This window comes from Pectinophora gossypiella, chromosome 8, assembly GCF_024362695.1.
Source record: "Pectinophora gossypiella chromosome 8, ilPecGoss1.1, whole genome shotgun sequence".
In the NCBI taxonomy this organism is placed as follows: Eukaryota; Metazoa; Arthropoda; class Insecta; order Lepidoptera; family Gelechiidae; genus Pectinophora; species Pectinophora gossypiella.
Window position 1 is genome coordinate 4958022 of NC_065411.1, and position 144179 is coordinate 5102200.

The 144179-nt window shown below is 37.1% G+C and overlaps 11 protein-coding genes across 14 annotated transcripts; 6 read left to right on the plus strand and 5 right to left on the minus strand.

The window, feature by feature from the left end:
• Positions 1–21392: 21392 nt before the first annotated feature.
• On the minus strand, positions 21393–32690 carry LOC126368961 (aldo-keto reductase family 1 member B1-like). Its single transcript, XM_050013226.1, has 7 exons — positions 32583–32690; positions 32212–32354; positions 30500–30641; positions 29323–29517; positions 26247–26446; positions 23255–23410; positions 21393–22501 (listed from the first exon to the last, which is right to left on the minus strand). The coding sequence occupies exons 1-7, from the start codon at positions 32649–32651 to the stop codon at positions 22456–22458; spliced, it is 951 nt and encodes a 316-aa protein (XP_049869183.1). The 5' UTR covers positions 32652–32690; the 3' UTR covers positions 21393–22455.
• Positions 32691–36143: 3453 nt separating this feature from the next.
• LOC126368997 (glutamyl-tRNA(Gln) amidotransferase subunit C, mitochondrial) lies at positions 36144–37026 on the plus strand. Its single transcript, XM_050013276.1, has 2 exons — positions 36144–36542; positions 36849–37026. Exons 1-2 carry the CDS (start codon positions 36250–36252, stop codon positions 37024–37026), a joined length of 471 nt encoding a protein of 156 aa, XP_049869233.1. The 5' UTR covers positions 36144–36249.
• Positions 37016–42370, plus strand: LOC126368960 (DNA polymerase subunit gamma-2, mitochondrial). The gene is made up of 6 exons (XM_050013225.1): positions 37016–37411; positions 38221–38355; positions 38512–38668; positions 39314–39426; positions 40638–40742; positions 42242–42370. The coding sequence occupies exons 1-6, from the start codon at positions 37016–37018 to the stop codon at positions 42296–42298; spliced, it is 963 nt and encodes a 320-aa protein (XP_049869182.1). The 3' UTR covers positions 42299–42370.
• Positions 42371–42406: 36 nt separating this feature from the next.
• Positions 42407–47135, minus strand: LOC126368978 (ER lumen protein-retaining receptor). The gene is made up of 5 exons (XM_050013254.1): positions 46958–47135; positions 46591–46850; positions 45621–45767; positions 44398–44503; positions 42407–43577 (listed from the first exon to the last, which is right to left on the minus strand). The coding sequence occupies exons 1-5, from the start codon at positions 47046–47048 to the stop codon at positions 43543–43545; spliced, it is 639 nt and encodes a 212-aa protein (XP_049869211.1). The 5' UTR covers positions 47049–47135; the 3' UTR covers positions 42407–43542.
• A 166-nt stretch (positions 47136–47301) lies between these two features.
• LOC126368872 (protein SDA1 homolog) lies at positions 47302–49674 on the plus strand. The gene has a single exon (XM_050013073.1). The coding sequence runs from the start codon at positions 47404–47406 to the stop codon at positions 49612–49614; it is 2211 nt and encodes a 736-aa protein (XP_049869030.1). The 5' UTR covers positions 47302–47403; the 3' UTR covers positions 49615–49674.
• Positions 49675–50507: 833 nt separating this feature from the next.
• Positions 50508–51331, plus strand: LOC126369001 (ragulator complex protein LAMTOR2 homolog). The gene is made up of 2 exons (XM_050013282.1): positions 50508–50700; positions 50792–51331. Exons 1-2 carry the CDS (start codon positions 50633–50635, stop codon positions 51099–51101), a joined length of 378 nt encoding a protein of 125 aa, XP_049869239.1. The 5' UTR covers positions 50508–50632; the 3' UTR covers positions 51102–51331.
• Positions 51332–52115: 784 nt separating this feature from the next.
• LOC126368949 (WD repeat domain phosphoinositide-interacting protein 3-like) lies at positions 52116–61006 on the plus strand. The gene is made up of 6 exons (XM_050013212.1): positions 52116–52293; positions 52373–52654; positions 52736–52887; positions 53990–54199; positions 54707–54944; positions 55632–61006. The coding sequence occupies exons 1-6, from the start codon at positions 52227–52229 to the stop codon at positions 55733–55735; spliced, it is 1053 nt and encodes a 350-aa protein (XP_049869169.1). The 5' UTR covers positions 52116–52226; the 3' UTR covers positions 55736–61006.
• A 155-nt stretch (positions 61007–61161) lies between these two features.
• Positions 61162–68179, minus strand: LOC126368882 (translation factor GUF1 homolog, mitochondrial). Its single transcript, XM_050013088.1, has 11 exons — positions 68049–68179; positions 67767–67953; positions 67178–67300; positions 66128–66641; positions 65474–65684; positions 64599–64730; positions 64297–64412; positions 63503–63735; positions 62944–63072; positions 62387–62470; positions 61162–61310 (listed from the first exon to the last, which is right to left on the minus strand). Exons 1-11 carry the CDS (start codon positions 68117–68119, stop codon positions 61185–61187), a joined length of 1926 nt encoding a protein of 641 aa, XP_049869045.1. The 5' UTR covers positions 68120–68179; the 3' UTR covers positions 61162–61184.
• Positions 68180–68469: 290 nt separating this feature from the next.
• Positions 68470–76614, minus strand: LOC126368841 (intraflagellar transport protein 140 homolog). The gene is made up of 11 exons (XM_050013005.1): positions 76381–76614; positions 75082–76302; positions 73366–74925; positions 72976–73150; positions 72508–72686; positions 71861–72046; positions 70423–70665; positions 69676–69748; positions 69226–69318; positions 68772–68888; positions 68470–68664 (listed from the first exon to the last, which is right to left on the minus strand). Exons 1-11 carry the CDS (start codon positions 76525–76527, stop codon positions 68570–68572), a joined length of 4089 nt encoding a protein of 1362 aa, XP_049868962.1. The 5' UTR covers positions 76528–76614; the 3' UTR covers positions 68470–68569.
• Positions 76615–82543: 5929 nt separating this feature from the next.
• On the plus strand, positions 82544–86932 carry LOC126368913 (lysophospholipid acyltransferase 7-like). Its single transcript, XM_050013154.1, has 7 exons — positions 82544–82839; positions 83143–83447; positions 83569–83720; positions 83979–84190; positions 84846–85019; positions 85155–85293; positions 86276–86932. The coding sequence occupies exons 1-7, from the start codon at positions 82610–82612 to the stop codon at positions 86519–86521; spliced, it is 1458 nt and encodes a 485-aa protein (XP_049869111.1). The 5' UTR covers positions 82544–82609; the 3' UTR covers positions 86522–86932.
• Positions 86933–87775: 843 nt separating this feature from the next.
• Positions 87776–121910, minus strand: LOC126368937 (loricrin). Of its 4 annotated transcripts, none has more exons than XM_050013190.1 (6): positions 121725–121910; positions 100805–100872; positions 92246–92380; positions 90672–90908; positions 89996–90620; positions 87776–87922 (listed from the first exon to the last, which is right to left on the minus strand). In XM_050013190.1, the coding sequence occupies exons 2-6, from the start codon at positions 100863–100865 to the stop codon at positions 87862–87864; spliced, it is 1119 nt and encodes a 372-aa protein (XP_049869147.1). In that variant the 5' UTR covers positions 100866–100872; positions 121725–121910; the 3' UTR covers positions 87776–87861. The 4 variants fall into 4 exon arrangements, with proteins under 4 accessions (XP_049869147.1, XP_049869148.1, XP_049869145.1 ...); XM_050013191.1 differs by having other exon boundaries at positions 89996–90107; positions 90411–90908; XM_050013188.1 differs by having other exon boundaries at positions 89996–90908.
• Positions 121911–144179: the final 22269 nt, after the last annotated feature.

Below are 144179 nucleotides of genomic sequence, written 5' to 3' on the forward strand. Positions count from 1 at the left end.
GCAGTTGGATCGGATTAGAGCTCTGGTTCTGTACTCGAACTGACATAGTGGCATTTTGGTAGAGGTCCCTTAGCTTTTCGATGTACCTATGGTCCACTTGGCACCTCTGAAGAGACTGCAACACCGCTCAGGTCTCGATCGAATCAAAGGCTTTCTCATAGTCCACAAACGCCAAGCAAAGTGGCAGATTATACTCTTCGGTCTTCTGTATAACCTGCCGCAGCGTTTGGATGTGGTCTATGGTGTTAAAGCCTTTTCGGAAACCGGCTTGTTCGGGAAGTCGTCAAATCTGCAAGCGAGACGATTCGTAATGACCCTCGAAAACAACTTGTAGACATGGCTCAGAAGCGAGATAGGTCTGTAGTTCTTCAGTAGGGCTTTATCACCTTTCTTGAAGAACAGGACCACCTCGCTTCCGCTCTATGCCCTCTGCGTTTTTCCCTGAAATATGACGGAATTGAAGAGCCTCTGGAGGGCTTTGAGTATTGGCGTTCCGCCCGCTCTCAGGAGTTCTGCTGTGATTCTGTCATCTCCTGCCGCTTTGTTGTTTTTGAGCTGTTTGAGGGCCATCCTAATCTCGTACAGGCTGACGTCCGGGATATCTTCAGTGTAGTGTCGGGTAAGCTTGGCTCGAGGGTCTCGAGCCATGCTTTCGCCTGATGTTTTCGTGGAATATAGCTGTCTATAGAAACTCCCAATCTCCCTCAGGATTTCGGGAGTCGACGAAATGATTCTGTATGAGGAGTTTTCAATAAACTTTATTATTATTGTTATTTTTTTATTAAATGAATTATGACATAAACTACAGAAAAATCTTTTGGTTTCATAGATTTATATACATAATTGACGTCTGTCTCTGTCCATCCGTCTGTCTCTGTCCGTCCGCCTGTCCATCCGTCTGTCTCTGTCTATCCGTCTGTCTCTGCCGGTCCGTTTGTCTCTCTATCCGTCTGTCTCTCTCCGTCCGTCTGTCCATCCGTCTGTCTCTGTCCGTCCGTCTGTCTCTGTCCGTCCGTCTGTCTCTGTCGTCCGTCTGTCTCTGTCCGTCCGTCTGTCTCTGTCCGTCCGTCTGTCTCTGTCCGTCCGTCTGTCTCTGTCTGTCCTTCTGTCTCTGTCTATCCGTCTGTCTCTGTCCGTCCGTTTCGGTCTGTCCGTCCGTCTCTGTCAGTCCGAAGAATAATGCATCACCCTGTCTATAAATCATAAGAGGGAATCTATGGTGGCGGTAATAGAAACATGTATGTAATTTCTGTGTTTCAATTTCCGCCACATAAAAATTAGCCTTAAGAAAACAAATAAATATTCAAAATGAGAGCTACGTATGTAATAACCAGTTTCAAAGCATATTTTAATAAATATCTAAAGTATTTAAATTAGAAATTCATAATTATTTCAACTACTTGTTCATACATTTCTTAAAAAAATACATTAACTTATATGCAGCACAGGATACTTGAATTCCACCAAATGTGTGGCGTTAATAGATTTTAATATAGTTCATGAACCATACTATAAAATAAGATGATAACATTATGAATGATTGGCCGTGTTACCTTAAATAATTAAAAAATACAAATATCATACAAATATCGATCGCCGCCATAGGTGGCGGTAATAGTAACCAAACTGCAAATGTATGCTTCTATCACCGCCACATTTTAAAACTCAAATTAATCATTTAAAACTAACACAAATATCAAATATAGCATGCTTTCTCAGTTCTTAAACGTATTAACAAGTAGTTATAATTACTAAAATGAAGAAAAATATGTTTCATCGGACACAAAACCTTAAGAAAAAAATGTTGTATGCTTATGCATTTCAGTAGTGGCTTGTATGGAGCGCGTTGCTTTCGCGGACACTGCACACTTACAGACCAATCACAAATTAGACTGTTGTTGCCCACGCTCAGGGGTATGTTCGTTTCATAGTCAATTAATACATGTATCTTTTGACATTTGAATCAATTTTCTATCTCGGACACAATTCAAAATATCCGCAATTTAAAAAAGGTGGCGGTAAACGATGTCGATTTTTGGGTGGCGTTAATAGGAGCGTTTACCTTATTTAATCCAGATTACCATATCCAATAAATTAATGCAATTAAAAAAAATTCAAGCAAAGCCAGCCAAGAAATCATAGTACCTAATCAGCTAGGTATGGTTTCGTTAACAAGTTGTAAAAACTAAACACCTAGCTATTTGTATCACATAACATAGCTTTACGTCTGTATTCCTGAAGGGTTAGGCAGAGATGTAAAGTATGCTATACACCCCCACTCCTCCCCAGCTATGCTTAGGTCCCATGTAATAAGGGGCGACCCTATTGCCATTAACCGATGATATCAATTGTGGTGATATCAATTATCTATGGTGCAAACAAAGCGAATAAGTGAAATGTATTTACTTACACAAGTAAATAAATTACACTACGACTTACTAACATTTACCAAACACTCGAGTATTTCCCAACCCTACTCCTAAAATAAGCCAGATCACGCTATAAAGTGAAAAGAAAAATATATTTATAACCTTTAAAGGCTTCCCAGACAATTTGTAACTAGAAGGCCTTGTAAAACACTGCCAGAATCATTTTCTGTATAAGTACGTTTCGTTACCATTAAATGCGGGGTGAATGGAATGTTGAATACAAAAAAAAAGAAGTATAATAGAAAAGAAATAAATGACTGCCTGCTACAATACTCGAAATTATTGTCAGAATACTAGTATCATTTCAACCTGAAATACTGGACGGAACGAGCCTTAATTATACTTAGGTATCTACTTGCAACTCGTTCGAAACGAATTTGGATTTCTACATTTTCACTTGTACTAAATAACCACCTTACCAATAAAAAAAATATAAGTAAGTTTAAAAACTAAATCCCGACTACGGAAAAATCACTCTAAAAAGTATGAAAGAAGAAAATCTTCTGAAATTCTTCCGAATAGTGATGTTTAGGAGATAGTCGTGGTCGCATGCAGTGGTAAGCAAACTCTTAGGACATATTGGCATTCGACCACAGATCTCCTATTTTCTTGTTTCATACTTTTTAAAGCGTAATTTACTTAGAGAAGCTTAGATATGAACTTAGCATGAACCATTGTACGAAGCCACTGACAATGCCGTAAGCGTGGCCATTGGTCAGCAAAAATTTAGTTTCGATCGCCATCGACTCGCAAAGAAGAAGATTGTAAATTTAGCTGTAAGCTCCCCAAAGAAAATAAAATAAAAAATATAAGCTGTTTAAACATCCATAAACTCACGCCTATTTCCCACCGGGGTAAGCAGAGACTATGGATTTCCATTTGCTTCGATTCTGACATACTTCTCTTGCTTCCCCCACATTAATCAATAGTTTCACGCACGCCGGCTTTTTATATTACGTTAATATTATTATGCTATTTTTATTTAATTTTGTTTATATAACTATTATTTTAATAGATAAGTAAAGACTTGATGAGTTTCCCTTCTCGGTCCTCGGTGACAAATTACAAAAAGTCCGCAAGAAAGAAACAAGGCGATATTAAAGCATTGGGTCATTCCAGTCCGAGAAAGTTCAACAATCCATCACGCGTAATTGCCACAGTTCCCGAGTGTCCATCTCTTCTGTTATTTGATTATAACTCATTCATTTTCTTTTTTCTTTATATCTAATTACTGTCTCGCAAAATAGTTTTAATGACTAATTTATAGAATTGGAATTACGACGATAAATTTCAATTTCAAATTACGAATGCCGAACAGTGCAATGTAATATAGTATTCTATTTTACGCCGATCCGTTAAAAATATTTTACCAAATACAAGGTGTTAGTGACATCATAACGAAAACTTTGAACGATGATTCAAACCATTATGCTGAGTTAATGTCAAGTAGAATTTTCCGTTGCAAAAGAATGGAATTGAAAATAATTAAAAAAAATACAAAAAAATAATGAGTTTTGCGACGGAAAATTCCACTTGATATCAACTCAAAATCATCAGTCTCTGTATGTGTGGAAGTGCGTGAAGGAAATGCATATGTGTAAGTATATTAGGCGAAGTGTGAACTTATACGAGGGGAGGTCAAAAAGTTCGCGGAATGAGGGGGAAGGGGGTCGAAATTAAACACGAAACTATTTTTCCTTTTCAATATATTCTCCCTTAACCTTAACACATTTTCCGGATCTATCAAATAATTTGTTTATTCCATCATAAAAAAAAGATTTCTCTTTGCTGTCAAAATAGGCCGAAATTGCAGACTTGACTTCTTCATCATCGCCAAATTTTCGTCCACGCAGTTCCTTTTTCATTTTTGGGAACAAATAATAATCGCTGGGGGCCAAGTCTGGACTGTAAGGCGGGTGGTTTAATTTTTCGAACCCGCATCGGTGAATGGCAGCCGTCGCAACATGGCACGTGTGGACGGGTGCGTTGTCGTGCAAAAGGAGCACACCTCTTGACAGCTTTCCTCTTCTTTTTTCCTTGATAGCCTCTTTCAATCTATCCAGTAAAGAAGCATAGTAATGTCCCGTTATAGTCACACCACGATCTTTATAATCAATCAGCAAAATACCTTCTGTATCCCAAAAAATAGTGGCCATGATCTTTCCGGCCGATTGTGACACCTTAAACTTGTCACAATCGGCAAATGTAAGTACTTTGTTTCTTATGTAAATGACATTTACTATGTTGGAAATAAGAAATAAATTCTCTTTAACCATAAATCATGGTCTGAATAATTCCCCTCAGTATTCGAAACGATGCGTCACTAACACCTTCTATTTGGTAAAATATTTTTAACGGGTCGGCAAAGTATAAAATACCTACGTGAATCTTTAAAAGTAGATAGATAGATAGATAGAAGTAACTAATACAATGTAACATTTGGGCACCTTTTCTTAATATTTTCGACGTGACTTATTGTAGATTTACCACAAATGGCATTAACTACTTGGCCGAGCTAATGAGGAGCTTAAACGTTGGTGGTAACTGAACGTAACATACATGTCAAATCAGATTTGGAAAAGGAAAAATTACAATCGAATGTTCGTTCGAAAAATTTCGTGTGAAAAGTCACAAATTCCGCGAACAGAAATCAGGATGTTGGACATCCGTCAGGCAAAGGCGAGCATACAAACTTTGAGCGAGCTGTAACCGGATTGACTAACGAGTCGGAGCGAACGAAGTGGGACGAAGCGAGCGCAGTTGCTCCGCCATTCGCGACCTTTTACACCGTACCTGGTTAAATATATCCAGAATATAAAAGTTATGAACGTCGCTCTCGTAATCTTCGCCTTATGGTATTTAATAATCTTGTTGAAATGAAATGAAATGAAATTTATTGCAGTAAATGTGGTCATACATAGTGATGGAAGTAAATATTATGGTTATGGTGTTTGAAAAGAATATTCAATTTGCGTAATTGTGCATGCCTATACGTAGTAAGTTATATTAAAATATCTATTACATAATTATGCTATGTTATGTCTTGTTCTTGTTATATGAAAGCCTTATAAAAAAGTTTGTTTTATATGACATTTGCTTTCTGTAGAACGAAAAGGATTGCTAGTTATTACTATCGTACATTGAGGTTACTCACCTACCTATTATGTCGATTATTTCCGATTTCTAATGTATTTAATAAATAATTTTCTTTGAAAAATAGTGTTCTGCTGTCTTTTACTTACGTGTTTTACTTGTATTTATATGCAATAAACTGTAGTCAAAGAAATATCTTTACATTGCTTAAAAAGTAAAGTAATTGTCACCAAAAACTCACCGTGATTCAATTTTGCGGAGATTGTCACTCTAAATCAATACACATGGTTATATATAAGTAGACTAAAGTGTTGAAGACTAATGTAATAACGTAAATGAGTTTCTTTATCATACCAATTTCATTTTTTAGCTTTTCCAGTCAAATCCTGTCGCAAAAAATAAAATAGGCTACCAGAGTGTTTTCCCAAAAAAAATCACATGACTCGTCAGATTCGATAGCGGTCTGCACTATTAGTTGCATAGCAAACTATTGCGAACTGCACCCAAATAGTTGATTGAAACTCCACCACGGGCTCGGTTTGTCGGCTGCAAATCATTTTTGCACTATCAATCGAACACAGAATCCAGTTCATACCTAGTTCCCGCAACTAAACTAAAGGGATAATTTCACAAACCAGTTCGGGGAATACGGAAATTGCACCCGAAGCATTCAATTCATTCAATATCCAATTACGGAAATTATAGAAACTCCAGTTACTATTCACAGATCAGAAAAACAAGGGATATTTGCCTTCAGCACTAAATTACACTACTCCGAATATCGTCTGTTGACTCCCGTGCCTTGGGAAGCAGCGGCACCAAGACCTCTCTGGCTGGGTCGCTACCAGATTAACCCACCGTTCATTGCATAGTAATACAAGCGCTAATTGTGGATGTGCAATACCAAAGAAGCGATGAATGACGTGGAAAATTTTAAAATACGATCATTGCTTCATATAATATGATCTTTTTGTGCATATTTCGGTCCCAGCGACTATGCTCCCGCGACATTTATCTATAAGTAATAAGAATATAGTGATTGCTGCACACAGAGCTGAGAACTGCTTACCCTATCGGGAAATAGGCGTGAGTTTATGTATGTAAAGGCGTGAAGTTAAGATAGTAAGTAAGAACTATACAATTCATAGTAACTAATAACGATCTCCGTGCTCCAGTGGTTGAGCGTTGGGCTCACGATCCGGAGGTCCCGGATTCGATTCCCGGTGGGGACATATCACAAAAATTACTTTGTGGTCCCTAGTTGGGTCCGAAAGTAAGATGATCCGTGCTTCGGAAAGTACGTTAAGCCGTTGTCAGGGGCCTTTGGCGGCTCCATAGTAACCCCTGACACCAGGGTTGATGAGGTTGGTACCGCACCTCACAACCCACACGATTGAAGATAGTAACTAATATTCCAATATGAGGAGTCTTGCAGAAGATAAATCACGTAATGATGAGGATCTCGTTGCCTAGTGAGGGCTTCTTGAGTGGACTCGATAAAACTTGATCCACATAGATATTAGTAGTAAAAAGATTATTAAATGGGAACGTGAGAGCTGTAGTTTAGTTGGCAAATGCTTTGACTGCAATTTCCATAATCCTAGAAATACAATGGCCTACAAAACTAAGTACCTACTAAACTTCCAAAATTATACCTAATAACTTCATAATAACTTAAGTAAGTACACATAATACATAAACATACATAAACTGCCTATATACGTCCCACTGCTGGGCACAGGCCTCCCCTCAATCAACAACCGGAGGGGGTATGGAGCATACTCCACCACGCTGCTCCACTGTGTATAAGGCCCTGGTGCTTCCTATGCTGACGTATGCTTCGGAAACTTGGTGCCTGTACAAAACCGACATTAGAAAGTTGGACACCTTCCACATGCGGTGTCTCCGTAATATCCTACGGATCACATGGCAAGATCGCGTGTCTAACACTGAAGTGTTGCGCCGTTCGGGCATGGTTGGCATGGAGGCACTGCTGATGAACAGTCAATTAAGATGGTGCGGTCACGTCCGCCGTATGAATGACTGTAGACTCCCAAAGTTCGTCTTCTACTCCGAACTAGCGAGTGGAAAGCGTAAACGCGGGGGACAATATCTGCGGTACAAGGACGTCTTGAAACGTAACCTGACCGCCTGCGATATTTCCACTGAACGCTGGGAGGACCTTGCTGTTTTAAGACCTGTTTGGCGTCACTGTGTCAAAACAGGGGTGGCCAACTTTGAACAAAATCGTCTGAAAGAGCTCGACGAAAAACGCCAAAAACGCAAGGATCGTCCCAAACCCTCCTATAGCTACACCTTTAACTCGGATGGACAGCTATTCTGCCTCCAATATGACCGAGTTTTCAGAACAAAGTTTGGCTTTGCCAGTCACATTCGAGCGCACGAGAGAAGAGACTGAGGTCGCCGTTGTCGGATACGACAAGGAGGACTATATATATAGTTTAGTTGGCAAATGCTTTGACTGCAATTTCCATAATCCTAGAAATACAATGGCCAACAACGACTTCTACGATTAGCAAGTCCGATTTATAACTAGCTGTACACATCCTTTTCTCACACTCTCAGTCCAACAAAGAAAAAGTAAGAAAAAAACACAAATATAACCAATTGTGTTTTATTGTAAAGATTATGTTAAGTATTAATTTTATTCTTACAGGTTGCATTTGAAAACCGTGCCCTTGGCTATTTATCTTCATCCAAAAAGAATTTGAATTTCGATTACAGTAAATGAAATATAATAGATAACTAAAGCTAACAGAGGTCTTAAAAAGCAATATTAAAAAGTAAGTGCGCAATATCAACAAATATCAAATAACAATATTGCTTTTATAGATGAATTGTTTCAATGTAGCTTTTTCAACCCCCAGTATGAAGTATTAAAGACAATTCAGTAATAAATCAATGAGTTTTCAATGACGAGAAATTAGTACCTACTATCTACTTCATAGTTAGTATTGGATAAGTATAACAGATTCCATGTAATATGTTTACGAACGTAAATCCAAACCTATTAACCAAAGTGTGTCGAACTGCAATACCACAGGCCATATTCTGACACGCGTACCTAGATCACGTGTTAGGGCGCGCATATCACTGGATTTGAGGGTTAATCGGGGCTAACTGATCGCAGCTAACCATTGGTCGGATAACTGAATTTGTGTGGTTCCGAAATGGTTTTTAGCTAATGAACGCACAAACTGTTGTTAGCTATTACATGTATGCTTATGAACGATGACAGATTAAATGCCTATTTCTCATTGGGTTAAGCAGAAACCACAGAATTTCACCACCATCGTTTTTTCCATTCTCAAGAAACTCTTTATAATATGGTCACTGATTTGGAGTCTAGTCTTTTTTTCAAAACGTCCTGCATTTGACCACGGTATGTTCGTCTAATTCCTCTTCTGACCTTATCAAACACTTCGCATCAGAAATGGCTGCAAATTTTGTGGCTCTGCCACAACATTAGTGTGAGTTTATGTACATGTCAGACTTCCGAAAACATTAGAAAATTTAAAATGCAAAATGTCGACTAAATGTCCCCGCGCGTTGGAGTTGCCCCGCATGTTTTTAGAGCCATTCGCTGGCACATTTTTGTTATCATTACAGTCGTGTACAATAATAATGTAGCGTGGTAAAGCAGCGTAACGACAACAGATGAGCAAACACCGGAGCCGCATGCACGGGGAAGCCTTTGTGTAACTCTGTATATTTGCCCAATCCTATTCGACGCGTTATCTGGTAAACGCAGCGGTCGCGGTTTAGGACTTAACGAATTATCAGGCCAGCTGTCAGGGCCCCATTGAAGCCAATTTTGAATAATGGGGTGCTGAATTTATAATCGAGTGTGCAGAGCCAAATGCCGGCACAAGAGGCACGGCTTTTGATCGTGTGCCGAGTGCCGGAATCAATTAGTTGTTTAGAATTTTGATGCACTTGACCTAATTTACTAAAGATGGAGATACGCTTGCACGCTAACCAAAGTTAAGCACACAAACATAAAAAGATTCACCTTAAGGAACTTTCAGAGACAATTTCAACAAATATTATTTTACGGTACCTTGAATGCTTGCTGCACAGAGCCGTGAAAGTGAGACAAGCGGGATTTTCCGCTTTCACGCTCTGTGTGCATTAAATTCAAAATGCAGCTGCGACTGATCGCATCAGATTTACACCAATGGTTGGACCTTCTTCTTCCGTGTGGATTTTGAGATCAATAAACCTCATCAACACTGGTGTCAGGGTTATTACTGAGCTGGACACCTGATATGGCTGGCTCTTGTAGCGATTACATACTTGCTCAAGTAAATAGTAGCCGAGCCGAAACGGACTGCTTGACGTACCCTCCCAAACACAGGCAAGACTATCAAGTGATTTCAGCATGCAAAAGCCTGAACAAGCCAGGCAGGGTCTTACAAAATCTATCTTTGTTAGACGTGTCGGGAATCGAATCCATGACCTCTGGACCCTTAGAACAATGTTCAAATACTAGACCGCGGATGCCGTTAATGTTTGAATAAAAATCTAAAACTCATCATATTTTTACATATTTTATTGGGGGCCATTTCTAACCTTACTCCAGCACTGTTCCGAAAATCTATGGCACCTCTCCACCCATAGTGTGACCACTACAAAGCACACCGGATTAGCACCATTGTTTGAAACGGGATTTCCCATTAAAATCTGCATTTACAATAAAGTCTGCCAAAATAATCGGCGATGAACCTGTGCTCATTATTTGTAGACAATTGTTTTGGCCATATTTTATGACTGCATTAAAACCACAATATTAACATTAATAATTTACGATCTAACTTTATAACGGATATTTTATATGACCACAAATTGTGTAACTTTTACTAGATACCTTTGAATCGTTAAATGGTCCCAACGTATCCAACATTTTTAGATACCTACTAACTTCCAAATCTTCCTACTTCCAAATCTTTCAGACATCAATGATCCCAAATCTATTAAATAATACTCAGTTAATTCTAAATATGTCTACCAAATCAGTAGGTACCACGTCTCAATATTTAAAAGAGCAGTGTTTTCTGCTACTTACTTTCCTTTCTCGGTGTCATCAGAGTACAGTTCAATAGAGTTTAGGTAGATCATGAAAAGCTACAAAATCTTATCTACTTTGAACTTTAACAAACACAATTTCAATTGGAACTAAAGAAACAAACTCGCGTGGATTTTTTATCCCTCTTTCAGTATCTTTCAATTCCGTTTTTCATCTGTAGAATTGGAGTTTTGCAAAGCTCTGTCTTATCCGTTGCCGAGGGCTTAAAAGAATTTTCAACTTGGGGACATCATTACAATATTTTTCTTTAGCTCACTGACATACTATAAACAAATAAACTCACATTCTTTTATGTTGCATGCAAATAATCTTTATGCTTTTAAGATTCAGCATGTAACCTTAAAATGTAAATTTGTAAATTAGCATAGGAGTTTTTCTAAAAAAGCGCCCAAACCGTGTTGTAAATACGTACACATTAAATTATAAGTAGATAGTATGAGATTGATTCCTCAAACTAAGATGTTATGGCTGTTCAAATAAAGTGCAATATCGTTTATACAGTGTCGTTACACGCGCTCACTCATTACAAGATGCGTCGCGGACATTTAAACATTTATTTACCTCCTGCGACATTTTCTATCAACATTTATAAATTATTATTTAGTTAATTAGTATTTACAATAAGTTTTTTTAATTAACCATCGATTACGAATACATTTCGTAGTGCATTTTATACTTAGGTATTGTTTAAACACTATTATTGTGGAGCTTGTTTGCCTCTTTTTTTTAGTGTGTAGTTTGAGTTTTGTTTTTTTTTATAATATAGAGTGTTAAAGTTTGAGGGATGATACAGGCCATGATTCTGAGTTAATATCAAGTGAAATTTTCCGTCGCAAAATTCATGTATTTTTTGTGTTCCACAGGTTCATGTAGATTGGTTGTCTATTTTTTTTACGAGGTCTATGCTTTAGCTAATATTATTTTGTGTTTGAAATCGGCCTGCGGCTTCAACACAACATTCTGTGGAATTTTCTACAACATACGTTGGTACTGAAATGTTTCCCTTTGAATATGTACTTTATTACTGATTTGTATCAATTTTATCAAAGAATGTTATTGACCGAATCTGTATTCAAAGATACTTACATAAAAAAATAGTATTAACACTACAATCAACTAATAATACGCTACCTTACAATTATGGAACAAGCACACAAACTTCGTACAAACACTTCGAGCGTTTTTGATGCATCAGCATAATTATAAGCAATTAAGTACACGCACGCTCGGTATAGATGTACCTATATTGAGGTGTGTAGGAAATATCCTTAAGCGAAAGCACGGCCATAATAAATGGCTAGATAGGCCTGGTCACGTGCAGGTCGTCCCATTTATGCTTCTTGTGAACATTGAAGGAAGTGCTGCAATTACCTATGATGGATAGTAAGAGTTAGATGCGGCCGTAAGGGTCGCGTCCTCCATATAACTTTCTTATCTACCTCGAAGGGAAACTTTATGACATCTTTACGGGAATCGAAAAATATGGACGACCCTTAACATTAAAACGCTGCGCGTGTACGCAAATCCTCTGCGTTACTTCGGGCATATTGAAGGTTGTAACTAGATAACTGAGGTGATAGATAGAAAGTCTTATCTCACGTCTCCCCGTGGCGTATAGCTTCAGGGGAAGCATAAAACTCCTGAAGAATTATACTTCGATTAATGTAACGGGTATTGGGCAAGGAATACCCGTTTATTGCACATGAAAATGAAAATGAAAAATGTTTATTTTCTTTTACAATAAAGCCTTAACTACTGGTGGATTGGGGCTCCATTTAAGCGACATAGCCTGTGTTTAGAGGACCCGCTCTTCCATTCTTCTTCCGCGCACATCATGGTTACGAAGCGTTGTTGTTAGATTTCATTAAACATGTCTTTATATAAACATAACGCATAAGACATAACATAGCATCAGGTAGGTAGGCAGGTCGCCAGCTTCATTTAAGTAATAGAGGGCGAGACTATTCCCATTAATCCACAGAATACCAGCGTCGTGGCTCGCGCCGCGGCTTATGCTGAGTGAGGCCCTTTTATAAAGGACACCACCACCATCGTTGACCAGTCCATACACACAATTATTTGTATTTCTCGTGTATGTTGTCTTTTAATTTTTTTTATTATGTGTTTGATTGTAAGTTATGTGTTACTCCGTGTTTTATATTATAAATATTTGTTATTTATTTTATATTTGTTACTGTGGTGTCCCTTTATAATAAACGTTTCTTTCTTTCTTTCTTTCTTTCTTTCTTTCTTTCTTTCTTATAAGGCACAAATCCTGGAAACCACGTAAAATTGTTTTGTCTAGTAAATAAGTTTTCCCCGAATCGAACCTGTAAAGCGAGTTCCTTCACAGCAATATTGGTACACAATCGCCCGTTACACCTCTTCTTAGCACTGCCTAGACATGTCATCGTTTCTTTTTTTGGGGTAGAGCAGGTCGCGTATCAGAGGAACAGTGGAAAGTCCACCTAAGGGTTGAGTCAAACCAAGCGCAGCGCACCGTAATTTAGCGCTCTATTAGCTTTGCTCCACACCTGTTTATATCTTGTTTTCAAACAACTTTCAACATAATTAATAATAAAATATGTGTTAAATTTTGTATCAGGTAAAAGCTCTCAGCGCTCCGAATTTCTCTGGTCAATTCCCTAGTAAATGCCACCCGACGTAAATCTACGGGAAATTAAAAGAGGGAAAAATAGTAATTATAATAGGTATTCACTAAGATGTTACATGTTAACACCAGCTCTGAGCTCTAAGCGGTCCTCGTGTGCCAATAATAAATATGCTGGTAAGCATACGTAAATAATCTATTATTTTCCGCTTTTTAAATTTAATTTTTATCATCTCTACCGGCATTTTGGTTCTTACAGCCATCATTTTATGAAAACAAAACTTAGAACATTTATAACCATCAGACGTTTAAGACAAATCGATAAACACCTACATAAACACACAAGGATGTTACGAAGGTAGTACTTATAAAAAAATCCACACACATACATACCGGTGAAACACATAACCCTTCTTGGCAGTTGGGTAAAAAAAATAATAATGTCTAGCAACTATCAACAAAGCTAGATATTCTTCAAACAAATGACCTAAGTTCGTACGTAAACCGTAATCGAATTAGCAGTCGAGTGTCGATGTTATCGCCCGCATTCCCCAATACATTATTATATGGCTTTGGCATCACGAATGCGGGCGTAAAGCCTTTTTATTAAGCGTTGTTGCAATTTTTTGCTTTATTCAACGATTTGAAATAACAGTTTTGAAAACCTCTCATTGCAGTTTGAAAGAAAAACACAAAAAATATGTTCTGGGAGATTAAAAGGGCCACATTAAAGCCATTAATCTAAAAACGCAATATTGCTTTTTGAATATTGATTTCCTTTTCTATAAGCAAATGTCAAATACTACTTTTTAGAAAAATTGCTTCCGCGTTTTTAGATTTTAGATCCCTGAAATGCTATCAGCCCAATTAACAGATTTCCTTTACCCAAAGGCCTGTTTTAAGGATCGTGTCAGAAACACCATCTTGCTCTCAAAGACTCGCATAGCGGACGTGAGCAAAAAGGCTGCAAAGTTAAAGTGTGAGTAGGCCGGTCATGTTTGCAGAATGCAACATGATAGATGAGCAACAGAGTGAACATCTCTTGGACGCAGAGGCAGAGGCAGACCCAGGAAGCGATGGAAAGACGACCTAGATGCGCTTGAGACGGATTGTAGAGAGATCGGTCAGGAGAGGCAGAAGTGGAAGCTCAAAGGGGAGGCAAAGGCCTCCCGTGGGCAACTGGGACAAACCAGGCTAGTTAAAAAAAGGCCTGTTTTAATTATTGGTAGCCTATCAATTGAATTGTCTTACGGAAGAGTAAATAGGTATCACGCAATTGTCATATTAGCAAATGCTTATACAGGCCCCAGGCCCAGGCCCCTGATGTGGGGTCGGTGACCCCACTGGCGTGATCAACGTTTACACTCTTTCATTATTTTTCGCTATCGACCCACCAGGTTCGATTGATCATTTAAAATGTAATCCTCTCAAACAACTCCTTGAGTCGAGGTTAGCGCCCATCTGGGCACCCTGTCTGTTGTCTGAAATTTTGCACCGTGTGATAGTTCGAAGAATCTGAAACCATTCTCCTACAGTCGCTTCGCCGTTGAACGGTCCACCGACAGATCGTTACGTATATGAGTGTTTCCACGACAGTACCTTTCGACTATGAACAATTCGCCGACAGAATGTTTCGCTTGCGTGTGTTTGACGACAGAACCTTTAGTCTATGAACGATTCGCCGACAGAACCTTTCAACGGTACACGAGCCGCCGACACCCGTTTCATCGTCGAACTGTTATAGATGGAATGTCTCGACAACAGACAACGGCGAACGAGACGCTGAACTAGAACCCTAAAAATGTACAATATTCAGGTAATATAAACAAAAAACTCAAATAATATTGATTAATTATTATTTATTAGCACTAACGCATAAACGTTCATATTAATGAACACAAAATTCCCGAAACATCGGAATAAGTAAACTCAAATTTACGCGATATACTTACCTAATCCGTTTATTTCATTTTAATTAAACATTAAGTATAACAGGAATCTAAATAGGTGAAAAAAAAATCATTCATATTATGTAATTAACATTGATTATTATTTGATTAAATGCAAAATATGAGCCCAGCCACTTAGGTAAGATTTCATGTCCATTAAATGTTTTTCAGACAAATGCTGATTGATTCTTTCCTTCTGTGCTGTGGATGTTTTCCTCCGTTTAGGCATAGGCTCCGAAGAATTGATACGTTCAATTACACCTTGCGTATGTTTTTGTTCCTTCTTAAACTCGTTAATTGTGTAAAATAAGTTCCATTTTCGACGCCCTAAAAGTGTATTCCATCTATTGTGCCACGATTCAAGCGCGTTTTGTGACAGTGGTACATGTGATATATAACTGTCGTGCACTGACCACATGCTAGGCGGAAATTTCGGTGGCCGTTGTTTTACCGTCATTTTGGAGCTAACGGTTTTTGAAATTTTTGCTGACCCATTAACATAATACTTCCCGAACCATGTTGATACTGCGACGGCTTCTTCGGGTATAACATCGTTTTTTATTATGTCGAATGCATCGGCAATTTCCGCTGGCTCCAAAAATGCGAGAGCCCCAATGTGTCTTATTTTATGAGCAAATGTTGTGTCTGTGTTGTAACGCTTAACTAGACCTGCCGATTGAACGTGGCGCCATATACTTTGATTCAGATGAAAAAAACAAAGTTTATTCATACAGGATGGGAACACTTTTCTTATTGCGTTCATAGAAGCGCATTCAAAGTCCGTTAAAATAATTTTTGGATTCAAACGAATTTTCAATTGATGCAATGCATGTCTTTTTAAAATCTCAAGGAAAATTAAATAGCACCTCTCAGTTTTGTGTGACAGTAATCCATAAACTAATGGCACTATTTTATTTGTGCCTTCCGGTGGACCGACCATTGCATGAATGGAATATATTTGACAGAAGGGGCGGGGACAGCACTGGAACGTTCCATCCATCAGCCAGTAGTTTGCTGCATTTAAAAATTTGCAATTTTCATTCGTAGCGTAAACTATAACACATACATCATTTTCGATGAAATGACCGATTAAAAATTGCTCGTGGTCAACTTTAGTGTATTCATCGGGAATTATTACATCATGTAAAGCACTGGGAATATTAGGCAAATTTTTATTTCGAACTCGATGAATCATCATTCTTAAGGCGTCTTTGTTAGGTATGTGAGGAGCGCAGGTACGTGGTACTTCCTGAGTACACCGTTGAATGATTTGTGCTGGAGTATCCATGGAACAGCTCGCTTTTTCTTTTACATCACACTTTAATTTTAATTCTACCTGCTTTTCCGGGTCAGGTAAATGTGTATGTTCATGATTTTGTGAAATAACGGTATGTATATTATCCATAAACTGGGTGGTAACAAACACATTGCACCGAACTGTATCTTTTTTCGTACATCTCCAATAAAACTTTGTATCGCGTTTATTATTTAAATGATAATAATATCCTTTAGTAACCAAAATATCTTTACCACGTTTTGACTTTACAATATTACACTGTTCACTCATTTTAATAGTTTAATTATCTATTTGTGTTGAGAATGAGTAAGACGCCAACGGAAGTCACACTTTTGTGAAGTAAATAAAATAATCTGACGAATACCCACATTTTTTAGACATTTTATTTAAACATTCCTGTGAGTTACCTTTTAAATCATTTTTTTTTAGCAAGCACACACACACACACACACACACACACACACACACACACACATACACTACACACACATACACACACACACACACACACACATGCATACATATTTTTATTATAAATATGTAGTATAATAATAATAAGTTGGTAGTGACCCTGGCTGCGAAGCTGCCCGGTATGGCCATTGAGTGATATGAACATGAGTATAATATTGAAAATTTTCTATATATTTAGGCGAACAGTTCGACGATGAAACGGGTGTCGGCGGCTCGTGTACCGTTGAAAGGTTCTGTCGGCGAATCGTTCATAGACTAAAGGTTCTGTCGTCAAACACACGCAAGCGAAACATTCTGTCGGCGAATTGTTCATAGTCGAAAGGTACTGTCGTGGAAACACTCATATACGTAACGATCTGTCGGTGGACCGTTCAACGGCGAAGCGACTGTAGGAGAATGGTTTCAGATTCGTTGGTCCCGGTTACTTATTATAAGTGAACAATCGTTACATAAACCATGCCAGGGGTCTTTGCGAGGGGCCTTAGAGCGGCTCAATAATAACTCTGATACCAGGGTTGATAAGGTTGGTAATTCAGCTCACAACCCACACGATAGAAGAAGATCTTTATTAATAAAAATCTGCCAGAACGCAATATTTTAAGACATAGGTAGGAGTAAGTCTCATCGATCAGTTGCGTACTAATTACCTACATACTTTACTATCAAAGGCAGAAACAATAATCACTTAAATAAAAATAATGTTTCTACCTATCCAAACTTTATTCAAGTAAGAACCCCTCCACGGTATCGTACTGTGATACGCAATATCCAAAATTACGTTCCTTTTCAAGTTACTGCATCAAACAAAACGTTATATAAAAGGTTGGCCTTTTATTCAAATGAATACTTATACCCGAGAACATAATCCCGTTTCCAAAGAGAGATATGATAATCTGAAATCGCAGCAGCTCTGAAGATTAATTCTTTGATTTCTAATCAGGTTAAGTAGGCTTCCGTCTTTGGTGGGATTATTCTACTGAATTCCGTAATGGTAATCATTCTAATCATTTAATACCTAGCATTATTTAATGAAAAAGTTCACGATTCGTTCATTTTGAGAAGGTAGTCGACTGATGGATTAACGATGAAAAAGTTTGATTTTTATTTGATTTTGTGAATTTTCTCATAAGTTCTTCTTTTAAAAAATAATGCAATCATGACATTCAATGAGGGACTTTCTAATCGACGTTCCCCAAACACACGATAGATGGCGTTGTTCACTTTTAACGTGATAATTTTACCTATTTTCTCGTTGCTGGGGTACATAATTATTCAAAAATGTAATGTATGTTGCTACCTATATTGCTACTCTTTATTTTGATCAGAATAATAATGGGTGGAAGTTGTAATTGTACCTTGGTGTAATAAAAAGGGTCATCATTTATACCCAAAAACAAAGATAAAAGATGCATGATAGGTCTGTCATCCATGAAATTAGAAGTTTAATGGAAGAAAAAACTTAACAACGCCCTCTATCGTGCTTTTGGAAAAGGCCGATTGGAAAGTTCCTCATTCTGTATTGTTTTAATAAAACTTTACACTTTGTGGCAATAAAATACATGGAACGCTTTCAGCGACTTTATCGTCCCGAGCAGGTCACCATCTTAGAACACAACGTAAGCTTATGTTCCAATAAAGGCCTATATCCCAATTGGAGTAGTCAGAGGTAGGTACATCCATCGCAAGATAAACTAAGTACTCACACCTCACCGAGCTTTCTGTTAGACCAACGTGATAGGTCGTGTGCCATATCGCCGTCTATAATGGTCGGGCCGGCTGTGGAAATGAAAACTTCACTTAAGATAAATTAATAAATCATTAGTGCAAGTCCGATACCGGGGTTCGAACCGGTACTTCTAGTTTGAGAAGCAAGCTCGTTAACCACAGGACCACAGTGACTTTCAAAACATCTCAGAACTTCGTATCAAAAGTGGTTGCAAGTTGTCTTTTGATCAATGAACGCTCTGTCTACCCTATTAATAATAACAGGCGTGGATTATTATTTTTTAACAAACCCAAAAGCTAGCCTACAACAGACGTTCCGTGTCATTACAGTTACAATAGAAACAATTTCATGAAATCGCTATTTCCGTTCCTGCTCTGAACAATAGCATTCTAGCTTTCCATGTGTGATGAGACGGAAATATGTACTCGACGAGAATTGATTCGACTTATAGAGTAGTCTACAAATGCTACTTCTATACTATAAATATTAACTGTAGTTATTATATTAACCGTTGTTTCACCGTCCTGCATACAAGTTTTCTTTATGGTTGATTCCTATGGTAGTAACTTTGCAAAAAAGGTTATTATAAGGTTAGTGATTATTTAGAAGATACTAATGCATGGGATTAACTGTCTGAGAAATGATATTAGGCAGCTAAATTACTCAATTGTATAACAATACTTATTTATTTTTTAAAAAGGTTTTGCCGAGGTTTTTCTTGTAGCTTCTTTTCCCCGGCTATACAAGTTGTGAGAAGCTGCAGTAGTTTTAGGCGGATGAGACGTTTGTTATGTAAAAATTGACGATTCAAAGAACTATCTTTCCTACTGAATAAAGATATTTTTGAATTTGCAAAAAAGCTAACCTAACCTGCCTTTTGTAAAAAAACGGACCTGTCTAATCTTCAGGTTAGATAAGCGGACCCTATGAGAAACGGAATAATGCTAGGGAAACGATTGTCAACTCGCATACAGTCCGTAAGTCCGCATTTAGAGACGGCAAAGAATTCGTAATCGATTAGATTAGATTTATTTACAGGCATACCTATTATCACAAATACTACACGGACGTGTTTGGTTAGAGAACTGCGCGCAACATCATTAATCTTTCAACGTTGCATTTAGAAACACTCCAACAAACTTCCTACAGGAAAACATTGATTTTCTACAAACTAAACACGTTGTATTCTGTTCGAGTAGCAACATTCGAAACAATCATTTAAAACTCATCTATTTTGTTTTCTTGGGGTCATCTTTTTGACCGAGACAGAAGGGAATTAAGGTTAAATTGTTCAACATCTTAAAGGAAGCCAGAGCCGTCTTAAACTATGCTGGGGCCTTTGGGCGCACAAGAATTTGGGGGCCTTTGAGACATTTTTCGTCCTTTGGGGCCCCCTGAGGATGGTTTCTCGGCAGGGGCCCGAGTGTCCTTATGGTAAAAACGGTATTGTGAGAAGGTTATTATGCCAACCAATTAATGACAATAATACTGATCTTCGACTCTTCTTGATGCGACTTAGTGAAATTTAAAGATGCTTCCTCACGGGGGGCATTCACCTGTAATGTAAATTTACATTACAATACTGCTTAGCTACTGTTAGATAAAAAGAATCGATCGACCTAATATCGACTGATACATCACTATGCTATAAACGTCACAACACTTGACTGATGTAATGCTGACCGCGCATTTGAGACGATTGTAAAAATGTTATCTTATTGAAATATAATCACTAATTGTACTGAACTGGGGGGTTAAAATGGCCACATCGAAGCAATTCATCTATGAAAGCAATATTGCTATTTGATAGTTGTTTGCATTGCGCACTTACTTTTATATGCGCAAATGTTAAAGTGCAATATTGCTTTCTTAAATGAATTGCTTCGATGTGGCCATTTTAACCCCCCTGGTCGTTCTGTTTAAAAATACTTAGTACCGTTTCATCTCACTGATGTAATGCTTGGATCTGTAGTCATAAGCAATATAATGTACCCACTTTAGGACTCTATCGCACTCACATATTTGACATTTAGTGAGACAGTTCAATTTGTCAAAAATGTTAATGTGACATGGTACCAAAGTGTATACATAATAATGCTCGTGACCGTACATACATACAATCACGCCTATTTCCCGTTGGGGTAGGCAGTGATCACATGATTTCACTTACTACGATCCTGACACACCATTTTCGCTTCTTTCACTCTCATCAAAAACTTCATGCACGCTCGCCGGTTTAAAGTACATACTCTAGACCGGATCTGTAACGTTACATTACAGGAAAATGCTCGCTGTGTGGGAGCACCTTTACTTCGTACAGTGTAGCTTTTGACATTACTGCATGGGGCCCTACGTGCCATCCGATTGATATTACTTTATATTCAGACCGCAATGTACAGTCATGAGCAATATAATGTACCCACTTTAGGACTCTGTCGCACTAATATATTTCACATTTAGTTAGACTTACAATGCAACTAGTCAAAAAAGTTAATGTGACATGGAACCAAATGTATGCATATTGATGCTCGTGACCGTACCAAACCAAACTGTGAAGTCTCACCAAGGGATGTCTGAAACCAGAAATCGAACCCAGAACTCCAAATCGTCAGCCAAACGCCTTAACCACTATAATTATCTATTAAACCATGATGTGTTTTATTTTGAAAAGGAATAGCAATAGGAAGTTTGATACAAAAATTGCTCCACTGAAGGCGTTAACAGCAAAACTTTATTGTACTAAATAGCAGTTATATGATTTCCAAGTGAACCACATTCGAGGAAATTTAAAGTTTTACGAGCTATTTTCCACTATCAGACAATGTACGGAACCTAAATCACTAAAAATGCCCCGCACCGAAGATGTCTAGGAAGTGATAAGATTGCTTTCCGCGCATGCATCGTGCAATTTATAAACGTAAAGTCGAGAAACACGGAAATGTGTTTTTAGAACGTCTGTAAATTCTGTAATAATATTTTAGGTCTTTATATTATGGCTGGGAATTATTGAAATATTCGAGTTTGTACGCGTTCACAAAGAGAACCTAAATAAATGATTGCAAAATGTTAAATTGTCTCTTATGTTGTATGCAATACTCAATGTTCTTTTCATATTTAATAACGTATGTAAATACAACAAGGTTTTATTTTATTACACATGTTTTTGTGTAATAAAGAGTTATTGTATTGTAAATAAGGCACGGATTTCTGTGTGAACGTGCGCACATGCTCCTCGCTATTCGCCAGATTTGTACGCAGCCTTAGATACGGAAGTGTACGGATTTGTCATTTTTCTAATCGAATAAACGTGGCAATAGAAGCCAACAGATCTGAGTTTTTAGTAAAGATTTCGGCAAATCAAACGTCTATCACTAGTTGAAAGCCAAGCCAGACCGGATATTGCTCGCAACGTGGATTGACATGTTCCTTTTAGCGATAAACATTGGCAAAAGTTCTTCGCTTTCCGAATTTATATTTAGTTAGGTTAGCGAGTTACCCTACGTTGATGTGGGGTTTTATGTTCTGAGTTGTATTGCTTCAGTCGAATGCAGTATTTTCGTGGAGCCGTAGTAGCCGAGTTGTAGAACGCTTGCCGATCGCAGGTTCGAATCCAGCACACCTCTAAACCAATGATTGTAGAATTTGTTTTCGAATTCATGTTTGGATCATAAATGATAAAAGTATATATTCTTTATTTTTCCAGAATTTTCCTTAAGAGTCTTTGATTTAACGTCTTCGTGTATTCCTGTCAAAAAATATTTGAAATCTTTTTCTAAAATTCTTCATTCACAAATGGATGATGCTTGTGAGCGCGTCCTCTGAAAATAAAAAGTATTTTTTTAATAAATTCATTTGAGATCCGTCTGTGTGAATTTACTTTCAATGGTTTTTTATCTATTTATAATCCCGGTATCGAAAGACCTGGTCGAAACCCTTCAATAGCGGGAGGTAGGTACGTGTGTCTGCAGATGATCTGCTAATTACCAGACTATGCCAGAGGTCAAATTAGTTCGGACATACCGGCCAATTAACACAGGCCGGTCCGCAGGGACCGCGGTCAACCCGACAAGACCTGCCATTAAATGCTTCACTTTGAATACACACCGGCTCTGAAGCGCAGCAATTAACAAAAACGCGTCACGCTTAAAAGAACAAAAATGCGCTGAAGGCTCTCACCCGGTACAACGTTTAAGACAACAGGCCTGAGGGTGCCCAGTTGGGCGCGAACCTCGGCTCAGGGCGTAGTCTGAGAGGAAGAATATTTGAAAGGATTAATCGATCCTAGTAGGTTGATAGCGATAAGCGCTGAATGAGGGGAATCGTCGACCACGCCGACGGGGTCGGTATCGGGGTTCTGAAGTGTTTGGTGTCGCGAACTGATTGGCCGCCTCTATGGCTAGAGTAATCGGGTCGTCGGGATCGTATATTACGTCCTTCGGACGCCGATACTTTTAGTACTGTCCCTAAGCGGGATGTATTCGGAAACAAAAATACTAATTGTATCGATAAAAACTTCAGCTTAAACAAGATATTTAAAGTAGCGCGGACTTTAAACTCGATGGAGTGCTTACTCAGCTTGCGGAATGAGTCGTCCGTTGCATTCCATAGTGCTGATGAGCGCGATGTCCTCTCGGGACAGTTGAAAGTCCCAGACATTGTAGTTCTCGATAATGCGCTCCTTAGTCGTCGACTTCGGTATAACGATGATGCCGCGGTCGATTTGGTACCTGGAGCACAGAACACAGAATAATACGTAAGTCTCCGCCCCGCACTGAATCGTATCGGGCGCTGACCACACCCCCTCTGGATCTTACTTCAGTCTTAAATGGTCATAAGGTACTAAGGAGTAATTGGGAGTGTGTGTTGCTCGCACTTACGCGTTACGCGGCACATGGTAAGAATTAAATTCTCTTATGGAGAGAGAGAGAAAAATATACTTTTTTGACGTGACTTATTGTAGATTTGCCGTAGATGGCATTAACTACTTGGTGGGAATGGAGTATCCTAGGTCAAAGATAAATTATGAAATTCTGATGACTAAATAAAGACAGAGATCTTTGACCTTTAGATAAAGGTGACAAAAAATGTTTTCTTTTTTCTATTTAACTTATTTATGAATTTTAATAAATAAAAATGTAATAAGTGCGAAATTTAGTCACGTTTATCTATAACGTCACAGGTTGCTTTTTCGTACAAATTCCATAGTAATTACGTATTTTGACGTTTAGTAAAAAGTGACTGATTGGACTAGTTGGAAACTAGCCTTTTATAGATACTGTATTTGTTTGATAATAATTACTACATATTTTATATCCCTTCCCTCTTAATAGGTGGGTATTTGATCCCATTTGTCCCAGATAATATAGATCCCTGATTACATTTGACGTTGCGGAGTGCAGAGAAAAACCACTAGGTAGGTGCCTGTAATAAGTTACGTCGAAATGACAAAAAAGACTTACGATACCAGTATCGTACAAAATTTAATATTTACCAAGTGAGTTTCAAAATATCACATAAACATAATATAAATTAGATTTATAAACAATACACGGAAGGAACACATTATCTATATTTGAGTACCCTATAAAAATCGTCCTATTCTACAAAACGCCCACAAGGTAAGATACGATGTGATCCTTCAAGTTGCCTCCTACGCGCAATATGTTTAGATATTGTAGGTACGTAGGGACCAACACTTAGATTACGTCTTATTATAATATATTTTCCTTTTTTCCCTGACACGATTTTCGTACTGGCCAGATTTACTTTTATCAAATTCTGACATCAAATATGGAACAATAGAACAGTTCGAAATTCTTAAAAATAAATATTTTTAATAAATATTATGCTTCCAAACAGCCAAACTTTAATAGTATACTATTTACGTATTTTAAATTTGATTTCCGTTGATTTAAAATTCAATGTTTATTTCGTTTACTATTTATCACAAGTATCCAACGAATCAAATCAAATAAGAAAAAATAATCCCATCACAAATATGAAGTTATCGCGTGATCTAAAAAGAACCCGCAAAATTTTGTGCTTTGTATTTTTCAGTTTTTTATATTTTTTTATAGTACACGCGATGTATTTTGTAGAAGCAATTTTGGTTTTTACGAACTATTATACCCAGTGATGCCTTTCCCGGAAATGTTCCCAAAGTGGGAATGTCTTCTCTTTAATAGTGAGGACACTGGCTGGTATTTTTTACAAATTGTTCTTTCTTGAATTCTTTGGTCTTGTATGTATACTTAGATATGTATACTAACTAATAGGATCAACAAGGGGGAAGGTTACACACGTTGCACGTTAAACCGTTGGTCCCGGTTACTTATTTACTGATGTAAGTGAGTAATCGTTACGTGAGCCATGTCAGGGGCCTTTGGCGGCTCAATCATAACCCAGACACCAGGGTTGATGAAGCTGGTATTCCACCTCACAACCCACACGATAAGAAGAAGAGGGGGAACCGTTTTAGTAAGTGTTTCTGTGTCTTAAAATATCCTAGAAAATACCTAAACGAGGATATTGTGTCCTACAGCAAGTAATTTTCTTTGACGTTGTGCACAAAAAATATAAAATATCTCTAAAATAAAATCCACACTTTTTCTATTAAGGTGTCCTAAAACCGAAATGTGTTTTTCATCAATCTACGGACTGCACAGAAAATGGACCCAAAATTCTGTTGTGTTGATAAACAAACTTTATAAGCCCGATAGTAAAGCTTAAATCCATACATAACCAATGAGCCAATATTTATATTTCCCCCACTCTACTAAAGTATGCCGTGTCTATCCGTGTGTAAGGTCAGTGACAGGTTATACAAACACTAACCAATTTAGGGCTTCAGTCTCCTTTGGTCCGGATTTGTTCTGAGTATAATTCATTTTCAAATAGTATCACTGATTTAGACTTAATTCATGATAATTTTTACAATTTTAAAACTAAGCTTAATAAGCATTTTCTAAATGACGGGACCATTAATCATCACTGATGATTAAATGTGAACCACACATATGACAGCTAACTGATAGGAATGTAGATAAATTGTCGGATTTATAGGCATATTCAGGGATATGGCTGTTGTATGGGTGGTCCATATTAATATAATTTTCTAATTGTTTTCTTTTTTGTTCCTTTTTCTTTTTGTTAGAAATTAAGACAATTATTATTATGTAAGTTAGGTACGCCGTAACTGTGATTTACATCAGATCTCTATATATATAATTAGAGTTAATTAGTATAATGCATAAATGTAAACCATGTGGCAGTACTAATTAAATAAATAAATAAATAAATAAACACTATATAACTACTTAAATACTTACCTGTCTATCCAATATCAAGTGTATATCTTCACTAAAAGATAAAAATAAAAGTCTACGATAAAAATAAATCTTCTCTTAAAAGCGGTCTTCTTCTTTTCTCGTGTGGGTTGTAAGGTCAGCGACCGATCTCATCAGCCCTGGTGTCAGGGTTACTAATAAACCGCTAAAGGCCCCCCTTTTTTTTAATTTGTGTGCAATAAAGTGTTTTTATTATTATTATTATTTAAACACGTACCTGATAAGGACTTGTGCTGGTGTTTTCTTGTACTTGGCGGCGATAGACTTGACTTTAGGCTCCTCTAGCAGAAGGGGGTCGCCAGGTTTTGCCCACGGGCGGTTAGGGCTACCCAGAGGGCTATAGGCAGTTAGAGTTATACCACGAGCCTTGCAGAAGTCAAACAATTTCTGCTGGGATAAGTAGGGATGGCATTCCACCTTGAACAAAGAAATATATAATAATAAAAAATAAACGAAAACAATGGAATTTCTGAACGCGTGACTACATCGTTTAAACCACTGGATTCGACTTTATGAATTTGATTTCATGTATAAATAAAGAATAGATTAGAATATAAATAGTTTAGGCGCCACACACAAAAAAGCAATAAAAAGACATCAAATCCCACTAAACAATTACAAAAACATGTCTGGATCATATATAATTGAAATCACGTGGTTTCCAGTATTTGAGTGGTTAGTTCGTCTTGTGATGCACGTACCTCTGACTACCCCATTGGGATATAGCCGTGGGCTTATGTTATGTTGTGTTTGTAAAAAATAAGCATTCCACATCGTGGTAGGCGAACAGCGCCGTAGCAGTCTGCATTCACTTCATTCCAAGGTTACCTTTCAATGTGATACGCTTGCGAGACAGGATGATGTGCCTAGAAGAGGTCACATCATCACAAAAGTATCTAATTTAATACTTTCTACTTGTCTTTACTTTTATTTTTCATTTAATCAAAACCCAAAAACAAAACGTCCCAAGAATCCTCAACACGAAAAGAATACGTTCATTTTCTTTCAAATTAAATTAGTTTGTGGATTCCTTTAGCTTTAAACCAACAAAAGGACGTTTATTTAAGAAATAAATATGGTTAATGACAATTTAGCCTCTTACTTAAGGTGGGTAGGCACTTGAATAGGTCAAAGCCAAAGACAACATTATTAACAAAATACTTTAACCCTTTCATGGGCAGAGACCATGGGTCATTGATGGTTCATAATAGGTAGTATGACACCTTGGAATCGGAACGTCATTAGACGTTCTATCCTTGAAAGTGTTAAAAGATAATGCAACCCAATTTTGGCCGATTGCACACACCGGCCACTCTGGACAGGCCACGAGGCAACTTCTCATCCTTCTTAAACTTGTTTTTATTAAACCTTAACCGCCTTATTACAAAACTAACGTCCCGCTGCTGCGCCGTGGCGTTAGTGTTGCAGATTCTGCAAATAATTATTATGACTTTTTAATTAGTTCCATTGAAATCCGTAAACTTAACGCTATAGTACTTAAGTAATATTTACCGGTAGGTACTCGGACGCCGTGAACCGAGTACATCTCCCATATTATTATACCGTTTTTCACAGGGTCCGCTTACCTAACCTAAAGGTTTGGCAGATCCGGTTTTTTAAAGAAGCGACTGCTTGTCTGAATTTCCAACCAATACAGGTCAGGTCACATACCTCCGAAATTGCATTTCTCGGGAATGTAGGTTTCCTCACGATGTTTTCCTTCACCGCTGAGCACGTGATAATCATTTTATGATCCAAACAAATACGAAAACAAATTCGACAATCATTTTGGGCCTGTGCTGGATTTGAACTTGCGACGTCGAAATGAGAGGCAAGCATTCTACCAACTGGGCTACTACGGCTCTTACTATCACGGCTGTGATAACCTAATATGATGGGTATTCTATAGAATACACCTCTTGCATTCTCAGTCGAAGGTTCTAATCCCAAGGTTCCATAAAGAATTTGCCCGTTAATTATGATATTTACACATTAGCTGAATGAATTAGATTGTACCTCTGTAAAAAAAAACCCTAAGGTTGCCTAAACTACAATGTTAGGTAGCAATTGATTGCAAAGACTAAAGCTAATGTAATTTACTAACTGGCGTCCGTGGTCCAATGGTTGAGCTCACGATCCGGTGGGAATATATCACATAAATCACTGTGTGAGCCCTGGTTTGGTTAGGACATTACAGGCAGATCACCCTATTGGCAGAAAGTCAGATGATCCGTACTTCGGAAGAAACGTGAATCTGTTGGTTCCGGCTACTACTTACTGACGTTCAATAATGACCCTGACAACAGAGTTGATGGGGTTGGTAATCAACCTCAAAACCCATACGATAGAAGATTTACCAAAGCTAACTATCGCAAGATAGTTATAACTTATAATCTCGAAAAATACTTCTACCACGAAGGAATGTATATAGACGAGAGGAATATAGGTCGCGAGATGATTAGTCTTGGAACTGCGGAGACCTAGATAAGACCTAGTTTTCTTAGATCATAGCTCTAGAATATCTCTAGAGAATTTGAGTTCGTTTATATTGTAAATAGAACCTCCCGCTCGGTTGTTTTTGGTTGAAATCAGTTTGTTGACTCAAGTACCATTGTACATTTCATTATTAAGTCCACGAAATAGGATTTTGCCGAGTCTTTCGAATGTACGAGTATTTATTTTGGAGAGAATGGTAAGTAATTTTACATTGAGTAAAATAATAGAAAACTCATCTTCGGCCGTCTCGATCTTAGAATTACTTAGATCAAAATTTGATATCTACAACATTACTTTTATAATGTCTTCGATGAGATAAATTAATTTAAATTTTCTAAGCACAGCTTCTATGCTGAACTTGGAGCGAATAAAAACATAGAACAATTTCAGCTGCATGTCTTCCCGGGCATGTCGTAAAATCCGACAAAGGGGTCGTGACCTTTCCAACATGATGGATATTGTTATGGGCGATAGGCTGATACTTTTTCACTATAAGACTCAACATCGTATCAACAATTTGATTTGATTGTGGATCTGTCCACCCCATTAGGGACCACAGGCGTGAGTTTGTATATGTTCTAGGCACAGAACTTTGGCATTTCAATAATTATGAGGCCTACCACAGAAATAAAAATATTTGGTTAGCTAGCTTACTCTCTAGTAATTTAAAACGAAATACAACAATACTGTATCACCAAACATCGATTCCCGCTACGACAATTGGCTTGAGGTCGCGTTTCTTTCGATGTAGAGTACAGCTATAGTAAAGAGAGTTTGGAAATTAGCTGTAGTATTACCTGATTTGTAACCGGCTTAATTTTGGCAATCTTCAACACCCGGTCTATTTGTTTAGAATTGAAGTTGCTCAATCCGATACTCTTCACCAGGCCCTGTTCAACAAGCTTCTCCATAGCTCTCCAAGTGTCGATATAGTCGACATCTGAGTATATCACCTTGCCGTTTGAGTCTGCCGGGAACGGGTCGTCGCCTTCCTACAATCAAGTATAAAGTCAATGAAAGCGGTCCCAATGTTGTACCCTGTGGAAATATTCAACACAAATGTTTGGTCAGAGTTCGTGAGTCCTAGAACCTCTCGATACTGAGTTGTAGATACTGTTAGTCTGCGGAAGTTTTAGACTAGTTTATTATTAATAAAGTGCCCGAAGCTATTGAAACTTATGTAGGTATACATAGAGACTTTATTAGTAAATATAAGTTAGGAATCAAACACAGATACAAGCTAAAGTCAGTAGGTGCTTTTAAAACTTACTTATTTATTTAAGCTTAGACACAACCATTTGTTTTAACATTTAATGTTATCTAGTTTTAGTTTAGTCTATATTGTCCCACAACTGGGCAAAGGCCTCTTCATATTTCCTTAAATAGGTAAGTATTTATCAACGATACAAAATCAACAAACTAAATAGGTAAATAGTTTTTGTTACCTACTTATCTATGTATAATGTAAGACGGACATCGTAGATACCTAGCATCGACACACACCCTGGTTTAACGATGCTAGTTAGCATAATCACTGTGTGTACTAAATTTTTGAAATAAATAAAAAAAAAAAAATCTCAACAGCAAAAATATCATAAAAATACGAAAATGTAGTTAAGTGTATTGTATAGAAACATTTGATGCTGTTTCCATCAAAAAACATACACACTAATTTTAGGCTTATCCTATCCATTGTATGATTCAATTTTATAAATATTTTTCTACAAAAGCAAATACAAAAGCCTCGAGTTCTATGCAAACAACAAAAACTAACTCCCGTAACCTTTCAGTGGAAAATTGAATATGTCAGGAAGTATTAGTATGTTCATTTTTTGAACAACAGTGCTACTGTTCTATTCGAGTTTTCCGTTTAAAATTTCCATATCTTAATCCGAATTCACGGCGGTTTTTCGAGCTCGTACGCTGAAATCCTAGCCTAGACTTCTAGGCTAGATCCATTATCTCCATACTTACCTTATAAGCCATAGGCCAATGGATTAAATACAAATCCAAGTAGGTCACACCAAGGTCGTCGAGGGAAGTCCTAACCGCCTTTTCTACTAAATCCGGACGGTGATACGTGTTCCATATCTTGGACGTTATGAACAGATTTTCCCTGTCGGAAAATGAATAAATATGACATATTTTCTCTTTATGTAAGTGCCTAAATAGGTGGAAATATGTTTCTACTTAGAATTATTTGCGAAATGAGTAAATATAATAGCAGTACCTCCCCCTACTCCTCCTCCATTTCTTCTCTCTCTCTCTCTCTCTTCTCCTTATGTCTCTAAACTTGAGTCTAGAGATTAGATACTACTCATATCATTACCTAAGAAGGTTTGCCTAATTACCTACTTTTAGTAATAGGCTAGTTTCCAACTAGTCAAATCAGTTACTTTTTACTAAACGTCAAAACACGAAATTACTACGAAAATTGTATTGTATGTATTGTATGTAAAAGCACACTGTGACGTCATAGAAAAACGTGATACGTGTTACGCGTACGTTTTTCGTTATTACAATTAATAAATAAGTTAAATAGAAAAACGAAACGTTATTCGTTAGTTTTAGATCTAACTTCATTTAGTAATCAGAATTTCATAATTTAGTTTGAACTTAGAACACGACCCAATTATAAACAATGATATTTTTTTTTATGGATAAAGGGGTAGGGGACGGGCCAAGAAAGTGTGGATGGTTTGTGTAAAGAAGGATATGTGTGTGAAAGGTGAGTACTGGAATGACGACTGACAGAAATGAATGGAAAAGGAATACATGTTGTGTCGGCCCCAACTAAAGTGGGATAAGGGTAGGAGGATGATTTATCAATCTTTATAGAACCTCTATAGAACTTGAACTGTTTTTATCTTCTTTTACGTACGACTCTACCTACCTATCCATACGGGGATACAAGCACGAAGCTATGTTGTTTTTTCTTTTGGTGCAATAAAGTACCTATCGACTTTTGTCTGAAGGTACTATTTCAATGAATTCAGTTTTAGCTGAAAATGTGCCCATCAATGTTATAGAACAATAATATTGTAAATAACAATACTGTTGTAATACAGGGTGTAAGTGACATCGTAACGAATACTGAGGGTGATGATTCAGATCATCATTCTTAGTCGATATCAAGTAAAATACTCCGTACTCAGGTCTCACAGAATACCAGCGACGCGGCTCACGCCGCCGCGGCTGAGTGAGGACCTTTTATACGGGACACCATCCACTACACTTATGGGTAAGCCGACATGACGTCACATTTTAATTTAGGTATAAGTTTCTGTGTTCGTTATCCATGTTTCTATATAGAAAATATTTCGTGTGTGCGTTGACTTCTGATGTGATGTCATCATAATATAATGTCATATATATGTAATCCGTGTCCGTGGTGTCCTAAATAATAAATGTTTCTTTCTTTCTTTCTTCTAAAATTTTCCGTCGCAAAATTCATGACTTTTTGTAAGTATTTTTAATTCTGTACTTTTGCGATGGAAAATTCCACTTGATATTAACTCAGAATAATTATCTGAAACATCCCACTCAGTATTCGTTAGAACGTCACTTACACCCCGTAGATGTAGGTAAATATTGAGCACATACAATACTAAATTCAAACAGATATGCCGCGTACCTATAAGGATAAGGTGTCACATGAGGGCGTATAAAACATATGACAAGAGTACCTTATGACGTGGCCCTGTTTGATCTTTTCCCTGATGGCTTGGCCGACTTCCCTCTCGTTGCCGTAAAGATGAGCGCAGTCAATATGACGGTAGCCCGCGTCTATAGCCACGGTTACGGCTTGAGCCACCGCGCCCGGTTCAGACTATAACAAAAATGAATCCAAAAATATTATGTTCTGTGTAACAAATTAAAAGACGTAAGTCCACTTACTGTTTTTTCCACGAGAGTGCGAAATATACAATACAATACCTAATTCTTTATTGCACAAAGGGTATATCCATTATATACATATTATAATTATATACACCTCTTCCTAACCCTTCGGGGACATAGACGTTAAGTTATGTAAAACGTAATATAAATTCCATACCTGCCAAGTTCCCAGTCCCAAAATAGGACAGGACAGTCCATTATTGAATTTCACAGAAGGCACAGACATGTTGGTTACTCAGGAACTCCTAAGATAATAATTGTAATCGTGTACTTACTAAGAAGTAAATTATGTAATTTCATAGTTTTATCTCGCTGCCGTAACGAGTAGATAATGCTCGTATATTTATTTAGTAATGACCTTTTGATAGCAAATATTTTGTAAACAGAAGTATTTTAGGTATGAAACGTGAATGAGGAACTTTTCCGGCTGCGTTCCCTATAAAAAATATAGATGGCGCTGTTCAGATTTAACGTGATAATTACGTGTTTTCCGAATGCTTGGAGTATATAATTATACAAAAATATAATGTCGCTTTAAGCGATAAGGCCGCCATTTGCCATGTACTTAATTAAGAGACTTTTTGTAATTATTTATTTTTAGTTTGGTGCAATAAAGTGTATTTGTATTGTATTGTATTGTATTGTAATTGCAGAGGCATATAATGAAAATAATTGTTGCTTGATATTATGATCAGATACGTATAGAATTATGTAGCCACCTACTCTTTATTTTGATGAGTTTTGTTTGACGCTAGCGCCGTGCACGCTCGGCGTTCGGTAGCCGGCTAAAGCTGGCGTCGCGTCGCCGCGGCGGCGACGTCGCGTAGACGTTGCGCTGACGATAGCACTACAACGACGCTCGAGAGGGGCTAGTGCGGGGGGTCTCTTAAAATAATTTAATATAAGTACACTATTAAGTAACCCTTACGATATAATTATAGGCACAAGTACATTTTAAGTAGGTAGGCATACCTATACTTACTCCCACATACTTTACTAGCAGTGTTAAACAATTTCTCTGCAACAAGGTTGACTAGGTATTATCGTAAATAATCTACTGATTTATGTAGATTACACAATTTGCTTTTTATTAAAACTTATTCCGCGTCTAACTATCAATGTACAATCAAAGAGCAAAAGTCCAGTCACTGAGCCCAGCGAATTTAAAGTTATGAACCATTAGTTGTCATAATTATAAAATTTACGTTTTTGTAGGTGTTTTTGGTCTATTACAGTAACGACATGTAACCAGGAGGTCTTAAGTGCAACCAGTTACTTTATTACTTTGCAAGAAACTGATTGGACTTTTGCAGCTTGTCACACCTAGTAGTGCGAATTAATTGTGTGAACCACATTATACCTTAGGGATCACTAGCTGGCTAGTCACAACAAGCGTTTTTGGTGAGATTCCAATATTTTAAAAATCGAATGAGCAGTTAGTTGTACTTTCAATATTCAAATATCTGCAAAATAGAGCTACCTGCAGACTGAAATCCCAAAGAAATGCACATGAGGCTCTAGTGTGTCCCTAATTAAGGTACCGCGAACATCTATGGACTGAAATAACTTGCAGCAATTAATAAGTTCTAATGACCCTATTGTAAGATACCTACCTACATGGTACCAAAAATATACCTACCTACTCGTACACCTGCAGACATAGCCGCAATCTCCAGGTGAGCCTTAAAAAATTGTAACAAGTAACGCCATCTAGCGCCATCATTGTGAACTTAAATTCTGAAGGTACATAAGAGAAACACTATAATTTTCTAAAATTCAGGTATCTAGGAGGAAAACTATAATTTTCTGTGGATCTATTTTATGAATAGACAAAATTATCACCATAATAATTCCTTGTAAGGGTTTATAGAGCCAGGTATGTATGATAGGTCAATAGAGTCTGGTAAGGTACAATAATTCGTTTCTATGTAGTGATGTACAAAATGCAGTCTCCTGAAAATCAAATTCATAGGTATAGGCTTCATTTTTCTTGGAAAAATGCAGATTCACTAGACAGTTCAACATAAGCCCGAACATACAGATAACAGACTTCCCTAGAGGTACTATGCCAATAAATTATTGGACATTATTGACAAAAAAGTGAACAAATCTTTTCAAAAATATTGTTTTATTAAAATAACAGTAAAATCAACTATTAAATACCTACAGATGCTATGTACTTAAACTTAACATAAGCTTTGACTAGTATCACTCTTTCAATAGTATGTTTTCTGAAGAGCCTTCAGCTAAGAGTTCCTGCTCTGCCGCCAATTTTCTTGCCTCAGTTTGTGGCCGAACATATCTGAAGTATTTGTAGAAATGATCCCCTAATATAATGGAGCCATAGAGGGTTAGGCCAACACACACTAATACACCACCCCGGTGCAGTTTGTCGTATAGATGGCTCCGCGCGTATTTCTTCATGATTACTGCAAAGCAAAACATTACAAAAATTAACTAAGTAAGTGTAAAGGAATGATGAAAACTAAATTATAAAACGACATACTACATCACAAAATACGTTTTGATAACTCTTAAAATTTTAAATTTTTTAAGTAAATTGATATTCTTATTTACAAACCTGTATTAAATTGGGAAAGAAAGTTTATATTCGTTGAATTTATATTAATTTATACTTTTCGTTTAGGTTATTTTAGACGTAACTAAATGTCAAAACACAGCAGCTGTCAAATTAATGCGCTTTTTATTATTCCTCTTGTTCTGCTCTTGTTATTCCTAATTACGGTTCGTAAAAGTGAAACAAATAATTTTGTATTGATTTTGTGTTAGAGTAAAAGTTTATTTGGTTTATCTCTTTTCCTGTATTTCTTATGTGCACTATTGATGTACGAAAAAATTTGACTAAAAGGGGACGTTCGTTTCATTAAAAAAAACAGTTATGTTAGCTCGACCGCCACCCAACCGACAAACAAACCGGCTGACACAAATGTCTTTGGTTCTTGGCAGTGTGGCAGTGAACAAGACAGAATGTGTAGATGAACCACAATTTCCAGTGCCAGCCAATCGGCTAATTAAAATAAAAGTTAGAATAAATCAGTGTTGCCAACTTAGTGGATTTTCCACTAGATCTGGTGGTTTAGACATGTGGTTCGGCGAAAAAAATATTAGTTTTAGTGGCTAGTGGATTTTTTAGTGGATTAGAGTCCTTCCACTTAGCGGTAAGTGACGAATTTAACCACTAATACAACCGAAAATGGTTTATGAGTTACTAGAGCGAAAGAACCAATATAAAGTTTATTTATTATTAGTAATACATACAATAAGTTTCATATTGAGTAAGATCAAGATGCCTAAGCCACAGTACACCCAAAAGTTTCGTGATTGTTGGTTACGTGACCCAGTTTTAAGGGATTGGTTGCAAATAGTCGAAAGCACTGGTGGTCCAGTTGCTAAGTGCAAATTATGCGGTATATGATTAAGAATAATTTACCCTGTCTCTAGCACGTCTTTACCTACGACGCGGCGCTAAAGAGGGGGAAAAAACATCCCACGATCTGATTGCACTGATTCGGCTTTGGGTTGTCTAGTGATTCTATAGTCTCTGCTTACCCCGGTGGGAAATAGGCGTGAGTTTATGTATGTATGTATTTTATCTAGTGAAATTCTGGTGGTTTGCACGGCCGCATTTGGTGGGCTGGTGAAAATAAAGTTGGCAACACTGGAATAAATACTACTACTTTGGAATTATTGTTTTTCAATTGTTTTTTTTTGTATTGAATTGTTCGTCAATGTCAATTTTAATATAAAAATTGTGTTGATTAGTTCACTATATAATTAACGATATTATTACAATTTCCATAATTATGAGCTTAAGAATTGTTATTTCCAATTACAGCAGAATCCGAGCATTTCAAGTTTTGTTGAGAGGTTATAGCTCAAAAGTTCCTTCTACTCCTGTAGTTACTTTAGAAAAACAGGAAGAAAGCAAGGTTAATGTGGATAAGAATACATTGGCACTCTTGGAGAGATTGTCCTTAGTGAAGTTTGATAGTGCTGAAGGAGTCAAAGTCCTGGAAGACTCCATAAAATTTGCTAATAAAGTTCTGCATATAAACACTGACGGTGTAGAACCTCTCTACTCAGTTTTAGAAGATGAGTAAGTTAAAAATTGTTTTAGTTTATTAAAAAGTATTATAAATAACACAAAACTGACTTTCTTGTTAATTTTAAATTATTTCATTATAAAACATAGAACCCTAGTTCTAACCTGTAGTGCTGTAGTATGGATCTTTCTTTTGTTATGTAAAGTGATGGTTTGAATATCATTAAATGCTGTAAACAATGAGGTTAGCATAAAAATTAGATAAAAAAAACTTCTTACCTATTCTTTTTTTTTCCTTTTTTTCTCTAAAATCAACAGTTATTTTTTTTAAATAGCAACCATTTTTTTTTACTTTTTCAGAAATTTAAGTCTGCGGCCAGATGAAGTAACACAAGGAAACTGCCAAAAAGAAATTTTAAAGAATGCCTTTGTAGTCGAAGATGACTACTTTGTGGCACCACCAGGAAATATACCATTACACGAAGTGGAAGTTGAAGATAAAGCAAAAAGCCAGAAAATAAAACAAAATGAGAACTGAAGTAACAAAGATACTTAATTTAAAAAGATTCTTCCAAATTGTAGAATCAAATAAACAAAATATTATTTACAAACTAGAAAAGCCTAGTATAATATTAATGAAGAATATTCATACTAACTGGCTAGTGTCAATATTATCAAAAACTCACAAACATTTTCCTGTATTTTTAAACAACAAATTCACACAGAATAAAGAAAGAAATATACCATTTGGGTTCATAAGTGACAGTCAACTGGAAAGTACTGAGGATGAGGTTTTTAAATACAACTTGGAAGAAGTGCCGAAAGAAAAGTATATGTTGCAATTTAACCTGATAGTGCCAGAACAGGACAGTATGCAGTATTTCATCCAGTGGCAGAGATATAGAAAATTTTGGTGGAGTTCTGTTAGTATACTGTGATGTCTACTACTATAATTTATACAGCGTATTGGGTTACACTTGTACTTTTATAAATAAACAATACAATACAAAACACTTGCACAAACACATGAGAAAAATTACAAATAGAAGTACAAAACCTTGCTCTAGAGTTTATGACTGCCCAATTGTACTGTATTCATGTATGATTGTTAAAATTAAGTTCTGTACAATAAAGTATATTTCACTCGATTTGAAGTACAATAGGTGGCTATTTATTGCTCAACAGCAATGAGGCCACCTTATGGTGGAAACAGTAATAAAAAAAAAAATCAAGTTGATACATAACATTCCTCAATGACAATGTGACCAGCCTAGTGATATCACAGGTTATTACAGTAACTAACCAGCTCAAATACAGGGTAACTCACATACCTCTGAATACACATAGAATACTCTCAGATGTGCAGTCTCATGAGGTTTTCTTACAACACTGAGAACATGATAATCTTAGTTAGTTAGTGGGCTCTCTTTTCCGCATTTAGACTCTAAGATGGCCCATTATGCGTAAACATGATAATCATTTATGATCCAAATACGTAACATAAACAGCCTATATACGTCCCACTGCTGGGCACAGGCCTCCCCTCAATCAACCGTAGGGGGTATGGAGCATACAGAGCATATGGAGTATGATCCAAATATGAATTTGAAAAACATTGGTATACTTAAGACTGGATCCGAACTTAAGCTCACAATGAGAGTCAAGTTTTCTTCCAACCGGACTACCACGGCTGTCTTATTCACAAAATCGTCCGTTAATTATTATTTTGCAGATAACAACGACACCTAGTCTCTTTAGCATAGGAGACATAAGAAACGGCAGTAACACGTCTGAAGTCAACATAGTCGCCAAGTTTCCCTGGGGCCCTGAAACTGTTGAAACACTAAATATGAAGCCAAACCACTCCGTAAGATTATTATCATCATCAATAAGCCCACATCATCCCACTGTTGGGTATAGGCCTTCTCCATGTTCACATTTATAATGTTAAGTATGCATGCCTACCTACTTGTACTTGTGCATCATGTACTGACTTTGTTGAAAACATTTTTTTTTTTTTCAGATTGCAGAAAACACTACGCATCTGTCTTGCGCGATAAGTGCAGAGAAAGCCTTACTGACATTGTTTTTAGACGGACAATCAAATAGTACCAAAGAAGGATACCTGAGACTCCACAGAAAAATGGCTCCTTTTAAAATTTCTTTCGCGTTAGATGAAGGTTCATAGACTGCATATATATTTTGTTTGCTATACTTTTAAATTGACTCGGCTTTGTCTGGGTATTTTTTGTTGAACAACAGATCGCCAAGAAGCAGAATACAAAAGAGAAAAAAGAAACTTTTAAATTCAATATTCTTTATTTGCAAATTGACTCTGCTTTCTCTGGGTATTTTTTTACACTATAGAAAACCCTAGAGACCCCATACTAAAATCTCTTTCTTACTATGTGCCGCGTAAGTGTGAGCGAAACACTGTCCGGGCACTTTCCCCCTTACTCCATAGCGACTTACGGCCATAAGACTAAAATAAAATCCAGAGATGAGGTCGGCAAATTCGATGTTCGATTTGAATTGGTGCGGGGCGAAGAGTCACCATTCTATTACGTAGTCTAAATATTATTCTTTATTCTATTCATAATGTTAACTATATAATTTAAAGTAAAGGATAGAAGGAGGAGGGGGGAGGGGTTAGGAGGAAGGTTTTAAGGGGAGGATAGAATAAATTGCGTTCCACAGTTCCACTCACAATTTCCTCCTTTGGAGCCAGGCCAGAATACCCACTGCAACTAATTTTGAACTTACCATTCCTCATTAAATTGATAACTATCGTCTATATTAAACTAATCACCACTTATTTTTTACAGCATCAAAAAATAAGGATACTCTAAAAGAATTAGCGAGTCTGCTTCATGGTCGGCTAGCCAAAAACAAAATATCAACATGGATTCCAGATTTTACTCTCACAGCAGATAATCAGGTAAAGAGCGTCGCAATAAATAGAGTTTCCTGGCGCGTATAGAATAGCTGACATATTATGTATGTACGGTCACGAGCATTAATATGTATACACTTTGATACCATGTCACATTAACTTTTTTGACAAATTGAACTATAAGTCTCAATAAATGTCAAATATGTTAGTGCGACAGAGTCCTAAAGTGGGTACATTATATTGCTCATGACTATGTATATTTACGTATTAATGCAGGTTGTCGTCTAATTGTGTAGTTTGAGTTTCCTAGGTCAATAATAAATTATTAAATTCAGATTACTAAATAAAGACAGATCTAAAGGTGACTAAAAACTTATTATTTTTTTATATTTAACTTATGAATTTTAATAAAGAAAAATGTAACAATAAGTGCGACGTTTTGTCACATATTTCTATGACGTCACAGGTTGCTTTTTCATACACATTTCATAGTCATTTCGTGTTTAGTAAAAATTAACAGGTTGTTAGCTGACAGCCTGACCAACAAGTAGTCTGACGACAACCCGAGCTTCGGCCAGCTTTCCCAGCCTACTACGTAATGGTATTTTATACGTAAATATACATATGTACACGTCAGCTATTCTATACGGGCTTGCCAGTCTGCTAAATTTGCATTGAAGTCTGTACATGGAGCTCAAATCTTCTTCTATCCTGGTTGCTTCTATGCTGTTCTGGGAGCATATAAAAAACATAGAACACGTTCAGCTGCTTCTCTTCCCGGGCATGTCGTAAAAACCGACAGAGGGATTGTGTCCTCTAACATGATGGACTAATGTTATGGGCGATAGGCTGATCCCTTATCACCATAAGGTTCATCATATCCATCTTTGGAATTCGTATCAACAGTGGCTGCAAGTTGTCTTTGATTACTTGTGGCTCTGCCCACCCCATTAGGGATTACGGGCGTGAGTTTATGTATGTATGTATGTATCCTGGTGTCAGGGTTACTATTGAACCGCCAAAGGCCCCTGACATGCACCTGACTACTTACATCAGTAAGTAGTAACCGGGACTAACGGCTTAAGGTGCTTTCGGACAATCAGGTGATCAGTCTGTAATGTCCTAACCAAACTAGGGAACACAAAGTAATTTTTGTGATATTTCCCCACCGGGATTCGAACCCGGGGCCTCCGGATCGTGGGCCTAACGCTCAAACTGGACCACGAGCTCAAATGATAACAATATTTTTGTTGCAGTTAAAGGAAAATCTACAAATGGGTGTGGCGTACACCGCGGTTCTCAGTGAAGATACTCTAAACAATGGGATTTTCCACCTTTTAAACAGCAGTACCATGTTAAAAGTAAGTGTTTATAAGATGCGACACGGTAAAGCGATCTGAATCGGATCGGATCGGTGTCTACGGTGGTATTAATAAATTTATCTCAGCTGAGACTGCCCTCGAAATCATGCTCAAGTCCCTGTTTTTATATAAGAACTCGGGATCAGGCGGTGTAGCACGTAATGCATCGAATGGGCCGAGCCATCATTTCGCTACACATTGAAAATCCTTCATCATTCATGACTTATGATAATTCAAAGAAAAATTGATCTTATAATACTGAACTCTGGCTATTACTGTGCTATACATGTGCATTACTGTACTACGGATACTACTATACTACGGCTATTACTGTACTTTGGCTATTACTGTACTACGGCTATTACTGACTGTACTGTGGCTATTACTGCAATGTGGCTATTACTGTACTGTGGCTATTACTGTACTGTGGCTATTACTGTACTGTGGCTATTACTGTAATGTGGCTATTACTGTAATGTGGCTATTACTGTAATGTGGCTATTACTGTAATGTGGCTATTAATGTACTGTGGCTATTACTGTACTCTGGCTATTGCTGTACTATGTATATTACTGTACTACGGCTACTACAATGCTACGGCTATTACTGTACTTTGGCTATTACTGTACTGTGGCTATTACTGTACAGTGATCGTTATTTGTATGGGTCATATTATTATACCAGTATACATATGAACTGCAGTATACAAATAATAAGTATAATACTACTCATTCAGGCTTATCAGTGCAGTGCATGCGATAACATAATAAATTGATTAACTGAGTTAACCAGACGATACGGCATTTGCTAGTGATTATTGTTTCCTCGCAAACATACAATCTGTACGTAATAATTACCCGTATCCCTGTCGAGGTGGGCAGAGTCACAAGTTATCAATATTTAAGGTTGGTGGGACCAAATTGTGGCTAAAACTTGTCTTCAGCCCCTGTAGGGTATTGCGCACGCACTCACGCACTCAGGTACGCAAGCATATCGTGCGCATAGCGATATAATGGTGCTAATTCCTGTAAATACCATCTAATTTTATTTTAAGTTATATCTGTCATTATCTTATCCGCCGAAAAGGAAAGGGACGGGTAATCGACAAGCATAAAATTTATGGAACACACGTCAATTTTAAGCACAAATCTAAACCAACCGTCTAAAAATTTTACATCCGTCAATAACCCGACGCAGTTAAGTAGACAGCACGTCAAACGGATTGCATACCAGCGACGTACCTTTTGATTCGCCCGGGTATTCGCCGGGGCATTATTTACTCATTCTTCCTAAAATTAAGAGCTGTGAATCATCCGTCCCTTTCCTTTTCGACGGATATGAAAATGACGGATATAACTTAAAATAAAATTAGGCGGTGTCTGCAGGAATCGGGGCCAATATCTACCAACAAATATCGCGTCGCGAGCGTTACGTGGTCGGTTCCCGTCTTACGATTGCTGGTGACGATATTATTATTAAGTTGCGTTTTTTTTTTTCAGGAACAAGTGCATGTTGCAGACTTCGATGCATATGCTGCTTTAATATTTGAAAACTAGTGATGTTATAGTGATATAGTAATTGTGTTAAGTTTAAAGATTTTGCCATAAATAAAGTAGATAAATATTGTTTATATTTATTTTTTTACCTTAAAAAGATACACATGATTTCACTTTCAAAATTTTATTCACGAATTCTTATTGCAAGACAAGAAGTTCTTAGTGGCTAATGTAAAAAACGCAATGTTTGATCTAACATATTTAGTTTTGGATTACAAACTTTTACTAAACTTTTAGATAACCACACAAGTGTACGTACAACTCTATTGTACGTACGAATACGCGTGATTTAGATACTCGACTATGCAATAAAATTCATATTTTATTATTATGATCCTAATAGTTAAATTACTCATTACAATCTTCGTTGCAATGCGCCTTCATTGGCTAAAATGCTACAAAATAAAAAGTCGTGAAAAAAACCTTATTATTTAAAGGAATATACTTGTGTGACAATGTATGGAAGGATGTTATGCAGGCGTCCCATACATTGACGGCTCGCGTGCTTCGAACCAAGTACACACAAAATGCATGGACAATAATACTACATATTTAAAAGTTTCTTGAAATAATATGTTAGTTTTTTTTTATCTAATTTTTAAACAGATAAGTTTAATGGTACGTGCTTATTTATTAGATAACATAAATCCAGGATTTACACCCGTATTTTAAGATAACTCCAACCTTCCTCGACTCGGTCCTTGAGGCGACCTGAAGGCCTCCCTCCAACTCAGCTGAAAATCGGTACTCTTGGCGCCTCAACCTTAACTCGAGTTTACTCTAGCGTAATGACGTCATTATTTTTCGTATCATTACGTTGGCAGTATGATAAGCTCAACTCCAGCGAGTAAAGTCCTCAAGTCAATGACGTTAATGCCAATTTAAAATACCAAAATTCTCGCTCAGCTGAAGCTCGGGCGAGTCGTGTGAACGTCTTAAAATACGGGTGTTACAATATCTAGCATCTAGCTTGTCAAGATACATCACGTACAACTCATTTCAAATCAACAGTTCATTATTGGCTATTAAAAATAAACATTGCACAGTAAATATGGTCAGTACCTTTTTAGTTTTAATTAAAATATACATAATTAAGTTCATCACACAAAGTTGCCTTCTGTAATTCACGTTTTCACACTGTACATGTTGTACAACTAGATCTTAGGTAATATTATTGGCTTATAAAATATCATCAGGGACATTTTAGTCATATTGTATTTACGCAAACCTGTGTTCACGTGAGCTTAAGCCGGCAACTGCAACTTCTTTCCTTTGAGAACTGAAACAAATATATTACAATTAACCTAGTACTTTTTTTAAATTATGCTAGTCTAAATGCTGCCGATTTAGGCTAATTTTAAAAGCTCTACCTCTGTCTACATCCGGCTTAAATAAAGGATGGCAATATTTTGAAGATTGACAGTTTTGTCTGCCAGATTCGGCGCCATTATAGTAGGTAGTTTTGGCAAAGAGAGCAACAGCTAAAGTATCCTTAATTAAACCTAACTATGACGATAGTTAGGTTTAATTTTCCATACTGAGTTAGCGTCCGTTTACTATGAGCCTCTCTCTGATTTTACTGTAGTATGAGACTAAAGAGATAGTGACGTGAAGGTCTTACGCTAGTCTACATAGTCAGGTAGGCGACCTTTAAGCCAAAGGCACGTGGTTACCAAAATAAACTGTTATCCCACGTCGTACTGTTACAAAAGCCGATCTGTATTTACATAAGAGTAAGAATACGCATTGTCGCCGTTGCAGTCACGACTAACAAACAAGTCATAACTCGGATAATTAAACTATGAACACGTTTTCACTGACACAGTTGGCTCGACCATTACAGACGGCGATATGGCTCACCACTATCACGTTAGTCTAACAGAAAGATGGGTGTGGGTACTTAGTTCATCTTGTGATGGATGTACCTCTGAATACCCCAATTGGGATATACTCGTGACCTTATGTGTTTTCTTGACTTTGAAAAAGGACTGCTAAAAGGTCTTGTCAAAGAATCTCTTTAAAAGAATCGTTGAAGAAACGGAGGAAGAATTTCGGAATGGGACATTACAGGCTAGGCATTAATTAAAAAAAATGTTCACCTTTCGTGATGTAAAGATAGAAGAAATCGCAGTAGAGCACGGTCTGCACTACGCCAGCGACGATAGCTATCAGCTCGTAATGCTCCTCCACCACGTAACGGTACACCTGAACACAAAATTATACATTTTATTAGTTTATTGTTCACACATAAATAACAACATCAACTACTATCGTGTGGAGCGGTCACCAATTCTGTAGCCGTAACATGTTGCCCGCATATCTCGCGCTACGCGATAATAGAGCTGATATAATTGATATATTCATCGCCTTGCCAATGAAATTGGCTTATTTATCGCATCGCGCGCTAATCATAAGCAGGGCTGGTGTCAGCTGCCAGTAATATGGCAACAGCATACCGCGCGCGACGCGATAATTGAGCTAAAAGATAATTTGTTTATCCATCGCCTATGCAATAATATTGGCTCATTTATCGCGTCGCGATATGCTATACGACTTCATAAATTATTTTGTTTATTTCGAATTTTAAATGTGATTCATGCTATGCTAAGGGTACAAATAGTAATAATATTTGTTTCAGCACTTACTAACTGTCCAATAATGTGCTAGTACTAGACAGTAGTTAGGATTAGACAGTTTATTAGCAAGTGAGCTTAGATTTCAAAAAGATTATTATAAAAACATCAAATCAAATCATTGACAGTGTTGAAACAAACGAAAGTAAGTGATTGTCGGCAGGTTTTTTTCCCTGCCCACCCGGAAAGGAAATTAGCGTGAAGATAAACATGTAAATAGAGTTATAAGGTAGTACAAAGCAACTTTTATCAAAAGTGTAAGTGGTCAAGGCTCAATGTATCACACTGTAAGGTCATTGAACTTTAGATTAGCCCAATTAACAGAGTTTATAGAGCACAGATAATAAATTATTCAATCTAGACTGCACAACGCGGATTTAATTTTCACACTGACTAGCTTTGTAAACGTAAATACACTTTTTCTTAGATTTGTAGTTTTGTTTATACACACATTCATGAAGTATGTTACTGACAATTAGATAAGAATTTATGAGATGTAATTTTCGAGATTTCTAAATGCAATATTTAAACAATGGGTTTTGAATTTTAAAGGACATTCGGTTTTTCCATATACATATGTATAGCAGTATCTTTTTGAATATTTTTTTGGGCAGTATTTTAATAGGAGAAAATAAAAATAATATGAAACTATAAACCGTTAACATTTGTTTTATTTTCTTATTACTTACCCAGTTCAAAAGGTACAGTGCTCTGTAGGAGCCAAGAGCAAAGAGGTAGTGAGATGTAATGCTTTCAGCCTCGCCTGTCTTAGATACCAGGAACAACTGCGGCAAGATGGCTACGGACTCAAGATAGATCGAGAAAGTCCATAGAACCTGAAATAATGAAAAACAATGTTTATTGTTACTTCACTGATGAAAATAAGACCATCATCAACTGATTGCGTGTGGACATACAATAAGAATTTAAAAATATCTCTGGCTTTTTAATAAAAAAAAAATATGGAACCCTGCACTTCATTGATAATAAAAGATTTTTTTTGTTGATTTTTGCAGTTTTCTTCCAAAACTAGACTACTAGTTAATCATTAACTATTTGTTACTTTTGATTTATAACTACATCAAAACTGTTATTTATTTAGATTTACAGCTGTCAGGACATTAAATTTTATTGATAATATTATATATTTTGTTGCTAAGCTGCATAGGTTAGGTACTGTATTTTTGTCCTGCTGTTGTTATATTCAAGTTGTATGTAATGAAAATAGACAGAAACTATATTTTGTTTGTCATAATAATTATACATGACGGCAATACAATCACATGATATTTCAGGGAGTAACAAAATCATGTAAACAATTCCTATACTGATTTACTAAATGGAACATCTGAAAGAAAATTATTAAAATCTGATGGCGTATTATTTTATACTACAAATCATTATACCATTATAAAAACATATAACTTTTCATAACTAGAGCAATCTTTAAATTATAATTTGAATATACTTTTTATATTGTACTATGCTAACAAAAAAATATCACTAGTATAGGTATAGAATAACATGACTGTAAATTTTACTATTTTTAGTAATAGTAATTAAAAACTCCAGATAAAACAACAACCGCAAGTACATCATATTCTAATTCGAGTGAACCACGTCAGTTCTTAAAAAAAATAAGATTTACGTGACACTAACCTCCATTACAGTAAATTCATGGTTGATCAGCAGTGCAAGGACTAGACTTGGTATCAACAGAAACTCAATCCTGAACGTGTCGTGGTTGTGATCGTAGGTCGCCTTGAATTTCACATACATCAGATACACAGTAGCATACGATGCGACGATGAACACGAACTTCATAACAGTGTTATAAGTTGAGATGAAAGTCGTCAACAAGTCCAGGTACCGCGTAGTGTACACTATGGCGAAGAGTATCTGTGACTTTCCCGATATGCCTGGAAAAGAAAACAGCCAAATTACCACCAACGAAACACCTGTTAAAATAATACGCTACATAGAACATGCCGGTTGCTGATCGAACATATAGCCAAAAAATCATTACCTGCACATGATCTGGTCTTCCAGATTTTGAGCAATAATATTATAATAGCTAAAAGGTGAGATAAGTCACCAAGCAAACGGAATATATTCATGTTGTTCTATTTTGTGGATCAATTTATCAAGCAAGATACGCCGCGTATACTTCTCATTCAAGCAAAAATGACGTGGCTGAGTGACACAAATGCATGGTGTTGCCATCATAAAAAAACATAATGAACGCCCTGCTGCTGATCCAACACGTGCACCCTCCCTCTGCAAAAGGTCGTTTCGTTCGTCCGACATGACAGACATGCAAGACTCGTGTTGTGTGGAGCGATAAGCAAATTTGTTAACGCACCATAAATTAAATGTCAATTTGACGTTCCTTTCTTTGAGTTTGGGGTTATGTTTTTACACGTGAAAACTGGAAAGTGAATAGTGAACATTAAGTAAAGAAAAACTATAAAAATGGTACGACATAACAATCAGCTGCCCAACAACTTAACACAGTTGCAAAATCTTATAAAAAGAGACCCCGAGTCTTACAAAGAAGAATTTCATCAGCAACTTGCGCACTTCCATACAACGTTGGAGATATTTTATTTAAATCCAACGCAATATAACAAGAAATTGGAAGAGCAGGCGATGTTTCTTGCACAAGTAGCACAATGCTATATTAATGATATGAAAACTTATCCACAAAAAATTGTGGATATTCTGAAAACACATAACACTGTTTTACATAATGAGATGAGAATGGCTCTCTGTAAGTGCTTGATTTTATTGAGAAATAAAAATTTCATCTCTCCCTTTGATCTATTGGAGCTATTCTTTACACTGTTAAAATGTCAAGATAAAAATTTGAGAGAGTTCTTAAAGACTCACATCATTACAGACATTAAAAATATGAATGCAAAACATAAGGACATGAAATTCAATACTTCTTTGCAAAATTTTATGTTTTCAATGTTACGAGATACCAATGCTAAGGCAGCAAAAATGTCTGTTGATATACTTATTGAATTGTATCACAAAAACATCTGGAATGACCATAAAACAGTTAACATCATTGCAGATATAGGATGTTTCTCTAAAATAACTAAAGTCATGGTGGCTTCGCTTAAATTCTTTCTGGGTAGAGATGAGGAGGAGAAAAAGGAAGACTCTGATAGTGATGAAGAAGTAGACCCTCGGGACACCATGATATCTAATAAGTTTAATAAGAAAACCAGGAAAAGAGAGAAAATGGTAGATAAAGTCAAAAAAATTGCCAAGAAAATTAAGAAGAAGAAAGAAAAAGCTCCTGCTTTTAATTTCTCTGCTTTGCATTTGATTAACAATCCTCAAGGCTTTGCTGAAAAACTGTTCAAACAAATAGAGTCCTCTAATGAGAGGTTTGAAGTCAAACTGATGACCTTAGATGTTATATCCAGATTGATTGGATTACACAGCCTCTTCCTGTTCAATTATTATCCATTCATTGCAAGATTATTAATGCCACATCAGAGAGAGGTGACAAGAATTCTGCAGTTTGCTGCCCAAGCAAGTCATGAACTGGTCCCACCTGAGGTGATAGAACCAGTCATGAAAGCAATTGCTAATAATTTCATAACAGAAAGAAATTCAACTGATGTAATGGCTGTTGGTTTGAATGCTGTCAGAGAAATTTGCACACGGTGTCCTTTGGCAATTAATGAAGATCTTCTCAGGGATCTAGTACAGTACAAAAACTACAAGGAGAAATCTGTTATGATGGCGGCAAGGTCACTAATTCAACTATATAGGCAGTCCATGCCTACTCTTTTACATAAAAAAGACAGAGGGAGGCCCACAGAAGCATCAGTAGAACTGAAAACTAAGAAATATGGTGAAATGGAAATAAAAGACTACATTCCTGGTTCAGAAGTTCTGTTGGAAAAGCAGACAGTTGAAGAAAAAGACAAAAAAGGAAAGGATAAGAAAGGCAAAAAGGGTAAAAAAGGTAATGACTCTGATAGTGATGATTGGGTTGATGTGGCATCATCAGATTCTGAAATAAATATATCAGATAGTGATGAGGATAATGATAGTGATAATGAAGAAGAGGTTGAAGAGGAAAGTGAAGATGAGGAAGGTGAGGAAGATAATGAAGATGAGAAAACAGCAAAAGACCGTGATCCATCTAAAGATGAAGAACAAAAAGAAGATAATATTGAAGACAGAAAAATATTAAAAGCGAAACGTAAAAACAATAAACAAGATAAAGAAGAAAAAATTAACACAGCTAGAGAAATTGCAATGGGGACAATATTCACAGATGAAGATTTCAAGCGCATTGAAGCTGCACAGGTGAAGAAACACATTAGTGGCGTGAAAAGGAAGTCTGCAGTTATAGATGAAGAAGAGGAAGAGTCAGGGGATCTTGTCAAATTATCAGCTATTGAGAACATTCATAAAAAACGCAAACATGATAAAAGTGCAAGGCTCGAATCTGTAATGAAAGGAAGAGAAGAAAGGGATAAGTTTGGTTATAAAGATAGAAGGAAAAATATTCACTGCTCTAAGACTAATAGGGAGAAAAGAAAGACCAAGAGCTATCAAATGGTTAAACATAAAGCTAAGGGTAAAGTTAAGCGATCATTCAAGGACAAACAAATTGCTTTTAGAAATTATTTAATCAAACAAAAGAAAATGCGTTAAAAAATTATGTATTTCAAGTAGTATATAACTGTATAAGAAATAAAATTAAATATTAAGTAATTTTTCTTTCTTTTTCTTCATTATCTTTAGCAAGATCTTTAGACAAATAATAAAATTTAAAAAATGGAATGAATAAGAAGAGAAAAACGAAACTGGTTCTGTGTGTCATTAGCTTGCTTCTTAAATGAGGAGTACCAGTTCACCACTGCGTTATTAGTTTTCCAGGTGTAATGTTCAGTAACAGTTGGCTTGTCCATTTTTAAGACTGCGATACAGCTTATCTTAATGGCCTCTGTGGTCCAGTGGTTGAGCGTTGGGCTCACGATCCGGAGGCCCCAGGTTCGAATCCCGGTGGGGACATATCATAAAAATCACTTTGTGATCCCTAGTTTGGTTAGGACATTACAGGCTGATCACCGGAATGTCCAAAAAGTAAGATGATCCGTGCTTCGGAAGGCACGTTAAGCCGTTGGTCCCGATTACTACTTACTGATGTAGGTAGGTAGTCGGTACATGAGTCATGTCAGGGGCCTTTGGCGGCTCAATAGTAACCCTGACACCAGGGTTGTTGAGGTTGGTACTTCACCTCATAACCCACACGATAGAAGAAGCTTATCATGTCGGTTTTTAGAAACATTTCATTTTGGAAAGGTCAGTGAGGCGTCGGTACTTATTACTTAGAGCATGCGATGAATGCAAATAATTGCCATATAAGGAAAAGAAACTGTCATATTACTTATAGCAAATGTAGATGAAAACCAAGGGAAAACCGAATAAAATATTGTAGGACTTTCTAATAGATTACTTTATGTGACTGATGGAATTGATTGACCGTATAATAGATCCTACAAATCCATTCAAAATTAAAAAAAAACAAATGTCATTTTTGACAATTTGTATTTGTCAATAAAATCTGAAAGTGTGGATCAAGTGTATCTCAATAAAGTGTGAAAATTGTTTTTTATTTAATTTCCAATTAGATAAAAGTTAAATTTTACGCTTTAAGATTGTCCACACAATGTTGAAACCAAAAGCTTTAACTCAAGTACTAAGCCAAGCAAATACGGGAGGTGTTGAAAATACTTTGTAAGTATAAAACAATGTAAATGATTAGTGATACATTTCATGGTTTTATTTTGAATAAGTATTTATAAAACAATATTTGTAATATTTACAGGTTGTTAAATCACCAAGGAGCGCTTCTAGCGTATTCTGGATATAATGACAAGGATGCCAGAGTAACTGCTGCTATAGCCAGCAATGTATGGTCGGCATATGAAAAACAAGGGAAAAATGTATTCAAAGAAGATAAGCTCCAATTAATATTAGTCGACTGTATGAACGGGAAAATCGCAGTGACACAAGTTGCAAATCTACTTCTATGTCTGTATGCTAAAGAAACAGTTGGGTTTGGTATATTGAAAGAAAAAATAAACGCTATAGCACAGTATTTAGAAGGACCTTTGAAACAAGTGGCTAGTTCATAAAATGTGTTTGTTTTGATTTTAAACAAAACAAAGTCAAGCCTTTTGTTGAAGAAAAGTAATATATGCTAATTAACTGTTTATCTAGTACAAAGCTAAACTTTTCTAGTTTAACTGCTTCATATGAACATAATTTAAGGAATGTTTATGCTTTAAGTGTATTTTTAAGTAAATTAATACATGTTCATGTCTATAAATTTTGATAAATAAAACTGATTTTCTATGTAATATAATGATTTTCAATAATTTCATACTCTTAGATCTAGATTGCTCGGGATTATACCTACATAGATATCCCATATTTTCTTATTTCTTTATTGAATTATTATGAAAGACCTCAAGTACCTTTAATAATGCAAGCTCTATTTATTCTTATTTTAATCTTAATGTTTTTGGAGAAAAACAATGGTACCTACTTTTTGTCAATTAGTTATGAGACAAATAATAACAATATTACAATATAACAATATTTTTATAACAATATTAGTTATTTACATAAAAAGATCATGCAAATTGGCAATTCTGGAAATTAACTAGGTAAATAATTACTTTCAAAGCTTTCCAGGCCATGTTCCCAAATAAAAATAAAGATGGCGCTATACAATGGTTTGCCTTAGTCGTAGTATTTATTATTCCTTTCCTTTGTTTAATCTTCTAATTTCATGGATTCCAAGCATCTTTTATCTTTGTTTGTGGGTGGATGGATGACCCTTCCACACAAGCACATTTTCCAACCATTATTATTCTAATGAAAATAATTGGAAAATAAAGTGAAGCAATAGCAACATTTATTTTTATACATGCCTCTGCCAATAAATTATATTTTTGAATAATTCTGAAAACGAGCTATTTAAAAATGGGCAATTACCCGTTGGAGTTATACACCGCCATCTATATATATGTATGTATATATATTTTTGTAACGTGGCCTGGAAAGTGCCTCATTTCATTAAACTATTATTACTTAACCTATTACTCCTGTTACTTATCTGGTAGCAGCTACATCACTCACTACTGCCGTGACAAAACTGTCAAATTGCCGCAAGTCTCCTTGTTTGTACGATGTTGCATTAGTTTTTCTTTATTATTGTTTTACATTGGTCTAAAAATTTACGATAAATCTTGAAAATGAATTTGTCTGAAGAAAATAATTTTGGAAACGATCTGCTTTACGTGGGATTTAACCAGGATCAAGGTAAATGCAAGGTGAAGCAGTCTATCGGGATACAATGGATCTATTTACTGTTATACAATTTGTTTCGCAATTGCTTCAGGTTGTTTTGCTTGCGGAACTGAGAATGGATTTCGGGTGTTTAACAGCGACCCACTTAAAGAGAAAGAACGCCAGAACTTCGCGGAAGGCGGCCTGTCGTATGTCGAAATGTTATTTAGATGTAACTACATGGCACTTGTTGGCGGAGGGAAAACGCCTGTATACCCTCCGAATAGAGTGATAATTTGGGATGATTTGAAGAAAGATTCTGCTATTTCCCTCGATTTCAATAGCCCTGTAAAAGCTGTGAAATTGCGAAGAGATAGAATTGTCGTTGTTTTGGGTGAGTTCTTATCATAATTGTCATTATCTGTCGGCTATATTTATGATGTCGTTGAGTGTAATGAATGTGGATATTTTACAGAAAACTTGATTAAGGTGTACACATTCACGGCCCAGCCGCAGATTCTTCATGTTTTTGAGACTTGTCAGAATCCGCGCGGTCTGTGTGTGGTCTGCCCTAACAGCAACAATGCATTGTTGGCATACCCTAGCCGCAAGACAGGACATGTTCAGGTAAAATTTACTACCCACATCTTAGTTTCAATAACAAGTTTTATTATCATTTATTTATTTAATGGTTCATTAACAGCTATGCATATTATAACATTAGTTAAAGACATAATTAAACTAAGTAAAGATATTACTAATGTGTAAGCTAATTATAAGTAAACACAACAATCATCATAAACAGCAATAATCTGATCTGTTGAGAGTGTAGCATTTCAGCAGTTGAAAGCTCAAACAGAAATAAACTATTCTTAGAGAAATACACTGTTAATATCACAGAATTTATAAAAATACATAACATAAATAGTATACTTAGCAAAGGTAGTATAAAGTTTAATCAATCACAGTAGTAGATAAGAATGTGACTAGTTCTAAAAACAGATAGGCAATTTATTAGTGATAAAAAACAATTGTTAAGTTATAGCTAAAATTATTGTTCATTCTATTCCATTTTAAAGTCCATTACACATGGTGAAGGTAGTTTAATATTTTTATCACAATGGAAACAAAGGAATGTATGTCACAAATATATCTTTCTCTTCCTGTGGATCCTATCTTGTAGGTACCTATTCTTTATATTTATATTTTAAAAAACATTTAGGAATTAGCATAATCTAATTAATAGATGTTTTATGGCTCAGATAAATTTATTTATAACAAGATAAAAGGTCAATACAATTTCACTATACAATACAGGTAGGTATGTATAACATAGTCAAATTAAATATCTACACTAAAATATGTCAAAACATATAAAACACCCAAATATATAAGTATAATATATTTTTACTACAGGTGATATGATTAATAAAACACATTTACAGACTGGAGCAGTAGTTAACAGTAGTAGAATGATATTAATTACATGGTAAGAATTCAAATTATGTGTGTAATGTTTCCATTCCAGTTTTACAACTAAGTATGTTATAATGTAAATATAGATTACATACCCACATGGTTTAGATCTTCATCTTTATCTACATGGAAGTGGGTTAACATCAGTTAAATTTTTTTTTATAATTTATTTACAATGGACAATTATACGATCCAAGTAGTACCCATCATACCCATGGTCTATGTCATTGAAAGTGCTATTTTCTTCCATTAGCTGGTGGAGCTGAGTGCTCATGTGCCACAGGGAACAAGTACCAACCCGGAGGGACATCTGATCACAGCACATGAAGCACCGTTGAGCTGCCTAGCTCTGAATGTTGGAGGCACCAGGCTGGCCACAGCCTCTACTAAGGGCACCCTCATCAGAGTCTTCGATACAGCTACTGGACAGAAACTTGCTGAACTAAGAAGAGGTGCGCATCAGGTGAGTGTTGTTTATGGACTGACTCCATATTCAGTTGGCTTGAACATTATAGACGGCAGACACACAGAAAGCTCGGTGTGTATGTTGAAAGAAAATTAAGTGTATGTTGAAAGAAAGATATACTTAGTACATTCAGTATAATATACTTAGGGAATTAAATAACTTAATAATTATTATACTTAATGCCGAAACGGCTGACGGTTGTTGTGTGACTCCATATTGTCTGAGCTACATGAGCAATTGATGTACTGATATGATTTATGTACTATGCATTTGCTGGATGTTTATTCAAACCTGTATTTTTTTATATTATTTGTGTGAGGAATGATACTGAATTTACTGAAGATAATTCAAGTGCTGTCGCAATACTTTGCCTAAGGTTTACGCGAAAGCACGCGAGGGTCGTAAAAAAAATTTACAAAAAGATAGTCTTCTAAAAAAAATAAAAAAGAGATGTACCGACTTTGCATTTATTATCATGTACTTATTCGTCGTCTTGTTCCACAGGCAACAATATACTGCATCAACTTCAACCACACTAGTACAAACCTGTGTGTGACCTCTGACCATGGGACAGTGCATGTCTTCAGTCTTGAGGATGACAAGCTTAATAAGCAATCTAGTTTGGCCACAGTCAACTTCCTTCCAAAGTACTTCTCTAGCAATTGGAGTTTCTGCAAATTCACCATTCCAAATGGTCCACCTTGTATCTGCGCGTTTGGTGTGGATAAGAGCTCTATTATAGGTAAATTGATTTTAACTATTCTTGAGTATGATAAATATTAATAGTATAAAGTATGGAGGTAAAAATGTATTTTAACTGTGTCTGAGTATGATAAAGAGTCATTATAGGTAAATTGATTTAACTGTTTTTGAGTATGATAAATAGTAATAAAGTTGGAGGTAAACATGTATTTTAACTGTGTTTGAGTATGATAAAGGGTCAAGGTATTGAGCTACCGAATATGATCTGCAGTGGCCTGTGCTCTCTGTTATGAAGTTGTTCAATTAAGTATGAATGATAAACTTGCTTACATGGATTTTTACACAAAATAAATAAGGGAATGAATAATTTATCAGATAAAATTGCTGAATTTGATAAAGCCCGCATTTTCTGTCTAAATCTAGAAATAAACTGATTCATGAATTCCTATTAGTCATAACTAAGATTTAAAACATCTTCAATAATAAATGAGTCTTATACTATCATGTGGGTTGTGAGGTGGATTACCAACCTCATCAACCCTTTATCGAGCCGCCAAAGGACCCTGACATGGCACATGTAACGACTACTAACCTACACCAGTAACTGTAATGTCCTTACCAAACTAAAGATAACAAAGTATCTCGGTAAATAACGGGTTAAAGGGTTTATTTTTATTTTTAATAAAGACAATAAATAAATGAGTAATACCTAACCATTCTGTTCCAGTGATATGCGCCGACGGTTCTTACTACAAATATAAGTTCAACGAAAAAGGCGAATGTACTAGAGATGTGTACGCACAGTTTTTGGAGACTTCTGAAGATAGATAAGCTAGATGACAGCAACTAAGGATGACATTTCAAAGAAATTAGTCATCCGAATTGGTAACATGCTAATTTCTTCTTGATGATGGTCTACTATTAACTGACCAGATAAAGACCTCCATAAATTCAATGAGGGAGTTTCCAGGCTATGTTCATTCGTGAGCAATATAATGTACCCAATTTAGGACTCTGTCGCACTAACATATTTGACATTTAGTGAGACTTACAGTTCAATTTGTCAAAAAAGTTAGTGTGACATGGTACCAAAGTGTATACATATTAATCTCGTAAGGCCCGGATTTCCAGACACAATAGTTAAACAATGGGATTTGGATTTTAAAAGGACTTTGGGCCTTACGACCTTAATGCTCGTGACCGTTCCCCAAACACAATATAGATGGCGCTGTTGAGATTTGACATAATTACCTATTCTCTCATTGCTCGCGGTAATAAAAAGCGTTATCATTTATACCCAAAAACAAAGATAAAATATGCATATCCTGTTATCCAGGAAATTAGAAGGTTAAACGAAGACAAAACTGCAGCGCCAGCGTATTTTTGGGGAATATAGCCAGGAAAGTCCCTGATTCCTTTCAATCCTTGCCTGTTGTTTCAATGTTGCCCTACTTCAAAAATATAAATACCTACTCTGCCCTCTATGTACTTTTTGCGTAAATTCCAATATAGAGACCTAGTTTTATAAATGTTAGAAAAAACTAAAAACGGTTTTATAAGTTTTGATAATTCCGATTGTCATACTCTCGGTGTAATATTATACAAAGAATTGGAATGCATAAAAATGGGCAGAATCACAATAGTTGAAAAGCTTTATCAAAGTAGAAAAGCGAGTACCACAAAGATTTGTATGTTGTAATTATTATTGATATAGATGAAAATGTGATCAAACAAATTATAAAACTTTATATTAGAGAAATATTTGTAATACCATTATAAACTTCTTTTTATAAAAGTTTCGTCTCTTGTTATAAGATCTCAGTGCGATCATCTTCATTAGTTTATTTGGAAATATTATACTTAGATATATTAATGGGGAACTGGGCTTCATTATTATTTGCTAATATATATATATATGTATATTAAATGAAATATATATTTTAAATATAGTTGACATTCATTTCAGTATTTTCTGTGCTCTGTTATATTTAAAAATAAAGGTATTTTTTCATGGAAAAATGCCTAAAGAAATGCTTATGTATTCATTGACTTCCAGAAAAGTGTTATCTAACTTTAAAATGTTGAATGTTTGGTTGTAAATCCTTTATTTGACAATAATAGTCTATTTACGAAATATTAAGTGGCAGAAGGATAATAAAAGTGAATAAAATATCTTAAAACATACATAATTGTTACAAACAACACTAAACATTCTTCAACCAAAAAGGTGACCCAGGCCTTGTTAACACACTTCAAATTTAAATAAAATTATACCCCTTAAAACGAAGCATGATTATAATGAGAGCAGGACAGATATATAGTACATCGCCCATACACCTAGCGCGAAAGGGTTGAGATATGAGGGGTATAGTATCAAAACCCACTAAAACACATTTTTCAAAAATATCACAGGATACAAAAAATCGTTAGAGCTTAATCAATACAACTTACTGGGATTTTTTTATGCTAATAATTTAGTTTATGACATGACAACACTAATTTAGGCTGGACAAGGAAAAAAATTAAAGTTATGAAACCGTTAAAAGCATTTAAAAATTTGTTATAGAGGAGATTGAAATTAACCTGCCGTTACAGCGGGTTTTGAAAATAAATTGTCATATTTTGGCGGGTTTTGCAACCAGGAATAAAACTCGGGTGGATGGCGTTATGCAAAATGTATTAGGGCCAGATGAGTTAGATTAGTTCTAATGTAGCTAGGTAAATACCTAAAATAAAAACATCGGATCTTTTCAATAGCAATTTTTTATTAATAACTGAGCTTAACCCTAATATTATAATTAACACAAGCTTAAAACACTAGTATTCATTGCGCAGATAGCTCTTACTTTATACATTTATGGCAACTTCTTCAAAGCCTGGCTCGCATAAACCATTACAGTCATCATCATCATCATCGCGTTCGTTATCTTGAGAATCATTATTCCCAATGCCCTCCAAATCTTTATAATATTTTAAACATTCTAAATTTTTCCATTCGTCCCCAAAATGTTTTTTAAGGAGGCCATAAACATCGTTCAATTTCGATGCTTTTGGTACGATTGTGTTAGGTTGAATAACCTGTGGAGCAATCATTATAATTTTTTTATTTTTTTTCGTTATTATTTTTTTTGTGTTTCGCTCCGTTCTATAAGCTTCTTCACCCTGTACCAAAACATTTTCCGTTTTGGTACGAGTAATAAAAAAGCGCTTCGATTTCATAAAAGGGAAGTGCCAGGATGTCGTCGGTTTAATGATGGAAGCATAAGCTGTCTTCCAGTCATAAACTGGAATCGATGCTAGGTCTACGCATGATCCATGTTCTTGTAACACAGCTGCATATTCCGATGGAGACGTTACAACTTCTTTTGTCTTCAGCGTCTTTTCAATTTTGGCGAAGACACGATCAGGCGGTATGAACGAATGTCCAACAATTGGGAAAATCAATTCAATTTTTTTCAGATGTCTTGGGGCTTCAACAGAAAGCCATTTACCTAGCATGCTGATCATACCAGTGTTTTTATTTTGGCCCGAACAACCATCACAAACCATGCGAAGAACTTTTATATGTTCTGAGATCTCTACATTCTGTAGAAAATGGTAAACGGCACTTATAATTTCATTGCCTCCTTTGGCGTGAGTTGTTTCATTCCAATAGTAAGAATGTACGTTTTCTTTTCCGAGTTTAGCTTTCGAATTGCCCTCCACTATAGCAAAGTGGTAAAAATTAAACTGCCTGCTGAAATAGGCAGACTGATCGGGCAATTTCGGCAGAGGCTGATTTTTTTGACAGTCATAGCTTATCGTTTTGGTGTCTTGGCTATCTTCCTTCAATATGCTGTAAAACGCTTTGTATTTAAGACCGTGGAGTCTTTTCTGAATCATTAACTCGTTTCTTTTTGTAACATCTTTTTCAACTTTTAGTTGTTCCTGCAAAGATATACAAGTAGAACATACGTCTGTTCTCGGGGTGCCGAATCCGATGTTATAGTACCTGTTAAATATACTCCGAAAAAAACTTTGTTTAACTTTTAGTTCAGCATCTCTTGAGTCATTATAGATCCTCCACATTTTTCTAATATTTAATCCGGATGGCAAGTATAGTCTTTTTGTTTGTGATCTGCAGTAATGGCTTTCTTGACCTTTAAATTTTTCTATAAACCATTGTACTGAGAGTTTTTTTGCTTCATACAGAAATGATTTACGATCGCCTCCTCTTGTCTCTTTAATGGGAGAGCCTTCGCTGTTATAAAATCTGGTCATTACCCCTTGGACCCGATCTTTTTTTATTTGTAAAGCGTTCAAAAATGTGTTTCGACATACGGGAACAAGCAGTCCGTCTTTAGAACATATAGAATATTTTGTGGCTAATTTCCTCTTGCTATCCGGCTTGGATTTCTCCGCTTTCTTGATACTGCAATATCTCAGAATAAAATTATCTTGCTGAAGTTTCGTCGTACATTTATAAAAGTTTTTGTGAAACCTTCGTATATCTTGACATGTAAGTAAGGTACAGCGAAAAGATTTTTGATCGTGCTCACATTGTGGAAATGTTGGCAATTTCTTGGCTTCGTACCTGAAAAAAAAATATAAAAAAAATCAAAACGCACACAAACGACAAACGTCAAAATGAATCGCTACAGAACTATGTTTATTGCTTATTAATATAATTTATCGCGAAAATCATTTAAACAGTTTAGTGGGATTAGTAGTAAAACACAATGTAGTGAAATGAAAATAAAACAAAAATAATCGTTCTGCTAAATACCTTATTTAGAATAGGCTGGATGCATCTTGCATAAAACTTTTTTGGAAGAAGTTGGAACACAATAATGACAAAGTATTACATACCGTTTCTTGCGCTCCACTTCACGCTTCCATGAAGATGGATCGCGTGGTCGTTTCCTAGCATGTTTAGGATCACATTTTTTAACAAATTGGGCTAATTCATCCATATTTTCACATTAAATTAGTTAAAAAACCACACACAAGTTTTCGCCGGCACTCAACAACCGCCATACTGTTTTACTGATCATGTGACGCAAATGCGGTGCTGTGATTGGTCGTTTCAATTATGGAGGATTTTGAAACTGGTATGCACTGTTATAGGGGCTTTTGATTTTAATACTATGTTTAGTGGGCAGATTTCTGTATGTTTTAGCGGGTTTCGGTACGAAACTAGTCAAGCATTCTAAAGCAATTTTTACGAGGTTTCCAACGGTGCTACTAACTCAAATTTGGTCCTTAAGCATTATAGCGGATTTTGATTTTATACCCCTCATATGTCTCTTTCGCACTAACGGTATACAGCTGAGTAAGAAAGAGACGGGAGATATGTCAGTATTATCATGTTCTTTGGGGTATAATAAAGTAGGAGAGTGAATATAAATTAGTTATTTTCAATGTTCTCAAAATTACCAAAGAATGTCATATCGTGTTTATTTTTTATATCCGACTGGGATCACTAAATTAACATAATTTATAACGGTTAAACGCACTTTGAAGCTGCTAATGTGTAACTGGACTAATATTTCTTTTTCATTTAGAATTTCATCATATTCGTGGCTATCAGAACTAAAATCTAACTCTAACAGTGGTAAACTCTTGAATCCACTGAAGTCGTTCTTTTCCCGACAATGTTGGTCCGCTTCAAGGGAGTTCGAAAAGACTGAAAAATGGTTTTATAAGCGACTTTTTAGATTGCATAATGCCGTTGTACCTGACAAGGCGTTAAGGAGTCGCATGTTTTAGTTAATTTTATTTTCTTATCATTTTATGGCATATCATTTAGATATTAAAAACGGACACTACAATGCTTTCCAAAGCATATTCCGCTAAAAGTACGACATTAATTTAGTATATCAATATATTTTTGTGAGGAGTAACCATTCCCTTATAAAATATTATATGCCCTCGTTTGAGATTGTTAATATCTGTAATGATTTATTTTATAAATGTATTTTAGTTAAACATGGTATACTATACAGACTTAGCGAGTTGTAGATTATTGCTTTGTATACCAATTTTCATATTTTGTGATGTTAACCATGCAATGACCCTATTATAACCCGCATTTTATAAATAAATAAATTAGGTATATTTTTATGTGTTCGTTTTATTTTGACTACATATCAGAGACTGTTACTATTGATATTAGTAAATATAACTTATCGATATATTTGAAAATGGTACTTTCCATAACTACCGACCGCTGCCCGCCTCGACACAAAACAACTTTTGTGTCAAAATAAAACCAAACATACAGAAAATAAATAGGTATTTATTATCTCTTTAAAACATCGATGAACGTATTCCTCGGTATTTTAATGTTGGCAACGCTTCTCATTTTCTTTTTACCTTCAGATTGTTGCTTCAATAGCTTTTTTCTTCGAGTCACGTCTCCGCCATACTGTGAATTAAGAAACTCGTTGAATAACAATAGGTAAGGAAGTTCAACATTTTTTAAGAAATAAGTCAAGGTTTTAGTGGGTTGTTTTTTATCTATTTGTTCCGTTTAGGCGCAGAATGTCCAATTCGCAAAATTTCCAGTTCGCAAAACGTCCAATTCGCAGAATGTCCAGTTCGCAAATGGTCCAATTCGCAAAATGTCCAGTTCGCAAATTGTCCAATTCGCAGAATGTCCAATATTCATCGTAACGTGATTAATTTACTAATTAAAAAAGTTGGGTTCTAATGCTAAGTCAAGTTATAAGTATATACATATAAGTGGTCCACTGATTGTAATTTTAAACCTACAGGACTCTCTCCTTTAAATCAACAGGACTTTAAAAGAGTCAAACTTTTTAGGGAACTGTTATACAAACGTGACATCAAATACAAAGAAACCACGAGAAAATTGGAAAATAATTAGGCAGATTGTTTTTTGAAAATTTGAATTGTATTGACATTTAGATATAATAACAGTTCCCTAAAAAGTTTGACTCTTTTAAAGTCCTGTTGATTTAAAGGAGAGAGTCCTGTAGGTTTAAAATTACAATCAGTGGACCACTTATATGTATATACTTATAACTTGACTTAGCATTAGAACCCAACTTTTTTAATTAGTAAATTAATCACGTTACGATGAATATTGGACATTCTGCGAATTGGACAATTTGCGAACTGGACATTTTGCGAATTGGACCATTTGCGAACTGGACATTCTGCGAATTGGACGTTTTGCGAACTGGACATTTTGCGAATTGGACATTCTGCGCCTAAACGATTTGTTCGTTTAGAATACGATTAACGTTACGATAATAATAATTAAAATCCTACTTTTACATTTAGCTCATTTTCGCAACAGTCAGTAGGAAAGTGTAGAGCCCGAGAATGTAAACATGACACTTGTTCTGGCACTTTTGCTGTTCTTTGCTCCTTTAATTGGCCGTTTTTGTATGTAAGGCAAAGGAGCAGGAGCGAACCGGTGTATAGTGCCCTCTCGCTCACTCAATCGATGTTATTTCATACTAAATAAAAACTTACTAATTTAGCCGTGACATCTTTTCTGTAAGCTTTCAAGGTCTCTCTGGCGAAAACTTTCCCTCCAACTACAGCTTGGATCGCTACCTGTAAACAAAAATGAAAAAGTAGGAAATTGAGCTTGTCATCACGCATTTCACAATAAAAGTAGGGTTAGGGTAACTTCGCATACGCTGTGGAAGCTTCGCAAGAAAACAAGCCTTGGCTATTGTAATTTTTTTGCGAAGTTGTAACGGAGTTTTGTTTAAATACCGATGGGGGCTACTTTAGTCTATTTAAGCCGTTAAGGAGGACCCGGGGTTTGGCTTCGCCAAAATCAACCATGATGGGACCACCCTGGCTGGCAGCCCCGGGCCCTGGATCTAAAGGTGAGTATCTGGTTTGGGCACACCTGCCCTGTAAATTAGATATTTTATTGCATACAAAGGAAATACAAAAGAGAAGAGAGGCGGCCTTCATGCTAAGGTAGCAATCTCTTCCAGGTAACCATTGGTTATAGGATTTAAATTTAATTTAAATTTAAAACAGAATAACATTTAAATATGTTATTCTATTCTCACCTGGACCATCTGTCGTGGTATCATTTCCTTTAGCTTGTCTGTCAGTCGTCTAGCAGTATATTCTAGACGACTCACGTGTACAATAGACGCCAATTCTTCTACTAAAGTACCATTTATTAGAATATCCATCTGAAATCATCAATTGGCTCCTGTAAATTGTACATAAACCGAAAAAAATATCGGCGCATAGATTAGATAAGACCACACTAATACGAAACAAAAATATGCGAATGTCTGTTATTCTTTTGAGCTGATGAACCAATTCGCATGAAAATTGGTACATAGATAGAAATCCTGTTACTGAATAACAGTACCAGTTGCAGTGCCCTTACCGGCTCCATATTGATGCTGTAATACTTACTACTGTATTTTAACCGACTTCAATAAAACGAAAAGGCAATCAATTTTTTTATGTACCTATGTTCCCCGATTACTCGAAGATACTTGGACCAATTTGGATGTTTTTTACAAAACACCACTTTTTGTACTTTCTTATTTTTATACTTTAAACTAAACTTACAATAAAGTACTTGAAAACAAAGCCTAATCAAACACTTACCCTTACTAACGGGCTCGGATGAAACCCATGATCCTGGTAATCAAAGCTGGCAAATCCAGAAGTAATGCTCTTAAGAGTATCATGGAAGTCTATAACGACTTCTGAAAGTGGCAGGATGAATTGCATCAGGGTCATTTTGTCGTCAACGGCATTTGCGGGTAGGGGACTGCCACGTCTGTCCATACACAGTGACGTCACCGCTCCTATGTACTCCACTGGGGTTATTATTGTACCTAAAAATGCAATTTGAAGTTAATTTTGATAACACGTACTACGCCCTAATTAACGTAGCATGAATAAAACATGAGCAGGGCAGAGATATAGTACATCGCCTAGAGCGAAAGAGACATATCTCTCGTCTCTGTCGCTCTAAACGTTTTCAGCTCAGTACGAGTGACGAGAAACTTACTCGGTATAATATAACTTAATTTTATTTTAGTACCTATCTTAGGGTACGATGCACTTTTCTTAAAAGTAAGTAGGAGTCGACAGAATTCAATTTGTTTGGTTGACTCTCGACTCTCTTCCAGAACGTGTTAATATTTATAAAACAACAAAAAGAAAAGTGGTAAACAAAAAAAGAAAAAAAGTAAAGTGGCTGCAAGTTGTCTCCTGATTATTTTTGGCGCTGCCCACCGCATAAGAGGCCACGAGAGTTTATGTATGGAAGTAAAAATTGTACAACAGCGCTCTTCCGATTTAGTATCGCTGGCATTTATAGAAATAATCTAATGACGCGAGGTTTGCCTAGTTATCGTAGAATGTTGTTGTTGAAAAAATCAAAGTGGTTTTACCTATCACGAACGGCTCGTAATACTCGACGATATTGTGAGGATCAGGCAATTGCAGAGGGTTTGTAATCAGCACCTCTTCCCCTCTGTATTGTTTTATTACCTTTGCTCCTTTGACTCTGAAAACAATTTATTATGAAATGTTGCATTCTTCTTTTCTATTGTGTGTCTCATAAATCCTGGTTTCAAGGTTACGATTGAGCTACCAAAGCCCCTCAGTGAAACAACGTCCAGGGAGCTCCAGAAACTCCAGGCGAATGCTCTTACGCAAAGTTAATAAGTATTCAAGATTAAAAGATACTTACTTAATTTTGTACGGCACTGACGGCGCAGTCAATATCGCTTCAGCTTTGTATTCTTGGAGTAGTCGCTGGGTGAACACGTCCAAATGTAGAAGACCCAGGAATCCTACTCGCCATCCTTGCCCTAAAGCTGGACTGAAGTTACGAATATATTAAACTTTAACTAAATTTTATGTGTTCCAGCCCTCTCGGCACGACAACCGTGCTGCGCGCGGCGCGAATTATATCGAGGGCTTTACCAATAGCCGTACAACATCTATCCACGTAGATAGAATCTGATGCGTTGAAACCCTCGATATAATTCGTGCAGCGCGGGATGGGATTCCTAAGGTCAACGTTAGAAAGACCGGCGTAGATAGAAGTCTGTACACTAACGATTTCAGTGCTCTTAGACCCTTTCTGTAAGAACTTTTATTCACACTCCTAACATAATCAACAGTGCCAAAAGCAAGTTTCTTCCAAATCTTTACAATCGGACTTCCAACTATGCCGGTCTTCCCCGCATTGACTAATATTTAGTTTTCAACATTATTTTAAGAGTGGGGAAAAAAAAGATGCATCGAAAGGACTAATGTGGGGAATGCCCGTAATAGTGGGCGAAAGGTACAAGCTGTATGTAATTCTTTACAGAAAGTATAGAAGGAAGGACGTGTTTATACATATACAGCCTATGATCTCCCTTCCTATACAATTGACTGTGAATGAAACAGTCGGATGCTAATATCTGTCCTAAGAATACGCTTACCACGGCATACAACCACGACTATTTTATAAACACCACTATTTGGAAGAATTTCGAAGAAATATTTTAGTTTCATACTTTTTAGAGTGCAATTTTTAACTTACATATTTGTCATGAAAGAAATTTAATACTGTACCTAGAGTCCGCAACAACGCTAACAGCAGAGTCATTTAAAGCCAGTTTCTTTATAGCGTCACTTAGTAAAGTATGCTGTGACTGGTCTGAAGGATAGATGCCGGCATACACCATATGTTTCACTGGAGGTACTGTGGACACGTCTGTGCTTTCAGGAGAGTCGGCTGAGATGAGTTGGTCACCTACAGAGCCGCCGCCTTTTGGGCCACATCCTAAAAATTCAATTTACTGTACCTTATTTCAAGTGTTCCCCAGAAAAAAGCAGTTTGAAGTAAATTAATGTGCTACGACTATTTCAGCTATACAGGGTGTTAACGACATCGTAACGAAAACTTTGAGGGATGATTTAGACTATGATTCTGAGTTGATATCAAGTGGAATTTTCCACTTGATATCAACTATCAACGAACTTGATATCAATGAAGGTTTAGAATGCTAACGAAAATAAACCTATGTTTTCTTTTCGTATTACTGTTACGATTATGTTTGATAAAGGGATGAATTGGCGTACATAATAATCGATCAAAAATGTCATGATAATAGCAAAGGCTTAACTATGGTTATGGCTATTAACACCCTGTATAGGCAGTTCTTGTTTAGTATTTAGTAACCATAGCAAAGTGAATAATTTTGCCTTGTGTCTGATACCACTTACCTACCATGACAACTTGTCCAGCCACAGCAGTTTCAATAGGTTCCTCACTAGGCCTCAGAAGAGCAAGATATTTAACAGTGTGCTGCTTCAAGTCCGACCCCCATTTTACAGTTTGCCCAACTTTCACTACCCCTGAATGAATGTATGCTAAACACAGAACTCCTCTGTATTTGTCATGCCATGTGTCTATTATGTGAGCTTTGAAGTGGCCATCTACATCAATGTTAGGCGGTGGTATCCTTGTTATAACTGCTTCTAATAATTCTTTGACACCCCATCCTTTTTTTGCCGATATACTCATGACTGTATCGGGGTCTATGTTGAAGAGTGATTTCAATTGAGATTTTACTTTCTCTGGATCTGCTCTTGGTAAGTCCACTTTGTTTAAAGTTGGTATGATTGTAAGATTGTTTCTTTTGGCAAGGGCATGTACGGCTACTGTTTGAGCTTGTATGCCTTCATTAGCATCAACCAGTAAGATTACTCCTTGACATGCTGTTACACTGCGTACTACCTGTAAGAGTGAAGGAACAGAAATTAAGTAAATTGTAACAGAACCCCATGTAGATGACATATTTTAAATAAACAGACTACAGAGACTACAGAGCTCAAACGAGCGATCGCAGGGCGCCGCATGAGGTGTGGGAAGGGGAGTTAAATTCCACTGAGTAGTCAATTTGACTCTTACATTGTATGTTAGAGCTACAGTATTCCAGTTGGAAAAATGCCTGACTCTCAGTGAAGGAAAACGTCGTGAAACCCACATACCCGAGAAATACGTTTTGGAGGTAAGTGACCTAACATGTATTGGGCTGGTTTACCCTTTGCAGGTTGGAAGGTCAGACAGGCAATCGTTTCTGTAAAAAATCGGACCTGTCAAATCTTCAGGTTAGGTAAGCAGATCCCATGGAAACAAGATAACACTAGGGAGATGATGATTGTAGGTTAGGACTTTAGCTACTTAATATAGTAAATATCGTACAGTACTATCTACATAGTACTGTACGATACTTATTGGTGTATTGGTCTACACCAATCACTTAAACATACCTCATTTGAGAAATCTACATGTCCTGGAGTGTCTATGAGATTGAGGAGGTATTGTTCATCATTGTAAGTATAATTTAAAGATGCTGTGACTGCTTTCACTGTAATGCCTCTTTCTCTTTCCACCTGAAAAGTAGGTAAATATTTCTAATTATGAATAATACTAAGAAATACATTAGCCTACCCATATGATTGTCCTATGGAAAGTTTTATTACTTGTTTATTATAAATGTTGTAAAGAAGCTTATAGGATTTTAAAGAGCAGAACTGATGGCACCTCGGATCCATTATATCCCGAGATTTTATACCCACCAATACAAACACTGCACTGTATGTCTTCTCTGTATACTGAAGATGTGTGAAGTGATAATAATCCTTATTGATCATGACAAGTAAATTTAAAGGAACCTTAGTGGCAACAGGTAGCACATACATACAACAGCACGCATAATGGACCATCTTATAGTTTAGATGCGGAAATCGGAGCCCACTAACACATACATAGATAGGTCCTACAAACCTTCACACAAAAAAGCTTTTCTTTGTTAGCAAATCAAAAATTTACTATTCGGTATAGTTGGTTCACACATACCTGTAGTTGATCAAGGACCTGGGCATGTTCGGCACCAGGTTTAATAACACCAGTTATTTCCAACAGTCGATCTGCTAACGTACTTTTGCCATGATCAACATGCGCTACTATACTGAAATTCCTAATCCTTTTCACGTCTACTACATTATTATTAGAATCAGAACTGTTCGTACGCTTTGTAATCAATCTGTAAATAATAATATATCGTTGAAATTTTCACCGAAAAACAGGAATCTTTTGGTAGAAATAAAACAAGAATTTTAAAAAGAAAAAATACGTTACCTTTGGTGAAATCTCAGGTAGTTGGAAAGATAAATGTTTTTAACACAATTTAAAGATACAATTCTAACCATTATTAAAACTTTTATCACATAAAATGTATTTGTTTTAAATTCATAACCTCAAGATCAGATATCAGCCATTTGCAACTGTCAGAATCAGCTGTTTCCTGTTCGGATACACAATTTCGATTTATGCATATGATATTCGTTCGGATAGACAGCGCGTATTTTACTACCTACTCCTTTTGCTTTTTTCACCTAGTTTCCACTCCCATCTATCTATTTTATACTATCTTTTTGACAATCTAACTCACTTAGATTAGGTAATCACCAAATTATCTTATTCAAGACTTGCGGTTCTGCCCACCCCGTGAAGGATTAGTTTAAGTACAAAACTCATAATTTAATGCAAATATCGCACTATATTTATTACAGAGAGCATGGACGGAATTGCTTACAACAATCACAGTGCATTTAGTCTTACTGACACTAATAGGTATAATTCCTTAAAGCTAACATAAATTAGATAACTTCTTCAATACTTTGTTCTGGTGAATCAGCAGACTGCTCTTCGTCAGTTGGTTGCTGTTGCAAGCCTCTTAGTTGTTGCTCGAATCCTGGAAAAATAAACAAATTATTAAACTGTCTTCGAAACTGTGACAATATTGCCGCCCTTCGCTTGCTAAGAGTGCAAGAAAGAGACAAAGCTACTTTTAAACCTTACTCATTGCATCTGGGTGGCTTGGAGCTAGTTCTATAAGCAATCTGAGAACTTTTTCCTCTGTGACCAGTCCAGAGCGACCACTTATGGCTCGTAACAGTTGCTGCCCGCTTGTTACACCTGTGAAAATAATTATTTTATAATAATAATTTAATCATTGCATCCTATATATTATTATCTACTAAAATGTATCTATTTGCTGTTGCATTTGCTGGACGCGCACTAGCCCCTACGCTACGCGAGTGCGATTCTATATATCACAGGCTTCGACTCAAGCCTTCAACGTACGGTGATTATCTATATAGACACATACTCTGCCTCTATTGGCCAAATCCCGCGATAATAATGGCGCCATGTTAACCCATGCAGCGAGGCTGTAGCCGTGTGCCATTCAAGATTTGCAAGAACTTTACAAGCTAGGCAAATCAAACAGTTACAATTACTTATTTTGACTTACCTGCATTTATATCTCCAGATTCTAATGTCTTTTTCACATCCAAGAATCGTTTCACAAGAGAACATTGTTCTTGTAGTGCCAATGTTTGAGCTCCTGAAAAATACGTCAAATAACTTATTCTGTAGCACACCCAGGACACTCCATACAAAAATCTTATTCTATCTACCTTGTGTCGCCTAACGCGTAAATATGAGTGAGACACAGTACGCTCGCTCTTCCCCTTACTCCTTAGGGGCTTATGGCTACTTAAGACTAAAATAAGACCCAGAGTGGGTGAGTTCGGTGCCCGATACGAATTGGTGTGGGGCGAAGAGTTACCATTCTATATTTTTGTATTCTTTTTTATTATACATATTATTTGTGTCTGTAGAATTTAAATTTCTGTTCTATTTCTATTTTGCTAGCATTACGCAATATAATAATTTGAAAATGACAAAAAGTTTTAGTTACCTGTCTCTGGATCTGATGATTTAGAAAGACACCTAGTCGCCTCTTTGAGAGCTTCCAACGCCTTGTCGTAATTCTGGAAGCAATACATTTATTGGCAAATGTAGTTTTATAACATGTAGTCGGCAATCTAATCTTTATGCTAAATGAGCAAATGCGGTCGTTCGAACCTGCGACCACAAAGTGAGAGTTAAGCTTTCTCCAACGGGCTCAACGGGTCTATTTACCATGTTGTGATTATATAAATGTAAAGTAAAAAAAAGTAAAAGTAGTAAGTTTATTTGGTAAGTATTTAATTACCAAATAAAGTAAAATTAACACAAGTTAATAGCGGGCCCTGCACTATGGTTTCCCCTGTATCACAGTAGCCCTATGGTATAACAATTTTTGCGTAAAAGTTAAAAATACGAAGTCCGGTGGAGACTCAGGTATGTACATTGAATTAAATAAAATTAATTAATTTAGGCGTTAGGCTTAGGTATAGTCATAAAGTGAAAATTAAATTGTAACAGTACGACTCGGACGGCAAGAGTAAGTGTTATAAAAAACCATTAGGTATAATCTTCTTCATATTGGACGTTTGACGCGTGCTGTCTTAATTCTGTCGGGTTATTAGCCAATGTAAAATTTTGGGAGAGCTTTTTAAATTTCTGCATAAAATTGATGTCGGTTCGGCGGATAAGAAAATGATAGGTATAACTTAAAACAGATGTTGTGTACTGAAATCAGCATCATTGACTATTCACTTACATTATACTCATCAGCTTCCATCTTGGCGCACTCCGCGTAGAAAGCGGCGAGTTTGTTATACGCTTTAGCCCTCGTATAGAAGTGCATGATATGTCTAGTAAGGTCAGGCCTGGAGCGCCAATCCGCGCGTCTTCTAAGATAGTCTGCTGCCATCAGTTGAGCCGCCCGGTCACGCGTCGCGGCTGCAAAGGTTGCGATTCTGTCCGCGTCGCCTGATCGCATCAACCAGCGCATTGCACCAGCCTGAGTAGGAAATACAATAATTAAAAAAATAAAGAATAAAAAAAAAAGAATAAAATAAATTTATTGCCAGTAACAATTTACATTTGCTATACGAACTAGGTAATTATGAATATTACGAATACGGGCAAAAGGAAATGGCTCAGCTTGTGCTGTGATGGAGCCATGCTATGGCGCCATCCAGCGCTGGTTCTCAGTCATTTCCTCTTCCTGGGATATTGTGCGGAAGTAATTGTCAACGAGGGCTAGAGGACATTAAATAGAAATATACAGCAGCTTTAGGTAGAAAAAAGAAACAATAAAAAGACAATCAAATAAAGAACAAAAAAACAAAAAATACATAATAATTTAAAAATCTAACAGATAGCTCAGCGTGGTGTGGGTACTTACTTGTGATGGATGTACCTCTGACTACCCCAATTGGGATGTACTCGTGGGCTTATAAGTGAAAATACACATTCATACATAAATAAAATCACGCCTATAAAGCAACTGTCAAATTGCAATATTGTTTTTTGATGATATACTCTAATTAACCTGATTACTTGTTGCTCTGCCGATTTGGGATTACGGAGGCGTGAATTTTAAATACAGGGTGTTAGTGACATCGTAACGAAAACTTTGAGGGTTGATTCAGACCATGATTCTGAGATGATATCAACTGGAATTTCCCATCGCAAAAGTATACAACTGAAAATAATTAAAAAAAAAACACAAACATTTTCATGAATTTTCCGAAAGGAAATTCCACTTGATATCAACTCAGAATCATGGTCTGAATCATCCCTCTCAGTATTCGTTACGATGTCACTAAGGGTGCTACCAGACCAATCGATCGATCATCGATCGACGGCATCGATCAACGTCGATCGAAGTTGATCGACTGGTCTGGTAACTTTAATTGATCGACAGATACTGTTCGATTAAGCAATCGATCGATTGCCGGGCGATGACAATAATCGATCCGTCGATCTGGTAGAAACTATCGATCGACGTCGACTATTCCATTCTACCATCGATCGATGCCGTCGATCGATGGTCGATCGATTGGTCTGGTAGAAACTATCGATCGACGTCGACTATTCTATTCTACCATCGATCGATGCTGTCGATCGATGATCGATCGATTGGTCTGGTAGCACCCTAACATCCTGTATGTTTGTATGTCAATGTCGAAGTTGTTGAATTTTATGCGTACCTTATCTCCAGCATGTGCCAGGCGCTTAGCCGCTTGGTGGTACAGCCCCCGGCCCCCCAGCACATCGGCTAGTCGACGCAATAACGCGTCACGCCCCGACGTCCCCGCCGGCGCGGCCAGCCGCTCACTCAGTTCCTCAGACAACGGCGTTGACGATTGTTCTACTATGTCCAGAGCTTCTTCGTACTATAATAGAAAATAGTGGTGGAATACAAAATGGACCATCGTAATAGTGTTATGGATGCCACTTTATTAAATCCGTGATTGCTCAGTTCGGAGATCGCGTGACTTACATCGCAAGGTTGGATTCCCAGCTCCGGCTTTATACCAGTGAATTCGACTTTATAACATGTTTGGATAATAGATAATTGATGTCACGTGTTTTCCAGGATTTGTGCCCAGTTATTGTTCAATAGGCTCGTCCCCTATTACTGACATAGCTAGCGAGGAGTGGATGTAATAATTAAACCTTTGCCTACCCCTTCGGGGAAACAGGCGCGTAAGTAATTTTTAGTTTATCTATTTACAAATACCAAAACGTAAACTTGTAATAATATACACACCTCTGCCTACCCCTGTGGAGCCCCGCCTGTAGCCAAAGGCGTGATGTTATGTTATGTTTATTAAAACCTACAAAATCACGTTACCTTCCCAGCTGCGGCCAACAATGCCGCCGCGTGTGAATGATGATCTGCTTTTCTCAAATGAGCGGCGAGGGTGTGCGCTTGCTCAGGATCCACCCGGTCGCCAAGAGACTCCACCGCGGCTACCATCGCGTTGGTGTCGCCGCAGTTGATGGCTAACTTCAGAGCTAAGTGAGGTTTGCCTGGTAAAAGAATAAGATTTTCAATTCTTCTAGCGGTAAAGAGTCCCATATCTGCTTTTGTCTGACTTTTATATCCTTTTTACGACAGATATAGTATAGTACATCGCCAGTGCGAAAGAAACAGTATAAAGATTAGTGCATAAAAGACGATAGATATGTAACTCTAATCATCGTTAGAAAGGCAACTTACGTAGCGTGGACTATATCTTGAATAAGGTTATATTTAGCCTTCGTTTTGTAGTAAGGCGGTAGAACTTTATAATGTAATGTCAATTGAAAGTGAACCCACCTGCTTTCTGATATAGCGCAATGGCCTGTTCATTTTGGCCGTTGTTCTCAAGTATAGAAGCAGCATGCAAAGCATGAGTAGCAGACGTGGAGCCAGCTCGCCACACAAGGTTCCATGCTGTAGCTTCGGCGGCCACTCGGATTGCTGACGTCACAGCACCGCATTTTATATACAGCTGGAAATTAAATTAAGTATTTAATCCCTGCTTTGGATTGCTCCAGAGTTACGATAGAGTACGGAAACGTGGTAAGAATAACAAGAAAAAAAACTGCATGTTGTGTAAAATGTTCACAGTTAATTGCATTGCACATCGACTCATTCGTCACTCTTCAAAAATTTGATAATAGTTATAAATATCGGTAGAACACATCTCGGACTTAAGGTACGAACCTTCACAGAGTTTTCAGTTTTATCTGGCTGCATTTCCAAGTAGCGCGCCATCTGATACATAGCTGCGCGATTCTTCTGGCATACTTTCTCAGCTTCATCGATCCTGTTCATATGGCACAACAGCCTCGTTTGTTCACCAAAGTCATTAGCCCGAGCGTATGCCTCCAAAGCCCCTTCCAAATCACCTATACTTTCCATATAATGACCCCACCATGTTATCAGATTAGAGTCATTAGAATTAGCAACGTATTGGGCTAAAGCAGGCGCCTGTCCTTGTGCTATCAACATCCGAGGAACGTGAGGCACAAGAGTACCGGCACTCTCGAATAATTTCAAAGAAGGTCCTGTTTCTCCATTCGCCCAAAGAACTTTAGCCAGCTTGTGCTGAGCACTCTTTATAAGCAAGACGTTTTCGCCATCATGCGCCCCTGAAGAGATTTCGTTCAGTCCACCCTCCTTCGCTGATATTAGGCGGGTGATCAAATCTGGTCTTTGGCCCTCTCGAAACAGCACTTCAGCTTCATCAGTCATTCCTATATTGACTGCAAGCACAGCAACTTTACAAATATCGTTCATATCGTCATCATTCATAACTTTGCGCATCATCAAAGCACCTTTGATGTTGCCCATTTTCCCGAGGCATATTGCTCCTACGTCAGGCCTTTTTCTAGCGACACATTCTTTAGCCAAACTGTCCCAAATAACCGACCCCTTTCCACCGGAAATGTTAGTCCCAACTACTACAGCTTTTTCCAAATATCCTGTAGTCATATAGTATAAGAAATCTAGCACTTGACGGATGGTAGCAGGTTCGTGATCACTGCAGTCTTTGAATTCATTCATCATTATTTTCTTTATGCTTTGTTGTGAAAGTATAACGATGTAAGGCGAATAGAGAGCGCACAACATGAAGTCAGACGTGAAATACTCTTCAGCAGATGAACACCAGTTTTTATATTCATACAGATTTCCTTCATGACAGAAAAACAAGTGGACTCGGTCGAAGTCTACTGAGCGCATATGAACAGCGACAATTCTAGGATCGTTGTTGTCCCAAATTATTGCTATTGGCACACTTTGATAAGGTGGTGTTGAGCTCTCCGAAAGCAACGTGTTTGTGATGACGTCATTGGCTACATCCCACAAATAGAGCCTGGGGTCTGGTGCCAAACCAGCATTGGCAATGCTAAGGCAAATATAACGACCTGTGCAGTTGACTGAAGCCCTCATTACCTCGCCGAAGTCTTCAATCATTTGGTAACAATTTTTGGGAGGATATGGCATTCGAAGACCTTTCTTGGTTATTTCAGCTAACTTTAGAGTGCCATCCATAGTGGCAATGACAACAAATTTATTAGTATTTGTGACTCCTATGGCTTCGCCCTCCCCCTCAGTACTGGGTAAAATTCCTAAGCTGTTTCCAGTAATACTATAACATTCAACATGAGGAGTAACCACACCTACAAGTACATCATTGTAGATAATAAGAACATCTGTTTTCCACATAAAAGATCGCACTAGGGAAAATTTTATATCATTATCTTTACTACACATCCAAATCTGCAATAGAAAACAAAAACATTATACTTATGTAGAATATTACAGAATGGGAAATAGGCATGATCTTATGTATGTGTTATAGAACATTCCCTCTTAGCTAGGCAAATGTACATATGTTTCTCAAAAATATCTTAATAAAATAATGCATATGCATACCTGTACTTCCTTTCCATCTCCTAATGCCACATACTGATCTTTGTAAGTAAAAGCTCTCACTGTTATAGTAGAGTTTATGGTTGATGTCTGATTATTCTTATTGGTTATAGCAACTTCATTGGCTGATTTCTGCACCATACATACATTTGGCGAGTATCCCCAACAGACAGGCTGCTCTCGAAGAATGTAAGCACTTGTTATACAATTGACATGAAGTAAAGGATTCATTAGCCCTTCAGATCCCCAACTGACCTCTTTCACAGTGCCTTTGATAGAAGTGCTGCTTATTAGTTTCCAGTTATTTCTATGATCTCGTCTCCAAAGGTACAAATTTCCTTGAGATGTTCCACAGCACAGAGTATCACTCAAATTACAATAGCTAATACTTGTGAAACTGTCCCCTGGGGCAATTTCTTCTTTTTCATTAGGCAACACATCATTGTCCCCAGTTTCACTGTCCCATACTCTTATCAAGTTATCTCCCGTTATAACAGATACATAGTAATTGCCAGCAAGTACAATACACTGCCCATTCCTAGCAGTCATTCTTACATGAGTGTCTGTCTGTACAGCTCCATCATCACATGTTAAAAACCTTGTCAAACTGAGAGCTCCACCGGATTCCCAAGCTATTAGGAGATAGATATTGCTTATTATTCCTATAAATATAACATTTCCTGGGGCGTTTAGAACTTCTGTGCAAGACCCAGAATGATCAATATATAAGATGACTCCATTATCTTGAGCAGCATAGCAGCAATGGTTGTCTGGCTGGACTCCCTCCCTCATTCTGGCTGTTGTGCGAGGTCTCCAAGCAGCTAAAGCATCTAGAGCATTTTCGTCGCCAGCCACAGCAGCTCGCGCTAAACCTCTGATAGAAGACTCACTGCTTGGTTGTGGAGGGCAGAATGTTATGTGTGTAATGACGTCACCAAGTTGATGGTGGAAGGATGTTAACGGCGCGCCAGAACTAGATTGCCAACCAGATAGTGAACCAGAGGCATCTGATGCCAATAGTCTGCCTCCTCCAAGACTGAAAGCCACAGTTGTTAAGGCTGCACTGTGAGGGGCTTCCAAGCGGGCCCATGAATACTCCAACCATATATAAAGTTCACCACCATCCCATCCAACGACTAGTAATCTCCTGGTTGGATGCCAAGCTAAAGCTGTAACTTGGTTTGATAACAAGATAGGCCATTCACAGCCTTCCAAAGCGAAACCCTGAAATGGAATGAATTTTAATTACAAGGAGACCATAGATAAGCCATTGCTTTCAGATTTTCCAAAGTTATAACTTACATTTTCTTGGAAAATAGTAACAAATCCTCCCTTTTCCTGGTGGAACGAGCCTATAGCAAGAAGCGGTAAGGAAGGGTGCCATGATCCCACTGTAGATACAACATTTAAGTCAGTAAAATTAAGTTTGGTGTCTGTATATAAAGTCATTCTGTTAGATTGCAAAGAAAGTCACGTTAGAAAACTTCATTTACGACGGAAAATAATACACTTTTCCGTTTTTGTTGACATTTTTCTTTTTTTTTTTTTTTTTTTTTTTTTTTTTTTCTTTTTTTTTTTCTTTTTGGCGTCATGCGACTTGCATATTTGCCATTAAATGTAGATTTGACTGTAGAGGATAAAGACTTAGGAAACGTTTATGGAGAAAGGAATTTGGATAGGAACGAAATTTTGAAATAAAGGATCATAAGGTAAGGTAAGGAATATCAATATACTTACACATATAAATAGGTATAAAATAAACATTATATTTAACTATAATTTAATATTATTTACTTGAATAAATGTGGCTAACAACTTATATATTTGAGGATCATTAGAAGCAAGTAGGACCGAAATAGATGTAGGAAGAGGGACTTTTTGTAATAAAAGATTTTTAAAAAGAAGGGAGTTGTCATGTAGAGGGCAAGCCAGAAAAATGTGATTAACATGACCAGTATCCAAACCACATTCACATTCGCCACTTGATATAACGCCAATCTTTGCAAGGAAAGATGCACAGCATGTATGACCGAGCCTCATACGTATGATGCAGGACGTTGCTCTCTTGCCAACTTTAACCCGGAAGAACCAAGGCTTGCTTAAAATAATTGGTTGAATTGATGAATAAAATTTACCTTTGGTCTGAGAACTCACTGCCCATTCATCCCCCCAATATTCTTGAAGATATAAGCTAGGTAAATTAACTAAATCATGGGTGTAGTTTTTATATGTAAATAAGTCACCACTATCCACAGCCTCTTTAGCAAGAAGGTCGGCTTTAATATTGCCAGGTATTTTGCTGTGTCCAGGGATCCAACAAAAAGAAACTGAATACCCTAGGCGAATACATTTATACAGTGACCTTCGTATATCTATAATAATCGGAAATATTATTTTAGTTCTGAATGGAAATTTTAATAAAGCCTGAAGACTGCTTCTAGCATCTGAAAAAACTACCGTGTTCTTAAGTTTCATGGTTATAATGTAATCTATTGCTTTAAAAAGACCTAAGCATTCCCCAGTAAAAACAGACGTTTCTGGTGGCATTTTAATTTTCTGAATTATATTATACTGAGCATGGTACACTCCCACACCAACATTTCCTGATGACGAGAGCTTTGATGCATCCGTGTATATATGATGAGCATGAGGCCATTGTAAATCTTTTGTAAGACAGAACATGGCACTTACACTAGGATCACTTCTAATAAAGCCCAAATTTAGGGATACATCAGGGGATAGAACTAAAGGTTCAAATTCGTCACAAAACAAAGGATGTGCAGGCTGTCTGTGAGTGGGGGCTTGAAGATATATAAACTTTTGAAAACTTTTAACAAGACATGGGATAGGTTTGTGGGACCAATAAGGGGAAGAAAGTGTAAGATCAAACAGTAACTGAAGTTTCTGGTAAAGAGGGTGGTCGATAAATTGAAAACACCGAAATATAAACTTATCACATAAGTATTGACGCCTTAAATGCAAAGGAGGGTCGGAACATTCTATTTGTAAGCAGTTAGTTGGGCTGGATCTCATGGCACCACAAATCAATCTCAGAGATTTGTACTGAATGGAATCCAGGTTCTGAAATGATTCTACGCTACCTGGCACAAGAATGAAGGTACCATAGTCTATTATGCTCCTGATTAATGCATTATATAATAACTTAAGCGAATAAGGGTGCGCACCCCACCAAACTCCTGCAAGGCATCGAAGGATATTAAAATTACGATCACATTTACCGGTAACGTATTCGATATGATGTTTACCCGATAATTTATCGTCAAGAATGACGCCAAGGAACTTTGCTGAAGTTTTTACTGGGATAGGATTATTATTAAATGCAACAGTTACAGGAGGGATCATTAATCGTCTTGTAAACACAACTACAGAGCTTTTAGGAGAAGAAACATCTAGGCCATTTAAATCCAACCAAACCTTAAGCAAATCAAGAGACCGACATAAGGCTGAAGAGGCATTCTGAATAGATTTGTCAGAACAGTACAACAGGAGGTCGTCTGCATATTGAAGAATACTCACATTATCATCTAGGGAAGATTCTAGATCTGAACTATAAACATTATACAACAAAGGGCTGAGTACCGACCCCTGTGGGAGACCTTTCCAGACTAATCGTGACAAAAAATGCTCGTCATCCGTAAAAAACTGAATACAACGCTCAGAGAGCATATTTATGATAAATGAAGAAAGCATGGAAGGTACATTAAAAGCCAATAATTTCTTATATAGTATAGATAAAACTACATTGTCGTAAGCTGCAGTAATGTCCAGAAAAGCTGCTACGACGGACTGGTTAGAAGAGAATGCCAGTCGTATATCAGTGACAAAAATAGCTATACTGTCCATTGTACTTTTACCTTTTCTGAAGCCGTACTGACTTCTACTAAGTAAACCTTTGCTCTCCATAAACCATTCTAATCTATTTTTAACCAGATGTTCAGTAATTTTAATTAAGACCGATGACAGAGCAATAGGACGATAAGATGAAGCAAGGGTAGGATCCTTATTAGGTTTCAGAATAGGAAACACTTCTTGAACTCTCCATGCAGGGGGTATATTACCGGATAGCATAAAACTATTAATTAGGTTAAGCAAATAACCTAAAGCATCATCACCTAGATTAGCTACAAATGAATATGGTATTCCATCAACGCCAGGAGCTGAATCCTTCACATTTGATAAGACGCCTTTCATTTCATGGAGAGAAAAGGGGCTATTTAGTCCAGTACGATCATCGACAGCTGGTGAAATCATTATAAACTCTGAAACATAAGGAGGAGCTAGGGTATCAATAAATTTATGGGTCAAATTCTGAGGAAGAGCAGAAGGAGAGGATTCCTTGAAAGCACCCCTGAATCTTTTTATATTCGCCCAAACTTCAGATGGGCTAACATCTGGGCAAATTGATAGGCAAAAAGATCTCCATCCATCAAATTTTTTTTGTTTAAACATTTTTTTACAAACTTCGATATTTTCAGTTACTTTATTAAAGTTTTCATCTGTTGAACATTCAAAATATAACTTTTCAGCTTCTTTACGTTTTCTAGCAGCCTCTGTACATTCACTGTCCCACCAAGGTGGAGAAGGTATTCCACAGCCTACTTTTTTCATCGGAAAAAGTTCATTAGCTATCTCTATAAACGCTCCGGCAAATGTCTCTGCACAAAAGGTTTCATTTCCAGGTGTTACAGGAGGGAAACAACAAATTTTACTTTCCATTCGAGATTTAAAAGTATTCCAGTCGGCATTCAATAATCTATATTTCAAACGAATCCGTTTTCGAACAGTTTCGTGTTGAAAAGGCAGAGTGATAATAAGACTATAATGATCACTTCCAAAAGTGTATTTAAGGGCTTCCCAAGAAAGATATGGAGCAAGATTTGGGGTGCAAATTGATAAGTCTGGAGCACTCTTTCCCTGTGAAGGAGAGGTGCGACGGGTAGGTGAACCAGTATTAAGGATACAAAGGTTAAGTGTGTCCAACATATTGTAAACAGTGTTACCATTTGTATTGGATAAAGAACTTCCCCACGACACATGCTGGGCATTGAAGTCCCCTAACACTATAAAGGGTTTAGGAAGTGAGGAAAGAATATTATGTACCTCATTATATATCTGAGAAGAGGGATGTGGAATATAAATAGAAACAAAACAGATATTTTTGATAATTGCAGCTACAACAGAGTAATCATTTCTATGATTGATTTGTTTATGTTTAAAGGAAGTGGGATGCTTTATTAATAAAGCAACACCATTAAATCCATCAGGTCTATCCTCTCGAATGCAAGAGTAGCCTGAAATTTTAAAATTATAACTTGGCTTGAGCCAAGTTTCTTGTAATGCTATAATTAGAGGTTTGTACTTGTTAACTAAGAATAATAAATCTTGTTTTTTAGGAATTACGCTCCTGCAGTTCCACTGGAGAACTTTGGAATTTAGGTCCATTATGGAGTGTTTTAGAGATTTGTGCAAGAGAATCAATGAGAGCTGCGTTGGACGGTGGAATTAAGTTTGACTGTGAAAGTAAGTTTAATAGGGCTATAATAAGTTCAGAAATCGGAATATTAGAAGGATCATTGACTGTTTCTTGATATTTCAGAGCAGTTCCATTAGCAGATGCAGGCAAATCATACTCTCTAACCAGTTCCCTATGACTCTGAACGTCATAGCCTTTTGTAGTCCTGGGAGGAGCTTTTCTTGTTTGAAGAACAGTTTTTTTATAAGAGACTTTAGAAGGGGACTTGGCTGCTTGGGAAGGCGATGTTAAAAGTGGGACATTATCTGGGACATGATGGGATGAAAGAAGTGCTTCAGCATATGAGATCTTTGTTATGGCCGGATGAGTCTTTAAAGCTTCCGCATAAGAGATGCATGACTTTGCCATGGTCTCTTTTATAGCACGTTGGCGCTCATACTCCAAACACTTTCTATCTGTAGCCTGATGGTTGCCATTACATAAGCAACACTTGACATCTTCTTCATGAACTGAGCAGGTATCTCCATTGTGGCCCTGACCACACTTAAAGCATCTAGGTTGCGAGCGGCACTGGGTTTTCACATGGCCATAGCGACAACAACTAAAACATTGTATGGTTGGATAAATGTAAAGATCGACAGGGAGAGCTGTATAACACATGAAGACCCTTTTCGGTAAAATCTGACCATCAAAGGTCAGTACTACAGATTCTGTTGGTTTAAATTCCACCTTGGAATTAATAATGACTTTCCTATTCAACCGCCTTACTTTCAGAATAGGACCGCAGCCTATAGAGACTGTCGTATTCTCCTTCACTTCTTCTTCACTCCATTCAGCAGGTACTCCACGAACCACACCCATTCGAATTACTGAGAATGTAGGGATAAAAGCTTTATACTTTGAGGAGTCTAAAATAGGGTTTTCAAGAAAAGAGTTTGCATCTTCATACTTTTTGAAAGAGAGAGATACTCTGTTCCTTCCAATTCGTTTTAAGCTTCCATCCACTATACCTGTAACTTTGTTTTGTTTCAGGAATCGACCTAAAGACACAGGATGCAAAGAAACCCCATCATCAGGCGATGTCAGCTTATGCTGGATGTGTAATGTGTAAGGAGCTGCATCAGAACTAATATAAGTCCTCCGAGCAATTTGAGACTGTGGAGAGTGGTTGTCAGCGACAGTTGAAATATTTTGTGACACAACAGTTTCATTAAATAAAGGCAAAGAGATATTCTGAGTTTGGTTTTCATCAAGAGATTGGGATGCAGGCTGGATATTAGATTCAGTTTCAGATAGACATTGGCAATCAGATAGCCTCTTCTCATGACCCTTCCTTCTTTTTTTATTGCAATGTTTGCACATTTTAGAGCGTGAAACGCGCTTTCGTTTTTTCCCCTGAACTAAAGAACCATCAGTATCCATACTTGCTTCTTCATTCGTTGAAGCAACATTAGAGATTGTAACATAACTTGCAACAACAGGAGGCGTTCCCCCAGGATCCTCGGGCGGGTCCATGGCGGGAAAATTATAAAAAAAACTACTTACCAATAACTCGTTGATATTTACACTATACACAATATAAATAAAAAATAATTAATATATACAAACTAAATTACACCTAAACTAACCAAATGATCACTTTAAATATTAGAATTAAAATTAAAATTTTAAAGCCACGAAAAAACACGTCCGCCAAACAATCCGTTTCCCGCGCTTTTTTCGACATTTTTCTTGTTTTCTGCTGTTGCTATGGCTACAGCTACACTTTTTTTGTTTCTTTATTTTGAAGGTTTGGATACGTAAGAAAATCAAGGTATGAAAGCTAATCCAATATCATTCGTTCTTTTTTTATTAAAAGCTTAAAGATTGTGGCCTAAAGGTCTAAGGTAACCAGGCCAAACATTCCAAAAAATAAGCTAAAAGACTTACTGACTCATTCACTCAATGCATCATTCATTCATTCCTTTCAAAGTTGACAAAGTAACAATGTGCGGTTCATATTTTTAAAGTTTTAAAATTATTTTTGATTAAGACAAAATGATTTCATTCATAACAAAGAATAAAAATGACATTATTTATTTATCGCTGCTGTTGTTCAGCGTTGCAGTAGGACCTTATTATAGATCTATAAATTCCATACAAATAAAGAAATGGGTCGGCTCACTTCTTGGTCTTCTGCTAATTGTTATTGTGTCTGGATACAGTGCTTTTCATCCGATATCATCAGCTATAGTCGGCATCATCTTGATTAAACTGGCTACTGTCAAGTAAGGGACCATTTGAGTTTGTTTCTTCAGTATACCTCCTATGCTACCTTTGACTTCGTAAGGACCATCACACACAATAAAATTATTGTTACAGAACTTATAGATAACAGTCAGTAGTAATAGAAGATAAAAACAATTCAGTGACATGTATAGATCAATTGATGTAGACTACATTGAAAATTTGTACTTTATGAATGAAGTAAACATTGTTAAGATAGAATTATTAAATAAAGAACTAATTCAAACCTACATTGACGAAGGGTTTCTTGTGTATAAAACTGGTAATATAATTCTTTGTTTCAGATATTGCCACATAGTAACATTCTTCTTTATGTTTGGATATCTATTTTTCTTTCGGCTGGCTGATAAATTTGGCCTTCCATTGTCTTCGGGACAAACCAACCTTATTCAGATGATCATAGTTCTCAGAGTTGTGGGAGTGGCTTTTGAAATCAATGGATCCTGGCGTGCAGTAGGTGCAGGGAAAAAGAAAGAAGATAAACCAGATAATGATAAAAAAGAGAAAGATGCAGACTTTTTGGAAATCCATAATCCCAGTCTTATGGATCTGTTTCATTATTCTTTCAATTATGTAGCTTTGCTTACAGGTAAAGTTGTTTTCTGACATACCTACCTAGTTATTTAAAAAATATCTTAGCCTATATTTCTATTTTCAAACCTTATTCTTATAAATATTATGGTACTAACTAAAGTAATTATTATTTCCAGGTCCCTATTACAGATACAGAACATTTGATGACTATTTCAATCTTCCATACAGTAAATATGCTGACTGTGCTGGGTTCACAATTAACACATTGAAAACTGTGCCCCTTTATATCTCTTTGTATTTGGCCATGTCAAATGTTTGGCCACTTGAGGTATCTTTGCATATTGAAATATTGAATTCCCATAAATATTGAATATTTTAACAAATAACCTATTTGGTATGAAATTATACATAGTATAAGTATGCCGGGATGAAAAAACCAGATATCTCACATTCTGTTCTGACTAGAATTGAAAAAGAAAATGTATTAGTATCACTTCAATATTAGTACCTAAGAGCTCTATTAATAGGTAAAAACCGGAATTGCACCAGTTACTTTATTAATAAATATTTTTATGATATATTTCAGTACATCCTAACAGAAGACCATAACAACAGGAGTTTCCTATACAGAATGTTGTACCCGTGGGTACTGTTTGCCGCATTCCGTCAGCGTATTTACTCCGGCATGACACTTGCCGAAAGTGTTTGTACCTCGGCTGGTGTTGGTGCGTACCCAGTTGAGGGTAAAAATAGAACAGGCCATGGACCAACGGTTGGATATTTGAAGCTAAATCAAATGTACGTATGGTATCAATGCCGGAAATTTCAATTGGCGCAACGTATTTTGAATTGGCGTGGCAGCACAACACCTATTTCTTTTGGTAAAAAATACTATAGATAGTTGAGTAATGTCTATTTCAATAAATAAGTTTTCAGTTACAAAACAACAATGACTTTGAACTGTTTCTTGAACTTATGTAAATACTCGTAATTAATAACTCTTTACGTCGAAAAGTAATTTGAGTGTAGGTCACTTACCTTGGGAAAACAAGTACTGTGGGAAGGCAATTATAGTATAAGTAAAATAAGTTTGTCATATATTCATGCAACCCATTGGCATCTTGATGAGTTTAGATATGCAATAATAGCTTTATTGTATAGGCAGATTTATCGCCGGAAGTAGTAGGTACCTCTGCTTCGCATCATTCACAAAGCAAATAAATAAATGATTTCTGATTTGTTTGTGATTTGGATGGCCGACAACGAGTCAGACCATCTTACGCAGGAAAGTGTACCTAACTTCATAACTTGAGCATCGCAGAGTACACTGATCTCATCATACTCAAGTTTGTTGAATTTTCAGGCATAAGTTGGTGTGACTCGTACGTTACTGAGATCAAAATGAACGTAACATCTAGTAGACTTACATCTTATATTCATCATATTGTTTCAGGACCGAAGAAGAAGCCAAGCGCGCCCAATATGACTTCAACACCGTAGAATCGATGGATGTATGGGGCTGTGAGACAGTGGTCACTCTTCGCGACTCCATGAAGGTTTGGAACAAGGCTGTGCAGTACTGGGTTGCTATGGTCGTCTACAAGAGATTCCCTGTTAAATCGTTAAAGTAAGTTCTATGACTGAGTAGTTTAAGCATTTTAAAATAATACCCACTCGAAGACAAAAATATAACTTCTTACCTGCAGCAGTCTGCCTAAACTTGTCATTGATAGAAATTATTAAAAAGTTAATTTGCTTTCAGGATTCACGCGGCTCTGTTTGTGTCCGTCATCTGGCATGGCTACCACGCTGGTTATTTCTTCTGCATATACTTCTGTCCCTTCTATTTGATGGCTGAAGACATTTACTACAAACTTTACTATAAGGATGCTACTGGAACTGTAAGTATATCATTCCATGTGTTGAAGCTTTATATCTATGCCACATACCAAAGGTCAGCTTACATGTAGATGTAAGTATAATAATACAGGGTGTTAGTGACATCGTAACGAATACTGAGGGGGATGATTCAGACCATGATTCTGAGTTGATATCAAGTGGAATTTTCCGTCGCAAAATTAATGATTTTTTTTTTGTTTTTTAAAATTATTTTTATTCTATACTTTTGCGATGAAAAATTCGACTTGATATTAACTCAGAATAATCAGCTGTTTCATCCCCCTCAGTATTCGTTACGATGTCACTTACACCCCGCACCAGTACATACTGTACCCATACAAGTAGGTATGGGTGTTAGTGACACCGTAACGAATACTGAGGGGGATGATTCAGACCATGATTCTGAGTTGATATCAAGTGGAATTTTCAGTCGGAAAATTCATGAAAATTTTTGTTTTTGTTTTTATTATTTTCTGTTCCATACTTTTGCGACGGAAAATTGCACTTCATATCATCTCAGAATCATGGTCTCAATCATCCCTCAAAGTTTTCGTTACGACGTCACTAACACCCTGTATAATAAGTGATAGAGCACCTTGATTCGATAACAATTTAAACTCCATTCTAATATTTTTAACATTCATTGAAATATACATTCCCAGACTTATACCTATAGGAAATGCTCTTGAATCTGTTTATTGCAAGGAATACGAATGACAGGAAGGACTAGATAATTATACTATTGGCAAAACTACCGCCATTGTATATTATTAAGATAAATAGTCTAATTTTGCTGCGAAGTAATATAGATGATTCTAGATTTTTTTGACGTGACTTATTCTACAATTTGCCGTAAATGGCATAACTACTTGGACAGATATATGGGGTGAGAGCTCTCACTTGGGGCGATTCTAGAGCTCAACAACACTTTTTATTAACTCATTGTTTTGCAGTTAAAATCCTTAAAATACCTTCTTCTTTCAGAAAAAGAAGATAATCGGCTTCATCATGTGGTTCCTGCGGTCTCATAGCGAATCGTACCAGGCTGCAGCCTTTCTACTACTGACCTTCGACCGTATTTGGATTTACTATTCGTCTGTCTACCACTATTGGTACGGTTGTTGGTTGGCCTTCCTCATCATCGGCTTAATACTCAATCAAATCCACAAAATGGGAAGACCAAAGAAATTGAAAGGCGATGAAAAACAGCCAATCTCAAGTAATCATTGATATTGCTCACACTCGACTTTAGTTTTTGAAATTACATAACAGAGGCATGTTTGTTTAATATATTTTTGTTTGGGTAGTTTTAGTTAACAAAATGGTGTAGTGTTTTTAATCTCGAATAAAATGGAAAATCATTGTCAATTAGGAGGTAGATAATATTAATATGGTACATTTAGTCATTTTAAGGGCAACTTGATATCATTTTTGAATCTCATAGTTGGTGGAAAAGTCTGGGTGTAGGTTAAAACATTTGATACTTTACATTCCTGTGTAATCACAATTCAAAATTTTTATAAATACAATATTGTGTAATTTCATGGACGATTTTAAACGACAGTACCTGCGTAATGTTAAAGGAGCAATTGAATCTAGTCTGCATTTCCGAATTGACTGAATAAAAGTTATTTTTCTGAATTTATTTATTTATTTATCTACATATCTGGGCATTTTTCTCAAGGTCCTCGTAGACTTACTTTCTACAATTATAGTTCTTGCGCTTTAGCATGGTGCGTATAACAGCAAGGCAGAAACAAATTTCTCTTTTGCACTGGGTTCTCCTAGTGAGAGACAGACTAACAAAATTGGTGTATCAGGTATGCATTCAGTGATGTGATGTGAAGATTGTCCCCACTTTGGGAACGTCCCCGGCAGTAAAAAGGCGCAAGTTTTGAAAAAAGAGCATTATTACTTAACATTTAGGCAGATAAGACCAGATTACAAGAAAGAACAATTTGGAAAAGAAAAGCAGCTAATGAAGTGCCGTTTTCGGAACATTACCGGAAACGGCACACTACTGATTCTGACAGCTTGTCCTACGCACAATGCATGCTATAACGCACGCGGACTCAACAAATTGCGAAAGTGGTTGCAGGATTGCCTCTCTCGCTTTGGCTACTACAACTATTACGAATTTCTATAACAAACCGGCTACGCGAGTACAAAAAACGTTACGACGATAGTATATTTATCTCTTTTTAACTTATGACGGCTCATATTAGTGCGAAAGACAAAACCTATGTTTTTCTTTCGTCTTAAATACGCTCCGTCTATTCTATACTTGGTCTTTGACGAAAAACGACAGTAGCAGTGTCACAGTACGTCAATCCCATACATTTTTGACAATATTACCTACTGTCGCTTTTCAAAATCGATTGCAATTTAGCTAACCAAAGAGAATATAATCACTGTGGGCTAACCCCCAAGCGATACAGGCGCACTAATTTTATCAAATAATGTGAATGAAAATAAAAGCACTAATTGTTAATTTTAAAAGGTAAAATTTAATAGGCAAATTTACAACTATAATATAAATTGTTAAATGGTAAGGCACCTTACAAATAGCACTAATGTCGTATCATACTCTGGATGTACTGGTGTATCAGGTACGTCAACACCACAGTCACACTGAAATGAGAAATGTTATAACACTGTTACAAGACAGTACGAAAAACTGAATACCATTAATATTAGTAAACTCAGTAAATGTAAATACAGTGTAAAGAAAATAGAATGGCACAAAACACATTAACACAGGTTATTGTATTGTCGATAGTAGTCATATTGAGAATGCCACATAAGCGCTTTTTTTAAATATCACATTCTGTTGTGATTTCCTTCAACCTCGATTTCCGTTAATTTCAATCCTGGTAAAAATTAGGGACTAGGTACAAATTTTTAGTTTGTTAATAGGTTTTTTTCAACGAAAATCACGTCTGAATGTGATTTTTCAAAAAGGCACTTATTGGTTTTCACTTTAAGGCGACGATGTATAGGTTAACTGTAGTAGTACTGTATATTGAGTAAGATAATGTAGGAGGTAGTTTTAAAGATAGTCCACAGAATAAAAATATTTTTTTTTCATATTTTTACTCGGAGGAGTTTGAATGTTTCAAATACGATAAGTAATAAGGGTGGTATTAATAAAATAATCTCAGCTGAGATTGCCCTTAAGATCATGTCAGAGACAGTTCTTATGTAAACACAGGGACTTAAGCATGATATTGAGGGCAGTCTCAAAGTTGAGATTAGTTTATTAATACCACCCTAAGAATGAAATCTGCAGTACCTATACACTATAGTCGTATATACGTATGTGTAGGTATAACTTTACATAAGAATTATAAATGAGTTTGCTCATAGAAAGCCTACAAAGCGTATCTAACAATATCTACAGGCAAAAAATAATATAAAAAATAATGCTTAAACGATTTACCTATCTATTCTGCGTATGTACGAATTTAAATCGTTCAAAAATACAATAATAATAAAAAATAAACTTAAGAGTAGGTATATAAGAGTATTTATTAGACGCATTTGGTAGCCTCTTTTTTTGTGGAGGAGTCAGTTAATTACTTTAATTGCGTAGACAATAAAATGATTACAATCAAAGGCAAGGCAAGGGTTCGTATGTTTACATTTTATATGTACCTATCTACTTAAATATGTGTAGGAGTAGATATTATGTTGTCCTCTGTCTTATACCTAAGTTAATTGTTAAAAATTAACGCCTCACCAAATCTCGCTAGAGAAATGCATGCAGTTAATGCAGCCCATGAGATTCTTCCGAGTATCCTGTACAAACTAACTGCAAATTCTTTAAAATAATATGACACAAAAGTTGATAAGTTAAATACCGGTTAGGTGAAGATTATTTGCTCAGTGAAGTAAGCTAAAATGTTAGGTCAGTGGAAATTTATAAGGAGAATAGATACCGATACACAAGTATTTACATTTTGGTATCTATACAGGGTGTTAGTGACATCGTAACGAAAACTTTGAGGGATGATTCAGGCCATGATTCTGAGTTGATATCAAGTGGAATTTTCCGTCGCAAAAGTATGGAACGGAAAATAATTTAAATAAGCTCTAAAATTTTCATGACTTCTCCGACAGGAAATTCCACTTGATATCGACTCAGAATCATGGTCTGAATCATCCCATTCAGTATTCGTTACAGTGTCACTAACACCCATACCTACTTGTATGGCTACTGTATGTACTTGTATGAGGTGTAAGTGACATCGTAACGAATACTGAGAGGGATGATTCAGCTGATTATTCTGAGTTAATATCAAGTGGAATTTTCCATCGCAAAAGTATAGAATTGAAAATAATTTAAAAAAACTAAAAAAATAACATGAATTTTGCGACGGAAAATTCCACTTGATATTAACTCAGAATCATGGTCTGAATCATCCCTCTGAGTATTCGTTACGATGTCACTAACACCCTGTATACCTACAAATACTGTTCTTTTTGTGACATTTGAAAAATATTTACATTACTTACTAGACCTTAGTACGAGGAGTATATAACATTGTGAGTATAAAATATAACCAAGCAAGGATCAATAGACCCTCAAACCAAGAATTGACATTAAAATATTAGTGCATAAAAAATGCCTTGGTGGAAAGCAGAAATTAAAAGTTTAACATCTTGGCAAGCCCACACCGGTAACCACAACGATTAGGTATTTACCCAACATTCCAGCCGTAGGACACCGGTTTGTGAGTAGTACTTGCACTGCGACCAGCATTGGCCTGCCCATAGTTTCTGTTCTGATAGGTCTGTTGGTTTTGCGGCGGGTATCCTGATGGATAAGTTTGTGGGTTAGAACTCCTCGAATTGGTACTGTGCGAGGAGTAGCTAGGATTCTCCATGATCGGTCGGGTATTGAACAAGTTGTTGATGCCACCGTTCTTGGAGAGGTTCCCGAGGATGTTTCCGAAGATGTTGGAGAGACCGCTGCCACCACTGCTGCCGCCGGAACCTGAGGAGTGACCTCCCCCACCGCTGGCGTATTTACTCAGGGAGTTCAAAATGCTGTCGAGGGGGCTTCCACTGCCACTAGATCCATGACCTCCAGAGCTAGAGCCACCATAAGGGCTATTACCTCCATAGGGGTTGCTGCCGCCTCTATTCGAGCTGCCACCATAGGGCGAGTTTCCGCCGTAAGGTGAATTTCCGCCATAGGGCGAGTTGCCACCATAAGGCGATCCACCGGGATTGCTTCCTCCGTAGGGGGAATTGCCGCCGTAGGGGGAACTGCCACCATAAGGCGAGCCACCTCCGTTGTTGGAGCTCCCGCCGTATGGTGAACTACCTCCGTACGGCGACCCACCGCCGGTGTTGCTCCCGCCGTACGGTGAACTACCTCCGTAGGGCGACCCACCGCCGGTGTTGCTCCCGCCGTATGGTGAATTGCCACCGTAAGGCGAATTTCCTCCGTAAGGCGAATTACCCCCGGTATTCGAGCTTCCACCGTAAGGCGAATGGCCTCCTGAAGGCGGAGCGGGTGGTGGGTAGTTGGGGGCGATATCAAAGTCCCTCATGGGAGGTTTGTGCGTTGTCGGCCTTGGTGCTGGAGGCGCAGCGGGCTCAGCATGAGATCCTGTAACAAATACGTTATATTCTTTATTTCATTGAGATTTGTACGAGTATCATACGGTAGAAACGCTTACGGATTTGTAATCTCTTTTTAGGTTGGACTTGTCGTCAGAAAAACACTTGCCTTGTCGTCATAACAAAGACATAAACACGTAAAAAAATCATAAACAGCCTATATACGTCCTACGGTTGTACACAGGTCTCCTTAAAAATACCCAGAGTGGGTATGGAGCATACTCCACAACGCTGCTTCACTGTGAATTGGTGAACGTGATTGAGCTAGTAGTCGGGATCAACGGTAGAGATGCAACACAGACAAGTATTGACAAGTTTATTAATGATGTAGTGTCAATGGAAAGGTAACCAGCCTGCAATCTTCTTCAACACTTTTTTTTCTGACCGACTTGCATGACACTCTCTAACATTACGAGATTGAATCACTCAGATATAAAAGTATCTGCTCAAAAGGCAGTACCTACCTACCCATTATCCCATTATATACTCAACACCCTCACTCGCTTTTACCCGGTTAGTCATGAGATGAGACTAATTTTATTGGAAGTTACGAATTCCCTTGTGTGCCTGTTGTGGGAGTTTGTGGGGAAATATAATTTATCGTGGTCCACATCGGAGTTAAAGTACATACATACATATACAAAAACTCACGTCTATTTTCCATCGGGGTAAGCAGAGACTATAGAATTCCATTTGCTTCGATCCTGACACACTTCCCTTGCTTCCTCCACATTCATCAATCGCTTGATACACGCACGCCGGTTCAATGTAGACCGTACTAAACATTTTCTAAGGATATCTCTAATTTGGTCAATGTAAGTCCTTCTAGGTCTTCCTCTGCCAGGCCTACCATCAACTCACAACTAGCTAAAGTAAAAATGATATAATACCTAATAGGTAATTACTACCAGCCGAAAAAATACAACTTTGTATTATGAATGTGAGAGGGTAGTCGACGGATCATCTTACATTGGGACAAGGTTTAAATAAAGATGTGATTTTTTATGATTATGTCCCCACCTCCGGAACGTGAGCCCAACGATCAACCATTAGATCATAGAGGCCGTTAAAGTATTGTTAGCTGCATCCGATGGCAACACCAAAAGCCGAAGCTATAAGGACGCGTTAACCAACCAACATTAGCCCCCTTTTCTTTCTTTCCGCTCGAAGCGCGCGCTCTTTAGACCATAGGATTACGTACATTTCTCTTATAAATTATAATTTTGTAAAATGTCACTGATTTGTTTCGTGCCGTGTTTTGTGTTGTTATTTTTTTTTTAAATAAATTGGTTTTCACCTCTAAAAGTATCGATAATAAAATCTTACCTTCAACTTGTGACTTCTTTTTGCATGTGGGATATGTGCCACAATCTTTTGTGTGACCATAAGAGCAAGGGTCTTCAGCTAGCACGCACACTTCACTGTTGAGGCACCCAATATCTTTGCATGTCCTCCCATATTCTGGAAAAATAAAAATTATTTGCTTAGTAAGTAATAGGTAAACAAAATCCTATGAGATGGGATATGAGAATATTACAAGTCGCGCGTAGTGGAAAAAGGTCTTCAGAGCTTCAAAAACTAGTTGCGAGCTCATTTTGAATCCTTATGCGGATATTCTTAGGATATTACTATTATGTATGATGTATTTTATTTATTTCAATACTTGTCTTGTATTATTTATTACTATAGTTTTCTCAGATTATTGTTAGGTATATTTTTATTATACATGGATTACATTATATTGAGTATTTATTAATATATGTACGTATAGTATAGAGTATTTATTATATTAACTTTAGTTTTACTTTTAGGTATTTATTTATTTATTATTATTTTTTTGTTGCACCATCCCGCATCCAAGTTGTAAATGTTTGTTTCCTTTTGTTGGTTGTCTGGAAGAAATTGCTCTAGAGCAATAAGGCCGCCCAAATTGTACTGTATTCATGTGTTTTGTCTGATTGTTGAAATTTTAGTTCTGTGCAATAAAGTATATTTGATTTGATTTGAAAAACTTAAGTAAATAAGCGGAATTTTATATCATTTTGATTTATAGAGTTATGAATTCATAATAATTATGTTTGATGACTCGCGTAAAGTAGCGTATTAGAAACATAACTAGTAATTCAGCCGCGTATTTAAATAAAACTTAATAAAGTTTCACGTCCCAATGCAGGTCAAAGGTATTCTCCCTTTTTGTCTCTTTTCTGTCTCAAGATTTTTCCTGCTATCCCCAGACATAGGGGTCTATTTCGATGCTCATTTATCTATCCTTCATGCCCGTTTGACTTTTTTGCGATGTCTCGTGTCTCACTCCGTAACCTAATTTGATCAAAGGTCAGTCAGCATTCAAAGATCGTCACTAGGTGATATAGGCTTTTTGCAGTGTTTGAGTTTATATCGTTATTAACAGCCTCCGTTGTCTAGTGGTTAGAGCGTTAGGCTCACGATCTGGAGGTCCGGGTTCGATTCCCGTTGGGGACATTGTCGAAATCACTTTGTGAGACTGTCCTTTGTTTCGTAAAGACTTTTCAGGCTTGAATCACCTGATGATTCCGTGCTTCGGAGGGCACGTTAAGCCGTTGGTCTCAGCTATTAGCCGTAAAAACACCTCCACCAACCCGCAGTGGAGCATCGTGGTGGAGTATGCTCCATACCCCCTCCGGTTGATTGAGGGGAGGCCTGTGCCCAGCAGTGGGACGTACATAGGCAGTTTATGAATTTATACCCTGAGACATCCGTCGCGACGCGTTTTCATACTAACTCAGGGTAGTTAAGGCTGTGTGGTATCAACTTTATTGTTATTTAACGTAACAAAATAAACCTATATTAACGTGGTAAACGTTGATTTTAAATCGAAATATGAACACCAAGTGAAATACGCAACATTCTGCTTTCATTCTTTATTTCAGTTTCTACTTTCTTCGTATCGAAAGTTTGGAGGTATTTTCTATTCCAGTAACAGACGGAATACATACATAAACATCATTCTGAATGTGTAACACAGTGCAAATATTTCTACTGGTTGCAGAACGTGCATGAGCGTTCTATAAAAGAGTTCTTACCAGTCCTAAACATAGTAGTCGTATAAAAATAAACGATTCGTGGGAAGGAAACTGTATCATAGAATGAATACATTCTATTTGACTAAGTCTGCAGGATTTCGCCCTTTTATAACCAGTAAGGCGTGACCCATAGGGTGAATTCGTTTGTAAATAGGGTTGGGATTATTACTGAATGATCGAATCGTCATACTTGCGAGTATGATAATGTCAAAATAATGCGATTCGCACATTTGAGAGATAGATTTTAAGGAAGCTAATTAAATACAGGTAAGTATTTACACATATCAAGTATAGATAGGTTAGGGAGTGCCACCTAAAGAGAGTTTTTGTTTTTACAAAATAATGGAAACAAGTTGTTCCTAATAAGTACCTTTTGGTAAGGTTTGAGTTTGAATTGAATTCATGTTAATGGAAATATACTCGCCGTTATTATATGGGGTTTAAACATAGCTGGCAAGTAGTTCGTGTACACCTACCCGGGGATGCAGGCAAGGATGCTATGTTATAATGAGTACCTAATGTCCATATGCATATAATATTTAAAAGTAAGCGAAATGTCACAAGTTTGGCTTTATATACCTATGTCAATCCCATATCTACTGATTAGGCAGACTCATTCAGATCACTCGATCAAAAAGCGAATCGCACAACTACACCCCTACATGTATGGGAATAGGGCCATTTGCATATACAAGATTATATACTTTAGATTGGGTGCCCGTCCTCCTTGAGAGTCAATATCACACATAATAAAAGCCAGGCGAAGCGGAAAAGTTTTTTCCACTGAATTGTTTTCCCATTGTAAGTATAAGCTTTGTGTATTATGTAAATAACACACGCGGTATTTTGGTAAGTAGATGGGGGGTGGGAAGATCAAATGTTGGACCAGATCCGAGGGACGACCCCAATTCAATACCATTTTAAAGGGGGATATTGGTTTGCAAAGGGTACGAGTAGATACGACCGGAATTCGTGGCATTTTTATGCGTTTTGACACTGTTTTTGGGTGTACGCACGTGATAAGAAGGTTTGAAAACGGTCACTTCGTAATTCTTAAGTAGTAGGTAAGTATCTTTGTTCTAAATGAGAAGAAAATCAACAATGCTTAACATAAACCGTCGACTCATCATAACCAATTACAAAAATGTCACAATGATGAATGATGTTTTAAAATATTAGGCTGTAACGATTTTGAAAAGAGTATTTTCAAGGCAGAAAAATACTCTTACTAAAAACGCTGAACGTAATAAATTTTACTGTAAAAGAATTTACTTACTTAACTAAACCAATTTACATAAGCTTAAGTAGCTGTGCCCCTGTGTGTCACTGGCTGGCTTCTCAAAAGGAGAGCGCAAGTTCGATCCCCATCACCAGATTTGCACCAATCAGTTATTAATTTATCTTAAATGCATTTTTGGCACAGTTGGCTCGACCATTATAGACGGCGATACCGCTCACCACCTAACGCGTTGTTCTGACAGGAAGCTTAGGTGAAGCGTGGATACTTACGTCATCTTGCGATGGATCTGACTAGCTTAATTGAGTTAGGAATAAGAGTAGACATATTCGTGAGTGTGTCAAAGTGTTATCTGCTGTTACTTATTGAGTAAAGCTTTTTTGAATTTGAAATTTCAGCTTATATTTTGTAAATGGAACCAGTAAGCATACTTGAAGTTGAGAGTACAGACCTAGTTAGTGTTCATATTCAAACCAAAAGGAAGGTTATGATTAAAGGAAGGTATTTGATTTCGAAATACCTACGTGCCTCCAGAAGAACGACTTTGGAGGCAATAAAAGCAAATAAAAAGCGCGTCAGGAGTGCAGATCATAACTCATTGTTTTGTTACTTTCTGGAGTAGGGTAACCATTCTTCAGCGGATTTTTCTGCGTCGTAAAAAGATCCTCTATTCTTCTATCGTGTGAATTGTGATGTGGATTACCAACCCCATCAACCCTGGTGTCAGGGTTATTACTGAGCCGCCATAGGCCCCTGATATGACTCATGTAACGACTACTAACTTACAGGTCTTTTAAGTCCTTTATTGAACTGGTAGTGAAGAACAAACTTAACATTGAATGCGTTTAGTAGCTAATCATTCTATGTATGTTATAAAGTGCAACCACAGTCGCGCCACTAGCAAAATGTTGGTTGTGCAACCAAAAAGATACCAGGCGGGTAGCGTTTATTTTGTTGGTGGATGATGATGGCACCACCACAGTCACGCCATCATGGTGTGCGAGTGAGATACAACAATAGGATTACTCTTCAACACGATGTGCTTGCTATACAACATTCGAATATCTTATTCCACTGAACAGTTGGCGAAACAAGTTTAGTGTTTAAACGCAACTATGTCTGTATCATAAATAAATCATCTGTGCAAACATGTACAATTCTTCAATTGGTATGCCGACATGAAAAAAGAGAACCCAAATGAAATGTTAGTTAATTTTTTTTTTAGATTTTTCGTACAAAAAGACTAATTGAATCGAATGTTTAAATCCCTGGCTTCTTTTAATTCGGGGAGTCCTAGTAGTAGTAGAAAAGTTGTGTTTTCTTAAGTAATAATAAATAAACGATCTCCCTCCGGTTGATTGTGGGGTGGCTCGTGCCCAGTGGAACGTATATAGGCTGTTTATGTGTTATGTTGTGTAATAAATACATACATAAACAGCCTATATACGTACCACTACTGGGCACAGGTCTCCCCTCAAACAACTGGAGGGGGTATATGGAGCATACTCCACCACGCTGCTCCAATGCGGGTTGGTGTGTATTAAATAAATTATGTTTTTAGTGACTTTTTTATTCATATTTCCTCTGTAACCGAGAGCATGGACACCCTGATCATAAGTCATTGTTTTGCTACTTCCGAGACGCGGTTTATGTGTGCATTAGGTAATGGATCCTGGCTCGTATCTTGGAGATTACGTGCCGTACGAGTTACATGTGGGGTGATTTTAGACTGTGACAATTCAGATTTGTTCACAGTTAAATGTTAAAGGGGTTTCAAAGCTGTGGTTTTACGTGTGTCACACGTGAACGACCTTCGAGTAGGTGTACGGTGTGGTTACCTACCGTTGCTCATCCGGGTCCAAGTTGAATACTTACTATCTCTTACTCTTACTATAACAGTATGGAAGTACAGTATCTCCTTCTTTTTCATCGTTCCCTCATTACTAAGGATCGCGACCACGAATGACAGCTCCATGCATGGTTCCCCAATAAAAAATACAGTATAAAAATACAGTAGTAAGTATTACCTATTGCTTACACTGTACCACCCCAGGGACTGCTATTCGTTATTATTCTGTTATATGTATTTGCTCCTTATGCAATAAACGGTCATTGGTGACATATTCGTGTTGGCTTCCGTTCTGTCATTTAGGGTTAAAAAGGTTACATCGAAGCAATTCATCTAAAAAGCAATATTGCTATTTGACATTTGCGCATATAAAAATAAGTGAGCAATTTTAACAATTATCAAATAGCAATATTGCCTTTTTAAATGAATTTATTCAATGTGGCCTTTATAGCCCCGCAGGACTCACCTCATCTACTAAACATTTCCCTCTAAAACATTACATTTTGTACGCACAATAAAACATTTCTTATTCTAATATAATTACCCTTACCCCTTGATCACCCCACTCGTCTAGTCTTTGTATGTATCAGCTTATGCATGGTCGACTAAGCTCATCATTTTCCCCTAATCCTTTTACGTTGAACTTGCACAGTATAGTTTGCATCTATTATTCGCATCTGATACCCGCTACGTTGAACGCAATTACCACGAATACTCTCAAGACAAAGCTGCAACTAAAATTCAATATCTATCATTTATTTTTAAGTTGTATTAGGTTTCACAACACTTTTTGAACGTAACATTCTACGACCGCGTCTGAACGAGTTATGGCTGCAAAGAAAATTCATTTAAAGACAGAAATTCATCATCATCATCTTAGCATCATTCCGTTTCCATATGGTCAGTTTACCTAACCTGAAGATTTGACAGGTCCGGTTTTTAAAGAAGCGACTCCCTGCCTGACCTTCCAACCCACTTAGGGAAAATCAGACCAACACAGGTTAGGTCGCATACCTCCGAAATGCATTTTTCGGTAATTTGGGTTCGCGCACTATGTCTCTAGAAATTTTATTCTAAATCTGTTTCTGTAAAGTGTGTAAGTAACCTCTATGCACATTCTAGGTCTATTACTAAGATCTATTCTCATACCACATCCATATCTATTTAGTCATTAAGTCGTGAAAGTGGAACATATAAACTCACAAACATTTATTTGTCATTCATAAACAAGTATTTGTTTGATTTACAAAATGAAAGCTACAACATAGACACAAATCTAGTAGAAAGAAAGTAAAAGGTGATTGATCACTTTTAAATGTTTACGAGAATCATTCAAATGTACGTTGTTCCTAAGTTAATCGCGATGGAAATGCCAAACAGAATTTACGTAATAGGTATTCTAAGATAACCTTACGCTAATCGGTTCAGACAACGGTATGTAATCTAGCTCGAAGACGATAATTTCCCTAGCTAATACACAAGCTCCATGTTGTTTTAAGTTATATTAGATTTTTAGCTTCGCACTCAGGGGTCTAAAAAGCCAAATTAACGAAGAATTTCATCTAAAAACAATGTCTTGACAAGTTCTCTTTCAGGTATCATGATATAAAATTGTTAAAATCCAACGCATTTAATATAAAAATCCGTGTTAAGATTCAGATGCTCTATATGAAAAAGGTCATGTCAGACAGTTTTTGATCTACTCCTCTTGAACATTTGACTTGTAACTTGGAATATTTAGTAATAAGCGCGAAAAATTGGTTATAAATTATACATATTAGACTTTTCGCATCGCACACAAGGGTCTAAAAAGGCTACAGTATTGAAGCATTTCATTTAGAAGCAATTCTCCTATTTGACATTTGTTTGATTCTGCGGTTTTTATGACATGCAGCTGAACGCGTTCTGTTTTCCATTCGCCCTTATTCGGGCATAGAAGCATTCTAAGACATTGATTTGCCTTACGTTATTACTTGAATCATTGTAATTAAGCTATTAGGCGCTTCGATAGCTAATTGTTCAATGGATGATAGTTAGATGCAGATGCTGTTTTCCTGGTTGATGTTGCTTGTAAATGCAAGTGCAATTCCATGTCATGTTAGCTATGAGGATAATGTTTGCGCTCACTTTGTACCCATTAATGTGTAGGTTTAATATAGGTAACGTAAACTAAGTTTGTAGATAGGTGCCTGTAGAATAGAAAGTTTTTTAACACATAACACCAAGTTCTTACCGCGTTAAAATCACGGATTATGAGACTCCCGATATTTCAACACTATTAGACAATACTGTTATAGGGAGACAGATATGTTCTTAGAAAATTATGGATCTACCAACTCGAATTTCATCAGTCATTCCGTGATCAAGGCACTATCAGCAGTGTTTTTAACGCGATAAGAACCCGGTATTACCCCGTATTTAAATTATGATCATAACCGCGTAAACCTAAAACAAATAGCAAATAGCATGCATTGCATAGAACCATAATAATAATTGGCCAGATTATCTTGACACATGATGGTACTCTGGTCTTATCTGCCTAAAGATTAGGTAATAAAGCTCTTATTAAATTTTGCGCTTTTTTATGCCGCATTACTGTGTGTAGCTGACACGTTTTGCTGCAGGATCTCCTGTGAGCTATCAAGCCAATAGCAGCACGGCATCTTTATGTATAACGTGAGTCGGGGTCGGGGAATAGTGGTGTAAAAAAGCCACAGCACATATTAGAATAGATTGCATAGAATATATTCTATTCAATACATTATGCTATTTGCTGTTTCTAAGTAGCTATGTAATATAGGTATGCCACCAAAACAAAGTCTTGTTGAGGGACATCAAGCGGGCACCAAGCTTGGTGCTTGGTTTGGATTGGTGCGGGGTTTCGACTGTCCTGTCTATGCGTAGTGTCACTATTTATTCTATTATTGTCTATCTTATTAAAATCTTAAGACCGAATGTTCTTTTAAAATCAAATCCCAGTGTTTAACTATTGTGTCTGGAAATATCGGCTTTAGGAGGTTAATATCAATATCTTCGAACGTTTGATTACAGCATCTGCAATATTCCCGCCGAAAACATGATCAAAGGCTTGCAATGAAGCTGTCGCTGAGTTTACAATTTAATTTATTTGGAAAACTAGCGAGCGGGCGTTTGCTTGCTTGCCTTGTACCCAACAGTCTTCAATCACGCCTGTTACGTTTAGCTACCCTAACAATATAGCAAGTGTGAAAGAGTACAATTTTTTGATGGAGATTTTTGGTAAAATTTAGACCAAAACGTTGTCTAATAGTAAAAACATCGTAAGCGTCTTTTTAAAAACTCACATTCGGATGTGTTTTTTTACCCGACTGCAGCGAAACAACAAGAAGGGTTCTGTGTTTGACCGCTAAATTGGGGCTTAATTAGCATATTTTATATGTTACTGGCTTTTATTTGCGGGTTTCTTGTATTTACTCGATAATTACGTTGAATTGATAACATGACTGCTCAGACAAGTTCCGCATAGGTTTTATCTTCAAATCTTGCATAAAGTAATCGGAAACACGAAAAATCTTAATAAATAAGACCCCGAAATAATATAAATAAAAACAATAAGTTTAAAAACTAAATCCCGACTACGGAGAAATCACGCTCTAAAAAGTGTGAAACAAGAAAATACGTATGTATATTTCTAAGGAATTCTTCCGAATAGTGATGTTTAGAAGATAGACGAAAAGTTAATTTTATTGTATACGTACTGGAATAACCGTCTGCGTACAGCACCAAGCATAACGTCACTACAGCCGTCCGCCAATCCATTGCGATTCTGAAACAAAAAGCGCAATTTATATCATTTGACGCCGAGTAAAAAAAACACGGTGAAATATGAACACTCTTCATGTGGCGAACTGGGGTCCCGCATAAAAACTCTCTATTACACTCTATGTCTGTCACAGACTCATAACTTTTGATCTATAAGACGTAAGTAGACACTGAAAATGAGTTATAAAAGGTGGGGAAATTTGAAAACGCCGGTAAGGTAGGAAGTGTAACATACGGTACAATGTTTGCATAATGTTATAGGAAGTAGGTTCTCGTGTGCGTCGGAATTTCTACATAGAGATCCAGTTCCCTTGTGGATGTAAAATGTGAATGTAGAGCGTCAGCTTCATAGATGGTTGCTGTGAAAAGGTTGAAGAACGACAGAACTGGGTAATACGAATAGAATCTATAATAGGGTAGGGCTCAAGTTACCAACATGTAACGTGATTAGATATTGAAATTAAAGCTACTAGATTATACAGGATATAATGACACCGTAACGAATACTGAGGGGGATGATTCAGACCATGATTCTGAGTTGATATCAAGTGGAATTTCTTGTCGGAAAAATCATGAAACTTTTTGTGTTTTTTTTTCAATTATTTTCAGTTCCATACTTTTGCGTTGGAAAATCCATTTGATATTAACTCAGAATCATGGCCTGAATCGTCCCTCAAAGTTTCATTACGATGTCACTAACACTCTGTATACTGTTACGTGGTTTTGGATTTAAAAAGCGGGCACGTAAAACACAGTTTGACACATTTTAAAATAAAACAATTTAATCAAAGTTTAACAGACTTTTCATGACTGTTAATATCGAAAATATCATGGGCAAAAGAGATGATCGATCGTGGACAATATTGGGTGAATGATTGGAATGTAAAACTACTTAATTAATCCAAACAGAGCAACCATGGTGCAGACTCGACACTCAATAAAACGAAAACAATGCATCTAAAAAGTTCTCTCTCATTCATTGGTACACGAGAGCAAATCGCTAGTATTTTGTAACAATTTCTAGGATTTCAGTGAGGAGCCGCGAGCGATTGAAACGGCTGAGCTGAAGCACTAAATAAATAAACAGTCTCCGCGAATATTTGCACAAACTAGCGATAAAGCATACTGTCTGTGTAGGTCTGTAACGAGCGCCTCTGGCATTTCTGTAATTTAATTTCACTTTGTTCATTGGACTGTGAGTAAATAATTTTCTGTTTGCTATTTTTCACAATAAGCGATGTCAATATCTGGAAGCTGGATTTTAATTATTTTCGTTTAACTGTTTAAATAGCCTCCGTGATTTAGTGGTGGTGATTTAGATGCTTACGATCTGGAGTTCCGGGTTCGATTCCTGATGGGGACATTGTCGAAATCACTTGTGAGACTGTCCTTTGTTTGGCAAGGACTTTGCAGGCTTGAATCACCCGATTGTCTGAGAAAAGTAAGATGATTCCGTGCTTAGGAGGGCACGTTAAGCGGTTGGTCCCGGCTATTAGCCGTAAAAACACCCCGCGAATTCCCAGTGGAGTAGCATGGTGGAGTAAACACCATACCCCCTTCGGTTGATTGAGGGGAGGCCTGTGCCCAGCAGTGGGATGTATATAGGCTGTTTATGTAAATGTTTAATCCAGATATGGAAAAATAATGTTTATTGAATGCTGCAGTTACACACATTCAACACAAAATACTATCAAAAATACGGCAACATTTCATATATGCAATTACAAAGACTATGTGAATACAAACTAATTATACGATACGGAACATCCTCCAACACGAAATTGCTTATGACATCACTATCTAGAACTGAAATCTTCATTAAAGAAGCTAATGTTCTCTATTGTAAAGTTTGTTTCAAATATTTAAGAAAGCTTAAATAATAATCAACAATAAAAAGAACACGGTGACGTAAAGCATATTACATAATTATAATGAGGATGAGAAGTTTCTAAGGTAAAAAAGTGTTATTCAAAAGGACGCGTAAACAGTTTGTTCGAAAAATGATTTTAGTTTGGTTTGGTGATTCAGGAGGCACGTTAAACCGCTGGTTCCTGCTACTAGTCGTAAACCCGCAGTATAACAGCGAGGTGAAGTATGCTCCATACCTTCTTCGGCTGATAGAGGGAAGCCCTTTGCCGTGTTTAGGCTGTTTATGATGTTTAGTAATTGCCGTGTATAGACTGTTATTAATATAATTAATAGTGATTCTAGCTTTGCCAAAGCTAATTATTCGCTATCACAAACTATGTTTAATAGACAAAGCAGGTAATAACCTCAATATCGTCTTACAACTAACAGTCTAATTCTAATACTAACATTTACGTAAATTCCGCGACGAACGGTTACAGCTACAGAGTAACGTGAAAGAGTAGTGACAAAGTTGAGTTCTGAACAAATAACAGAGATGGAGTTAGATCCTATAACGCACAATTTTATTTTGGATTAGATAATTTTTGTAAGTCTCACAACAGCCATTCAACAGACATTTTTGTCAGTCTTTGTTAGATGGTCCTTTGTTTAATAATGGCATTGTAGGCTTGAATCTCTTGGAAAAAGTAATGGGCATCGGGACAAATATCTCTGGTTTACGGCATCATTTAAAACATGTACTTGAATAAGCTTTTAATGGAAATAAATTGAAAATCTACTTTTTCAGGAATAGATAGGTGTTTCCGAGAATTTCAAGCTTTGGGCGTATCATGGGAACAGGTTGTGGGCTGAAAAAGATCGTGAAAATTAGAAAGTCTATTGTTCGAAGCGTGCAGATCCCCGCGGCGCGGATAGGTTTAAAAGAACTAATAGGATTAAAAGAAGAGTTCGTATCGTTTAGAAGAGGTCATTATACCTACAATAGCATAGGAATTTGCCAAATAGTATAAAATATTAAGGCACGAATAATTTACATTAATTTTGCTCACAGTGTTTATGTTAAACTTATTGATTTGATCCCAGGTTATGTCAGACGCTCGGTCCGTTGTCTACCTGCCTTACCTGTGGAAATTTCTAGATTCTGCGGTATGTGGACTATGTTGTTTTGTCTTTGTATTCACAGGATACTAAGATTCCTACCGTTAGGTACAGTATTATGCAGTCGTCTGCCTAACACGCTATAAGTAGTACCTAAGCGAAGGCAAATGGAGAGTGGAAAACGAAGTGAGAGTCCCGAGTGCTTTTCATAGTGAGTAGAATTTCTCAGGTACCAAATTCTCTGAATTTTCGACGTAAAAATATCTACTGACTTGAAAATAAAACAACGCCCAGTGTAAATGCTCAGGCTGTTGAGATGCGGATGTATAAAAGAAAGACGGTACTACAGAACGAGGCAGCTTTACAGAGGCTGAATAAAACAGATGAAAATAATGAATACCGTAAAACGGCGGAAACTGAAGTATCAGGTCATATTATGCGCAATGACAAGTATATTCTCCTATAATTGAAAATTAGAAGAAAGACATCTTGACTTAAGAATCTCCGTGAATAGTAGGGATTGAGCATTGGATTCCTGTTTCGTCCGGCACCAAGAGCCGAACAGGCAAGTAGGTACATACCTATTTCCCTCTCTCTCCCTGACATTTACAGGCAGTCCCAATTCGACTATGTAATCCGTCCGTTATTATCCGTCATCTATCTGATGGAGGTCTCCCTTCTTTGTATTTCTCTTCCACTTTGCTCTATCGGACGTGGACACGTCATCATCATCAGTCCATTAACGTCTTCACTGCTGGGGCACGGGCCTTCCCTATGGATGGATAGGGAGATCGGGCCTTAAACCATCACGCGGGCCCAGTGCGGATTGATGGTTATTAACGACTGCTAATGCAGCCGTGACCAACGGCTTAACGTGCCTTCCGAAGCACGGAGGAGCTCGAGATGATTTTTTTTGTGGTCACCCATCCTATGACCGGCCTTTGCGAAACACGTATTTCCCTACTATTAAACAGAACGACTAGTTCATGGTGCAATTAGTGTTATATTTCAATATAGACAACATTTTACAATAGCTTCAATGCGCGATACGAATTATATCTGTTAAAGTACAGAAGCCAGTGTTGTGACGTTTATTACTATAGTGATGTATCAGTCGAGATTAGACCGATCGATTATTTTCTGTCTAACACTGGTGCTAATTCCTGCAGACGCCATTTAATTTTATTTTAAGTTATACCTGTCATGTTCTTATCCGTTGAAAAAGAAAGGGACGGATAATAGACAGGCATAAAAATTATGGAATACACGTCAATTTTAAGCAGAAATCTAAAACAACCGTCTAAAAACTTTACATTGCCTAATACGGTTTGCATACCAGCGAGATACTTTTTGATTCCCCCGATGTATTCATTCATCTACTCATTCTTCCTAAAATTTACGACTGTCAATCATCCGTCTCTTTCCTTTTCGGCGAATAAGAAGATGACAGGTATAACTTAAAGTAAAATTAGGAGGTGTCTGCAGACTACTCGTGCATACCTACTTCTCTAACGTATCTAAAACGAACTTCAATGATTAAAATATTTTGTAAGTAGTTGTTATTTCGCTTGCAACTAATCGCAGACATAATGCGCCGAACATAATTAACTTTTCTTATCTTGATGTCACTGTTTATATAGTTTACCTAATCTAAATTCTTGAAAACGGTCAAAGTTTATCGATCAATTTGTATTCATAAAATAAAATATACATAGTTATATGTATATAAACTTATGCCTGTAATACCTGCCTTATAGGGTTTTTTGTTCGGTCTCAGAATATGTCTATTAACGTAGGTGTTTACAACATAAGATCACGATTATATCCCAATTGGGAAAGTTAGAGTAGCCACACCTCACCAAGCTTTCTGTTAGACCAACGTGGTAAGTCTATATATAGTATAAATATAATGGATAGGTGTCCACCTGTATTAATAAAACAGAAGGACTGTGCTAATTTATACAACCTAGACCTTCTCTTTCTGTATTCTGTGATATCACTTAGTCACGCTATAAATTCATTTCACTAATTGTAATTCTGGTTTATAACGTGTTATTACATAAGTTAACTATGTAATTTTAAAACAAAAGCCTATCCTATAAAGCTGTCACAAAATGTGTAGTGGGTCTATTAAAAAAGCTAGATTTAAGTCACGCAAATGTGTTGTGATAATGAATCATCATTATCAAATATGATAACATTATGCAAAATTAACAGCCCCTGTAAAATCTTTTAGCGATCTCAGACTATTACGTACTTAATATCGGCGTGGGGTCAATGACCAACGTCGTCAACCCTGGTGTCAGAGATACCGTGGAGCCGCCAAAGGCCCTAGACATAGTTCATCTGACCGCTTAACGCGCGCTCCAAAGCATGCAATAAAATAAAATTCTCAATCCTTAGCTAAGTATGAAACACCTCTTGGCCCATCTCTCTGTGAGGCAAGCGTTTGTCTGTTAATAACCACAGTGAAGTTGCTGTGATGAAGCCATCCCTCCCCCAAGTACATCTCTGTGTAAAATGAAACAGCTCGTCGACACATGTATTTCTAACGCTGCACACGTCTGTCCAACAGCTCGACTGAAACTTTATGACACCCAACCCAGCAGCATTCCCCGAGCAATTTCAACGGTAACTGTTTCGTATAACCTCGTTACCAACTATCCTGCAGGTGAGTAAAACGTTTTGCCGAATGGCACTCCTTGTTTCGCTTTATTGAAAATTTTCTGATGCAGCACTCCACGGGAAACCACGGTTTACTATCCAATCCGCTGGATTGTGTTTACTGGATGAGCAGCTCACGACTCTAATACCGTTTTCCGTTTCCTGATTTCCGCGACATTTCAACAGGATGTCGGTATTCACAGAAAGCAAAGTATAATTCATCGGTTGAATAACAAACAATTACCTGTACCGACTATTTTCGTTTTCTTCCTTCAGGAAAATCAATAAATGGTGCGTTTCTAAGTGTTACTGACTTACAAATAGCATGAAAAAGGGTTGCAGAAACGACGTACCAGGGTTGCAGGGCACGGTAGCAAAGCACTTATAAAATTGTATTTGCCACTTAAACACTGAGTGGTGTGGTCTGGGTAAAGTAAAATCACCGAATGAAGTGTTGAGTGACGCCGCGGGGCGCGCCCTAATGTCGCAGGTCAGCGAAGGTCGGGTTGGAGGTCGCGCCGTCACGCAACTGAAAGTTCAGCCCTCAGATACTGGGGAAATCACTTCTCCCGTGAGACTACTAAAAGTACCCAGATTTTGCGAAGATATTTTGACGTTCTGTCTTCGCTCTCTAGTGAAAAATAATTTGCTAATGTTTGTTTTGAATTTATAAGCAGATGAGAAGTAATTATGCAGGAGGTTAAATGTAAACGGAAGCAAAATTACAATGCGGGGATCGAACATTGTTTGGACGCTAACGTAATTTTCAAATTGCAGTGCTCCATAAACGATCAATGAGCTGATGCGCCATAGATTAATTTACCGTAGATTAGCGAACGGTGGTCATTGTTTCCGCAGCCCACTGAATTCAGCACACATTTTGCCTAGTACGAAAATTTTGAAACCACTTTCAGGTATGCTAACCAAGATTAGAATTAATGGTTGAACGCTGATTAAAAAGGGCGCGAGTGTAAAAATTAAAAGGATCCCCGGGGGATATTACATGCCATAGAGCAGAAATTGGATAGCGATACGAAAGATATATTGCCCGACATAAAGCCGCTCTCGGTAACTTTCTACCCATTTCCGGCAGCCCACTTGTGAATCGTATTTCGGAATCCTTTTTATCTTTTTGCGGGTGCAGCGTGGCGGCGGAACGCGAAGTGACAGCGGCACCAAGCCACTTCGCAGCTCATATATCACTTGAGCCTGTAACGGCCGTGTTAACGGCCCGCCTGTCACCTCCGCGTTTCAGCCGTCCACTACTTCTATCTCCATTGTTTGTTTGTTGAACTTTAATGCGGAGTAATCGAATGGAGTGGTCAAATTGAGTTCGAATTGATAGATTGTGGGCGAGGACGTGCCGACGCGGTATCTACGTGAGGGGACGGAAACAAAGCGCCGGGCGGGAGGATTTGGCGCGTTCAAATTCCAGTCGCGGTGTATGCAGCCGGTGTGTCTCCACAAATTCAGGGATTGCACGGAGCACGCGACGGGTGGAAAGTAAGGGTGTCGCTTACCGGGATTTATATCGGCGGAAATCTCCGGCGTGTTCACACTTCATGCCCGTGGGAGGACGCCAGATAAAAATGCTCGGTGGAATCGCGGGCGCTTTGCACAGATTTTCGTTCTCTTCTCACCTAACTAAGCACCGTTGCACCCACATTCTGGTTTGGATTTAGAAGCTGAGAAGTATTACGGCGGTGTCGAGGAAACAAGAAATGTGTTTAGGTGGTTTAATTTTACAATGGAATAATATATCCAAGATTTAAGCATTGATATGTACGCGTCGCATACTGTAGACAAAAAACTTACGCCCGTAATTCCTAATGGGGCAGGCACTATTAATAAAAGACAACCTGCAGCTAATGACGCGAAGTCTTAAGATGAATACGATGCACTTTATTGTGATAAGGGATCAACCTATCGCTCATAACTATAGTCCATCATCATCAAAGGACGCAATTCCTCTGTCTGATTTTACATGCCCGGGAAGAGAAGCAGCTGAACGTTTTCTATGTTTTTAGTCGCGCCCAGTCCAGCATAGAAGCTTATATTCTTTATTAGGTTTAACAGTGAAAATATTCCTTAACTCCGACTTCAATTCACACGACGCGACGTATTGAAAAATAACAACAATATCTCACCAAAAACGATGAATTTGTCGAATTATCACACAACAGCGAAGGTTGAAACACGAAACTATGAGAGTTGCGCAAAAATGAGTTCACTTGAATGATATCTGAGTTTACTGACTAGTTGCGGACCTCTGTTGTGGACTCGCTGACAAATGACAATGAACTGACTTTACAGTGACCGTTTTGCCAATAAACTACTTGTACAGCTGTTGCTTGTCCTGATAACACTGGGTATTTTGTAAATGAACTCATACGCTTTACTCATTCCAACTACCGTGACGTTAGTAGCTATACTACGTAAAATTGTAAACATTGTTATCGCCTAGTTTTATTAAGAAATTATTATACGCAGAATTGTAGAACAAGCTATTAACTGTAAGTAATTTTTGTAGTTTATCAATTTACAAATACCAAAACGTATTTTACGTTATTGGTTATTGTTAAATTATTTATGTAGGTACATGCGTATTAGTAAGTAGTAATCGGCACCAACGGCTTAACGTGCTTTCCGAAGCACGGATATTACGGATAATCTTACTTTCGGACAATCAGGTGATCAGCCTGTAATGTCCTTAGCAAACTAGGGATTATAAAGTTATTTTTTTGACATGTCCCCATCGGGAATCGACCACGGGGCATGCGCATCGCGAGCAAACGCTCAACCACTACACTGCAGAGGCCGACATATTTATGAAGCGTGCGGTTGCAGGTTGAATTATGAAGAGTAACTTTTAAAAGCAAAGTCCCATCCCTTGGTGAGCGCGTAATTTTATTTGTGAACCGTCAGAGTACTTTCTAGAAACTCTTAAGTTAGACGAGATTGGAAAGGGTTTAACGAATACTCTACTCGTAGAGATCCTGTAGGTTTCAAGTTTAAAAGATAAAGTAGAAATGAGGGAAACCACTGCCCTATTTTTCCCTAAAAAAGTAGCATGGAGAGTAATTACAGAAAAGAAACGTTCTTGACAACGGGCTTCCACGATGTCACATCCCGTGGCGGTCTGAGTCCGGCAGGGGTAGTAATAGCAAGGCTACCTCGGTCGTCAGCATAATACTGAGAATTATTGAGGACAGAAGAGGCAAGACGATTGGACACCTAATAAGACACGACGAATTCATTAAAAACATCATAGAAGGAAAGCTAGAAGGAAAGAGAAGAAGGGGAAGACCAAGAAGAGCTTACATGGAACAGATTAAAGAAAAGGTTAACGTCGTGTCTTATAGGGAAGTCAAGGAATTGGCCTTTGATAGACTGGAATGGAAAATGCTACACCGACAAGAGCGTGGCTCTTAAATTGATGATGATGAGAAATGAGGGACGACGTTGGAGATCGCAATCGAACTAGTCAACGTCATGACACAGTTCATTTTTATTTTTTTACTTTTTTAGGGTTCCGAACCTTAAAAGGTAAAGGAACCCTTTGTTGTCTGTCCGTCTGTCAAATGAAATTAGCCTGTAATACTTATGTCTGCGGTCTTATGAAGTTGTATAAAAAAACATGCTTCTAAATCAATGTAAACCAAAGATACGACATTTTTAACCTGTTTTTGCATTTACAAACTTATATTTGCAGTTTGGCCTTCTGATGATGACCAGGTGGTCATACTATAGGAAGTTGACATTAAGATGACGCAAGACCCCGAGTTTGAACTTGTTGTTGATGATTACTCTGGTCTTAGGTGGTTGTTGGTGGTTGGAATTCAGGGTCTGATAATGACCGGATAGAAATTTGTGCGGAACTCTCGGTGCGTGAGTGAGTCTCGCAATTGACTGTCTTTTTTTTAATTTATGTATCTTACAGGCTTGTTTTACAAAATACATATTTATAAATACAAAGAATTACCAAATAATAAGTGATAATAAAATGGTTACCACGTGGCGTGATCTGAGGATGCTCGTGGCTTTATCATTAGCATTTTGACCCATGTTTAAGAAGTTTGACAGCTAAACAAAACTGGCTCCAATCGTCAAAATTATTCTATTCAACTTTTCGTGGCTGTGAAATTCCTAAACACGTGCAGAACGCTGCATCTAAGTATAACCACAAGCAAAAACAAGTAAAAAATGAGACAGAATGAAAAAAATAATTAATGATTACTTCAAAGCAAATGGAATACCTTAGTCTGCTTACCCTGTGGGAAATAGGCTTGAGTTTATGTTTGAACTATACATAATATTTTTGACATACCTCAGGTTTTAACTTGCCCAGACAAATGAGGAGAGCTGTGGGCTGTCACCCGGCTGTCACCCGGTACAAAATTTAAGACAACAGGCCTGAGGGTGCTCAGTCGGGCGCGCACCTCGGTTCAGGGCGTCTGAGAGGGTTTATATTTAAAACAAGAAGTGCTTACTTTCAATACAACACCTAAATGATTAATATAGTACTCATGGAGTTAGAGTGAACTTAAGTAGGCATGGATGGAATTGTAATTTCTACTACCTAAATATTTGTTACGTTAATTAACATTACCCGATTTCTAATAGCTGTCTATCGTCGTTTGCTTCTGACATCATTGTATTTAAGACCTACAAACTAACAGGATCCAATATAAACCCAGTTATGTTACAAGATTAGAATTTATGTCTAGATTTATATTTCAGGAACGAATATAATACATACATACTTACATAAGCTCACAACTATGTCCTGATTGGGGTAAATCCATCGCGAGATGAACTAAGTTCCCACACTTCACTGAGCTTTCCGTTAGACAAACGTGATAGGTGGTGAGTCGTATGGCCGTAGCCGGTACCGAGGTTCGAACCAGCGCTCCCTGTATGAGAAGCACCCCGGTGAACCACAGGACCACAGTGACTTCTTCGACGAATATAATATTCGATTATTAATTGCTAACCTTTTGTAATCGATTGTGTCCTATTAATATTTTAGCTTGTTTCTTACACGAGTTTAGATTCGGGGCAATTACTGTCAAAACTTAGGCCATTTACGCATGGAATATAATAAATGAATGGATTACTCTGTAAACCGACTCAAATTATCGAAGTTATGCGAATGAAAATTTATTGCACTCAGCGCCTGGACACAAAGAGGAAAATGTTTTTCCTTGACGTTTATGACTCAATTATGACTGAAACGAAACATTTATCAATACTGGGTAATAAATCAAATGCTGCTCAATACTCCTTATTGTTTAAGCGGAATAATATTTGCCTTGTAGTGAAAACCGCGTAAGAGCGTTTTTGAAAACTCCAATATGGCCACGTTAATGTCAACTCAAGTAAAAATTTGTGGTATCATTTTTTTTACCGGGATTGATAATTGAAAGAAATCGATGTTTTATTGACTAAAACTGCAGCAGAATGTGTTTTTTCAATAAGGCGCTTACGTAGTTTTTACCCTAAACATCACTATTCGGAAGAATTTCAGAGAAATATACCTATGTTATTGTCTCATACCTACTTTTTAGAGCGTGTTTTCCGTAGTCTGGTTTTAGTTAACTTATATTTATATTAAACTTACTTATATAATGCAACGTTATTGTTTAAGCGGATAATATAATTCTTTGATATTTGACGGATAATATTCTTTACTTATACTTTATTCTACTTGTTTTAGTAATTACGATTACTACGTTGCTTATAATCCCGCACTAGTTGTAGTCCACTAAAGAGTCACATTGTGCACACTTTTTTTTTATAATAGCCGTGTATGTTGACTCGACTATGCCTGATGGTAGGCATAGAGAAGCCCTAATTGCAGTAGCAACTGAAAACCAACGCAATGAGTCAATTTCGAATCAGTTGCGACTACCATACTGGCGTAATACATAATCCACAATAATAATTATAAATGCGAAAGTAACTGTCCGTCTGTTACCCTTCACACGTATACCGAAATATAGGTTGAATAGGTTGTTTTGCCGCGGGCACAGTACTACAGTTCGATCCTATCTTTAGCTTTCAGCGCTATGAATATGTTTATCATCATCATCAGCTGTACGACACCCACTGCTGGGCATAGGCCTCCCCCAAGGACCTCCACGACGATCGGTCCTGCGCTGCCCTTGAATATGTTGTACATACACATACATACATAAACTCACGCCCGTAACCCCTAATGGGGTGGGCAGAGCCACAAGTAATCAAAGACAACTTGCAGCCACAAAAAATATGTCCTTATGTGTGTGTAAAAATATGGCCTTGAATATGTTGTATTAATATTTATTTGTGTTACAATACACAACTACCACAAGTAGTCGCAGTTAAAATTCCACATGATATCCACTCAGAATTATGGTCTGAATCATCCCTCAAGTTTTCGTTACGATGTCACTTACACCCCGTATATTATTTATTCAATGAATATTGCGTACTAAGTAATAATATTCAAATCAAATCAAATCAATTTATTTGCGAGAACACATAAAATACAAAAAGGTGGTAAAATTATTCAGATAACAATGTTGTGATGTGTTCGGCCTGCATGCAGGCGTATAAATATACATTAAAAAAATAATAATAAAGTAATGGTACATTGCAAAGAAAATTATTGAAAATCCAAACCAATGTAGGTACGTCGGTACATGAGTTGATAAACACGTAGTACGTACATTTATCTATTTTCGTATAGGTAGGTAGGTATATGTGTAACGATAACATAACATTTTTTCTCAGTTGGGCGAGGGCCAAGTGAGAACGAAGGATGTCATGCGTCAAGGATAATTCATGGATCACCGCCTAATGTACCATTAGTAAGAGTGTTCTAGGTTTCTTTTATGGACAAGTCTTATATAGCAAAGATACGCATTTATCGGGTTATTTCCAGTGAATAGACCTAGATGTTCGTGCCATGAACTAAAACGACCAGAAAATATTCTTACCTAACTACAACGAGCAGGGTCTGCATGACAAATGCGCGGCGCGAATTATATTGAGCGCTTCGACCAATAAAACGATACGAATGCTATCTACGTACAAGGACGTCAAACGACTATTGGTCGAAAGCCTCGATATAATTCGCGCCGCGGTTACCGTGCAGAGCCTACTAATTTAACCCCTAAGTTCTATATCCTAGCATTTATATCCTAGTGCTTCTATGATGTTCTGGGAACAAATAAAAAACATAGAACACGTTCAGTTGCTGTCTTCCCGGGCATGTCGTAAAATCCGACCCGTTCCGATCCAATTGTATCCTTTCTAACATGATGGACTAATGTTATGGGCGATAGGCTGATCCCTTATCACCATAAGGTTCATCATATCGTAAGTAACATAAGTTGTCTTTGTTTACTTGTGGCTCTGCCCACCCCATTAAGGATTACAGGTATGAGTTTATATATGTATAGGATATAAGTAAGACATAAAGCTCGGTGTGGTGTGGACACTTAGTTCATGTTGCGATGGATGTACGGTTACGAGTACTGATATGTACACGACATATACACTTTGGTACCGTGTCACAATAACTATTTTGACTAATTAAACTGAAAGACTCATTAAATGTCAAATATGATAATGCGACAGGGTTTTAAAGTGGGTACATGTTATTGCTCATGACTGTACCTCTGACTACTCGGGATATATTCGAGAGTTTATGTTACTTATAAGAACGACAGATAGATAACGTGAGAAAAAACCGGTTGCTTGTGGATCTGTGATGACGTGAACATCCTTGAGATCGGTCACTGTTAGATCGAAATAAAGCTTGGTTGTATAACGTTTATGTATACATATAAACGTAAAAATAAACCTATAGGTACACGTTTATTTTTATGTTTATATGCGTATGTATGTATGTATACCTATATAACTAATGTCATTTGCTATATGTTGTATGTATTTATACGTATAAACGTCCAAAAAAAATAAAAATAAAAAAAGAGTAAGTATAGGTATACATACATACAACATATTTTATAGCAAATGGCATTAGTTTTCGCGCCTCGCAAAAACTAGCTTCTCTTTTATCACGACGATGCTTCGATGTAAATTATTTATATTTGCATAAAGTCGACATTCCTTTGGTAAAAATAACATAGGACTTACTTTATTATTTATCCAATCAAAAACATAAATGTGAAATGACAGCCAAGTTCAATATTATGATAAATGCCTTGGTTGTTGACTTTAATGACAAAAGAAGTCAGATCAAAATGGGTGCCAAGTTCAATGGTCAGTCCTGAAATTTATTTATAAGTAACAGTATAACATATCATATCTTCTTATAACATAAGATAATGTATTGTAGCCTAAGGTAAGGTTATCTATCTGCATACCAAATTTTAACTCTCTAGGTCATCTGGAACTGGGTTAGAATTTTGATCTATAGGTCAGTCAGTCAGTCAGTCAATGATAAAAATGAGGATTTTTGGACATTAATATCTAAATAACCGTTTGAGATAATTAGATTATGAAATTTAGAACACATATGTATCTCGCTAGTCTCAATATATGAGCCAAATTTGATACGTTTATGTGAAATAGTTTTTGATTTATGAGGGGGTCAAAAGTGGCTCCAAATGGTTCGTGTAATATTACACACGGTGCGGCTCGCCAGTTGTGTTTCTTGAACTTGGCTTGACACGCGACCGCGTGTCTAGATAGGTACGTATACAATCAAAATAGATGACTGTCCTCAATGCATTTCAGCACCGGCAGGTAGGATGAAAGAGACAAATATAATGCTCGAAATAGGGAGATACTCCAAACGTTATGACATAACATAAACAGCCTATATATGTCCTACTGCTGGGCACAGGCCTCCCCTCAATCAATCGGAGGGGGGTAAGGAGCATACTCCACCACGCTGCTCCACTGCGGGTTAATAGTCCGAAGCATAGAATCATCTTACTTCTTCAAACAATATGGTGATTCAAGCCTGAAAAGTCCTTACCAAACAAAGGACAGTCTCACAAAGTGATTTCGACAATGTCTCCATCGGGAATCGAACCACGACCTCCAGATCGTGAGCCTAACGCTCTAACCACTAGACCACAGAGGTTGTTTCAAACGTTCTCTTACTTCTTCAAACAATATGGTGATTCAAGCCTGAAAAGTCCTTACCAAACAAAGGACAGTCTCACAAAGTGATTTCGACAATTTCGGGAATCGAACCACGACTTCCAGATCGTGAGCCTAACGCTCTAACCACTAGACCACAGAGGTTGTTTCAAACGTTACAATAAAAGGATAAACTAATATATAGTGACCGCATCCATGACCTCCAAATTATCAACAATGGGATGGGATATTGTAGCTCGAGGTGATAATATCCAACCAACTAACTAAATACACTTCTCATCAAAAAAATCGAAACACTTCCGTTTTCATTGTTTCTGTCCGAATTTAACACAAAAAAGAATTCATACGATGAAAAAAAATACATAAATGTATAGCTGGCAGTTTGGCCATTACAGTAATAAGCGAAAATTCTAAATTCAAAATTAGAATTTCATTTGTTTATCTTATAAACGAATTGAATCACTGTTTTGAGACAAATGTGTGTTTAGGGTTGGAGTACATTTAGCGTTTAAAAACTAAAAATTGGCGCCTATCCTTAAACTTTTTGTTTTTTATCTCAATACTGTGACTTTGGGACGTCTGAAAAAAGGTTTTTTTTTTTCTAAAACGTATGGATACTTCGCCCACAGAAGCCGCCCAAGTTGTGGCATTGCTGGATTCTGGCCTTAGTCAGCGTGTTGTGGCTGCAAGACTGCATCTAAGCCTGTCATCTGTTCATAGAGTCTATAAACGTTATCGGGAGACTGGTTTGTTCACGCGCCGTTCAGGATCTGGCAGGAATCGGGTCACTTCTGAGCGAGATGATCGATTTATTGTAACAACTTCTTTAAGAAATCGACGCCTTAACGCTTTTCAACTGCAGCAGCGGCTTCGTGTTGTACGAAGGGTGGCTGTAAGTGACTCTACAATTAGAAGAAGGTTGAAGGATCGTGGACTGGTACCGCATAAGCCAGCAAATGGGCCGAAATTAACTGCAGACCATCGAAGAGCGCGCCTTAACTTTGCACGTGAGCACCTAAATTGGTCATACCTACAGAACCGCCACCATAGCTAACCTTTTCTTCAATGCAGCATTGTGCATAGCGTTCTCCGTCTCTTCTGTAGACCTTGTTCCTTCCGTCGTTACCATACAGCATAATTTTACACTCATCAGAAAAGAGAACTTTGCTCCACTGTAGGTATGACCAATTTAGGTGCTCACGTGCAAAGTTAAGGCGCGCTCTTCGATGGTCTGCAGTTAATTTCGGCCCATTTGCTGGCTTATGCGGTACCAGTCCACGATCCTTCAACCTTCTTCTAATTGTAGAGTCACTTACAGCCACCCTTCGTACAACACGAAGCCGCTGCTGCAGTTGAAAAGCGTTAAGGCGTCGATTTCTTAAAGAAGTTGTTACAATAAATCGATCATCTCGCTCAGAAGTGACCCGATTCCTGCCAGATCCTGAACGGCGCGTGAACAAACCAGTCTCCCGATAACGTTTATAGACTCTATGAACAGATGACAGGCTTAGATGCAGTCTTGCAGCCACAACACGCTGACTAAGGCCAGAATCCAGCAATGCCACAACTTGGGCGGCTTCTGTGGGCGAAGTAACCGTACGTTTTAGAAAAAAAACCTTTTTTCAGACGTCCCAAAGTCACAGTATTGAAATAAAAAACAAAAAGTTTAAGGATAGCCGCCAATTTTTAGTTTTTAAACGCTAAATGTACTCCAACCCTAAACACACATTTGTCTCAAAACAGTGATTCATTTCGTTTATAAGATAAACAAATGAAATTCTAATTTTGAATTTAGAATTTTCGCTTATTACTGTAATGGCCAAACTGCCAGCTATACATTTATGTATTTTTTTTCATCGTATGAATTCTTTTTTGTGTTAAATTCGGACAGAAACAATGAAAACGGAAGTGTTTCGATTTTTTTGATGAGAAGTGTATATATACACTAAAGTACGTCCGGTATGAAATTACGTCATTTTTGTGAGATGATTCCAGGATTATTGAAATACTACTATTAGGTACTAGCACTACTAAGTCTGTACTACTAAAGGCTCTTTTGTACCTAGGTATATTATCATTTTTTTGGTGCAATAAAGAATATTTGAAATCATCATAATCATCTCCCTAGCGTAATCCCGTTTCTCACAGGGTCCGCTTACCTAACTTGAAGATTTGACAGGTTCGGTTTTATACAGAAGCGACTGCCTGTCTGACCTTCCAACCCGCGAAGGGAAAACCAGCCCAATACAGGTTAGGTCACATACCTCCAAAAATGCAGTTCTCGGGAATGTGGGTTTCCTCACGATGTTTTCCTGCACCGCTGAGCACGTGATAATCATTTGTGATCCAAACATGAATTCGAAAACAAATTCGACAATCATTGGTTTAGGCTCGTGCTGGATTCGAACCTGCGACCTCAAAGTGAGACAAGCGATCTACCACCTGGGCTACCACAGCTAAAATAAAGAATATTTGAAATAATATCACATATTTTTTGTGCACTCAGTTCGTTTTTAGCACTTAGAGACAAAAGCCAGGGGCCTATTTATGAATCGCTCGCCTACAAGTCACGTTCGAAAATATATACCTATTTCACGTAGCACATCAGAACTTGTCATTTGCAAGATGGGACAGCTATACTATATTTTTGCACGATTCAAAAATAAGGCGCGAATTAAAAAAAATCCTTTACAACCTGGCAGTAGGCAAATATCCGCACCAAAGAACTTTCCACCTACTAGCTCCGAATAAAAAGATCCAATTACAACAGAATGCGATCGCGTTGCTGAAACGTTGTCCCCATAAAGCATAAACTTCCGCAATTGTTCCCTGGATATCGTTTGCACTCCCATTTTAGAATATTGCACCGGATTTTGAGCATTTTCGGCAAACGTGACTTATACCGGTGGCAGATGAAACTGTTAGTTTAGACAATGGTCATACTGACCAGTGGAATGTTTATTTAATTTTAGAACAGTTCATTGCAATTTTGAAGATAACATTTTAACCGCTAAAAAATGAAATTCCTTCATTGCATACCAATATTGTATAACGATGTAAAGGAATATTACTGCGTCCTTTATAACAACAGTTCTCTCAGCCAGGAAAGGCTTAGTCAGGTGTTTAATGACAGAACCCTGAGCTATAAATCAAACCTTGGCCTGAGAGTAATTCCATTGTTATCTACTTTGGATCATCGTAATTTCCTTCCTTTTTTCATAATCCGCAGTTTAGGCGAGTTGTTTGCGGCCATGTTGAATCATTCAGCGAATTTTATTAGATCATACGATGATACTCGTATGAACATGCTAGTGCCGGGAAACAGGAGCTTATGTGAAACCAGAAAACCTGCGCCTCGGTTCACTTGTCCCGCTATCTCGGCAGCAAGCAATAAGGTCTTTATTTCTTAGCACCAGAAGGCAGAGACAAGTTAAGGTCCTTCAGCTGGTTTACGCAAAGCTTCCGGGCATGGTTTTCTCTAGCATTTTGTTTAGGCAGACCATAAACCGCCGAGTTTCGACGGTTCCCACTACATATCCGTTCGATCCTGGGTATCACCACGTTGTTGTTGGCATACGGCCATAATGGTAGTCGAGTACGGAATATTCCCATTAGAACCACCATAAACTCTACCGGGGGAGATAATAGTTTTCGAATTATATTTTCGTTGCTATTTTGTTAGTCCAGTAACAAATTCTGACTCGGAATCTAGTCGAATCCTACTCCGTTAAATAAAGCTTGATTAATTTGACATCTGTCAGAACATTGACAGAACATAATGTATCTAATAGTACCTATCACAATACTACGCCCAAGACACTCCGTACAAAAAAATCATTCTTACCGTGTCCTGATTAAAGCGTAAGTGCGAGAGAGACAGACAGTCTGTGCTCTCCCTCTTACTCCTTAGCTTAAATGGCTTACGGCCATTTAAGACTAAAGTCGCCCAGAGGGGGGTGAGATCGGCGATTGATACGAAATGGTGCAGGCGGAGATTTATCTGCCTTTATTCTATGACAGTACATTCTCTGTCTTCATACAATTTCAACAGCAATACACGGTCTTTTTGCAACTTCAAGCGAATTTTCATTTTCGATGTCTCCAAAAGAGGAAATGTCTTGTTGGGTAGGCCATGGCCGGATGTGGTCAAGAATAACTTGTAGGACACTTCCGATGATAGAACAAAGTGGCAGGGATAACTAAGAAGACCCCACCGTGAGGTGGGAATCACAAATGCCAAAGGTGGGTAAAGCATTGGACGAAGCAGGAATGTATTGTGGACGACTAGCTTTAGACTAGAGGAAGCATTCGCTCACGCTGGACGTTTTTATAGCACGCAATACGTCATGCGTGAAATATATTTCGAAATTAACGTCGTTAACTTGCTTTATTTTGAAAGTGTCCCAACATGTCTTTAAAATGGGATTTCGTAGTAGCAGGATATTATGAAGGATTTTAATTCAGTTTGACCGGTTTAGAAATAGTGCTATCCTTTACTTACGATAAGTGCAAGAAAGAGACACAGCTAGATTCTGGACATGGTAAACTAAATTAAAATGTAATTAATTTCAGCCATAATCGGCACCATTAAGTTAGTTACTTTGTGGTAAATAATAAATTCCTTTATCTATTTTAGTTTGTTTCCACATAAATGTTTTAAGTGCCTAAACAATGTTTTTAGTTTAAGAGGTAATTTTAAGAGAAACATAAACATTTATGCAAATAATCTGTTAACTATTTTTAATTTACCATTAACACGCTATTGAGTACAACGATTATTGATATGATATGCGAGTAAGTACTTGTTATACTTCTGATTTCTTGTAAAAATTTAAATTTCTTTATTTTATATTACAGTACAAGAATTTTAATGTGGTACGAATATAATGTAATCGTATGAAGACACATCATTATTGCAAATATAAAACTGTTGTCTTTAAACTATTCAAATCAGTTGTTACTTACATCAAAAGCCTTATGATGGTAAGTATATCATAATTAAGGTAGGAAGTAGGTTTACCTTTAATTATGATTCATGATGTTATTTCTTTGAATTGTTTAGCATAATCTTATGTTATTAATGTGTTGTGGGGTCTAGTACTAAGTTACATTCCAAATCAATTTATGAATTGCTATGTATGGCATTCATAGAACATTGTCTATAAGAATCTAGCTATATACATAGGTATAAACTTGCAAAGTATTGTATTTCTAATGGAATAACAGGAACTATCAATTTCAATTGTGCCCACAATACAGACAGACATCCGCTGAAGAATGTGTATGTAGGTTGTGTACTGGTTGATATTCCACTTTTGAACTTGACTGGCCAATTGAATGTACAAGGTGACTTCTTCAAATGAGGAAATTAACAACATTGTATGTTTTTGATAAAACATGTTTGTAACATAAAATGTAGTTAGTTATTTTTAAATGCTTTAAATACTTAGTTAAGAATACATTTTAAATGATTTATAAACAATTCAATTGGACGGAAGGTAAGAGGGAAACCACTGCCCTATTTTTCCCTAAAAAAGTAGCATGGACAAGAGCGTGGCCCTTAAATAAGTGAGTGATAAACAATTCAATACTATCAACAAAAAAATATTTTCTTTTCAGAACATTATTTATTTTTAAATTGTGTTTTTCAAATCATTCAAAAAAAAAAAAACCTAATTTCACTTGGCCTGCTACTATTCAAAACAAACACATTCTTTAATTTATTTATATTAGGTGCCTAGCTACATTCTTTATATTTAGAATATATGAAGTAGTACCATATAAGGAAGGTAATGAGTTTGGTTAACCATTTATGTGAATCATGCTAACAGGAACTAAATTGCAAAAATGTTAAGGTCAAAAACAAGTCTAGAAGGTTTTTGTACACCATAATTATGTTCAAACAGAAAGCTAATCTAGACAATCTTGCTGTCATCGACAAAAATAGATAAAGCTATAGTTTTCCTGGAATGGACGGAAAAATATTTTTAATTATATAGTAATTAATAGTAGCTATATTTGCTATAAGATACGGAACAGATTGAGATCATAAAACGCTGTTTTTAGAAAGTTAATTGAAGTAGAAAAAGTTTAAAAGGAACTTACGTTAGTGTGGCGCCGTTCACTGCTTCTTGCTATCAATCCACTTCAAAGGAGGAAACTAATTAGATCTATTTTTCGCAGTAACATGAATCTGAGCGTCCGACAGACTTCTGTTGTGCGTCTTTAGTCACGCAAGGTCGGGTTAGTTCGTCAAATATTCATGCAAAGTTCACATCACACAAGTTTTCCTTGACAGCTGTTGTTGACGTTGACAGGTAAGAGTGCGTTCAGAATGTAAAGTTATTTTGTAGGTAGTTGATTTTCTAAATATTTAATTTATTTATTTAGGTGCACATACAGCAATACATTATTTATATTCTAATTTCTAACACAATATATTGTTTTGTACAAATATAAGTAGTAGTTGTGCATAGGCTGGTGTAGGTTTGATATTTTATTTTGTGTCAAAATTTTTTTTGTCTGAAGTTTCAGAGTCTAGTCAGCTTTCAAATTATTTGAATAAATGTAGGTACGTCAGACATGGCTGTATGGGCATAGTTCCCTTTGCCTTACCCTTCGGGGAAAACAAAAACAAAAAAAAAAAAAATGAATAAATGTAGGCTTTTCGGCGGGAAACGGGAACGGGACAGTTGCTTTCTTCATTGAGTAATCTAAATAATTAATACGAAGTGGTGTTTTGTGGTTAATGATCGCATTAAGTTAGTCGGAAGACATTCGCGAGTGTTATTATATTGGAGTATTCAAGGAACAAAGTGTATCTGCCTATTTTCGCTTCGTGCCGGGAAGCCGCTTCATAACTCAAAAGTTTATGCGGACTTTTGAGTTAATTCGTTTGGGGTTCGGAGTAGGAGTCTACTCCGAGGGTGGGGGCTTAGGTTTCATCATCATCACCTTTCATCATTTCATTAATCATCAAGAAAAAAAATACGTCAGACATGGCTGTATGGGCATAGTTCCCTTTGCCTTACCCTTCGGGGAAAACCAAAACAAAAAAAAAAAAAAAAATTGAATAAATGTAAGTTTTTTTGGCGGGAGGCGGGAACGGGACAGTTGCTTTATTCATTGAATATTTTGTGGTTAATGATCGCATTAAGTTAGTCGGAAGACATTCGCGAGTGTTATTATATTGGAGTATTCAATAAACAAAGTGTATCTGCCTATTTTCGCTTCGTGTCAGGAAGCCGCTTCATAACTCAAAAGTTTATGCGGACTTTTGAGTTAATTCGTTTGGGGTTCGGAGTAGGAGTCTACTCCGAGGGTGGGGGCTTAGGTTTCATCATCATCACCTTTCATCATTTCATTAATCATCAAGAAAAAAAATACGTCAGACATGGCTGTATGGGCATAGTTCCCTTTGCCTTACCCTTCGGGGAAAACCAAACCAAAAAAAAAAAATGAATAAATGTAAAGAAACTTCAACTATGTAAACTAAAAATAAGTTCTATTGAGATATTTGCAAAAAGACAGAACAAAAGGATTTCTAGTATTTATTACGGTGAACGAATGATATTTACTTCCGGTGCTCTGAAATTCACCCCGGGATTTTTAAAATAGTTTTGAGTGTTTGCGTAACTTTTGCTACGTACTTAAATAAATGTTATATCCTTTATCTTTCTTAGCTTAAGTAAAGCTATTAGCTAATACTTAGTAGTCCTTAAAATGAAACCAGCAGCCACTTTTGTAGATTCTTTTAAAATATTAATATCATGAATTCATTAAGAATATCATGGCTTCCAAACGACGTTCATCATAATCGAATGTAACATACGAAATATTATAACATCCCAGTACTGTCTACTATCTGTGTTAACTTTCCATGCTACGTTCGTCAAAAACAATATAGATGGCGCTGTATCGTTTTTCCTTCGTTTAACCTTTTAATTTCATGGATAACAGACATATGCACCTTTTTTTAAGATATAAATGATGACCCTTTTTATTATTACATACAGGTACAATAAAATGGGTGGAACCCATTATTAATCTGATCAAAATGAAGACAAGCAATATACCTAGATAGCAACATAATACTATAAGTACATAATGTGATCCATACCAAGCAACAATTATTTTTATATATTATGCTTCTGTCGTTACATTGTATTTTGAAATAATTATGACTGTATTCGAGTAATGAGAAAATAGGTAAGTAGTTATCACATTAAAGCTTTACAACGCCATCTATTTGTTTTTGGTGAACGTAGCCTGGAAAGTCTCTCATTGAGGCCAAAAAATATAGCTATAGAGACTCGCACATTTGGACGTTGCGGATTCTAAGGTAATAGTAGTCAGAAAGATATGTATACTACAGGTACCTACCTATTAAACCTGATCACGACCTATAGAGGCAGATTGATAATCGCGTAATTAGTTCATTACGCGATTATTCTTCTTCTATCGTGCGGGTTTTGAATGACCAACCTCAGCAATCCTGGAGCCGCCATCCCTGACATGTAACGACTATCTACGTATTACAACAGTAAGTCTTAACTCGGACCTCCGAAGCATGGATCATGTTACTATCGGATAATCGCGTCATGTCCTAATGTCCTAACCAAGCTAGGGATCACAAAGTAATTTTTGTGATTAAGTCCTCACCGGGATTCGAAGCCGGCACGGGTACGACGCGTCACGTAAGTATATTAAATGTATAGCCACCCAATGTATTATTTAATTACACCACTTTTTATAACATCGTGTAATGTACTAATACAGCCTTTAATAAAACTCTTCAAATTACGTGTTTACTTTTTTCAGTGTCTCAGACAGAAAAGAACACAGGTGAATTCAAATTTTTCGCTTCAGTCGGTTCACGAAACTTGGGCACAGTAACTTGTTTGCCAGCCTTCAAAGGCGGAGTCGAGAGTTCCGTTCAAAAACCAACACGTGAAAGAAAATAGTTGAGTAGTTGCGTACTTTCTTTGTAACTCCACGTTATCATAGTGGGGCGGACGTGAGCAGAATATTACTTTAGTTTCGGGGTTATTTGTCTGCTCGAGAGCCTTTATGACGGCGCAAAATTAATATTGCGGATTGAATTTGATTCCGGATAAGTGATATTACGTGTGGAAACGGTTTTTAGAACAGTCAGGGTTATAATATTGGTGTGGGTGACGAGATAAGTATAGTAGATATGGGTGGCGTGGGGGTTTGGGACAATTTTGTGGACTTTAGTTTTATAGATTTCTCAACATTAGTAGGTACATCCTACCTACCTACATTTTTAGACCCATCAGGCATCTTCATGCCTTTCGCTGTAGGCGAAATGGAATTGTTTACACTACCAACTAAGGTATAAAAATTACTTAACTAAATAAAAGTTTATTTCAATAAAAACTACGCTATCTGAAGCTAGACATTTCTGTCTAACTGTTTACTGAGAAGATGCGAGAGTAAAGTCATCGCCCTTCGGTGACGAAAGAAAAAGTTGGAGAAATAAGGTAAAAGGTACCTAGGTAAGTACTTACTGCTGAATATTGTGCAGGTTTCTTTGAGAAAAGTATGATTGCGGTGAAATTAATTTCAGCGTGCAATTTCTTTGGATTCCACTTGTACCTAAGTATATTTACATTCTGTACTATTCAGTGCCTTTAGAACTTATCCAGCGAGTTCATTTGGATCAGTTTCTATTGCATATTGAAATTCTTCTGGAAATGGTCAAGTATTTTTAACATAACAAAACATATAACATAGCCTGTATCCCCGATGGGGTAGACAGAGGTGTACAGTACACTCACTCATCGCCAGCTGTGTTTAAGACCCATGTAGTAGGGGCGTGTATTTGCTGTTAACCGGGCACAATTCGTGGAAACCAGGTGATATCATAATGATATATTGTATATGATGCAATCACACCAACAGGTAATTTTTTATCGTTTTCAAATCCAGAATGGTCTAAAGAAATGCCAAGTCAAGAATACTTTAAATCAGCAAGCATGCATGAAGACTTTGAAAAGGAAGAAGCGAAAGTGGTAAGTCGGCCAGGATCTTACTAAGCGGAATTCCGTGGTTTTTGCCTACCCCAACGGAAAATAGGCGTGATCACTTTGGTACCAAGACACATTAACTTTTTTGACAAATTGAACTGTAAGTCTCACTATATGTCAAATACGTTAGTGCGACAGAGTCCTAAAGTGGGTACATTATATTGCTCATGACTGTATGTATTTTTTTGATGCTATCTATGTTTTGGAGTAATAGTGGAGTGATCGATAGACGATTGATGAATTGCTGTACAAAAGTCCACTTGTTTCGTTTGACTTTCGCCTGGGTTAACATTTGTTTCACCAAAAATGTTTGTTATTGAGTTAGTTTTTGGGTTCAAAGTCCTAAATAAACGTAAGCGAATTGTTTTATCTCTCAATCTATTTAAATTATTTTTGATGGTCTCAGAATATTAATCGAGGGGTTAGTAAGTAGGTTTACATACCGTCCTGTGTTAAATTATCCTCACACAACATTAAGAGCCACGCTCTTGTCGGAGTAGTATTCCTCTCTTTGCCACTATTTAGGGAAAAATAGGGCAGTGGTTTCCCTCTTGCCTTTCACCCCGCAGTACTTTGTCTGACGCAAGTGGGATGGCGCCTAGAGAAGTCTGTTTCACAGCCGTCCTGACCTCCGCCTCTGAATAGTACTGACAGTTACAGCTGCCCTCTGTCAGGATCCAGGTTACAGTCCCTGTGACTTGTCCCTTCCGTCCTGCATTGCCGGACCGATGGCTTCCAACTCCGCCTCTACAACCGTTGAGGTCTGCAGCCGTATACCCCGAAGGTCTGGGTCCCTATCCGAACTCAGCCACCATCTCACTCCGGCCTAATGAAGTAAGAGGCACCCACCCCTGCGGCAAGGACGCGCCGAACAGGTATTGCCCCAATGGAAGGCAGAGAGATGACTCTGTCCCCCCCGGAGCCGGGCTAATGGTCTTGTTAAATCATAGAATACCTAAAAATAATATTAGATAAAACTTATTTATGTTTCGGATGATAACAGCACAGAATTGTATACCTAGTAGGTAACTACGATAACAGCTAAATATAGAGAATCGGAAGCAATTTTCTTTAAGATCCTAAGGTTTATTCCTTCCTATTTTCTCTGGAAGTGTAATAATATCATTTTCAAAGCCTTAGGCGGGGCTGTATTATTACTATTGTGGTGACGGTCATAAACTGTCCGTATTGTGTTCGCTCAGCCGCACGGAACACGACTCGATAAATAAAGATTCCTTAGTCCGTGTCCAGATGAGGCGATTTACGTCACACCGAAACACAGCGTAGGCACTTTAGTATTATAGCTACGAATACGGATGCGTGAAAGATGCAAAAGTAAGTAATACCACAAAATGTATATACTAGGGTACAACACCTTTCTGTCACTACTTCTGGCCTTCTCGAAGGTCTAGAGAACCTGTAAACAATAAAACATTTATAAACCCTTCCTATTTTCTTCAGAACAAATTCCTGTTTAGATGTTCTTTATTACTTATTATTAGAAACTACATATAAAAAAGTTTTGTAAAGATTTATTTACGTTTATTTGTAATAAAAATACAGAAACGCAGTAAATACTTTTACATGGGAATGTATATTTAATCAATACTTAAGTAAAATAAAATACTTATATTATTATTTTACCTCTTGTGGCACAAATTAAATGAAGCCTCAGAAATAATGGTAAATGAGAAAAAGACTAAATTATTTACGTTTTACACTAAATGCGCCATCTAGCTAACGGATAGGAACTACACTAGGGTCCCTACAACCTTAAAGCTAGGACACAACAGGTTGATCACATGTCAGCATTCATCAAATCGTCGCCTTATAGTGAGAACAAAAAAGTGCCTTTTTGAAAAATCATATTTGGATGTGATTTTTGTTACAAAACCTCACAATAGAAAAGCTAGTTCAGTGCTGGGGGGTTATAGTATAGGCCACATCGAAGCAATTCATCTAAGAAAGACATATTGCTATTTGACATTTGTTTGCATAGCGCACTTAGTTACTTTTATATGCGCAAATGTCAAATTGCAATATTGCTTTCTTAGACGAATTGCTTCGATGTGGCCATTTTAACCCCCCCGGTCTCAATTTTGACCCAGATTGAAATTAATTGAATGAAATCGAAGTTTTGTTGAAGAAAGTCACATCAGAATGTGATTATTCAAAAACAAGCACTTACGTGGTTTTCACTATAAAGTGACGATAGATATCTTCTTCTTATCGTGTGGGTTGTGAGGTGGAATACCAACCTCATCAACCCTGGTGTCAGGGTTATTACTGAGCCGCCAAAGGCCCCTGACATGACTCATGTAACGACTAAGTATATACTTACATCAGTAAGTAGTAATCGGGACCAACGGCTTAACGTGCCTTCCGAAGCACGGATCATCTTACTTTCGGACAATCAGGTGATCAGCCTGTAATGTGCTAACCAAACTAGGGATCACAAAGTGATTTTTGTGATATGTCCCCACCGGGATTCGAACCCTCCGGATCGTGAGACCAACGCTCAACCACTGGACAACGGAGGCCGTTACGTTATTGTATCTTTGGACTTCGTATCAACATCTGACGTCAATTTATGTATATAGTATGTACGTTACACCCAGAGTCGGGAAAGCGATTTTGTTTCAAACGCAAACAAATTCACGCCTGAGCCGTTTATGCCTATTTCCCGGTTCTGTGTGCTGCACACAACCATAAGGGGACGTAGGCATATTCATAACCATAGGGATCACATCCCCCTAGAATTATCCCGTTTTTCATAGTCCGCTTACCTAACCTGACGATTTGACAGGTCCGGTTTTTTACAGAAGCGACTGCCTGTCTGACCTTACAACCCGCGAAGGAAAAACGAGCCCAATACAGGTTAGGTCACATATCTCCAAAAATGCATTTCTCGCGGAATGTGGGTATCCTCGCGATGTTTTCCTTCACCACTGAGCACCTGGTAATCATTTATGATCCAAACATGAGTTCGAAAACAAATTCGACAATCATTGGTTTAGGCCTGTGCTGGATTCGAACCTGCGACCCCAAGGTGAGAGGCAAGCGTTCTACCAACTGGGCTACCACGGCTCATAAAAAATACTCTGTGGTATGAAAACGCACGTAAATCGCACCTTCTGGACCAGGACTAATCTATACCATGTGACGTCCATTGAAATGCGTTGCACTGTGTTTGGAGTAAGGCAATATAATCCGGCGACGATATTGCTTGAGCTTCGAACTTGTCTTGAAACTTTCATATCGTACTTTTGAAAACTGATAGAAGATTGGTCGAGACTTTTACAATACAATTTACTCGATTGCGTTTTTATAAAACGTTGATATTTGATGTTATTTTTACAAAACGTTGAAAAGTGATAAGTATTAGTCGGTAGTTAGATACCTAAGCTACAGAAGCCAAAGAGTTAGGTAGGTAAGTAAGTGTTATCTGATAGAGAGAAGTAGAAAAACAGTTTTGAACATTTTATACTGCTTGTCATCCCATGCTTGTAGATTTCGAACCAAGCCAAGTCGTTAATGCCATCTGCGGCAAGTCTACAATCTTCTTCTTATCTAATCTGAGGTGTCATACTGCTTGGCAAAGGCCTCCCTTCATTTCTTCCACAACAAGTCACATCTACAAGTGACTCTACAATAAGTGACGTAAAAATATAGAGTCCGATTAAAGGACAAGAACATGTATCCAAAGCCGAAAAATATGATACTTATGTAGTAGGAATAAAAAAAGTAATAAATAAGAGACTTCCTGTTTAACTATATACCAAAATGGTGGTTTTATTTTTGCTCCACAAAATTATTTTAATAATTTATCTTCGTTCTAAACACGTATAACTAATGGATAGATTGTTGCGGTTTATAGTCTACAGTTGACTATATTTTTTATAGAACATGACTCTCATAATTAGCTTCATCTAATTTAAACTTTTAAAACGACAAAGTTTGTCCACTCTACTGCAAATAAACAAACTTTGTACCTACTGCAATACGTACTCGTAGTTTCTCATCATAAAATATTACTCAAACGCAGTTCCGTCGTCATAGTTATAAAATTTTATGACCTGTGTCTTAATTCGGCCTGCGTGCTGGGGTCTGATGTATGAAATATTACGTTGGTTGGCTTACCTATTCGTAATACAGGGTGTTAGTGACATCGTAACGAATACTCAGGGGGATGATTCAGATCATGATTCTGGGTTAATATCAAGTGGAATTTTCTGTCGAAAAATTCATGTTTTTTTTTTAGTTTTTTAAATTATTTTCAATTCTATACTTTTGCGATGGAAAATTCCACTTGATATTAACTCAGAATAATCAACTGAGTCTGAATCATCCCCTCAGTATTCGTTACGATGTCACTTACACCTCGTACAAGTACATACAGTAGCCATACATTTGATATCAAATTCGATTTGATATTTGATAAAAATGTCTGGTATTGAATGTGTTCCTCTAGTTATTAAATAACTTGTAATGTACCCTCATTGATTTAAAAGATGTGTTGAATAGAATAGAATAGAATAGAATAGAAATTGTTTATTATAAAAGGACGCCACATACAAAGACAAGACAATAACATCACTTAAAAAAAAAAAATCACAAAACAATTACAAAAAGCATAGGAGGATGTTAGTTACAATGATCATAAGGTGGTGGTGGACGTCCTGAGATAAAAGGGCCTCACTCAGCACAAGTCGCGGCGTGAACCACGACGCTGGTATTATGTTGCTGTTGCAATATCTTGTCATTTCTTCTCCTCAGCCTCCTAATTAAAAAATGTTACATTGACATTGAACAAGTTTATCTATACTTATAATAAATCTGTAGAGAGGTCAATTCTGTACATTAAATATTTTTTCAAAATAACCATCAGGGGGTGATAAGTGATCGATACTGATGCCAAAAATGCAATCAGTAAAATTTTTGTCTGTCTGTCTGTCTGTCTGTCTGTCTGTCTGTCTGTATGTTCCTTATAGAAACAAAAACTACTGGACGGATTTTAATGAAACTTGGTACAATTATTCTTCACACTCCTGGACAGGTTATAGTATACTTTTCATCACGCTACAATCAATAGGAGCAGAGTAGTGAAGGGAAATCCTTTTGTATGAAAAATCTAAACCACTCAAGTTAGACGTTTGAAATTTGGCATGCAGATATCTTAGATACCGTAGAGGTGCACTAAGAAAGGAATTCCCGAAATTCCCACGGGAACGGCAATTAGCGGGAAAATCCTTTTGTATGAAAAATCTAAACCACTCAAGTTAGACGTTTGAAATTTGTTATGCAAGTACCTTAGGTACCGTAGAGGTGCATTAAGAAAGGAATTCCCGAAATTCCCACGAGAACGGGAATTAGCGGGAAAATCCTTTTGTATGAAAAATCTAAACCATTCAAGTTAGATATTTGAAATTTGTCATGCAGGTACCTTAGATACCGTAGAGGTGTACTAAGAAAGGAATTCCCGAAATTTCCACGGGAACGGGAATTAGCGGGAAAATCCTTTTGTATGAAAAATCCAAACCATTCAAGTTAGACATTTGAAATTTGGCATGCAGGTACCATAGATACCGTAGAGGTGTACTAAGAAAGGAATTCCCAAAATTCTTACGGGAACGGGAATTAGCGGGAAAATCCTTTTGTATGAAAAATCTAAACCATTCAAGTTAGATGTTTGAAATTTGTCATGCAGGTACCTTAGATACCGTAGAGGTGTACTAAGAAAGGAATTCCCGAAATTCCCACGGGAATGGGAATTAGCGGGTAAATCCTTTTGTATGAAAAATCTAAACCACTCAAGTTAGACGTTTGAAATTTGGCATGCAGGTACCATAGGTACCGTAGAGGTGCACTAAGAAAGGAATTCCCGAAATTCCCACGGGAACAGGAATTAACGGGAAAATCCTTTTGTATGCAAAATCTAAACCATTCAAGTTAGATGTTTGAAATTTGGCACGCAGGTACCTTAGATACCGTAGAGGTGCACTAAGAAAGGAATTCCCGAAATTCCCACGGGAACGGTAGTTAGCGGGAAAAAACATTTGTATGAAAAAATCAAATCTAAATAAAAGGAGAAACTGCAGTGACTGACATATCAACGCATAGCCTGAACGGCTAAACGTAGGCATTTGAAATTTGGAAGGGACATAGCTTAGGTACCGTAGAGGTGCACTAAGAAAGGAATTCCCGAAATTCCCACGGGAACGGAAATTAGCGGGAAAATCCTTTTGTATGAAAAATCTAAATCGCTTAAGTTAGACGCTCGAAATTTGGCATGCAGGTACCTTAGTTAACTTAAAGCTTAGTTGCAACAGGATATTTCAAAATTCCCACGGAAACGGGAGTTAGCAGTAAAAAAACATTTGTATGAAAAAATCGAAACGGCGTAAGATAGATGTTTTCAATTCAATTAAATTATTTATTGCATTCCATGTAGTCATGTAGTACAATGGGGTGTTACATAGGCATAGGAACTAAAACATGGACCCTGTAGGGCACAGCAACGTTGAAGGGAAGAGAGGAAGTGTGTATTAAAATTAAAACTCAATGAACAATCAATTAAAAAAAATCAATTCAATCAATTGATTCAATCTAGCATGCATGCATACCTTAGTAAATATAAAGTTTATTTTTGGCCGTATTTTGAAAAATGGGAGTTATTGGGAAAAAAATTGTATGAAAAAATCTAAACTGTATAAGTTAGATGCTTGAAATTTGATATGCACTCCCACACACACAAAGATCTCTCTTATATAACACGCCACGCGGACGAAGTCGCGGGCAAAAGCTAGTCCATAATAATTACGTTGAATAAATGATTCTGATTCAACTCGGAATCATGGTCTGAATCATCCCTCAAAGTTTTCGTTACGATGTCACTAACACCGGTATATTCGTATTACATGTTATATTAACGTCTGTATTTGCGTTTATCAATATTGGCATAATTTATTCTTTTAACATTCCGGGATAGCAGACAAAAGGGTATAAATAAAAATATGACTAAGTAGGTATATAGATAAGTATTCGTTTCCTGTTGTTTTATATTGTAACACATTTACATTCGGAATGATTCCGAAAATTCTGTACTTTTAATACCAAAATTAGCTTTGCTTGAAATTGCACCCACTTTTTAAGAATATTGTCTTATTATCAGATTATTATAGAAAAAATACCAGACGGAACACGAGAACCTGTAGGAGTAGGCTAAGAGTGATATTTAGTTGAGGAATTCGAGTTAGATCAGCAATCCATTTCAGATTGAAATCCCAACTCACGTTCAACTAGAAATAAGTAGGGTGATTTACAAAGTATTGATAGCAACACAACTTTGAAATAATATATAGCTGGCTACCAGAATACTCTCTAATTGGATTAGTGATGTGCCTAACAGGGGGGTTAAAAAGCAATCAAAACAATTCGAAGCAATTCATCTAAAAAAAACGCGCGTATAAATGTAAGTGCGCAATGTGAGCAAACGTCAAATGCAATGTTGCTTTTTAGATGAATTGCTTCTATGTGGCCATTTTAACCCCCCCGATCATAACTTTTAAAACCTAACCTCATTTATAGTGTCGTTTTGTAAGTAGTTTATAAATACTTCATCTACATCTATATGTTTGATTTTAACCGCCAACAGTTTCTACGGTCTGGCTGACCTTACGCGAATTTGGATACGCTTGAGGAGTTGAGACTATTCCGTGCCGAGTTTAATTCGAGTTAGTGAGTTTCGTGTTCAACTTGAATAAACTCGGGCTGAACACTCTTAGCATCACTGTATCGAATAGGTTGGTTGGTAACTACCATCTGTGGAGTAGGTAATCCGGGGGTCGTATTCATTGAGTGCTCTCACAGTTCATTCAGGCCCATTGAACTTGTTGCGTTCGACGCTGGGAATTCTGATTGTAACGCTCAATATGCTTTTGACAGTAGGCTGTTTAATTTCAGAGGTTTTGTTAAATGAAATGAGTATTTTGAAGGGAAGGCTTAGTGAGTTTTTGCTTGCTCCAAAACCTGGGGTTGTATAATGCTATTTATTATCTCATGTTGGGAGTACCTAGACAATGATAACGAGTCACAAAGTTGTATGTTTGTATTTTACTTGTAGTTTACTATTTGAAGTGGCTAATTACAGTTGAATAGGATGTACAAAAAAGTGGAAGAATGAGGGACTTTCCAGGTTGCGCTCTCCAAAAAGAGATTTGAGTGATAAGGTTTGTTTAAGATTACCTTCCTTTCCTTTTGTTTGATTTTTAGTTTATATATTTATGTATAGTTTATATATTTATGTATAATATATATATGTAGTTAAATGTACTTATTTTATGTAGGTTGTTCTTTTAATTATTTATTTTGTTAGAATGCACTAACCCGCTATTATTATACTTGTACAAAATTTTCCTGTACCCAAAGGTTGCCTGGAAGAAATTGCTGCATGAGCAATAAGGCCGCCTGTTGTGCTTTTCTGTATATGTTGTCCTTATCTCTGTATTTTGTGTCCATTGTGCTCAATAAAGTATTTTATCTATCTATCTATCTTCCTTTTCTCATTACTCGCCTATTTAATTATTTAAAAATACAATGTATTGGCAGAAGCTTATATAAAAATAATTGGTGCTTAATATTTGGATCAGATTATGTATAGAATTATGATGCTACCTATATTGCTTTTCTTTATTTTGATCACAAAAATACGAGTTATAATGGGTTGAAACTGTAATTGCGTCTGAGTGTAATAAAAAGGGTCATCATTTATACCCATAAAACAAAGATAAAATATGCATAAGGTCTGTTATCCTTGAAATTTGAAGGTTAAACGAACGAAAATCTTTACCGCGCCATATATATTGTTTTTGAGGAACGAAGCCTGGGAAGACCCTCAATATACACCTTAGATGAGAAAGAGCTAACTATAGATTCATTTGCAAACACTAGTATTCACAAGGAGTAGAAAGACTATTATTCCATTCCGGTAACAAAGCAACGAAGCAACGAATAAAAGAAAGAAAACGAAGTCGACACATATTGCAAAGTCGAGTCGTCTTCGAATCGCAAAATAGACCGGAGCTACATAGCTCTCACATTATATCAACTGGCATCCGTCTCGTAGTTCCACTCCAGTTCCTGACCTAGTACTTGCCTACTCAGTTTTATTTTCCCACAATGTAAAATATAAGCGTTTGCGGGAGGATCGAGCATCAGATTCAGCGGGCAGAGTCCTGGCTTAATCCTCATGAGAAATTAACTGTTCCATTAGTTTTAATTCACTCGCGCCCGACGGTACGGTTCATTATTTCCGCTATATTCAGTATAAAAATGCGTGGAAATACAACCGTTGCACAGCTGTGGAATAAAACTGAGATATGGGGTGTAAAGAGTAATTTTTCGCTGGAGTTGAGTCTGTTTTTGCGCTTTTGATACAGATGTTGCTTTTTAATTGGATTTTTTTCATATTTGCACGAATTATGCCGTGTTTGTGCGTTTTTGTGTGCTGATTTTTGGGAGTTCGGTTAGGTTAGGTTTTTGTAAAGCTGTAAGTAAATAACTACTCATTTGAAGATATATACTTATAGATCCTGTTATAGAAGTAGGTATATACGCATGAACGATTAAAAATCTACAAGAAGCGGAAGTGAAATTAAAAAATAAACTTATTTGACTTTTTTCCGATTTTACAGCACTTTTGTAGTACTTAATTCATCATCATCAGCCGTACGACGCCCACTGCTGGGCATAGGCCTCCACGATCTTTAATCATTTCGGGATTACCGAGACACGATGTAAAATACTACAAATCGCTTTATTGATCACTCGCTATCTAACGCCATGCACCTATTAAAGGACATAGGTAACCTGTCAGGATACAGTCGACCATTTATATTGGCTTCTGCTGTACAGTCACGACCACAAGTTGTGCAAGCATGCTGCGTAAATCACTTGATGCAGCTGCCAACTACTACTATTGTTCGCTCCATTAAATGCAACCTAGTGCAGATTACATTAAAATACATATATGAACGGACCATACACGTCCTACTCTGGGCGCAAGCCATAATAGGTTCCTCCAGTTGATAAGGTTTAAGTCCAATACGCATAGAGGTGGTACCACAAACTTAGCGGGATGGGGGCGGGATTTTGTATGAAATTATGCCAAGCTGCGCTGCGGCGGATTTTGCGCGAACATAATATAACATTACGGCTGTATACTCAAAGGGGTAGGCAGAGGTGTAAAGTAACTACAACATGAATTCAAACTCATAGGTCGCTGGTTCAAATCCGGCTCGAAGGACCACTTGTTGAGAGCGCGTACGGTAAAAATATAACGAAAGCCAAAACATTTTGTAAACTGATTTATTGCAACCAAAAGAAACTGACATTGACATTTTAAAAAACAACAGAACGTACAAGTATGACAATATATATAAAAAAACAAAACTTAGGACGACCAAGGAGGCCGTCGTTAACAAAGCCCAAGTTCGTGGTTCAGAGCCGAACCTAGGGTTCAAACCCGTACAGGGCTGTCACGGGTTCTTGTGAACTGAACATGTGCATCAAACGAACAATACAAGAAATCCCGGCCTGGATCGCTGCTTACAGAGCAAAGCCGTTCTGTACGCAGCGAGCTTTATGGGTCCTGCATATAACCCCTGCAAATTAACTAGACACGTGTCAGGTGGTTGTATGCATACCAATGAGGTGTATATTTGATTCGCTAAAGTTTTAAGTATTTGAATAGCAAAAACTTATTTAGTTGATTTCCAGGACAAATTAATCCAAGCGTCTACAAATTACTCCAAGAAAGTCGGTAGACTTGATCAAAGTCGGGACGGACGGTCGGTTTTCCGTGTGTATGTAGGTAATTTCGGTGTTTCCTTTTCATTAAGTTTCCACGCACAATATTGCAAGCCCGTCGTAAACTCGCCAGAGGTTTTTGTACTTACTGAGAACCGGAGTAATGAGACTCGAGGAAAAATTATATGTTTAATGAAATGAGAAAACCTCCTGTTTTCATGTTAGGTTCGTCAGTGTTTTTGCTGACAGTGTTGTTTAGTTTATTAGGTTGGCACGCTTGGACAGCGGTTGCTGAGTCAAAGAGAGCCAATGTACAGGAAACAAAAACTGACTCAGAAATGTTTCCCAATAAATTCGTAGGTACATAATAGGTAACTAGGTATATGCAGGGTGCTAATGACATCGTAACGAATACTAAGGGCGATGACTCAGACCATGATTCTGAGTTACTAGACAGACAAACTAAGTGGCAAAGCCCAAATATCTTTAGTTTGTCTGTCCCTTATGGTTATCAGTCAATCCAGCCCATAAAGATAGCCCATCATGTTGATGAAGTATCCCTTAGTCGACTTTGAAGTAAACCTAGCTCAGACGCTGGTGGGGAGCGGAGAGTTGCCGTTCTATACAAAGTAATATTCCTTATTCTATGCTTTAATCTAAATAGCCGTTCTCTCTCGCTCGTATGATTTTTTTGTTAGGCGTGTCCAGAGTGTGATGTAACTATGAGAAGTACACATACACACAAACAGGAGACAAACTCTTTTGTTTTCCACTTGTGTGTGTTGTTTTGTTCACCAACACCCGACTTTGCTCTTCACCGATAAATAAAGTAGATTGGGCGAAGTGGTCACTGTCCACAACTTGTCACCACAAAGAAAAACTTTCCTGGCAACTTAAATAATTCATTTGTGTCCATTTTCGTAGTTTCTTTGTGTACCGTTATTAGTTATTATGGTGTATGATTTTTTAACATGGTTAGGCTCGCTCTGCGGGTATTTACTATATGTATGTCTGGAACCCGGAATAAAAATAAACTTGCTTTACAAGTCAGTCGATTACATAAGGTCACTAAATATTTTAAGGGGCAAAGTATACGTTTTTACAATAAGATTCCCATTGACATTCAGAATTTGCGTTTCAAATGTTTTAAGACAGTCATCATCATCAGCCGTGCGACGCCCACTGCTGGGCATAGGCCTCCCCCAAGGATCTCCACGACGATCGGTCGTAGCTGCAGTAGTTTTAGTCAGATGAGACGTTCGTTATGTAAAAATTGACGATACAAAGTGTAACTATGTTACCTACTGAATAAAGATATTTTTGAATTTGAATTTGAATCTAGACAAAATATGTAGCTTATAAAGCTCACTCTCGGTAGCCGTGTAATGAATTATTATGCCCCAACACTTTACACTATACTTTACACTACACTTTACACTATGACCGAGACGGCACGCCGACGAACCGTCGACCACCGCATTATAAACGTGTGTTGGGCCCTTTAGTATATAGATCGAATTTCAAACTTGGCTTCCATTTCATACTGCAAGGTAAAATAAAAAAAAATACTTCGAAAAAAAAAGAGAACAAAATCGAACGAAAGCAGGTAACTGCTTTCAAATAAAGCCCTAAAGGAAAATCGACTTACTATCAATTTGTATTAATAAAATATGAACTGAAAAAGCGTTTTGCGGGAAGGTAAACAGAACTCAACTTGACGCGAAATCGTTTTATAAAATAAAGTAAGTCCAATAATTCAACACTTCGTCGTTCCTTAGAGGGTGAAAGATATAAAATGGAGAAAAACGTCCCTAATTCAGTTTGCTCGCGTCCATGGTTCCGGGACGTAGCTGGCAACTTAAAAACTGCACTGTAGGGGCCACAGCTACTTTTGTACACTTATTCAATCTCTTGTACACCATTTAGCGAACTAAAACGAATAATAATACCAAAAAAAAAAACGATAAGTACCTTTGAAAAAATATCATGTAAGCAGTGAAATAAACAGCCTCCGTGGTCTAGTGGTTAGATCGTTAGGCTCACCATCTGGAGGTCCGGGTTCGATTCCCGATGCGGACATGTGACTGTCCTTTGTTTGGTAAGGACATTCAAGGCTTGAATTACCTGATTGTTCGGAAAAGTAAGAGGATTACGTGCTTCGGAGGGCACGTAAGGCCGTTGGTTCCGGCTATTGGCCGTAAACACCTTCACCAACCCGCAGTGGAGCAACGTGGTGGAGTGTGGTCCATATTGTGAGGGAAAATTATTAAAGAAACATAATAAGTAATTATACTTAATAATATTTTAAGAAAAGAACTTTTTCGGACTTTTTTGCTTGCAAACCGTGATCATGTTGTACAGTAAACGTTTGGGATCTGTGGTCGTGATAGATGGCACTTTTTCTTTTTACTTCGTCTCTGAAGATACGAATCAGTATTACGTTTCTAAAATTCTTCGGAACCAACTATCTTCTGTTCGACTCTTGTTTAACTTGCGTGCAAAAACTTTTCTTTTGAGAATTTGCTCGAGTTTTTGTGATATTGATGTTTTTCGTAGAATAGATAATATAATATGTTTCGTATGGAAAGGAGTGACCTCAAAAAACATTACCTCTCCGGCGTCAGTCGGTTAAAAAAATACGTTTTTTCTGTTATCGGTTCTCTCTTTCTACAATAAAGAATATTTGTATTTGTATACGAAAAACAATGCTGGCAAACTATTAAAAGATTAACACGTGCACTGTGTATGAACCGCATATGATGCACTAAAGAAACTCATACGTGCATGTTCCATATTATAATTATGGCGTACTAAGGAAAATGGGAAAATCCGACGGGAGGCTTTTCAGATTGTTTTTTTCTTGCATGCCATAGTGTGTCTATATACATAAATTCCAATGTGTTTATCGAAAACTAACAGTGCACGTGAGGGGTCGATATCTAATTTTCAGTTACACGATATCTCAGTCCTCGTGACGAGCAGTTGCTAGAGTTTGTGTTACCAGCGATGTGAAAAACATTTTGCGGGTTAAGATACTTTTGTATTTTTGTGACTCAATTTGCCACAAATGTCTTTAGTCTGTCTGCGCTAAGTTTACCCTTAGTATTGAAGTATTTAAATGTAGATGATAAGATGTTCCTTATAGTTATCAGTCAATCCAGGCCATAAAGATAATCCATCATGTTGATTAAGTATCCCTTAGTCGACTAGTATTACTAACGAAATAGGGGCCTCAAGTATTCAGGAAGTCCCTGACAGTCCCTGGTTCCATCTTTGCCGGTGTTCACCAGCTAAGGGTCTTTACGAAGCGAACTGAAAGAGGAAATAATATCAGTCGATGAACGACCGTACCTACAGCGCAGCTTGAAATGACTTCACTTATTCACTGTAACGTTTGTGATCGTGGTTTTCGTCAGTGATTGCACTTTTCGTTTTAGTTTCGTCTTTGAGCGAAAAGCGAATGACATTTTTAGGATTGTTTAAGTTCGACTTTCTGCTGTCCGACTAGTGTTGAGTATTGTACAAATATTTTCAGGAACTTATTTACTTTATATTTTGCGTCACCTTGAACTATACCTACATATTTTTTTAAAACTTACGCCTATTTCTCACCGAGGTAAGCAGATACCATGGAATAACATTTGCTTTTATCCTGACACACTTATTTTGCTTCATATTACTATACCTACTACAGGACTAAGAAGTGGCAGAATAGTATGGATTTTAATCAACTAAATAATTAACAATACTTACAAATATAACATAAGATCACGCCTATTTTCCGTCGGGATCGTCAGAGACCACGGAATTCCACTTACCACGATCCTGACGCTCACACTTGGTTCGCCGGTTTACCCTTGACCTGGCCTTCTTCTTCAAACTCTACCACTTACGTGACCGTCAGCAGGGCTGGACACATCATAAACATAAATCATTGTTGTAAGTCTACTTTCATTCATTTTCTCTACATGTCTGAACCATCTACACATCCCTTTCTCAATCTCTCTCATTTTCTTTCACACCCACACCACAACAAGATAATTACGCTGTAAAAATCAAGATAAATAAATACCAGACTCCCATAACTCACTGTCACATCCCTAGCTACCAACCACTGATTCGAATTACAGAACGACGAGGACAAAACACTTATCTGTATTTACATATAAAACATCGACCCCCAAAATGTGATCTGGCACTTGAAACTTCTGCATTATTAGTTTCCTTACTCAAACTTCATTAGCCATACCTCAACGCGCTGGTCGGTTTATTTGCTCCGACTGTAAACTCGCATCGTTCTGGGTTGAATACAAGACGAATCGAGAGCATTATCCCCAACTACGTTCCTAGTTAGCTTCTTGAACACTGCCAGCGAACTTGTCTGCGTCGCCTTCAGAACTGTACCGCGACTGTGGAAACACGGAGATATGCCCTAGGCAACATACGTATACAACTTTAGACTTTGTTTACTTTAAGGTGTTAATTAAAGCCACTTGCTTCCTATCCTACCTGCTTAAGGCGAGGTGAAGGATTTAGCTTCCCGTTGGCTCAAGAACAAACTAGTTCTGAAGTAAGACAGTTATTTTGTTTTATTATCGTCTAGACTAGGTTTCTTTAGTTTCTCCTTTGACTGCCAAATAATCTAAGTTAGGTTGGCTGCTTGGAAAGTTTTTTATTGAATTTAGTTTTTTATTTTTCAAATTAAGTACTTACTTTTACACTTTAACAGGAGTGTTAAGATTTGGGGTCAATAATCGGGGGGGTCTAAACGCCATCTATATTGTTTTTGGTGAACGTAGCCTGGTAAGTTCCTCATTCCAGTCTTTATCTTCCCCAAACGCATACTCATATTTATCTTCTGGGGCGGGCAGAATCTCTGTATTGTTATTGGTAGTGTTATAGTAAGCCGAACAAAATCCGCGTGTGCTCAAGATAAGCAGTATCGGTCACTCTAATATGTTTTTAATTAGCGTGAACTGTACATGTCACGTAATGTAGTTTTTGCTTCAAAATATCTTATCTGCGTTACTTCAACGTTGCGAGGGCTTTTATGCACCCACCATGCAAATTGTAGCGAACTGCGCTCCCAGAGTGATTGCAGACTACGTGCATACTTACCACGATGAATACGACTCACAATACTGAATGGTGGCTTATTAGTAAGTTCAAACACGGTTATGTTACTGCTTACGGTCATTTTTGAATTCTGATGGACTAGGGTTCATGAAATACCAGGTGAGAGCCTTCAGCGCTCCCCATTTGTCCGGCCAAGTAGTTAATGCCATCTGCGGCAAATCTACAATAAGTCACGTCAAAAAAAAATTCATGAAATGTATGCGTATCTAAGCGTATCTAAGCATGTTATGCAATTTAGCGTAATCAGAGGAGTTAAAAAGGTCACATCAAAACAATTCATCATAATATAGCTATTTGACATTTCTTGACATGCGCAAATGTAAAATTGCAATATTGCTTTTTTTAGATGAATTACTTCGATATGACCTTTTTAACTCCTTTGATTACGCAAAACCCCTCGGATCCAAAAGTACGCAAAAAGAACGGCTGAATATCACATTTATACTGAGTTAACAAACTCAGTAAAAAATTGGAATTAAAAAAAATATCTTTCGACATGTTACGCAGATCTAATGCTGTGAAAATATTTACATTACTTACACACAATTGAACAAAAGAAAGTCATGCATGATTTACACGAAGGAGTTTATTTTAGTAGGTACTTCTTGTCACAATTCCGAGGCAGGAATGAAATTGATGTTATAAAAATTATAGCGTAGAATCCAAGGCATTCCAGGTTTGCCTAGTCTCTCATTAACTTGTATGAAATAAAACTCGGCATGATGAAAATACACAATAGCTGCAAAGTATACAAGCATTTCACCCGTTTGCTTAACCACTTTACGCCGCCTTAACCCTGATTAATTCCAACTACTGTACACCGGATTAAGTTATCATCGTGTCCATTTTCCACTGCAGCTTTTCATTTCAATTTTAATAACAAGCAAAGCTTTTACAAGTTTTTCTCACTACATTTTGGTGCATTTTCCATACAGGCATGGCATGAAAGGCAAATGGATTAGCGGCTTTTAGCTGCAAGCCGCAGCGAATATAGAGGTATGGCAAGTTTACCACAGCACTCTGCAACTTATTTTTGTGCTGGATTCTTGGTAAAAATATGCCGCGGAATTGGTAGTGTGCGACATTCCGTCGAGTAAGGATTTTTATAAAACGTTTTCATATTTGCACCTTCCGTCTAAAAAACGAACAAGAAAGAAACAAGGAAGCATAATTCCTTAGCCCCTGCTTACTCCGGTAGGAAAAAGGCGCGAGTTTATGTACATTTAATCTTCTAATTCCATCTCTTAATGTCTATACCTTAAATTCAAATCGAACTTGTGACGTAATTCGCCTTTTACACATCAACGCATTCGAAAGTCATTCGTTTACGAAGCAAACTTGGAAAGTATATTCTTTAGATCAATCACCCAAAAGCAGGATAAAATGGGATTCCAAACCCCATTATGATGGTGTCTTCCTTTTGTATTCAGGCACCGCGATCCACTTACGACGAGGGCGATGACGACAGTTACCGGATCCAATATACACAACATCGCCTAGGGAAGGGACGCATTCCCTGATTGGAATATTTTCTTGAATGACTATGAGTAGATGTCTCGATGATGCAGATCAAAGATTTGGTTGATTAAAACCAAATAAAATAGGACGTTTTGTTTAAATTTAAATTAATTGATATAGGTAAGTCATTAATTGGTGCCGATTCCGCCATGCTAAAACTTAATATTATTTTACTTTGACAGTTCTAAGACTAGCTCTGTCTGCTTTACGCCCACCGCCTATGTAAAGGTCACACTGGTATAGGGGCTATCAATATAATTATAATAAAATTTAGATTATATACTTTCCAGAATTGGTTCCATTATTTTAATAAAGTAACTTACTTATCTAGGGCGTAATCTTTAATTTATTTTTTATCCGTAAAAATACTAATTTACTATGATTTGGATTTAGGCTCCTGAATTTATAAGCAAGACACGAAATAGATTAGTGCTCTATTAAAATAGTAAAAGATTTATTACTAAATAAACGTACTCTGTGACATAACGAGAAAAATGAGCAGCATTTTGTCTAACTTCATACGCAACTTTGTGCATAATGTCACTTAACACTCGCGCGTTCCGTGATTTTATCTATTCAGTGAGTCAAGGCAACTCGTTAGCACATCCCTAATGTATTTATTATTCACAGTGTCGGTCCATATTTCATGCTGGTGGCGTTCTCGGCGGTTAACTTAAAATGAGTGAATGATGCGCCTAGACGCAGAACAGCGTATAGAAACTAATCCATGTGAGTGTAGTACACGATAAGCGTTTACAACTACGTGTATAAAAAACAAACACTACATGAATGAAATACCATAGTCTCTACTTACCCCAGTGGGAAATAGGCATGAGTTATGCATGTATGTATAACTGCGAGTATAACTTCACAAGGCCGGGCATAAGGCTCGCTACCAACTGTCAAGATAATTGATATGATTATTTTAAGTCAAATATGAGAATGAGAAAATATAAGTCTGCTCTTCTTATATTTTCTCTCTTTTTTAATGTAAAGTATGTGTGAACAGCTCTTTGGATAGAAAATACGGACGTTAGTGAATCTGAAAACA

Coding starts and splice junctions, on each gene's coding strand:
- LOC126368937 (XM_050013188.1), bottom strand. CDS start 100,865: ATGGATTGGCGGACGGCTGTAGTGACGTTATGCTTGGTGCTGTACGCA. Junction 92,381..100,804: donor GTACGCAGACGGTTATTCCA/GTACGTATACAA, acceptor TTATTTTTCCAG/AATATGGGAGGACATGCAAA. Junction 87,923..89,995: donor TCCTACGGCTGGAATGTTGG/GTAAATACCTAA, acceptor TTCTCATTTCAG/TGTGACTGTGGTGTTGACGT.
- LOC126368949 (XM_050013212.1), top strand. CDS start 52,227: ATGAATTTGTCTGAAGAAAATAATTTTGGAAACGATCTGCTTTACGTG. Junction 52,294..52,372: donor GGGATTTAACCAGGATCAAG/GTAAATGCAAGG, acceptor CAATTGCTTCAG/GTTGTTTTGCTTGCGGAACT. Junction 54,200..54,706: donor TAAGAAGAGGTGCGCATCAG/GTGAGTGTTGTT, acceptor CTTGTTCCACAG/GCAACAATATACTGCATCAA.
- LOC126368913 (XM_050013154.1), top strand. CDS start 82,610: ATGATTTCATTCATAACAAAGAATAAAAATGACATTATTTATTTATCG. Junction 82,840..83,142: donor ATTAAACTGGCTACTGTCAA/GTAAGGGACCAT, acceptor TCTTTGTTTCAG/ATATTGCCACATAGTAACAT. Junction 83,448..83,568: donor TTATGTAGCTTTGCTTACAG/GTAAAGTTGTTT, acceptor TATTATTTCCAG/GTCCCTATTACAGATACAGA.
- LOC126368872 (XM_050013073.1), top strand. CDS start 47,404: ATGGTACGACATAACAATCAGCTGCCCAACAACTTAACACAGTTGCAA.
- LOC126368961 (XM_050013226.1), bottom strand. CDS start 32,651: ATGTCTGTGCCTTCTGTGAAATTCAATAATGGACTGTCCTGTCCTATT. Junction 32,355..32,582: donor TGGGACTGGGAACTTGGCAG/GTATGGAATTTA, acceptor TTTTTGTTATAG/TCTGAACCGGGCGCGGTGGC. Junction 30,642..32,211: donor AAACAGGGCCACGTCATAAG/GTACTCTTGTCA, acceptor ATTTTCCGACAG/GGAAAATCTGTTCATAACGT.
- LOC126369001 (XM_050013282.1), top strand. CDS start 50,633: ATGTTGAAACCAAAAGCTTTAACTCAAGTACTAAGCCAAGCAAATACG. Junction 50,701..50,791: donor GGAGGTGTTGAAAATACTTT/GTAAGTATAAAA, acceptor TAATATTTACAG/GTTGTTAAATCACCAAGGAG.
- LOC126368978 (XM_050013254.1), bottom strand. CDS start 47,048: ATGAATATATTCCGTTTGCTTGGTGACTTATCTCACCTTTTAGCTATT. Junction 46,851..46,957: donor GAAGACCAGATCATGTGCAG/GTAATGATTTTT, acceptor TTTCTTTTCCAG/GCATATCGGGAAAGTCACAG. Junction 44,504..45,620: donor CACTGTACCTTTTGAACTGG/GTAAGTAATAAG, acceptor TTTTGTGTTCAG/GTGTACCGTTACGTGGTGGA.
- LOC126368997 (XM_050013276.1), top strand. CDS start 36,250: ATGAGCTTAAGAATTGTTATTTCCAATTACAGCAGAATCCGAGCATTT. Junction 36,543..36,848: donor TACTCAGTTTTAGAAGATGA/GTAAGTTAAAAA, acceptor TTACTTTTTCAG/AAATTTAAGTCTGCGGCCAG.
- LOC126368960 (XM_050013225.1), top strand. CDS start 37,016: ATGAGAACTGAAGTAACAAAGATACTTAATTTAAAAAGATTCTTCCAA. Junction 37,412..38,220: donor GAAAATTTTGGTGGAGTTCT/GTTAGTATACTG, acceptor ATTATTTTGCAG/ATAACAACGACACCTAGTCT. Junction 39,427..40,637: donor CTCTCACAGCAGATAATCAG/GTAAAGAGCGTC, acceptor TTTTTGTTGCAG/TTAAAGGAAAATCTACAAAT.
- LOC126368882 (XM_050013088.1), bottom strand. CDS start 68,119: ATGGTTAGAATTGTATCTTTAAATTGTGTTAAAAACATTTATCTTTCC. Junction 67,954..68,048: donor TACCTGAGATTTCACCAAAG/GTAACGTATTTT, acceptor TATTATTTACAG/ATTGATTACAAAGCGTACGA. Junction 67,301..67,766: donor AGGTCCTTGATCAACTACAG/GTATGTGTGAAC, acceptor CCTACTTTTCAG/GTGGAAAGAGAAAGAGGCAT.
- LOC126368841 (XM_050013005.1), bottom strand. CDS start 76,527: ATGACTTTATATACAGACACCAAACTTAATTTTACTGACTTAAATGTT. Junction 76,303..76,380: donor TTACTATTTTCCAAGAAAAT/GTAAGTTATAAC, acceptor ATTCCATTTCAG/GGTTTCGCTTTGGAAGGCTG. Junction 69,749..70,422: donor TGGAAGCTGATGAGTATAAT/GTAAGTGAATAG, acceptor TATTGCTTCCAG/AATTACGACAAGGCGTTGGA.